At 43.1% G+C, this 135473-nt stretch overlaps 2 protein-coding genes across 3 annotated transcripts; both read right to left on the reverse strand.

The window, feature by feature from the left end:
- Positions 1–807: 807 nt before the first annotated feature.
- Positions 808–77743, reverse strand: LOC120995509 (multidrug and toxin extrusion protein 1-like). Of its 2 annotated transcripts, none has more exons than XM_040424771.1 (17): positions 77505–77743; positions 68524–68625; positions 56901–56969; positions 56449–56597; positions 47112–47154; positions 44214–44258; positions 43828–43925; positions 42371–42468; positions 40827–40940; positions 37687–37754; positions 35059–35167; positions 33476–33551; positions 27882–27951; positions 23405–23537; positions 17594–17688; positions 2750–2795; positions 808–1101 (listed from the first exon to the last, which is right to left on the reverse strand). In XM_040424771.1, the coding sequence occupies exons 2-17, from the start codon at positions 68599–68601 to the stop codon at positions 926–928; spliced, it is 1467 nt and encodes a 488-aa protein (XP_040280705.1). In that variant the 5' UTR covers positions 68602–68625; positions 77505–77743; the 3' UTR covers positions 808–925. The 2 variants fall into 2 exon arrangements, with proteins under 2 accessions (XP_040280705.1, XP_040280704.1); XM_040424770.1 differs by having other exon boundaries at positions 77455–77742.
- A 44812-nt stretch (positions 77744–122555) lies between these two features.
- Positions 122556–124518, reverse strand: LOC120993817 (speedy protein 1-A-like). Its single transcript, XM_040422284.1, has 6 exons — positions 124449–124518; positions 123812–123870; positions 123491–123573; positions 123181–123349; positions 122962–123103; positions 122556–122689 (listed from the first exon to the last, which is right to left on the reverse strand). The coding sequence occupies exons 1-6, from the start codon at positions 124516–124518 to the stop codon at positions 122556–122558; spliced, it is 657 nt and encodes a 218-aa protein (XP_040278218.1).
- Positions 124519–135473: the final 10955 nt, after the last annotated feature.

Genomic DNA, 135473 nt, shown 5'->3' on the forward strand with positions numbered 1-135473 from the left:
TCTGGTCGGCCTAGTGCTCCAGGAAGGTCATTTGCATATGAATAAAGACGCCTTTTTCTCAGCAACTGGGCAACGGACAGTCATAATCAGGGTGTCGTTTTTATCAGTATGATCAGACCTACTAGGCTGTATGCCTGGTTTAATATGGTTGATCGTGCTGACAGATGCTCCTTAAAGGGAATCTATCACCTATATTTTAATGTATTAATTAAAACCAGTTAGTGAAATATATTCCCTTTTTCTCATCTGTTTTTATTTTCTGATTGTAGATGGTGTGTTTATTATCATTTCTGTACATGATTATAGGGGCAGCCATCTTGCTTGAGCTACAATTTCCAGCATTTAGAGACTTTACAGCATCCACATAGACCATAGGTACCATGGATAGGAGATGTTAATTCACTTCTATGAGAGAGTTTTCTAGGCATGCCCTGTGATCTGGGCAGAGATCATTGTGCAGGGAGGGGGAGGAGGTGAGCTGTGTCCATCACCAATTGTCAATGGTGGTCAATCAAGAAGGAGAGGGAAACTTGGCAAAGGAAGCAGGAGAACAAGGGTGCACATAGCGGCTTGGGCCTGCCCTTGGTGCACTTCACCACTCATTTACATATAACAATATTTTTTGTATAATGAATGCAATGGATCACTACATTCAGCCAAGCTCGCCCTAGCATTGTACCTGGTTTAAGAACTTCCTGGTGACAGATTGCCTTTAAATATAGACAACAGAAAATAAAAAATAACATCATACATTTTCGAACCCACCGATTTCGGTCAAGAAGTTTGGACAAATTTAGCACAATGAAGTATATTTATAGAGAATTTATCCAACAACTTTAATACAAAGCTACTTTGTACAGTCTCATAAAATCATACTCCACAATTCTTCTACAGAATTAAATGGTTTTAACAAGCCCATCTTCATCTAGTAAGATGTCCACACTTTTACCAGAACTCCTGTTAAGAGGACAGCAATGGACAGTGCCAGAGTTAGTCCACGTAGAACAATCACTTCCTTCATTGGTAAAAGCTTCTTGGAGGCTCCTGGTTCTTCCGGGAAGGGCAGCTCTGATAATGTAATATCTGACTGGTTATTTGCCACTGTGAACGCAAATACTACTTTCAGTAAGTGCACAAAATGGATCATAACACAAACAATACAATATTCGGGGAAGGCACATAATATACAATAGACTTGAAAAGTAATAAAGAGACATCTTAGTTAAGCCTCATGTCCCCTATTTAGGATTTGTTTTACACATATCTTGAAAATGATGCTAATGTACACTGCATAGTGGAAAATATGTGGACATTAGACCATCACACCTATATGAGCTTGTTGGACATCCCATTCCAAAACCATGGGCTCTAACAAGGATCTGTAACCTCTCCTGACATGTCTGTTGCTCAGGGCGGTGTAGGAACCAGCTATAGTCATACTCTGCTTAGAAGCCCTGGGCAGATGGCCGGGAGTGCATAATCTAAAAGGAGGCAGCTAGCATCCAAATCCACTTCAAGAAAATTTAGACTAGCGCATCCAGTCACAGGTGCACATCCATAAAGCTAACATTCAAACTGCAAACAAAATATGGCTCCTACACCTCCCTGAACATTGTAGGCTTAAGTTAGGCCAAGGAGATGGAGTTATGTTAGTGTTAGGTACCCATCTGCAGAAGCCACCTTGATGTTGGTAGATGGGCCCGACACACATTTGATCAAAAATGTGCGCAAAGATCTTCCATTTTTCATGTATAGTAGGTATAGTCCCTCTGTAATCCAGAATAATCCCTAATCCCTAGTTTTACTGTTTACATGTATAACAGTGTGTTGCCATATTTTGTTTATTGATGTGAACCTTGACTTTGGATGTGCTAGTATAAATTTTCTTCTAATTTAATAAGAGGCAGATGCCTCTTAATAAATTAGGCACGTCCTTGTCCTGTCGTGCGCCGGATACTTATGTCTACGATAGCTACAGGCTGGCGTAGACTTCAGCTATATCTTACTCCACTTTCTGTCGAAAGTTATAGTAAATCCAGCAGGACCTCCACTAAACCCCAACCCTTTCCTCAGCACTTCACAAAAGTGCAGAGAAGCTTAAAAAGTCACACACTATACTGCATAAGACCATTAGTAAATGTCCCCCCATGAGTTCACGTGTAAGATTTATATTGCTACTAATGTTGAGCGAACTTTGTTTTTCAAGTTCGGCGTATAAGGTTCGGGTTAGCTAAGAATTCCGTTATGGATTCCGCTACCACGGACCATAACTTATATGGTCTGTGGAACTGGTAACAGAATCTATAATGGAATTCTTAGATAACCCGAACCTTGTATGCCGAATTTGAAACACAAAGTTCACTCATCCCTAATTGCTACCAATAATTGTGTATAGGGAGATTGAACAGTTGTGTGCTTGATTTCTATGCATTTGTTAGCAAGGCGTGTGACTGAATCAACGCTGCTCGGTAATTAGAAGAGGTGTCCACATTCTTTTGGCCATATAGTTTATTTTAATGGGGCAAGCATACCACTGTATAGTATTTTTCATTTCAGTATACACAAGTGTTTGCCTGGTTGGTCCAATATAAAGCACCCTGCATGTAACTATATGGCCACAGTATGGTCCTGTTTTGCGAACTGGAGAATCGCATGCAGTTGTGTGCAAGAGGCCATAGTAGATTTTAGAACAAAATCAGATATTTGTAATTTATGCTAAGAAAAGTATTATAATTCATTAGGTAAGTACCTGAAGGAAGAGTCTCTTTGCAAGTCATCCCTGCTCGTTCTTGAGCCTGAAAAAAACAGGAATTCTTAATAAATATGTATGTGACATTACTGGTGCAGGGTTGTCAACCGTCCAGAATTTTCTGGACAGTCCGTCAAAATGGGTGACTTATTTCCTGTGTCCGTGAAAAAAAATTGATGTGTCTGTGATTTATTTTGAGGCGGGTGGTACTTGACTAGATTATTTTGGTGGTAATTATCATAATTTTACCGCTCACAGTAAATTCTGGTAATGAGTTCTCATCAGTATATTGAGCTATGGACATTTATTACTTATAGTCATTATTATGGTTTTCCAATTTGTTTTTTTTATTTACATGTATAAGGGAAATACAATTTTTGACGGATTTATTTATCAATTATCTATTCCAAGAAAATTGAAAAGGGTTTTCCAAGACTAAAAGGGGTTGTGTCACTTCAGCAAGTGGCATTTATCATGTAGGGAAAGTTAATACAAGGCACTTACTAATGTATTGTTATATCCATATTGTTTCCTTTGCTGGCTGGATTCATTTTTCCATCACATTATACACTGCTTCTTTCCATGGTTACAACTAGAGATGAGCAAATAAAAATAAAAATTGATTTGCCGGTTCGCCGAATTTATTTAGAAAAATTCGGTTCGGTCCGAATATATTGGCGGCGAATCGCGTTAAAAAACAGCTATTTCCTGGCTGCAGAGAGCCTGTATAGTGGTGTAGAACACTGTGCCTTGCAGTAACACGCATAGGGAGTCTGCTGTGGTAATGAAACAATACTGTGAATCAGTATGACATGCAGATGACAGGCATCGCTCTTAGAATCACTGTACACTTCACTTATTTGGGCAGTCACAGGGCCAAAACTGACCAAATAACTCAAGTGTGAACTCAGCCTTACAGGTCAATGTCAGCGTCAAGAAGAAACGCACTACTTTTACACCGTGGTCAGCGGATTCAACATAGATGTCTACAGACCCTGTTCTATTAAACACTTATACAAGTAGAGCCCCCCTGACAGAGTGGAGAGGGTGTCAGCAGTAAGTTTGTGTTGACGTCACTGATTATTTTGCCCTTCCTCTGATCCGTCAGAACAATAACCCCCCAAAAAACGGATCCTGTCTGTGGAGCATCTGCCTTTACTCGGTCAGTAATCCATCAGTATTGCTAATGCCAAAAAAAACAGGGGTGGATCCAAAACAGAGATGATACATGAATGGAATATTTGCATGTCTTCTGTGTTTTGTACCCACTCCTGCTTTTGGCTACCAAATCACAAGCCAATTATGATGGGACCATACAGGCCTTACAGCTGCTACACAGACAGGATCCGTTGTGCCTCTCATTTTTCCTTCCTTCTGACAGATCAGAAGAAGGGTCACATAAATGATGATGTCAGCCAAGCCAAAAGGCAAAATAGTGGCCCAGTCATGAAGTGGGGAGGGTGGGAACAGCATAAGAAGTCCACAGAGTGGCCCTATGACATAGTGGTGAGGTGGAAGTAGCATGAGGAGCCCACAGAGTGACACAATGACAGTGAGAAGGTGGCAGCAGCATGAGGAGAATACAGAGCGGCACAATGACAGAGTGTGAATGTGGCACCAGCATCAGGAGGCCACAAAGCGGCACAATGACAGTCTTCAGGTGGCAGCAGCATGAGGAGACCACAGAGTGGCACAATCAATGACAGAGTCTGGAGGTGGCACCGCCAAAGCATCTACAATGGGACCGAGCCAGGCGATACAGACCCGCTCCCAGGTAAGAATGAATTGTTGATTATTAATCTGACATCTAAAAATCTTGCTCCAGATCAAATGAAGGCATTACAAAAAGGCCTTACCTTTAGCCCCACAACGAGTTTTGACAGTTTCCAATTTGATATAGACTTGCAGCGCTTTTTTCGCAAAGTGAGACTGAAGGCACATTTTTCTGAACCTGGGACACAATCAGCGGTAACAACTAATACGGTGGAACGAGGGACATTATGTCTGACTAATTTGGCTCTTAGTGTGAAAAGTACATTTATGCCACCAAAAACTTACCACCCAGTGGAGACATATGTGGAACTAGTCTCCAAGGAAGCCAAGAAATTGATGTACTCTATTAAAAGGGGAGAATTTCAAATGGCTCAAAATATAACTTTACAAGAAAAAAATGCCTTCCATACATTGATGAAGGACAAATCCTTAGTGTTGAAACCTGCTGACAAAGGGGGTTCTATAGTGGTGATCGACAAAAGCAGATATGCGCAAGAAATAATGCGCGAGGTGTCTGATATAGAGACCTATAGCAGTCTCCAATATGACCCTGTGTTTGTGATAAAAGAAAAAATTTTGAAAATGGTGAACCATTACAATAATATGGGTTGTGGTGTCTCACAGGGTGAAGTAATTGAGGGTATATATGTGTCTCCCAGGTTCTTAGCATATGCTGAAGAAAGTTATTTAGGAAAGGGTTAAAAAACAAACTAAGCCTGGGTCCTGATGAGCTGCACCTGGGGAGTTGCTAGATAACTGGGCTGTCAACACACTTGCTCAGAACTTCCTGGGAGTGAGAGAAGCCACATCTCACCGAGGGACCCTGAAGGTCCAGAGCCTGCAAACTGCAAGTATCACAGGTTGCGGTTCAGACAGCGTGCTTATTTTGGGTGGACTGTGGATAGCTCATCCACGTCCTAGAGAGGGACCTATTGTTTAGTTAGAGCCTGGACAAGGCTAGGTGTTCCGTTTATGTTTTTGTGTTTGAATGCAACCTGTGAAATAAAGCTGGCAGGACGCCAGTTGAAATGCACTTCTGTCTCCTGAGGTCTCCTTGTGCGAAATAATCTGACTAATCCCACTACCTTTTCACCTCTGGAAAGGGGAGCTAAATAACGGACTATCACAGGGTATCATTGATGAACAGATGTGCAGCTTTCTTATAAACCAGTCACCGGTCACACCTGTGTTCTATGTACTTCTGAAAGTGCATAAAACACTGATAGATCCCCCTGGTCACCCTATTGTGGCTTCAGTAGATTCAATTCTATCCCCTCTATCAATTGTGTTAGAAAAAGTGCTAACACCATTGGTTAGAAGTACAAAATCCTTCCTGTTAGACACATCTCACTTTTTGAGGGTGATTACAGACCTGAGCACTGTCCCACTAGGAAGCTGGTTAGTGACTATAGATGTAGTAAGTCTATAGATCATGAGAAGGGAATACAGGCTGTAGCAGACATATTACGCACCAGTGACTATTCAGAGTTACAACAGGAATTATTTTGACAAATGTTGCGTTTAGTCCTCTTTGAGAACTATTTTATGTTTAAGGATACCTATTTACAGCGACGGGGGACCGCGATGGGTTCGAATGTGGCCCCGCCCTATGCTAATGCCTTTATGTCGTCCTTTGAGGAAACATTCATTTACAATACTGAGGTATACCGGGAACATATCCTGGTGTGGAAAAGGCTTATAGATGACATTTTTTGCATATGGCCAGGGCCACACAAATCCCTAGTCTCCTTCTTTGATCATTTAAACTTTGTTTGTACTGGTTTAAAATTTACGATGTCCTCTGATAAATGGTTGGTGAATTTTCTTGATACCAAAAGATGACGATGGTTGTCTCTTCACAGACCTATTTAGGAAAGCTACGGACAGGAATAGTATATTGCACCATACCAGTGCCCCCCACCCCCACCCCTCCCTCAAAAGAGCAATTCCTAAATCTTAATTCCAGAGAATCCAACGTATTGTCTCTGAACCTGTTAAAAGGAACCCGAGACTGGCTGAAATGACAGAAAGGTTTATTAAAAGGGGTTATCCCAGACAGATTCTGGACAGGGCCCAAGCAGAACTCACTGTACAAGCTTATTCCCCCAGAAATAAGGAGCAAAGGAGGATAGCATTTATTCATAAATTCCATCCACACAATTTCATGTTTGACAAATTGATCCGACAACACTGGCATATACTAACTAAATCTTATCCTGGGGTTGAAGTGAAGAGTTCAAAAGTCCCCTGCTGATATGCAATAAAAAGAACCCCAACTTGAGGGAAAAATTAGTACGTGCTGACTTAGGTAGCAAGAAAGGGACATTAAAACAAAGCACCTTAACTACACAAAAAAGAGGTACCTTTCCTTGCCTCCATTGTTTCCAATGTGCTCATATCACTGGGCACTGTATTCTATCACCCCCACACAGGAAAAGCCTTTGAAATCCAAGGCTTTTTTACATGCGATTCAAGGAATGTGATCTAATTAAATGCCCTTGTGGTTTAGTATATATAGGAGAGACGATGCAAACCATTAGAGACAGAATATGTGAGCATAAGTCTACAATAGGGACCAAAAACCTTTTATTACCGCTCCCAAATCATTTTGACAAACATAAACATTCAATTTCACAATTGAGGTTTCAGGTTTTAGAGAAAATCACTAGACCAAGGAGGGGAGGGGATGTCAAGAAACTTTTAATCCACAGAGAGGCGTATTGGATCCACACATTGGACACGATACACCCCAAGGGGTTAAATCGAGACTGAGATTGTATGTCTGTAGAGAATAATTAGCATTTTGTTTTGATTTTTTTTTAGACTTCTTCCCTTCACCGATTACCCAAATGAACAACACGGTATCCTTTATAGTTTGAGTAACCATTGCCTCTACGGGGGCTTAATTCGGGGGGCTACAGTTAGGACATAGATCATAGAAGGTTTGTGTTTGTTACTATTATTGGTCCCGTATTAAATAATTGTTTATTTGTGCTAACCCTTTCATGTCATCTTTACAGGCTCTTCTCATGTTCTCACTTTCATCCACTATCTCACACGCACGGTTCGGGCATCTCTGTTTCCACCATTCTTTTCACTTCCACATTTGTGGTCTTTTCACGCTGGTTTCACTTTATCACAACCTTTTTTTTTTTGCCCTTCTTTTGTAGGTCCTTATTGGATCTTGGATTTTATATTAGGGTCATTAATTATCATGCATGTACACTGTACAGTATACATGTATATTATTGTTCACTTTTTTTAATGCTCATGTTTTTGTAGGGATGTGTATTGGGATTTCTGACAGCACCATGTATACAGGTGTTTGTGTCAGATATGCCTGATATATGTGTATATATATATATATATATATATATATATACCTTTATATGTACCAATTATATTATATTATATATAATCTATGTCTATGTCCTTTTCATACATTGCATACTTGAATTTTGTATACTTTGTATGTATATATAGGTCCAATTTTCTATTAGTGTGCCCATTGTCATGTATGTGTTTTATTATTTTATTATTCATCATGATTATCATTCATGCATATATTAGTGGCTGTATATGCACTCACTGTACTATTGCAGTGACAGTTATATTGATCGAGTTCTGCCCTGCATATTATCACTACATTACCCCCATCCTCCTTGTGTCTGCCTCCCCTATTCCTTCCAGCATGCTGCCGTGCCTCTGTGCGTGTGCTGGACGCATCGTGCGCTCCACTATTCACAGTGGAGCGCACTATGCGTTCCACCATGCGTTCCACAGCGGCACCTCACTTCCGGGTATGCAATTACTCACATCCGGTTTGCAAATATTGTCCCGATCATTTACCAGCTTGCCTGGCATTGCCTATGTGGCTCTAAATGCCTTTATTTAACAATGTTCAGTTTAATTATATGTGTCCTCAGTGTCCTTTCCTGTTATGTGGCTGTGCTTTGGCTGGTGGAGCGCATATGCGTTCCACCATGCGTTCCACCAGCCGATCATGTGACTCACACTTCCGGTTTCCTGCTTTGACTGGAGTCTGATATGCTCACGCACTGACCACAGTTCCTGCTGCACAGGTGAATGCAATTATAGCTTATTTAACACCCTATATTAACTGACGCCCCAACACACAGTCCTTTACCCCTGAGGAAGCCGGATTGCTCCGGCGACACGCGTTGGGCGCTTGCTATGTTTCCAGGTCCACTGCACCAGCTGGCTATGTAGGTTTGGCTCTTGATATTTTGACCCCATGTTGGTCTGTCTGTATCTTCAAGTCTAGTGGTCTTACCTTTCCTTACATTTGCTATATGTGATTCATTGTATTGCTTTATATGCTGGTTGATAACGCATACATTCATATGTGATAATTCAGTGGACCTGTGTGTGTCGGTTACATATATTTTATTGCATACCGCACTTTGTTCTATATTGTATACAATTTTTTAATGCGTGTGTGTTGTTGTGTCTAATAAACTTTATATATATTTTTATACCCTTTAATGGTCGGATGTGCATTTATGGGGTGGTTCCTTTGACTCTCTCTTGGGTCAGATTATTTGTCAACGGTATCCCTTATATTCATTAATAGAACCCAATGTGTTTTGCATTTGTATTTATGAGCAGTGATGGCCAGTTCGCAGTGTTCACCAGCGAACACATGCGGGCTGCCATCTTTAGTAATTTAGTGATTTCAGACTGGCTCCCGGCACAGGCACAGGCTTACCTGTCCATCGCCCCAAGGGTGAGTCTACCTTCCTAAAGATGGCAGCCTGCATGTGTTTGCTGGCGAACACTGCGAACTGGCCATCACTGTTTATGAGTTGATTTGTTACCACCTACTTTGAATGTTATTGACACCTGTGTGTAATTGCTTCACTTATCTATAAATATGTGACTCTAGTGAAGGCAACATGTCTACTGAGAAAGGCTGTTTGCCGAAACACGTTAAAGGGACTCTGTCACCACTTTCTAACCCCCCCTTTTCAAAGTATTGTTATCTGCATGGCGCCCCTGTGATTATAAATGTGTTGTTAGAAGTTAAATTCGCCGTCTCCTTTTGATAAAAAGAGCTTTTATCTAACCTGTCAATCTTCTTGATAAGGTGCCCAGGGCGTTTCTTTTCGTCTCAATCTGCCGCCCGCCGCCGCCACCGTTGGTGCCCAGCTCCTCCCCTCATGCTTTCAGCGCCGCCTGAATGTAATCAAATACGCCTCCGGCTCTCTCTGTGCCCCCTCCTCCTTTTCAAAGATCCCGCGCGTGCGCACAGGGCTGTGCCTGATGCGCCCGTGCGGACATTTACAATCAGCCTCATTGAGCGAAGTGCGCATGCGCGCACTTCGCTCAACCTCCTCATCAGACGAGCACTGCAGCAGGCAAAATGTCCGCACGGGCGCATCAGGCACAGCCCTGTGCGCACGCGCGGGATCTTTGAAAAGGAGGAGGGGGCACAGAGAGAGCCGGAGGCGTATTTGATTACATTCAGGCGGCGCTGAAAGCATGAGGGGAGGAGCTGGGCACCAACGGTGGCGGCGGCGGGCGGCAGATTGAGACGAAAAGAAACGCCCTGGGCACCTTATCAAGAAGATTGACAGGTTAGATAAAAGCTCTTTTTATCAAAAGGAGACGGCGAATTTAACTTCTAACAACACATTTATAATCACAGGGGCGCCATGCAGATAACAATACTTTGAAAAGGGGGGGTTAGAAAGTGGTGACAGAGTCCCTTTAAGTTGTATAATCTATGACTATATTTTGAAAATAAATTAAAACCCATTAGCAAGACACGATTGCTGGGATTTTCCTTTCACTTGATGTGGAGTTCGCTCCCTCCCGTGCAACAGGATCGAGTGCTGACTGGATTGTACTTTATAGCAGCATGAGGACACCACAGAGTGGCACAATGACAGAGTCTGGAGGAGGCTGCACCATTAGGAGGCCGCAGAATGGCACAATGAAACAGTCTGGAGGTGGCGGCAGCATCAGAAGGCCGCAGAGCGGCACAATGACATAGTCTGGAGGTGGCAGCAGCATGAGGAAACCACAGAGCGGCACAATGACATAGTCTTGAGGTGGCAGCAGCATCAGGCGGTCACTGAGTGGCAAGGTGACGTAATGTGGAGGTGGCAGCAGCATGAGGAGGCCACAGAGTGGCACAATGACAGTCTTGAGGTGGCAGTCTTCAGTAGGCTACAGAGTGGCACAATGACAGAGTCTGGATGTGGCAGCAGCATGAGGAGGCCACAAAGTGGCAAGGTGACATAGTGTGGAGGTGGGTGGCAATACCAGTACCCTCTGAAGATGGTGGATGAAATAAGGGGCACTTGGCATCAGATGTGTGGCATCAGAATAGTAGATGAGTCATGTAGCTAGAAGAAACCGGTCTCTTTTGTCAAAGTGTTGGTGTGGCACCATGGATGATCTAGTCTGATGCATCATGAATTGGTGGGTGGAAATCCTGGCTGATCCACGCCTGATTCCTCTTGACAAAGGTCAGTCTCTCCATATTTTGGGTGGACAGGCGAGTTCTTCTTGGGGTTACTATGGCCCCCACTTCACTAAACACCCGCTCTGATGCCACACTACTGGCTGGGCAGGACAGCTTTTCCAGGGCAAACTCCGCCAGTTGTGGCCACAAATCCAGTTTGGCTGCCCAGTAGTCCAGCGGAACTTCAATGATGGCTGGCAGGGTGCACTTCAAATATGCCACCACCTGCTGGTTCAGGTTCTGCTCCAGGTCTAGATGCTACTGCTGGTGAGTAGTTTCTTCACTAGGCGGTTGAAGAAAGCTGCTCATCAGCGACTCTAGACTCAGGCTGCTTCTGATGGAGCTGGTACTGCTCCTGCCACCCCACCCCTCCCCAGCAGCCATGGCTGTGGAACGTGAGCGCAGAGGGCCCCCTCTGTTCAGCCCTGCGAGAGGATGGACGATGGCGCAGATAGGCACCCGCCAACTGACTACATAGGATGTCTCTTTAGTAGTTCTGTTTGTCCCCCCTCTTAGCGGGTGTAAAAAAGGCCCCCATTTTGGACCGGTAACGAGGGTCCAACAAGGTGGAGAGTCACTACGCAAGCAAGTGAGTATGCAGCGGGCCATTTGTGCAAGTGACTCTGAGGGACTCCCTTCATACTGCCATGGAGTGTCTGGGTCCTCTGCCTCATCTTATTCATCCCCCTGTAGCTCCTCTGGCTGCTCATGCTCCTCCTCTCCTGTCCCTTGTGTAGAAAAACCACCCATTTCGCTACACATTGCTTGTGCATTGATGTCCTCCTCCAGTTTAGCTCCCACAAGGCTCATGTGGCCGTGAGATCTAGGCGCCATGTCTCCAGTCCCCTGACTAGCCAGATTTACCAGCATCTGTTCCAGGACATGAAGCAGTGGAATGACATTGTTCATCCCATAGTCCTGGCGACTGAAAAATGACTTCCTCAAATGGCCTGAGCAAACGGCAGGTGTCATGCATGAGCTGCCACTGGCTGACATCGAAGTTACACAGGGGAGTACTCCTGTCGGCTTGGATCATCAGGAAATTGTTTATGGCCTTTCTCTGTTCGTACAGTCGGTCCAACATATGGAGGGTGGAATTCCAATGGGTGGAAACGTCACATATCAGCCTATGTTGGGGGATGCCGTTCTGCCGCTGCAGCTCAAGGAGGGTGTGCTTTGCGGTGTACGATTGGCTGAAGAGCATGCAAAGTTTCCTGGCCATTTTTAGGATGTCTTGCAGATGAGTGGAAGGCTTCAGGAACCGCTAGACAACCAGATTGAACACTTGTGCCATGCAGGGCACATGGCTCAGCGCTCTTTGACGCAGCGCCAACACAGTGTTCTTTCCGTTGTCGGTCACCATGTTTCCGATTTTCAGTTCTCGCGGAGAAAGCCAGGATTCGATTTCTTGCTGAAGAACACAGAGCAGTTCCTCCCCTGTGTGACTCGGTTCACCAAGGCAAGCGAGGTGCAGAACAGCGTGGCACCGCCGTGCCCTGCACATGTGGTATGCTGGAGGGGCACTGTGAATTGTCCCTGCAGTGGAGGCTGAGGACACGGTGGATGATGAGGAGGCAGAGGCGGACATTGTCGCAGGACCAACAGCGTGAGAAAGTGGAGGCTGAAGCGGCGTCACCTGGCCAAGTTGGTGTGGTTGTGCAGGAACCAGATTCACCCAGTGGGCATCAAAGGACATGTATTGTCCCTGACAGTAGTTACAGCTCCACACATCGGCGCTGCTGTGCACTTTGGCACACACCGACAGGCTCAAGGACTGGCCCACCTTCTGTTCTACATGTGTGTGCAGGGCTGGTACTGCCTTTTTGGCAAAGAAATGACGGCTTGGGACTCTCCACCTTGGCTCGGCACAAGCCATCAGTTCTCTGAAAGGTGCAGAGTCCACCACTTGGAAAGGGAGGGACTGCAGCACCAGCAACTTGGCCAGGAGTACATTCAGCTTCTGCACTGTTGGATGAGTGCACGCATACTGTTGTCTCTTGCCAATCGCTTCACTGATCGATTGCTGATGGAATGACTGACGACTCCGAGGAGTAGGAGGAGGAGGCGCAGAAGCATCAGGACCAGCAGATGATGGAAAGGACAGACAGCTCCCTTCGGCTGAGGTGGTGGAGCCTTGACTGCCTGATTTCGGGTGCGTGCTACTGGGTGATGCAGCGGTTTATGCAGCAAGCTGGACCACCACATCAGAGCCGCGGTTCTCCCAGGCCACTGTATGGCGATGTTGCATATGTTGACGCAGGGCCATAGTGCCAACATTGGCACCCTGGCCACGCTTCACCCTTTGCCCACAGATTCTACATATGGCCACGTTCACCTCCTCTGGCGGCTTAAAAAAAACTGACACACCGCCGAGTAGGTGATTTTACCCCCAACAGTACGCACTTAATGACTGCTACCGCCGCTGCCTCCGTGAACCCCTTCACCGCTACTTTCTGGGCAGGTAGGCTCCAGCGAAGTGGGTGGTCTACCCCGGGCCCGTTTTGCTCCTGACCTCCCACTGCTGCCACCACGCTGATTCCCGGCCACGCTAGTGACTTGCTGTCTATGCTGCTGCCACCCTCTTCTCCTGATGATGATGAAGCCCCTTCGTCACCCGGCTCCTAAGTGCGATCAGCTACATCGTCATTGAGTACTGTCTGCACGTCTCTGGGTCAGGAGCCCTACTTCTCGCAACACCTGCTCTCATGCCACTCTCCCCATCACTACTTGCCCGCCTAGTGGAGGAAGCGGCAGATGTCTCCTCCAGATCTTGGCTGGGCAGTAGCTGCTGACTGTCCTCTAGTAGATCGTCTTTACTGTATAGTGGAGCTGAGCCCACAGCATATAATACTTCTCGCGGTGAGGGAACAGAAAAGGACAGAGGCAGGTTGAGGACAGGTGAGGGCACAGGGCCTGCTCCCGGGCCATGGCAACTAAGCGTCGTGTCAGAGGAACCCACCGACTCTTGGCTGGGGGTGTCTGATGTCACTTGGAAGGAAGTGGATGACCGAGTCAACCATTTAAGAACCGCTGGGTTGCTGGTCAATACACGACCGCTAGATGACACCGGGAGCTCAGGCCTCTCGCTGCGACCCCTGCTGCCACGCCCCCTTACTCTGCTGCGACCTGTGCCAGAAACATTTAGGCCTCTGCCACTCCCCTCTGCAGGGCTTGGCACTTCTCTGTCTGACATACTGTTAGATCAAATAAATAAATGGATATTAAAACACCCCAAAACTATGTAATTTTCTCACTGCAGCACACAACGCCTAATAAGCCCTTTATTTTTTAACACTAATACACGCCACATCACAGAAGGCTTTACCACAGATAAGTGGACCGCTGATTGGCAAATATAAATTTTCTTTTTCCGATAATACACGTCACATAAGGCTTTAGCACAGATAACTAAACTGCTGAGCAGAAAATATATTTTTCTTTTTACGGTAATACACGCCACAAAAGGCTTTAAAAGATATACGGTAACTGCACCGCTAAACAGCAAATATATTTTGGTTTTGCCAGTAATACGCACCAAAAATGGCTTTAAAACAGATAACCACAACGCTGACTGGCAAATATATTTTACTTTTGCCACTAATACATAACAAAAAGGGCTGTAATTTTAGCACTTCATCACACAACGACTAATAAGCCCTTTTCTTCCCACCAATAAAAGCCAAAGAAATGCTTTAGAACATATAACTGCACCGCACAAGGGCAAATGAGATGTAGAAATATTTCCTATTAATAAACCCTGTTAAACAGCACCTGCACCCTAAGGCTACATGCACACGACAGTTGTTTTTTGCGGTCCGCAAATAGCGGATCCGTGTTTCTGGTTTTTTTACATCCACATCCGTTACGTTTGTCTGTAAATTTTGTAGGTTGTGTTTCCGTGTGTCTTCATTTTTTTTGCAGTCCGCAAAAAAAAAAACCCTGAAGGCTGTAATTCCTGAAATTTAATATATACAGGATTGCCAGCAACCATCCGCAAAAAACGGATGTGGATGACATAAGGATGGCTCCCGTTGGTCATCCGCATTTTTTTGCGGACCCATTGACTTCAATGGGTCCGCAAAACATTTATTGCGGACAAGAATAGGACATGCAATACTTTTTTTGCGGACGGGAAACACGGACATCGGACGCGGAAAAGAAATAGTTGACTACACCGCAATTTTAACGGCTCCATAGAAATGCATGGGTAACCATCCGATCAGCGAAAAAAACGGAACGGACGCAGAGAAAAACAACTGTCGTGTGCATGTATCCTAAGGCAACTTTCACACTGGCGTTTCTGGGTCCGCTTGTGAGATCAGTTTCAGGGTTCTCACAAGCGGCCCAAAACGGATCAGTTCAGCCCCAATGCATTCTGAATGGATAAGGATCTGTTCAAAATGCATCAGTTTGGCTCTGTTGCGCCTGTATTCTGCTCTGGAGGCGGACACCAAAACGCTGCATGCAGCGTTTTTATGTCCGCCTGACTATACGGAGCCAAATGGAAAGTCAATGGGGACGGATCCGTTTTCACTGACACAATATGGTGCAATTAAAAACGAACCCGTCCCCCATTGACTTTCAATGTAAGTCAGAACGGATCAGTTTTGACCGGATACAAGCATTTGCATTATCGGTGCGGATCCGTCTGTGCAGATACAAGACGGATCCGCACCGAACGCAGGTGTGAAAGTAACCTAATAAGAACGGTTTGCTAGAATGACAGAGCTGTGTAATGGCAATCTGGGTCCCCAGTCAGTGCAGCAAGGTGTAATCGGATTGATCCTATTACCCAGGCTGTAACCTCCCCTACTGAACCCTGTTCAACATAAATGCTGTGGAATGATTCCTCCCTATCCTTTCCCTACACCTTGAATTATCTTTCCCTGCACTGGTAAATCGCTTTTTCTGAACAATTAAATAGTTTTTTCTAACACTGTCCCTAGCGCCTGCAGACGTCTCTCCCTGCACTAAGTACACTGGTAAATGGCAGAATCTAACATGGCCGAAGCTATTTATAGGGCTGTGACATCACAGGACTGGCTGGCTGCTGATTGGCTGCATGCATGGCATTATGGGTGATCCCGCGTTACCAGAGTTCCTTTCTCCATGTCCTCACACGTGCAGCAGCCATTTTAGGAAAAATGTGATTCGTTACCAGGAAGCGCAAGGAAATTCGCATTCGGTGCAAATTGAATTTTTCCTGACACTCGTAACGAATTCCACTTCGTCAGCTTCGATTCGCTCCTCTCTAGTTACGACCACCCTCAATCCAGCATTGGTGGCCATGCTTGCACACTATAGAAAAAAGTGTTTTCTTATGCAAGCACGGCCACCGATGCTGGATTGAAGGGTCGCCATAACCATGGAAATGAGTAGTGTATAATGTGATGGAAAAATTTGTTTAGCTGGCAAAGGAAGCAATACGGACAATCATAATACATTAGTAAGTGCCTTGTATTCACTAGCTACATGATAAATGCCACTTGCTGAGGTGAGGCAACCCCTTTAATACTGATACTGAAAGAGGAAGTGTTGGAATAGGAGTGACAGGGAATCGGGGAGGGGAGCATGACTTTTTATATTGTTTTTATACCATTCCGAACCTTTTTTAAACTATCATCTGCACAATCCCTTTAATATGATAAACCCCCCTTTGAAGTTATAAGTGGAAATCAATTTTGTCCTTGGAGAAAAAATAGCCTTAAAGGGGTATTCCCATCTCAGTGATCATAGTTTAAGTTAATAAATATGTCCCATTGAGCATTTTTGCAAATCTATCCTATTAAAAATTTTCAAGCGTTCCCCCTAAAATTTGTTGCCTCCTACTTCATTGTATATGTTTGGTATCCGATGGATACGGCCACCTCTTGGCTGCCGCATCCATGTGCCGCGCTTGCGCAGAAGAACTAGCTACCTCCAGTGCCCGGCTTCTCCATGTTATCGCGAATGAGCACGGCTCAGGGCGGCGGCACATGCGCAGACGACCATTCTCCAGTGCCGCGGCCAAAACAGAGGCGCGCGTGCGCGGCTCAACTTTAGCAGCGGCACCAAGAAACACACATCCGCGCATGCGCGGCCGCCCGAAGACTGCCGAAACTACAGAGGAGCATGAGGACGTGCCGGAGAAGGATCGGAGGCAAGTTTAAAAGAGGTGAGTATTATTTTTAATTAAAATACTATATGCACCCACAAATCCACCAACGATATATCATTATAACAATATATGATGATAAAAGAGAATCAACAGGAAGACAAATATGGAGTGAATAGAACAAAGGGTCCACATTTAGGGAATAGGAGGACATTGTACATTTGAGGGAAACATGGAAAAGCAGTCTGCAGGCTGCTGATGACAATCCACATGAACCAGCACGGAGTTCTCAGAGTGATGTCATAAGGAGGCGTGGCCGGCTTTCACTCAAACGGCCTAAGCCCGCCCAGCCTTAGCAGAAGGAAACCAGGAAGTGAACAGGATAGCTGGCTGCAGGTGACGATGAAATAGCAAGATGGGAATACCCCTTTAATTTTTTTATTTTTTTTATAAACCTTGTAGGCTGTTTTTTGCAGTGGACACTTACCTCAAATGCAATATCCTTCCAGTTTATTCTGAAGAGGTAGATGGTGAAAAACAAAGACAGAAACACTCCACAGAGGATCATTCCATACCAAAGACCTTTACAAGAAATGAAATGGTCATTTCACACAGTCAGTCATTCTACCTAACTGTCAGCATGTTTTTAGCAGTTTAAAAGCTATGGACGCCTTTGTTCATCTTTTTATTGTAATGTATGTAAAAGTTAGATTTTTTTCTTTTGTTCAATGTATTTGTTCAACAGTTTTTACCCTGCACTCTGCATGTTTTCACTTACAATGCAGGTTGTCAAAAGAGCTATCTGATGGCTTGGTCAGAAGTCCTTCTCTCTGCTCTCCTTGGCGCTCATACTGTGAGTGCTCTCTTTTAGAGTCCATTCACACATCCGTAGAATGTGTCCGCACCCGTTCCGCAATTATCCGGAATGGGTGCGGACCCATTCATTCTCTATGGGGCAGGAATGGATGCAGACAGCACACAGTTTCCCCATTTCCAGAGCGCGGCCCCGAACTTCCGGTCCGCGGCTCTGGAAAAAAATAGAACATGTCCTATTCTTAGGCAGTTCTATGGGGGATCCGCAATACACTACGGACTTGTGAATGGACCCTAAAGCTGAATTCTAATCAGATTGATCCACAGGTCCACAAAGATATCCATAGCCTTTAAAGGGTCACAGAGTTTTTGGTAAAACTTTTGATATGTCATAGAGACATATGAAAAGTATTGATCGGTAGGGGTCTGAGTGCTGAGACCCCCACCATCAATAGAATGAGTAGAGAGAAGCTGCAGAGGAAGGAATCAAGACAGGCCCATCTCCGGCAGTGAGCAGAGAGAGTGCGATACGCACTTGCTTGTTTCTCCTCATTCTAGCGATTGGTAGGGGTCTCTGCAATGAGACCTCCCACTGTTCAAAACTTTTGATATGTCTCTACAACATATCAAACTTTTTATCAAGACTCAGTGACCCTTTAACACTGTAGTCTGTCATAGGGAGTAGTTCCTAGTAGGGGCGTATCTAAAGGCTCATGGGCCATAGGGCAAGAGTTCAGCTTGGGCCCCCCTGTCCCTCAGTGGCCAGGGAAGCACATAGCCTTCATGCTGCCCACCATACCAAATTCTTGACCTAACCCCTTCCCTCCAGCCAGAGGTGTAACTTGACCAGCATGCACTATCTATAATACCGGTGTCTTCTTATGTAGCACAAGGGTCTTTGGGCCCCTCAGGCTCCTGGGCCCAGTAGCGACTGCTACCTCTGCACCCCCTATAGCTACGCCCCTTTAAGGCTGGGTTTACACATTGCTTCAAGAAAATACTGCATTTTTGCCACAATTGTGTTTTTTTACAGGTGAAAGATAAAATCAATGTTTTTCACCTGTAAAAGCTGCTTAGGCAATTACCACACTGATTTAACATGTTTCACCTGAAAAAAAAAAAAAAACACAAATGTTGTAAAAACATGCATTTTTTAAAAGTAACAAAATTGCAACATGTAAGCACACCTATGCTACAGAGCTGTTTCAGCTGCATTCAGCAACAAGTTCATAAGTAAGATGATATGCCATGTTTAGACATGATAGTGGCAGAGATAAAAACAAGGAGAGCAGGTTTTATCATACAGACAGATTAAGTTCACCAGATTTGCATCTCAGGGTATTATAAGCATATATTATCAGGTGTTATAAAACCCCACCGATCAAGTAGGCCATCCTTTAAAGCAGGCATGCTCAACCTGCGGCCCTCCAGCTGTTGTAAAACTACAACTCCCACAATGCCCTGCTGTAGGCTGATACCTGTAGGCTGTTCGGGCATGCTGGGAGTTGTAGTTTTGCAACAGCTGGAGGGCCGCAGTTTGAGGATCCCGGCTTTAAAGGGATTATGCGATGACTAAGATAAAAAATAAATAAAAAAAATAGACATCATATAGTACCTCATAATTGCAGCACCCCAGAACAGGGTTACTGCAAAAGAGTAATGTTGTATTGTTAAAGGGGTTATCCCATGACTAATATAAAAACTGAAAATCAGACATCATATAGTAAATGACAGTCTCTTTCTAACAAAGCTAGAACCAGCCCTGTACCTCACATGGATCCAGAGATCTCCACATTCATTTCTCTGCTAGATTAATATCAAGCTGGCAGCACAAGGGGAGTGTCTTTTCTGCTGCAGCTAAGGGGACGTGTCTAAGCTCTCCCTATCACAGCTCAGGAGGCGTATCTCAGCTCTCCCTATCACAGCTCAGGAGGTGTGTCCACGCTCTCCCTATCACAGCTCAGGAGGCAGTTGAAAGATGAAACTGAGCATGTGCGGCCTTCTCAGCGAGCAGGTCAAAGAAATAAGAAAAAGCAAATAGCAGGTAGCGATGTACACAAACACAGATAAAGCAGCAGCACAGTTAGACGGTGTGAATAGGATGCAAATCCTCAGGGAAGGCAGGCATCTCTCCCACTGTGTAATAAATCCAAAAAACAAGGCAGCACTCCGACTTCAGGTGAAAAGGTGGATCCAATTTATTTCCCAGGCAACATTTCGGCCCACTCAATGAGGCCTTTGTCAAGCAAAGCATAACTGTCACAAATGAGTATATATACCCAAAATACCAAGGTGCAAAGGAATCACATGATGCATATTAAGTGAATAATTGAACAATTGGACATATGATACATACATCAAATAATCACAGAATAACAAGTACTTAAGCTAAAACAGTGCATAAATATAATAAAAACCATACAATTCATAATGTGAAGTCTCCATAATGATGGTGAATACATAATAATTATGGCACATAACAATAAAAAAAAAATAATTGTGAACCTGTGCATTGGTGCTAAATGGTTAAAATGACATCTCCAGCTGTTATAAATACATCTGTATTAGATTAAGATATTATTCAAATGAAAACCAGCTTAGCATTGGTGGTTCAGTGTGGCTGCATGTATCGGGCGTCTGTCACGGCGGGAAGTGGGGGAAACCCCCCACCGTGCGGTGTCAAAGAGTAAAAGGGGATCAGCCTGGCCAAAAGGAGTAATAAGGGAGCAGGTCACCTCCTAAAGCGTCTCTAATCCTCTCCCTGACTCCTCACCGTATGAGCGGACCCCGATGGTAGGACGACTCATACTCAGGATTCCTAGAGACCATACGTCGCCCTGGTAATCCCTCACCAAGGAACTGGGAAGAGACGACCTGTTCATCCCAGTCATGGAGGAACAGGAGTCTCTATATGAGGCCAGGCTGCAAGGAGAGGGGAACACATACAGCATAAGGAGATGGCAGGTAAGCAAAACCCATAACACACTTACCTGCCACAGACACACTGACTGGAACCCGTGCAAAAGTGCTGGTGTCCACACCAACATTAAAGGACACAGCACAAACCACACAGGAACCCAGGACACCCATAGCTGCAATAACATGAGACAGGGGAATGTCTAGTAAACATGACACCAAACACCACAAGACATGTAACACCAAACTAGACATACAAACACCCTGAACATAACCCACTCCATACAAATAAGGGCAGGAGACACCGGGATAACATTGATGACCACAAGGGTGGCCCTCACTGGACAAATGGACAAAGCCAGGAACAGTGAACCACCAGCATACACCAAGGCTGGAGGAACACACTGAGCTTCAGGCATCCAGCAGAGGCTAAAAAGCCCAAGCAGCCACAACCACACACACATAAACCCAGTGTTCACAAAACACTAGGAAGGGAGTTAACCCTTCCAACACCAGACAGAGGAAGGAAGCCACTTAAAGTGGAAGTGCACACACAAGCATGCCAAACCACACGTTACCACCGGCAACTGCATGCGTGGCAACCATGTCATGGCAATAACCCAGAAGGCCAAGACACTGCCACCGCATGCTCTCACAGCAACACGTTGCTGCGGGCAACCGCAAGTGTGGCAACAGTGTCACAGCGCAAACCAAAGGCTGTGACAGTGTCCCTGTGTGTGCAATGCGCAGGCGCGGAGCCCAAGGATCCGCCCCATCCTCATAGACGCGAGCGGCGCGACTCAAAACACCTGCCCACATGATTGGGGACGCGATGACGGAGATCACGTCACTCGCACCATGAGGAGGAAAGGAGCGGATGGCGATATACAGATACATTTTATTGAATGACTCAGTAGCTATACAACATTTTTAAAACATGCAATTACAAAAGTATTCAGATCTAGGTGCTGCTTTTAAAACTGTAGAATATTTTTCGTGGGACAACCCCTTTAAGTAAAATGTTCTCATTTACTGTATTTGCATACCTAATAGCATTGTATGGGCAGCTAAGAGTTAAGTCCTTGGCTAATTCCATTAGAATGCCAGGAGATGGACTTGGGTCTGACTCCTGGTTAGTCAGTTCTGTGCTTAGCTGAGGAAGAGAGAGGAATTGCATGTGCAAGCTCCTCAGACCTAGGTCTGAGCTCAGAGAACCTTTGTCTCTGGTGCTATCTATAGCCAAGGGAGCATTTGCTACACAAAAGTGCTTGAGAGAAGGAGAAATGAGAAGGTCCAGAATCTACAGTGCTGTGCATTGGAGTCAGTCAGCAGGGTATTGTGCACGTTTATGGCAGAGAGACTTTGCTGCTATTAGAGGGACATTTCTAATGCACTCCACATTTGAAGGAGGTCCAGCCAACTATATCTTAAAGCTGCATCCCTCAGTCCAGGAATTAGCAGAAACTTTTACCAAGAACCTAATTTCATGCCAAAGGTTCTGCAGAGAGACTTGAGAGAAATAGAAAGGAGTACTACAACACCCATCATTGCTGTTGTCCATACTTTGCTACTGGGGAAGGATTTGCGCTGTGATCTGCTTTGTATATGTACTACTACTCCTATTCTTCACTTTAGTAAAGAGAGATTTATTACACCAACTGTCCTGGTTACTGACGCCACCATTCGCCAGTCATTGCACCTGCCCTCCTGCCTTGCTCCTAACATCAGGGGGTGTGCTCTGAGAGAAGGAAGGGTGCTCCCTCCAATCTCTTTCCAACAACGCTAGAACCAGCCCTGTATCTCACATGGTGTCAGATTTCCCCATTCATTCCTTCAAATGTTTTGCTAGATTTTCTTCAGGCTGGCAGCTCAGGGGCCTTTTTTCTTCTCAGGGGATGTGTCTTTTCTGCTGCAGCTCTCTCCCTGTAACTGATCCAGCTTCTAACAGTAAATATGGCTGGTGGCAGTTGAAGGAATGAACTGAGCTTGTGCGACCACCTCTGTAGTAGTGCTATATAGATTAACCACCAGGTGGCGACATTATAATGAAGTAAATGGAGCATCTTTGTAACAGAGAGTAAATTACAAAAGTAACTAGTTTTTCATGCTAAATTATATTAAAACAACATTTAAAATTTAAGTTTGTATAACTATAAAAATATTCATCAGCTCCAAAATAAAGCAGAACATTGTGGTGTGCTCCTCACAATGTCTAGCTCTGCAGCCTTCCCTTTGTCCCTCCTAGTTGGCTCATTTTTACAACCCCATGGACACACAATTAACATACAAATATACATATGAATACACATGGTCCTGTATATTTATGTGTAATCTTACCCTTTCCACAGGGCTGTCTTTAGACATAGACCTTCTGTGCCTATAGGTAATTCTAGCCCTGCACACAATACATTTTTTAGCCCTTCTAAAGGCAAAAGAGTAATAAGAATTATCTATATAATAAGCAGGGGATTTAAGTCACAGATTTGTTTCCATATTTCAGTAAAAGCAGTTCTGATTTTTATGCACAAAACTTTACATTCTTTTCAAGTAAATATATCAATAGATTCACCTTTAATGCCTTGGTTGGCTGCAAACATAAAAGCAGCAGCAATTGGTAGTCCAAGCATGTAATAGCCAATGGCAAAGATAATGGCACCGATCTTTTGTCGTCCTATCCCTCTCAATACTCCACTTGAAACACACTGCAAAGAGAGAATGTGCTAATGTACTGATCAATCTGACAAGTCATACACATTGTATCATCAGGGTTTTCTGATTTGCCTTAAAGGGCTTCTGTCACCCCACTAAAGTCATTTTTTTTTTTGGGCTAGTTAAATTACTTATATTGCGATATATGAAAATATAATGGTCTTACTTACTTTGATTCAGCAGTTTCTTCTAAAAACGAAGTTTTATAATATGTAAATTCGGTCTCTACCAGCAAGTAGGGCGGCTACTTGCTGGTAGCAGCTGCAGAAAACCGCCCCCTCGTCGTGTTGATTGACAGGGCCAGCCGGGATCTCCTCCTCCGGCCAGGCCTGTCGGCATTTCAAAAATCGCGCGCCTGTGTTCATTCGGCGCAGGCGCTCTGAGATGAGGAGGCTCGCCTCCTCAGAACTCCCTCAGTGCGCCTGCGCCGATGACATCACTGAAATAGAATACGTCATCGGCGCAGGCGCACTGAGGGAGTGCTGAGGAGGCGAGCCTCCTCATCTCAGAGCGCCTGCGCCGAATGAACACAGGCGTGCGATTTTTGAAATGCCGAAAGGGCTGGCCAGTGGAGGAGATCGCGGCTGGCCCTGTCAATCAACACGATGAGGGGGTGGTTTTCTGCAGCTGCTACCAGCAAGTAGCCGCCCTACTTGCTGGTAGAGACCTAATTTACATATTATAAAACTTCGTTTTTAGAAGAAACTGCTGAATCAAAGTAAGACCATTATATTTTCATATATCGCAATATAAGTAATTTAACTAGCCCAAAAAAAAAATATGACTTTAGTGGGGTGACAGAAGCCCTTTAACATCCTGTAAAATAATCATTTTTGAAGATAGCTGTAATTTTGTAATGTATTTCTTTTATCTTTATTGCTGCTATCTTCCGTACTGGGTTGGGGTCACATGACCATGTCCATGCAGCTCTTTCTTATTTCCTGTTATATTATGTCCATGGGCGTCTCAAAGCAGCAACAGAAAAAAGAAAGAAGGTTTCTGCCTCGGCGCAAAATCACTGGAGAAGACGATCTTAGTGCAAGAGTTATTCTTGGTTTAATAGAAACAACGCGTTTCGGGGATTACAAACTCCCCTTCATTAGGTTTCATAATGATACCATCATTATGAAACCTGATGAAGGGGAGTTTATAATCCCCGAAACGCGTTGTTTCTATTAAACCAAGAATAACTCTTGCACTAAGATCGTCTTCTCCAGTGATTTTGCGCCGAGGCAGAAACCTTCTTTCTTTTTTACTGAAAATTCCTTTTTGGGGGATTGGACACCCCACCGAAAAGAACAAACTATCTGCGGCTGCATTCCTGGCTAAAAGACCTTATTGCTACCAAGTCTACAGTAGAGTTGTGCCTATTTAAGCACAACACTACAAGGTGAGTGTGGATAATTCCCACTATAGTTATCTGTTTGTTTAAACAATATTACCCTATTGTGCGCTTCTCTTCTATTTTTTCCCTCATTCGGAGGGAAATCTAAATTTGTCCTTGACAACAAAAAAAAAAAAGCAGCAACAGAGGCCGTGATAGGGTAGTGTCTATGTAAGTAGCTGGATGGGAGGAGCTAGAATTTAGGGGCAGTGCTAAAGCTGTGGCAGAGAAAGAAGAAGTGCATCATGGGTTTGGTTGGATACAGCAACAGGAAGTGCTACAAACAGGATGTAATAAAACCAAAGGGATTTGGTTATTATGGTGAGAAGGGGTCTGGAGAGTCTAAATTGAAAAAGAGAAAGCATCGGGAAGATATACATGAGGTAAGAAGCTATAAGAGCATATCTGTTAAAAACAATAATAATCCTGGAAAATCAGTTTAATCATTCCTGTAAATTAGATTGATTTATTGTGCATTCTGGATTACTGCTCACGTTCCAAAAAATTGCAGCCAATTAGCAAGTGTGTAACTATGGGGCCCAGCCAGTGAAGATAAAGGTGAGATAATCAGTCTCTCAGACTCATTGCTTTTATTAAGGTTGATTTTTACAGACATGTGTGGTCCGGGAAAAATAGTCCATGTGATGGACGTATTTCACAGACCGGCCACGGCTCGTCTCAGCCAAACTCGCTGCATCATAGGGATCTATAATGCTTTGAGTTCCAGCCCAACTGACGGTTTACCATCCCATACGCAAGTTATGCTACAGGACACTAGCCCCTGTGTCGGGCTGGAACTCAGAGCATCAAAGAACACTGATGCAGCGAGTCCAGCTCAGATGTCGGGAAATGCAGTCATCATGGGGACCAATTTTTTCCCCGACTACCAATATCTGTGGTAAATCACCTTAAGGATGAATGCACACGGCCGTGAGCGGTCCGTTTACACGGCGTCATTGGTTGCTTTGACGCCGTGCGCTTCATGCCGCCGATGCACTACAGTAATACACTTGTAATGTGTATTACTGTAGTGCAGCGGCGGCACGAAGCGCACGCCATCATAGCAACCAATGACGCCGTGCGCTCCTGCATTTAGCAGGAATCCAGGCCGGGATACCACGGACTGCTCACGTCCGTGTTCATTCGGCCTAAGGGTACTTTCACGCTAGCGTTTTTCTTTTCCGGCATAGAGTTCCGTCACAGGGGCTCTATACCGGAAAAGAACTGATCAGGCATATCCCCATGCATACTGAATGGAGAGTAATCCGTTCAGTTTGCATCAGGATTTCTTCAGTTCAGTCGTTTTGACTGATCAGGCAATAGATAAAACCGTAGCATGCTACGGTTTTATCTCCGGCGAAAAAAACTGAAGACTTGCCTGAATGCCGGATCCGGCATTTTTCCCCATATGAATGTATTAGTGCCGGATCCGGCATTCAAAATACCGGAATGACGGATCCGTCCTTCCGGCCTTCGCATGCGCAGACCGGTAAAAATTTGAAAAAAGACACAAGACGGATCCGGATCCGTCTCACAAATGCTTTCAGTCACATCAAAATCGCCGGATCACACTGCCGCAAGTGTGAAAGTAGCCTTAGAGAGGCAAAATAATAGTCTCTGGAGATATGATACCTTGGGCTAACTGAAATAAAAGAAATAATGTTAAACAGCTAGCTGTCCAGAAAACTTAGGTCTCTTCATCAGGAATAGCACAAAACTCTGTTGCAAATAACCATGGATTTAGGCCCCTTTCACACGGGCGAGATTTCCGCACGGGTGCAATGCGTGAGTTGAACGCATTGCACCCGCACTGAATCCTGACCCATTCATTTCTATGGGGCTGTGCACATGAGCGGTGATTTTCACGCATCACTTGTGCGTTGCGTGAAAATCGCAGCATGCTCTATATTGTGCGTTTTTCACGTAACGCAGGCCCCATAGAAATGAATGGGGTTTGCATGAAAATCGCAAGCATCCGCAAGCAAGTGCAGATGCGGTGCGATTTTCACGCACGGTTGCTAGGAGACGATCGGGATGTAGACCCGATCATTATTATTTCCCCTTATAACATGGTTATAAGGGAAAATAATAGCATTCTGAATACAGAATGCTAAGTAAAATAGGGCTGTACTATAAGGCTCCATTCACACGTCCGCAAAATGTGTCCGCATCCTTTCCGCAATTTTGCGGAAAGGGTGCGGACCCATTCATTCTCTATGGGGACGGAATGTGCTGTCCGCATCCACATTTGCGGATCCGCACTTCCGCATCCGTGCTTCCGTTTCCGCAAAAAAATAGAACATGTCCTATTCTTGTCTGCAATTGCGGACAAGAACAGGCATATTCTATTATGTCGGCAATGTGCGGTCCGCAAAATGCGGAACACACATTGCCGCTTTCCGTGTTTTGCGGATCCGTGTCTCCGTGTATCCGCAAAACACATTGCGGACCTGTGAATGGAGCCTTAGGGGAAATAATACAATCTACACTACAACTAACCCAAACCTGAACTTCTGTGAAGAAGTTCGGGTCTGGGTACCACAGTCGGTTTTTTATCACATGCATGCAAAACACATTGCACCCGCGCGATAAAAACTGAAAATCGGAACGCAATCGCAGTCAAAACTGACTGCAATTGCGTTCCTACTCGCGCGGGTTTGCCGCAATGCACCGGGACGCCCGTGTAAAAGAGGCCTTAAAGGCATTTTGTGATGGCGGAAACGGTGGACAAAAGAATCATCAGAAAACAAGAAAAACATTCTTAGACATTATACATTTATACGCCATTGGTAACTATACAGAATGCGAAATTAAAACAAAAACAATTGCTTATTGTTAATAAGATGATAATGCAGTAGATAAAAGGGAAGAAAATCAGTCACAATTTGCAACAGATTGATTCTCTATGGTATGTTAGTGATTAAAATTAGCCATAATTATGTATTTTACTTACAGCAATACATTCAAATAGGTGGAATATGAGATATACAGGTATAACGTCAGACACAAGAGCAGCTATTTCTCTAAAAAATAAAATAAAATCTGTTAAAGGATTTATTGCATATGAATTGCTCATTCAACTGTTTTTGTATCACCCAGACTTTCCAGGAAGGATATACGGGGTCCCGGTGGTTGGATAGCCACCAATCAGACTGCAGCCTATAATGTAGACATTTGTGGTCATGTATAAAATGTAAAGAGTTGTTTATTTTAATGAATCTTGTTGAGTATAACACCCCTGTGTAAGGGTCCATTCACACGTCCGCAACTTGGGTCCGGATCCATACGGCAATTTTGCGGAACGGGTGCAGACCCATTCAATTTCAATGGGGCCGGAACGGATGTGGACAGCACAATATGTGCTGTCCGCATCCGCATTTCCGAATCTGCACTTCCGGACCCGCAATTCCATTCCCGAAAAAAATAGAACATGTCCTATTCTTGACAGAAAAGGCATTTTCTATTATAGTGCCGGCGATGTGCGGTCCGTGAAATGCGGAACGCACATTGCCGGTGTCCGTATTTTGCGGATCCGCAATTTGCGGACCGCAAAACACCTACAGACGTTTGAATGGACCCTTAGGTTCAGTTTACACTTCAGTTTTTTGTCAGTTATATCTATCAGTTATTGTAAGCCAAAATTAGGTGCTAGGAGTAAAAAAAAAAAAAACACAGAACAGGTGCAGATCTTTCCATGATACCTGATCTCTGTGGAGGTTTCACTACGGGTTTTGCCTCACAATCACTGATGGAAATCACTGACCAGAACACTGACGTGTGAATGAGGCTTAGGCCTCATGCACACGACCGTTGTGTGCACCCGTGGCCGTTGTTCCTTTTTCCGTGATTTTCTGCGGACCCATTGACTTTCAATGGGTCCGTTGAAAACTCGGAAAATGCACCGTTTGTTATCCGCCTCCGTGATCCGTGTATCCTGTCCGTCAAAAAAATATGACCTGTCCTATTTTTTTGACGGACAACGGTTCACGGACCCATTCAAGTCAATGGGTCCGTGAAAAAACACGGATGCACACAAGATTGGCATCCGTGTCCGTGATCCGTGTCCATAGGCTACTTTCATACAGACGGATCCGAAGATCCGTCTGCATAAAAGCTTTTTCAGAGCTCAGTTTTCTCTTCGTGAAAACTCAAATCCGACAGTATATTCTAACACAGAGGCGTTCCCATAGTGATGGGGACGATTCTAGTTAGAATATACTACAAACTGTGTACATGACTGCCCCCTGCTGCCTGGCAGCACCCGATCTCTTACAGGGGGCTGTGATCCGCACAATTAACCCCTCAGGTGCTGCACCTGAAGGGGTTAATTGTGCGTATCATAGCCCCCTGTAAGAGATCAGGGGCTGCCAGGCAGCAGGGGGCACACCCCCCTCCCTCCCCAGTTTTAATTTCATTGGTGGCCAGTGCGGCCTCCCCACCGGCCCCCCCTCCCTCCCTCTATTGTATTATCATTGGTGGCCAGTGTGCGACCCCCCGGCCCCCCCTCTATTGTATTAATATCACTGGTGGCCAGTGTGCGCCCCCCCCCCCGCTCTATTGAATAAAGGAACTGCTCTTACTAATTAGAGTGCTGAAAGGGTTAACCCGTGTCCTGTGAGCAGAGGTGGAGAACGAAGGGCGGAGTGGAGTTCGTCTGAGGAGGTGGCTTACCTTCTGCGCTGTCTGTAACCGGCCGGGAGCTCCTCCTACTGGTAAGTGACAGATCATTAAGCAATGCGCCGCACAGACCTGTCACTTATCAGTAGGAGGAGCTCCCGGCCGGTCACAGACAGCACAGCAGGTAAGTATGATGCTTCTAATATTGCTAAGTAACCATGGCAACCAGGACTGCAGTAGCGTCCTGGTTGCCATGGTTACCGATCGGAGCCCCAGCGATTAAACTGGGACTCCGATCGGAACTCTCCGCTGCCACCAATGATCGGGGGGAGGGGGGGGAGAGAGGGCTGGCCGCCAATGATATTAATACAATAGAGGGGGGACGAGGGGGGGGGCGCACACTGGCCACCAATGATAATACAATAGAGGGAGGGGGGCCGGGGGGGGGCCGCACACTGGCCACCAATGATAATACAATAGAGGGAGGGAGGGGGTCGGGGGGGCCGCACACTGGCCACCAATGATAATACAATAGAGGGAGGGAGGGGGGGCTAGGGGGGCCGCACACTGGCCACCAATGATAATACAATAGAGGGGGGCCGGGGGGGCGCAAACTGGCCACCAATGATAATACAATAGAGAGAGGGAGGGGGGGCTGGGCGCACACTGGCCACCGTGCATTGTAAGTCAGGACGGATCCGTTTGGCTCCGCACGGCCAGGAAGACCCACGGACGAAAAAATGGTCACGGATCACGGAAAATCGGAACCCATTTTTGCGGACCGCAAAAAAAAACGGTCGTGTGCATGAGGCCTTAAGTTGTACTATATTACTGCATTTAATACATGGCCCTGAAAGGTCTAGGGAGGAAAAGAAAGCAGTTAAGATGGCCATACACCATAGATTTATTAAGCCAATTATATAATGTGCATGGGGGCCTCCTGACTCCACCCCAGTGAAATGATGTTGGGGGAGATAAGGATAGGAAAGTTGGATTTCAACATGCAAAATCCTTTTGTTCTTGGAGAGATATGTCGCTGCCAGAGGGTTATTTTTTATCTCAACATAAGGCCTCCTGCACACGACCGTTTTCCCCCCGTTTACTGGCCGTTTTTTGCGTTCCGTATACGGTCCGTATACGGAACCATTCATTTCAATGGTTCTGCCAAAAAAACGAAATGTACTCCGTATGCATTCCGTTTCCGTATTTCCGTTCCGTATAGGCCTCATGCACACGACCGTTGTGTGCATCCGCGTCCGTTGTTCCATTTTCCGTGTTTTTCTGCGGACCCATTGACTTTCAATGGGTCCGTGGAAAAATCGGAAAATGCACCGTTTGTAATCCGCGTCCGTGATCCGTGTTTCCAGTCCGTGAAAAAAATATGACCTGTCCTATTTTTTTCACGGACAACGGTTCGCGGACCCATTCAAGTCAATCGGTCCGTGAAAAAACACGGAGGCACTCAAGATTGTCATCCGCGTCCGTGATCCGTGTCCGTTTTTTTCTTATCATTTTCAAGGCAAACTTGACTTAGATTTTTTTTTCACTTTTCATGTCTGGTGATCCTCCAAAAATCAAGGAAGACACACGGACAAAAAAACGGAAACGGATCACGGAACAACGGAACCCCGTTTTGCGGACCGTGAAAAAATACTGTCGTGTGCATGAGGCCTTAAAGATAGAACACGTCCTATTATTGCCCGCAAATCACGTTCCGTGGCTCCATTTAAGTCAATGGGTCCGCAAAAAAAGGAACACATACGGAAATGCATCCGTATGTCTTCCGTTTCCGTTCCGTTTTTTGCGGACCCATCTATTGAAAATGTTATGCCCAGCCCAATTTTATCTATGTAATTACTGTATACTGTATATGCCATACAGAAAAACAGAACGGAAAAACGGAACAGAAACGTAAACACAACAGAAACAAAAAACGGAACAACGGATCCGTGAAAAACGGACCGCAAAACACTGAAAAAGCCATACGGTCGTGTGCAGGAGGCCTAAAACAGGTTACTACCCTACCTCACCATGATTCTGGACAGTCAGCTTAGTCCAGCATCCAGGATCTGACAATGTTTTTCATTACAGCATTAAACTCTGACAACGGAGGAATGTGGGGCAGTAGGAAAAAAAAAAATAGCAATCTGTATGTATTACTGCAGATAACAGTCTAGGATTGTGGTGACGGATTCCCTTTAATTACATATGCTTTATACAGTATATAATTTATTTAAAGAAATCAATGGCATATCGCTAGGATATGCCATCAATGCCAGATAAGTGCAGGTCCCACTTCTGGTACCCACTCCTATCTCCAGAAATGAAGAGAGGGCAGCTGCACATGTGTGGTGTTCTCTCCATTCACTGCTATGGGAATCCCAAGAACAGCTAAGCGCACTTTCTCCGCTATTTTCAGAACTCCCATAGCAGTGAATGGAGAGCATGCCCCACATGAGCAGTGTGTGCTCCACTTCAGGGTCCTGTTCTGAAGATAGGAGTGGGCCCCAGAGGTGGGACATGCACCTAGCAATATGCATCAATGTCGGAGATTGGAATATCCCTTTAAATCCCCAAATTCCCCACATCCCTCAAAAAATATCCTTTTCTGTTTCCTCTCCCTTCCTCTGACATATCTAGACTGTTTTTCAAGTCTTTCTTTCCAGACCAAGTAGACCATTTTATATCAAATCAAGCAGCTTCTTGTTTCTCTGATAATTAAACAGGATTTCCGAGAGTAGAATAGTGATGACCTGTCCTCAGAATAGGTCATCAATATTTAATTAGTGGGGATCCGACAGCTGCTTAAAGAGGCTGCCTCCCTCTGTTGAGCAATGTGGCCTCCTCGCAGGTTACCAAACACAGCGCCGTTCATTGTATAGAGGCTGTGTTTGGTATTGCAGCCTCAGAATAGGTCCACTCACTTAAATGGAAAGGAACTGCGTCTAGGCCATGTGACCGACAAACATGACATCACTTGCCGAGGAAGAGGAAGCATGGCCTATTCAAACATCCGAATGGTAGGGATACCGGGAGTCAGACTCGCACTGATTAGATATTAATGACCTGTCCTGAGGATAGCAGAAAAGAGGTGTTACAGCAGCATCTCCAACGATCTCCTTTATTATGGTATTTCAAAGCATATGTGCAAACAGACAATGCAAGGTTTCGGCTGTCCTCAGCCTTTGTCAAGCATACACTATACATCCATTAGTTCTACATATAAATAGTAAAATACTTATACCGCCCCCAACAATCCACTCCAATCATCAGTGTGTGGGTAGATACCTGTTCCCCAAGCAAAAACATCTCATTGGACAGAAATCTCAATGCTTGCTTTGCATAGTAGATGTGGGGAACAGGTATCTACCCACACACTGATGATTGGAGTGGATTGTTGGGGGCGGTATAAGTATTTTACTATTTATATGTAGAACTAATGGATGTATAGTGTATGCTTGACAAAGGCTGAGGACAGCCGAAACCTTGCATTGTCTGTTTGCACATATGCTTTGAAATACCACGATAAAGGAGATCGTTGGAGATGCTGCTCTTTTCTTCAATCGTTCTGTGTCCACGTGGGATCCGTGGTTTTGAATACAGCTGTTGCATTCCACATACAAGCTCGAGGATACCGTTGTGTGCTGCTTCTACTCATCTTGATTTACTGTCCTGAGGATAGGCCATCAATACTTTACTCCTAGAAACTGCTTTAATATAGTCTAACACAGTGATGGCTAACCTCCGGCACTCCAGCTGTGGTGAAAGTACAACTCCCAGCATGCTCCATTCATTTCTGTGGAGTTCTGAGACGCGCACATCTTGGGAGTTGTTGTAGTTTTACCACAGCTGGAGTGCCGGAGGTTAGCCATCACAGGTCTAACAGGATGAAGAAAATGCTTTCTAGCAATAATAACTCATCAAACGTACCCATCACTAGTGAATACATAGGAAAACACATTCTTCAAGGACGCAAGCAGGATAATATCTATAATGATGAAAACAGCTGTGAAGGACAAAGATATTGACATATTAATTTAAGTGGGGTCCCCCATGGAATCAGTCTTTTTGCCCACAGGTGATTTAGATAATTCTACAGCTTTAATGTCTAACTGGAGGCCAGAAGGCCGCATGCAGATCTGATGTGCTGCGCACTGCGGAAAGCACATTCATATGGCATTGAGAGTCCTGTAAGCTTAGTGCTTTGTCCAACAACATAAAACAGAAAAGCTCCAGGTTTCTCTACCGCTATGGGGGCTCTACGGTATCTTGCCCACGGTAGTCTCATAATTATATGTATGGGCATTTTATATGTCTGCTATGTTCCCTCCATTTGTATTGTGCCAAAAATAACAAATCTCAGAAGATACAGGTTACAATGAAATCATATGAAAATAATAATAATAAAAGAATCACAGGACAGTGGCCTTAACTGAGACATTGTGAAGAGAACAGACCAGCACTCACTGTAAATGTTGTAATGCTCCTTAGCTTATTGTCACATTAGACACATGTGACGCGTTTCGGCTCTACCAGAGCCTTTTTCACACATGCATACCCCTCGCCAACAGTCACCAATAAACAATTAATAAACATTTGTTTATTGGTTACTGTGGTCATCATTGTGAGCCAGGCAGGGTATTGAAACACGGACCGTTTGGTGAGGGCTATGCATGTTTGAAAAAGGTTCTGGTTGAGCCAAAATGCCGTAAACTCTAGTGTGAAACTGGCCTTAGACAGTTTTTTATGCCCTGTCCGATAAGGGGGTGTGGTTATGAGAAAAGGGGCATGGATTTGTATGAAAATGGGTGTGGCTTAAACACACCATCGTGTGCCAAAAAATATGGCAGATAAGGGCAATGAACAAGTCAACATACTGGATAGGTGGTGCAATGTTAGACTAGACATCCTAGAGATGTGCCAGATTTATCATTCAGCATCTGCCACTGTGATAAATGTGGCACAATTTAGGACTGTCTACATTTACACTGTAAACCTATTACACAGTATTAGTACATCTGCCCTGATGTATAGAAATAATGTTTTAGCATTGTCTTCATTTGATGAGAATGTTTAGTGAGTAGCTTTTTTGACATGTGAAGACCCAGTTCTTTACATTCCCACACTGGTGGTAAATTGGGAAATCTGGAAGCATGTCATTGATTGTTGATGCTGATGAGACAGGCATGCCTATTGTAAGCCTTTGGCCTCATGCACACGACCGTTGTTTGGTTCCGCATCCGAGCCGCCGTTTTTGCGGCTCTGATGCAGACCCATTCACTTCAACGGGGCCGCAGAAGATGCGGACAGCACTCCGTGTTCTGTCCGCATCTGTTGCTCCGTTCCGTGGCCCCGCAAAAAAAAATAGAACATGTCCTATTCTTGTCCGTTTTGCGGACAAGAATAGGCATTTCTACAATGGACCCGCAAAAAACGGAACGGTCGTGTTCATGAGGCCTTTGGGTGTCATATTCAGACCATTTAGCTACATATTTATTTTATTACAAAAATACCTGTAATGAGAAAAGCAAGCATCATGGACCTCTTTGCCCGTTCAATATTCCCCGCACCAAGGGCATTGCCTACTCGTACACTGGTAGCCATACTTATACCATATGGAATCTGTAAAAATGTAGATTACTTTCTGAAAATTGCACATGTAAAGAAATACATAATTGTAAACCAGATGCAGTAGATGTCTCCTGCGTTGGATAATACATTAGAATGGTACCTGAAGAACTTTTTGCGTGTCTCTGCCCGCTGCATAATAGAGAAACCGTCTAACATTGTACAAGAAGAGACACCATGCCCCAGATTTACTAATGCTCCATCTATCTTTTAGACAAGATGGTTTATTTAGTGCCAAATTCAGGACCCAATGTCTTAATCCTTAGTGAATATGCTGTATTGTTTGTGTTCGATTATTTTTGTGACTTGTGTGCCATTATACGCCAACTAATCCTTTGTGAATTTTGAGTTTTATTTTTTTCCTTTATTTCACACCATGTTGGAACACTGTGCACCACTTTGCTCCTTTTTGCAGTAGTTAGCACAATTCCTGAGAAGCAGAGCAGAGAGGAGGATGACGCAGCTCTTTACCTCAGTGTTCTGAAGTAACCTGTCCTGCTGTGTGATCAGGACAGGTTTTGTGTGCACTTATAGGACACACATTTTTCTTAATTCCCAGAGAACCCCTTTAAAGCCTCATTCACACGTCAGTGCTCAAATCCGTGAGCAGGTGGTCAGTGATGCATCCGTGAAGCTGTCCGTGAAGGATCCGTGTTGGGTCCGTGGGTCCGTTTTTTGCTGCCCATGTGCCATCCGTGTTTCACCGACACTGAGCAGCTGAAAACTAATTGTCAAAGCATCTCTTCTTAATGATCCGTGAAACACGGATCCGTATTGCATCCATGGTTTTCACTGACTCATTGACTATAATGGGCGTGAGGGATCCGGGAACACAGACCAAGATAGGACATGCATCCGTGCTGAAAACACTGACCCACGGACCGTGCTAAAACACTGATGTGTGAATACACACATTCAAATGAATGGGGACATGTGCTGTCCGCGGAAAACACGTACAGCACGCGTACGTGAAACACTGACGTGTGAATGAGGCTTAAGTGACATCTGTCAGCAAATTCATCCCTAATAAACCAGGCATAAGTGCCTGGTATGGTTGATCGCGCAGAGTAAAAGCATGGTTTTGTTCTGTAAATCTGTTGCGCCATTCATGAGGAATTCAGCATGTAATGATTATACAAATGAGCATCCTGCCTGGTCCAGTAATCATGCCTTAGTGCACCTTAGTTCTGCAACTCTGTATCAGTTGCCCTTCCACTTGATTGACAGGGCCAGGCATCTGGCAGATGACTACTGCACATGTGCTGATGACATCATCCTTGATCCGGAAGAAGAGACATTCGGTTTGAGAAGACGTCTATTACATGACTTGACTAAATGATCATGACTTCTGAAGAAATCTGTGCAGTAGAAATCTGCGCTGGTTGGGAAACAGAGGTACTGCGTATTTGCTGATAGAGTAATCTATGGCGCAGAAGCGGGATTACTGGGCCAGGCAAGATTCCTGGCCCTGTCAATCAAGTGGAAGGGCAAACTATACACAATTGCCAAGCTAAGGTGCACTGAGGGGCTCAGGCTTGCACTTAAGTGTACTGAACACCTAATTTGCATAATCATTAGAAGTTTAATTCCTCATGAACGGCACAACAGATTTGCTTTTAACCGCCAGGATCAACCCTACCAGGCAATATTTAACAGACTTGTCTGGCACTGAATTAGCAAGTGCAACATTTTAAGACAATTCCAAATTCATGCAAACTAGGCCAGTAATCTGAGACAAGAAATGTAAAAAAAACAAAAAAAAAACAAAACTGTAAATGTGTCTAAAACATTTAGCGCTCTGGGATGTCTGAAAATAGCCAAGTCAGTGCTCGCCTATTTTTGTCCCATGAAGGGTGGAGGTGCTTGTGCAGCTTTCTCTATCTTCATTTCAGGGTCACATTCTGGAGATAAGTGCGGGTCCCACCTCAGGGACATTTGTGCCATGACATTTGTGCCATGACATTTGTGCCATGCCCTTGTGCCATTAATATCCTACATGGGAAAATCCTTTTAACTGCTATTTACATATGGATTAAGGCTGGGCTACACAGGTGTCTCGCGACCAAAGATGGCAGTGTAACTATAGCAATGAATGGGATCGCAGCATAACTTGCAAGTTTTCTGTGACTGCAACGCCAGAATTGACAAGTAGCAGTCGCTACCGGGCCCAGGAGCCTGAGGGGCCCCAAAGACCCTTTTACCACATGAGAAGACACCTGTTTTATAGAAGGTGCATGCTGGTCAAGTTACACCTCTGGCTGGAGGGAAGGTGTTAGGTCAAGAATTTGGTATTGGGGGTGCAGTTTCAATTTTTGCCTCAGGCAGCAGGAAAGCAATGTGCTTCCCTGCCCCTGGCCACAAAGCAATGATGGAAGGGGGGCCCAAGCTGAACTCAGGGCATCAGGGACCATGAACATTTAGCTACGCCCCTGCATAGCTGATAATTTGATGTGTTCACATGATAGAAACAACATTTATGTGAAAAGGAAGTACAGTATATCAAGTATTAATACCATGTATGCTATGGTTACCACTTGGTATATGACAGACTGAGCACCAAGCTCCACCACACTAATCAGACCTGTAAAGAAGACAATAGAGAAACTATGAGAAGGATGAAGAATACATATTCGGGGATGTTTGAAAATTGTCACATTTTTACACTGAATAAACGCATACTTCCCAACTTTCAGAAAATGCAGAGACTAAGGGTACTTTCCCACTTGCGTTGTGAAGATCCGGCAGGCAGTTCCGTCGCCGGAGCTGCCTGCCAGATGCGGAAATCCGTGTGCAAACAGATAGCATTTGTAGATCCTCTTGGTGCCCCCATGCAGCATGATGAATCCTTAGTGCTGCCTATGCAGTATTATGCTTCCTTAGTGCCGCTGATGTAGTACGATGACCCCTTAGAGCCTGACCATGCTGTATTATGCCCCCCATGAAGTATTATGCCTCATTAGTGCCCCCAAATTTAAAGAGAACCTGTCACCCTGAAATGCATTGCAAACTGCTGTTGTACATGTGGGAGTTATCAGTGATTGATAGCGTTCTCTGTGTAAGTGTGAATATATAGATAGCTGACAGTCACTGATAACTGTACACTGGGGAGGTAGTATCAGTAATTGAGAGCATTCTCTGTGTAAGTGTGTATACATAGAGAGCTGTCAGTCAATGATAGTTGTACACAGTCAATGATAGTTGTACACGGGGGAGGTGTTATCAGTGATTGACAGCATTCTCAGTGTAATTGTGTATACATATATAGCTGTCAGTCAATGATAACTGTACACTGGGGAGGTGTTATCAGCGATAGCTTTCTCTGTGTTAGTGTGTATACATAGATATCTGTCAGTCACTGGTAGCTGTACACAGGGGAGGTGTTATCAGTGACTGATAGCATTCGCTGTGTAAATGTGTATATATTGATAGCTGTCAGTCCCTGATAGCTGTACATGGGGGCGGTGTTATCAGCGATAGCATTCTCTGTGTAAGTGTGTATACATAGATAGTTGTCAGTCACTGATGGCTGTATACGGGAGTGGTCTCAAGTTCAGAAAGAGCAAATGTAAAAGTGTATAAATTTCAAGTTTAGCTAAATAGGGGTGCACCACCAATGAGGTCAGGTGAGGCGATCGCCTAAGGCAGCACCAGGTAGGGGCAAGAGGAGGGCAGCAGAAGGGCCATGGGTAATGAGCGCTTTCATTGTGGAAACGCTCATCTCTACATGTTCAACTGCATCGTTGTACTCAGGACAACAATACAGTTGAAGGCTGTGAAGGGGCGCGGGACCGATTTCTCCCTGGCCCACCGTTTTCTCTAATAGGTTGTAGTCCTAGTTCCTGTAGCCTATCAGAGGCCGGTGTCATCATTATCGCGCTGCCTGAGTTGGGCTGCATAGAGCTCAGGGCACAGACTAGAAGAGGTCTGTGTCTTGCACTGCATCGCTGACAGCAGAATGGAGGTAAGTATTTGAGTTTATTATTTTTATTTGGCAGCATGGTATTGGGCCACAATGGGGTGGGGGGGTCATTCTTTTGTAATTGGATAAAGCACTATGGGGACATTGTGGCTCTAAAAAGGAGCATTTTTGTATGGGCACACATTATAAGGGGGTCACTATGGGGACATTCGATGTACTGTGGGCACTAAAAGGGGGTAGTTTTTTTGTACTGACACGTTTATAAGGGAGCATTTTTTTGTACTGGCACATAAGGGGCAATTTTTGTACTTAACGCACATTGTAAAGGAGCATTTTTTGTACTGGCACATATACTGTAAGGGAGAATTTTTTTATTGACACATATTCTAAGGTGGCCACTATGGGGACATTTCTTCTACACGGGGCACTTAAAGGGTTTCATAAGGGTTCATTTTTGTATTGGCACAGATAAGAGGGTATGTTTGTACTGCCACACATTATAAGGGAGCATTTTTGTACTGGCACACACTACAAGGGGGAATTATTTTACTGACACACACTATAGTGGGAATTATTACTACTGCGGCACTATGGGGGCATTATTACTTCTGGGGGCAAAATGAGGGATATTATTACTATTGGGTGCACTGTTACCACACAGTGCTCTCTGGCAGAGAATCATTACTATTGGTGGGACTTTTGGGAGGACTGTTACATTGGGAGGCAACCTGGCACAGTATCAGCTTAGCACAATTATTTTTCAGTTTCAGGGACACTATTTGCCGGGCACAGTTATTTTTTAGGGCACTGTGTGCCAATAATTATTGAAGGCGAACTATCTGTGTGGTAATAGTATTTTCAGGGGTATTATCTGTTTCTGCAGTATAGTATTGGGAAGCATAGTGGCCACAGTATTAGAGGCAGCAGGATGGGGTGTTCAGAAGGTAGATGGAAAGGTAGTTGTCAAACTCTGTAGTGACAAGAGATGGCTTAAAGAAATAATCAAGGTGGTCTGCTCTGAATGGAGATAAGGAAAGAGAATGTCTACATCAGAGGACATGTCACTGGATGTAAGCGGTATGGGGAGCTGTATTGCCCTGTATGTTTTGTTGTTCTGTATGTAATGTTTTCCAGGTATGTCTTTAACATTAGGACTGAAGGGAAGGGGTTAGGTTAACAAATTGGAATGGGGGGAAGGGTGTGGACTCACTGCGCCACTGACTGGGCATACTCCGGAGGGGCATAACTAAGCCACTACCTGGTCTTCACTAGAGCCTCTGATGGTGAGGATAGGCTTGGACAGTTAGGGTAATAGCCAGGGGCTACTCCAGAGCAGTCCCTGAGTCAGTGGCAGCTGACCAGGGGGTCAGAGTACTCGGTGCAAGCACCGAGGGGACTTGCGTGGCCAGGAGGTTCCGGGTAAGGACAGGCGGCAATGAATAGAAGTCAGTAAGCGAAGTCCGAGGTCAGAGGCAGGCGGTAAACAAAGTCCATAAACGAGATCCGAGGTCAGGGGCAGGCGGCAAACAGGCAAAGTTCATAAATGAAGTCCGAGGTCAGAGGCAGGCGGCAAACAGGCAAAGTCCAGTTGTTCAATAAGCAAGGTCCGGTACACAGTAAAGCAGACAAGAGAGACACCTTAGCACTTGGAGATAGACAAGCTAAAACCGTGAGGTTGCTCTGCTTAGCCTCCACTTTTCAACATGTTTTAGTTATATTTCTTCTTTCACTCACCCACAAGCAAGCTGCCAATTTCATATGTCCACCATTCTATGCATACCATGAGCATACTTGGCACAGCTAGTGCTACAAAAGAGTTCCAATCTCGTAAACACTCTTTGGACCAACCTAAAAAATGTAACATGATTATTTTTAGTTAATATCTCAAATTCTGCTTAATACCTTTTGTGTAATTATGTACAGTGCTCAACCTTTAGGCCTCATGTACACGTCCTTGTCTGTTTTGTGGTCCACAGACCGCAGATCTGCAAAATATGGATGTGGTCCATGTGCTATTCACATCTATTTGTCAGTTCAACAAAAGATAGAACATGTCCTATACTTTTTTACAAAGTGTGGACCACGGACCCATTGAAGCCAATGGATCTGCAACAGATTGCAGCATGCACATGGAGCGCATATATATTTTTCGGATCCACGGTTTGCGGACCACAAAATAGACACTATCGTGTGCCTTACTGATATGACATATAAAGGCTGTATTGTAGTGTTAGTGATCACATGTAGTAGGCTCCTAACCATTTTCATACGTCAGATGTAAACATCATCATTTGATTTACCAGACAGGTAATTGTCTCTACTAGCCTTCTGTAATCTACTCTAATAAAGGTATGAACAAATGTACTGGTCATCTTGTAACCAAGATGATTGTTAAGGTTCATGTTAAGGTATTGCACACACTGAGTGGCACCTTGAACTCCTTACTGGGCCACCATAAGAGAATCATAAGACCAACTCTACAGCAGCTTCAGAAGAATGGATGTCCTATCTTAAAGAATTTTTTGTGATGTCAGCATCAGTGTGTTACCTAAATATGAAACAGCCCTCTCTCTTCCCCCAATCAGTAGGAGTAGGTGTATTAAAGGGCATCTGGCAGCAGATTTGTACCTATGAAATCGGCTGATCTGAAGACATCTGTGTTGGTCCTATTTTCATATGTGCCCGCATTGCTGAGAAAAATGAAGCTTAATATATGCAAATGAGCCTCTAAGAGCAATGGGGGGCTTTGCCATTACTCCTGGAGGCTCAGCAATCTCTGCAACTGCCGCGCCCTTTCCACTTTGATTCACAGGGCCAGGCAGTGAAAACAGTCATCACATCTGACCCTGTGAATCAAAGTGAAGAGGGTGCGGCAGTTGGAGAGAGCAGAGCCTCTAAGTGTAAAGGCTACGCCCCCGTTGCTCCTACAGGCTCATTTGCATATATTAAAACATAATTTTTCTCAGCAATGCGGGCACATATGAACATGGGACCAACACAGATGCATTCAGCTGCCAAGTGGACATGTAACAGATCAGCCAGTGTCATAGGTACAAATCTGCTGACAAATGTCCTTTAAGATCATAAAAATATTTCTAAACTATTATATACTTTATTACAAATTATAAAAAGTTGTCTACATTGTGATTATTCTTTTTAAGATAATAAGCAGAGTTGTTTGTTTCACAAGTTTGACAACATTTCTGGGAATAGGCTAGTTTATTTTGTATAGATTGAATGTATTTTTTGGATCAATAAGCTTTAGGATAGAGCAATACCTCCCCAGGTATTTACATGTAGCCTCTTGACACGAATATACAGGAATAAGATCATAGCTTGAGAAAACTGTGCAATAGCGTTCGCCCATGCTGATCCTCTGTAAAAAATAAATATATTAAATTACTTCATTTTCGTCAAAATAAAATAATTAAAGGTGTTGTCTGAGATAATAAAAAATCTCAGACAAGCCCTCCAATGGCCTAAAATACAAATCATATCATATTTTCATTTCCAGCGCCATTCTCTGCGGCGCTGGTGCAGTTTACAAACTGCTTCATGTTTACAAACTGCAGCACTAATATAACAGTATACGGCACGTCACCACAGCAGCCAATCAATGTCGTCAGCATTAGACCACTGAGGACAGTGATTGGCTGCAGTTGTGACGTGTTAGTATATGGCACATTACCGCTGCAGCCAATCACTGTCATCAGTGGTCTAAAGCTTAGGACAGTGATTGGCTGCAGTGGTGATGTGCCACATACCGTCTCGTCACTTCTGCAGTTTGTAAACAAGCAGCAGGAGGGCTGCACAGGCGCTGCAGAGCATATAACAGGATTTTATATTTTAGGCTACTGGCCAGATATTTATTTATCTCGGACAACCCCTTTAATCTATTAGTTAAGAGATAAATTATACAGCGTTTCTTTTAACTGTGGTTAAGATTGCTGCACTAGCCTTGTATCCAAATACCACAGATATGAGAATTTAACCTCCTAATAATAAATCTGTTCTTTTTAATTTGTGTTTTTTTATGTTGGCACAGCATGTTTTGTTATTTACACAGGGCATTTTTTATATGATGTTTGCTGCTGTTTTTGAAGTATTGGAAAAACTGCATGCATTTTACTACTATGTTGCCAGTTGACACGTTTTCAACAGATTAAACCACTATCACCACCTGCGCAGAAAATTGCCTTTGATTATGAAGCAGTAAAAACAAATATTTTTCCAGCGGCTCAAAATGCAATAAAAACAATTTTTATTATTATTATTTTACATTTTTATAGTGGCTAAACCTTGAATTTTTGAAAGGCAGATCCTCCATTGGTATAAGCCATATAGATTCCCAGTAAATCAAGCCACAAATTATATGTAGAAATTACTATACAGTACTTACTATAATGTCCATTGGCACAGAATGAACCAAATTTATTAAGCGGCACAGGCCTCTTAATAAATTTGGTGCATTTCCAGGCAGTCCATGTGCCAGATTTTCATTTCTACACTAGCTAGGAGCTGGGGTAGATTTGAACTATCATTCATGACTGTTTTCTGGCATAAATCTGTCGAGCTATGATATGCCCGCTCTCCCACTAAGCCCCACCCATTTGTCTCACCACAAAAGTGGCAATAGAGGCATCAACAATTTGATGAATGTCCTTCAATGTATTTGTACACAGAAGACCAAGGTGATCGATCCATCATAATTTAAAGGAAGAAAACATGAACTTACATAACTCCAAGTTCCAGTTCAAAGAGAAAGATATAATTCACCAGTGCATTTATGACATTTGCTATAGTGCTGGTTATGATCTGTGTTTTAACAATTCCCTGCAAAAGAATCGCATTAGTAATGTATCCTTATTCATTTTCCTTACTGCATATTTACTACCTAATTTACTAGGATGAGGGGTATAGGAGTGTGTGTTTGTCCCAGTGGGAGATTCAAAAACCCTTTTATTTGCAAATATGAGAGCTTTTGCTGCTTCTACACATGTCTTTTTTCAACCGTATCAACTATGTAACTATATGTAATTTACAATTTAATGTACATCACACTATTATATACTGTACCATACACAGAGAGAGATACATTTTTCTTTGATCTGGAATACATACTTGATTTTGTAAGTATCGTGCCTCCAGTTGGTATAGAAATGCAGCCTATAAATGAATAACAGAAACATTTTTAAAAGATATTCCCATCTGGGACATTTATGGCTTATCAAAAGGATATGCCAAATGTCCGATAGGTGTGGATCCCACTTCTGACACGAACTGATATCTCAAGAACAGGACCCCACCATGAATGGACAGCACACAAAAGTCCCATAGCAGTAAATGGAGAAATGGTCACACATGTGCAGCGTCCTCTCCGTTCACTGCTATGGTACTTCTGAAAATAGCCAAGCAGTAAATAGAGAAGACACCATGCATGCACCGTGTGAGTAGGTCCATAAAGTGGGACCCACACGTATGGGACATATATGACAAATTCTATCGATATGACATGAATGTCCAGATGGGACAACTCCTTTAAGGTATGCTTATAGATACACTGAGAAATTTTTAAGCTTTGCATAACACTCTTCTGCTAGACCTATTGAAACCTGTTCAACAAATCACACAATGAAACTCAATTGGTAAGGAATTGGATTAAAACTGGGAACAACATGTGGTGGACTTCTGCAAATGTCAGCACTCACACATACCTTACAGTTTGTTTGTATAAACTGGTTTAACAACAAGGATATAAAAATATGATGGGATGAAACCCAAAAATTTTCAAAGCCCTCTGGTAGACTGATAAATGGCACTTTCTTAAAGGGACGCTAAAGGACACTTCTCTGCCTTTTAGCTAAGATCAAGGATAGCATCTGTTTGTTCGAGAATTAGGGACATTGGTAACGGATGGGAAGAATAAGGTTTAGGCTTGGGAATATACAGATTGGCACATTGGCTACCTGTAGGCAACCTGAAGCCTCCTGATCAATGTCATGAGATTAGGTTAGTTTTAAAGGGGTTTTCCGAGATTTTTGAACTGATGACCTATCCTCTGGATAGGTAATCAGTATCTGATCAGTGGGGGTCAGACACCCAGGACCCATGCTGATCAGCTATTTGAAAAGGTACCAGCACTCGCAGTAGGACCACTGACTTCTCTCTACATTGTACAGTGGCTGTGCTAGGTATCGCAGCTGAGCCCCATTCACTTCAAAGGGCCTGAGGCTCTGGCCACGTGACCAATCAACGTGATGTCACATAGCCTAGGAAAAGCTGCAAAGAGGCCGCAATGCTACTGAGAGCACCAGTGCCGAATCAAACAGCTGATCAGCATGGTGTCAGACCCCCACCGATCACATACTGATGGACTATCGTGAGGATAGGTTATCAGTTAAAAAAAATAAAAACTTGGAAACCCCTTTAAAGCCTGAGATGCAAAGTGCCCTAGAGTAGTAACATGCTGGGCACCTGAAATTCACTTAGGGGTGGCAGCCTACATGATTGGATGGTGCACTTTTTATTGTATTTCACAGCATTTGAATGCATCTCTATTTTAGCCTTCTAACTAATATGAGGATATCTACACTGCCAGCTGCTAGGCTGGGACAGATGAGTAAACCACTTTATTCATCCTTTATGTTCACTTGTGTGTTCACTTTGAAAGTTTGTCACAAGATCTTTTTAGTATGCAGATTCCTTCTGGGGTGTCCCTCCTGGAGGTCTAGGGGGTGTGGGTATGGCCATCAGGTTCCACATCCCCAAGCAGCCCTGGCCTTCACTTCGGGGAAGCCAAATCCTATGACCGATAGCTTCTAGTGAAAGTTGGGATGGCAGTGCAGACAGAAGCCAGGAACAAGACAGTCTCTCCCTAAGCTTCAGCAGAGGGAGGCCATCAATCACAGATCCTTTGGCCTGCTGGTCTGAATGTTTGGGGAAAGGTTATTTTGGGTGCCCCTTTCCTTTTGGAGAGGGATTCTGATGGACTGCATCCTTGTGCATGTTTTTGTGCTGCATGCTGCACTTTTTTTTTGTAACACTTTGGTGGAAGAAAGCACAAGATAAAGAAACACAAAATGTACAAATATATCACAGAATGTCAGCAATTCCTTAGTTTATGTCTTTCACTTAATCCTGTAACAGTCTGTCAGACTAAATTGAAAGGAATCAGGAGGAAAGATTGTTCCAATAATTTACAGATGGAAAAAATTTAGGCAAGTTTATCTTCTTTATCACATGCGAGTGGCTGCAATATCATCACAGCAGGACAGCTACAGAGACTGGTGCGAGCAAAATTACGGCACTCCTAGTGCGGCAGGGAATTTTCTGGCTATAGTGAAAAGTGAAGATATCTTTATAATCCTTTTTGTTACTCAATAATGTTAGAAAGGTTACATTCACACGACAGTGGAAAAAAATACCATTAAAACAGATAAACTGTCAGTTTCTCATGGCCATTTCAGTGTGTTGGTCCATTTTCTGGCTGTTTATCTGTTTTTAAAGGCCATTTATGGTCTGTTTTGCATCAGTTTTTAATGACCTTCAAAAACAGCCATTATGAATAGATGAATTTTCAGATATATTTTTTTTATCCCAACTCCTGCAGTGACCCCCCACTACAGTTAATGGCCCCTTTGAACCCCCCCAGTATAGATAATGGCCCCCTTTTGTGACCCCTAATATTATAAAACGCTCCCTTTAGCCCCCCCACCTAAGATAGTGCTGAAAAAAAAAAAAAAAAAACTTCATCCACCTGAATACGCAGGGACACTCGCTCCTCACCGGATGCTGCAGGACCTGCGTCACCTGCGTAATCATGTGGCATCATCACGCTGGGAGCACAGCTCCTGCTGCATCCGGTGAGGAGCGAGGGCTTGAGGAGTGAGTTTTTTTATTGTTTTTTTTTCACTCTCGTGTGAATGAGGTCTAAGACAAATATAACTAACACAATTAGAGATCGAAGCATGTAAGATGATATCTCTTTTTGGGTAAATGTACTATTAGAAAAGCACTTACTGGAAGAGCGGGAATAAAAACCAGAACATATTCTTCTGCCAAACTGTAACAGAATTAAATATGAAATCTCTTAAACATGAAATTTTTATTTTCAAATAATAATTACTCTGACATCTGCTGTAGAAATTCTCTCTCATCTGAAATATTTATATTTCTCCTCCGCAATTTTATATATCTGTTTTGAACATATACGGCTGTACACAGAAATCTTAGGGACTCATATCAACATTCCCCATTTCTTTTCATTTCAGATTACAGCCGGTTGAACTCAATGAGAGCTGTATAAACTTACATTTACCAGTAGTAAGCTTTTCATAGTGCCAACCACAGGTAATCCTTATGACAGTTTCACACTGTGCAGTAGATGGCAGTACATGTCGATAGCAGCCATGTGCTATATTCTTGTTTTGTTCCGAACATACTTCTTGTTTGATCAGAAACGGTGCAGATAGACATTTCCCATTATGTCTCACTAAAGGGAATGTGCCATTAAAAAATGACCTATTGTTTAAATTACACTTTTATGTTAAACATATTTTTTAGAATGTTTTTATTTTTATTTTCCATGTTACTATTTATAATTTTATACAATTTATATAATCCTGCAATTCTCATACTCAATAATAGGTGATGATTTCCTGTTCTGTACAGGTAACTTTTCAGTATATCACAGCTTATCTACAGGTAACTTTTCAGTGATATCACAGCTTATCTACTCCCTCCTGACCTCTGCACAGGTCACAGAGCATGCCTAGAAAAATTTCCCATAGAAGTAATTGAGGTCCCCAATTGAGGTCTATTGTGTCTATGGCCCATGTGGCTCCTATCAAAGAACATGATGTCTTGACCTGATTAAGGCCTCTTTCACACGGGCGTTGCGGGAAAAGGTGCGGGTGCGTTACGGAAACACCCGCGATTTTTCCGCGCGAGTGCAAAACATTGTAATGCGTTTTGCACTCGCGTGAGAAAAATCACGCAATTTTGGTACCCAAACCCAAACTTCTTCACAGAAGTTCGGGCTTGGGATCGGTGTTCTGTAGATTGCATTATTTCACCTTATAACATAGTTATAAGGGAAAATAATAGCATTCTGAATACAGAATGCAGAGTAAAATAGCTCTGGAGGGGTTAAAAAAAATAAAATAATAATTTAACTCACCTTAATCCACTTGATCGCGTAGCCCGGCATCTCCTTCTGTCTCCTTTGCTGAACAGGACCTGTGGTGAGCATTCATTACAGGTAAAGGACCTGTGGTGATGCCACTCCGGTCATCACATGATCCATCACCATGGTAAAAGATCATCTGATGGATCATGTGATGACCGGAGTGACGTCACCACAGGTCCTTTACCTGTAATTAATGCTCACCACAGGACATGTACAGCAAAGGAGACAGAAGGAGATGCCGGGCTACGCGATCAAGTGGATTAAGGTGAGTTAAATTATTTTTTAACCCCTCCAGCGCTAGTTTACTATGCATTCTGTATTCAGAATGCTATTATTTTCCCTTATAACCATGTTATAAGGGAAAATAATAATGATCGGGTCTCCATCCCGATCGTCTCCTAGCAACCGTGCGTGAAAATCGCACCGCATCCGCACTTGCTTGCGGATGCTTGCGATTTTCACGCAACCCCATTCACTTCTATGGGGCCTGCGTTGCGTGAAAAACGCAGAATATAGAACATGCTGCGATTTTCACGCAACGCACAAGTGATGCGTGAAAATCACCGCTCATGTGAACAGCCCCATAGAAATGAATGGGTCGGTATTCAGTGTGGGTGCAATGCGTTCACCTCACGCATCGCATCCGTGCGGAATACTCGCCTGTGTGAAAGGGGCCTTAAGCCTAGTAGCCAGTGTGAAAGCTGCAGGATTTTAGGATTTTGATTTAAATATAGAGAGTGACATGGAAAAAAAAAATCTAAAAAAAAATGATTGTTATATAAAAACTTGATTTAAAGGGCATGTCCCCATTGCTCCTAGAGCCTCATTTCCATATATTAAAACTTCATTTTTATCAGCAATTCGGGGACATACGAACATGGGACCAACACAGATTCCTTCAGCTGCCAAACGCACAGGTAACAGATCAGCCAGTTACATAGGTACAAATCTGCTGACAGATACCCTTTAAACAATAGGATATTTTCTGATGACATACTCCCTTTAAAGTATCCCAACTACATTGGACCTGCATTTATCTCCAGGTGAAGCACTCGCCAGCCACCATATGTACTAAAGAATACATTAGAAAAAAAGCCATAAATAACAATATACAGTTGTGTTCAAAATAATAGCAGTGTGTTTAAAAAAGTGAATAAAGCTCAAAATCCTTCTAATAGCTTTTATTTCCATACACACAAATGCATTGGGAACACTACACATTCTATTCCAAATCAAAACATGAAGAAAAATATATCAAATTTGTGTTGTTCCTCTAAAAAAAAATTGATGAAAAGTATTCTTCTTTACAAACTCACCATACAAACTGAAAAATGTTTGAAGATTTTGCTTTCCTTTGAATCACTTAACTAATATTTAGTTGTATAACCACTTTCCCATTTCGTCCTACGGCAGCACAGCATGGGTTAAGCTCGTCTTCATCCCCTTGGCTAGGACCGCCCACCTAGATTAAAATAATTAATTAATTAAATCATTAGTAGAGACTATAAAGCTGGCCTCCCACAATGCTCCACTGTGTTTTTTTATTGTCCTCATTCCTTGAGGATGAAGCCCACCTATATGACCGCATACCGTGGTGTGTCCAGGTTCGAATAGTCTGTAAGAATCGGCGTGTGCCATGTGTGGTTCCCTGGCTGCCGTTCTTAGCCGCTGTGGCGCTGAATAGGAGAGTGATTCACTCTCCTGGATGCTATTTCAAATCGCAGGAGGCGTGCGTCTGGGACCGGAAGTGGAACTCTGAACTTCCGCTCGCGCCGTGGAACGCACGGTGGAACGCAGGAAGTGCGTCTTCAAGCACACCTGGTGCCTCCCCTACAAGCGCCCCTACAGCTAATTAAGTTAAGTATATAAAGCGGCTCTGTGCAGAGCTCGGCGCCCCTTTGTGCCTGGCAGCCGAGCTCTAGCAGAAATAAGGTAAAAAGCCTGTCTTGGTCAGGCAAATCCTTTATTTATTATATATATATATATGTTCTCATGATTCCCCTTTTCTCACTGCAGATGTCCTTCTCTTCTGAGAAAGGGGGAAAAAGATCCCGCAAAGGCAGGCATAGACTATGCAAGTCCTGTGAACAGCCATTGCCTGATGAATGTACAGATGATCTGTGTACAAGCTGTAATGTGGACTCTCTAAGGTCACCACCCAGATCTAATAAGAGGCAGAAGACTAAGCATGGTCTATGTATTTCATGTGTTCAGCCCTTACCCCTGAACTGGTCATCTAATATATGTGAAGATTGCTCGCATCCAGAAGAAGTGTCGGATGCAGAAACTAAAAAATTAATGTTTAAAGCCTTTTTGTCGCAAGCCAAAAAGAAAAAGCATTTAACACATAAGAAGCATTATGTCTCTCCATCATCTTCTGAGGAGTCTTCTAGATCTGAGGGTGAAGTGTCTTCAGACTCAGAGCTTGACTTGCCTACCCTGGAAGACAATTTTTTGTTTAACAAAAGTAATGCAAATCACTTGATTAAGGAAGTGAAAAACATCATGGAATCAAAAAAAGAGGAGACAGCCGATAAAGAAGAAGATAACCTTTTTTATTTTCCCAAGAAGAAGGCGTCCGTTTTCCCTAGCCATCCAGTACTCAATACTATTATGCGTAAAGAAGGGCAGCAGCCAATAGGAAAAATAAACTTAGGATCAAGATTCAAGTCTATATATAAAATAGACCCGGTTGAGTCTACAAGTTGGGAAGTTCCTGCTAGGGTTGATCCTGCTGTCGCCAGATTAGCCAAGAGATCCATGTTTCCTAGCGATGATTCTTCTCTTCTCAAGGATCCAATGGAGAAAAAGGCGGACGGTCTCCTAAAAAGATTGCATTCCTACCTGTCTCTTACAAATAAAGCTGCTATGGCTTCGGTTCCGGTAGCCCGTGCTCTGAGGGTCTGGCTAAGTCACCTGGGCAGAGACATAGAAGACGGTGTGTCAAGAGAAGAATTACACCAACAGTTACCCACATTGAAACTAGCAGCAGAGTTCCTCTGTGATTTCTCTGTAGATTCCTTAAGATTAATAGCGAAGAATATGGCGCTTTCCAACTCCGTCAGAAGATCTGTCTGGCTCAAATTATGGTCTGGAGATTCAGCATCAAAAAATAATCTATGCTCACTCCCTTTTGAGCCCGGGAAGTTATTTGGGTCCCATCTAGATAGACTGCTGGAATCCAGTAATGAAGAAAAGGCGTTGAATTTTCCCCAATTCAAGGGTAATGAAAAGAAGCGTTTTTTTCGTCCCTACAGAGAACAAAATTATAGAAGGTATAGATCAAGAGGACGCTTCAACAGAAGCAGACCTGACAGGAGATCCTGGATGCCTTCAGAAAAGTCAAAGCACAAATCAGAGGATGGAAAACCCTCTAAGAAGGAATTCTGACGCCAGAAGCCAAAAAGTAGGAGGTCGGCTGACACATCACTACTCACAGTGGCAAGAGATTACTTCAGACACCTGGGTTCTAAACATCATAAAAGAAGGATACATGTTGGAGCTAGATCGTCATCCAAGGGACAGATTTCTACTGAACAAGAAAGAAGATCCCAGAATTTTCTCTCTTCTAGACGAATTCCTAAAGAAAGGAGCGTTAGAACCAGTACCCAGGCACCAAAGAAGTTCTGGAGTATACTCCAAAATATTTCAGGTTCCCAAACCAGGGGGGAAGTATCGTCTTATAATAGACCTTCGATACCTGAATCAATTCATAAAAAAGATCCATTTCAAAATGGAGACATTAAGATCTATCACAGCGGTGCTCACAGAAAATCAGTTCATGGTCTCTCTAGATCTAAGAGACGCCTACCTGCACATCCCCATAAGGGAAGAATCCAGAAGATTCCTAAGAATAGCGGTCATAAGAAAGAAGAAAGTGTCACACTTCCAGTTCAAAGCACTACCGTTTGGCCTTTGTTCCTCTCCCAGAATCTTCACCAAGGTGGCAGTCCTGGTTGCAGTACATCTTCGTCTCCAGAGAATACAAGTTTTTCCATATCTCGACGACTGGTTACTGGTAGCTCAGTCAGAAGATCTTCTACACTTTCATCTCAAACAAACTATCATGACGCTTCAAAGACTGGGGTTTTTAATAAATTGGGAGAAATCCGACGTGATTCCTACTACCTCAAAGATTTTTTTGGGCCTGCAGATAGATACACTCTCAATGGCTCTGTTTCTTCCCCCACCAAAGATCAGAGCTCTGAAGAAAGAAATAAAGATTCTCATTTCTTTACATTCTCCCACAGTCCGCAGAGTGATGAAGACCCTGGGACATCTAACAGCAGTAACGGATGCGGTCCCTTGGGCAAGAATTCATACCAGAGACATACAGCAAAATATGCTTCAAGTCTGGCATCACACTTCTCACAATCTGGAAGCAAGAGTGAGACTAAGGCCTTCAACAGTTCAGAGCCTCAGGTGGTGGTTGCAATCCAGGAATCTATCCAAGGGGAAGACCTTCAAATATCTACCCCCAGTGGTAATCACTACGGATGCGTCTGGCCGAGGCTGGGGAGCCCATCTTCAAGACAGTTGGATCCAGGGGCTGTGGTCCTCCGAGGACAGGAAGAAGTCTTCAAACTTCAAAGAACTAAAGGTAGTGCAACTGGCACTTCTCCAGTTCAAGAAACTTATAGTAGGAAAACCAGTGTTGATTCGTTCAGACAATCTTGCAACTGTATTCTACCTCAACAAGCAGGGTGGAACGAGGAACAGTTCCCTCCTGAAGTTGTGCAAAGAGATATTCTGTTGGGCGGAAGCCAATATCTTAGAGCTAAAAGCCTTGCATATAAGAGGTTGCTTGAATATTCAAGCGGATCGTCTGAGCCGGAGAAAAATAGACCCAGCAGATTGGGAACTGAACCAGAGAATATTTCAGAAGATTGTGACCAGATGGGGATGTCCAGAGTGGGACTTGATGGCATCAGCATCGAACAAAAAGGTTCCCAAATTCTGCTCTCTGAACAAGCTGGACAAGCCCACAATACTGGATGCCTTTTCCTTCAGTTGGAGACGCCTGTTTGTCTACATTTTTCCTCCAGTACCTCTCATTCCAAGAGTCCTGAGGAAGATAATGATGGACAAGCCTCAGACGATATTAATAGCCCCATTCTGGCCAAGGAGGTCGTGGTTCCTTTTACTACTCTAGCTATCCAAGGGGGAGTTCTGGAAGCTTCCCCTAGTTCCAGATCTTCTGTTACAAGACGGTTTCTATCACCAGAGCCTCAACCATTTATATCTGACAGCCTGGAGGTTGAGAGAGCTAAGTTAATGCAGATGGGCCTCTCTGATTCTGTAGTTAAGACCTTATTATGTTCCCGCAAAGATTCTACTAATAAAAAATACGCTAGAATATGTAAAAGGTTTACAGCCTGGTTGGCTGAAGCGAACCATGTGAAGATTGAGGTCGGATCCATTCTTCAATTTCTTCAGGAAGGTTTCCAGAAGGGATTTAAGCCTAACACATTAAAAGCGCACATGACGGCTATCAATATTATGACTGAGAACAAGTTTCTCCATCACCCACTTATTTTCAGATTCTTCAAAGCAATAAGAAGATTGAAACCTACACATAGAGAGCCTACACCAGTCTGGAACCTCTCTCTGGTTCTGAGGAGGCTTACACTTGCTCCATTTGAACCCTTGCAGCAAACTGACTTAAAATGGCTGTCATACAAAGTATTGTTTCTGGTTGCGGTCACCTCCGCAAAAAGAGTAGGTGAACTTCAAGCGCTGTCTTCCAAATACCCTTATTTAAGAATCCTGCCTGATGGGGTCCTTCTTCGCACCATACCATCTTTTACTCCTAAGGTGCCTTCTACTGCTAACAATAATAGAGAAGCCTTTCTCCCCGTGTTTTTTCCTGACCCGGTTGATGAAGAACAAACTCTACTACATACTCTAGATCTGAAAAGGGCAATCGAGATCTATCTCCAGAGAACAGAAGAGTTCCGGTTAGCCGAAAATTTGTTCATATTGTTCACAGGTCCAAGAAGAGGGCAACAACCTTCCAGAGATACATTAGCTGGATGGCTAAAGGATACTATCAAAGAATCATATTCCTTAGAAGAGATGGTTTCTCCTTTTCCAATTAAAGCCCATTTAACAAGGTCTGCCGCAACCTCCTGGGCTGAACAGGCGCATGTATCTATAGAAGAAATCTGCAATGCTGCCTCCTGGTCCTCATCTCAGACCTTTATGAAGCATTATCGGTTAGACATCAACGCTAGAAGCTCAGCCTTTGGCACTGGGGTATTAAGTGCAGTTCTTGATGAAAAATCCCCCCTTCATGATCTATACAAATCCCATGCTGTGCTGCCGTAGGACGAAATGGGAAAGGGAAAATCTGTACCTGGGATTTTACTTTCCTTGAGTCCGAAGGCAGCACAAGTATACCCTCCCTTAAATAAATTTTGTTATTTTTGCATTGAATGAAAGTCTATTCTTTTTAAACACAGTGGAGCATTGTGGGAGGCCAGCTTTATAGTCTCTACTAATGATTTAATTAATTAATTATTTTAATCTAGGTGGGCGGTCCTAGCCAAGGGGATGAAGACGAGCTTAACCCATGCTGTGCTGCCTTGGGACTCAAGGAAAGTAAAATCCCAGGTACAGATTTTCCCTGTTTCTGAGGACTGCTGTACATCTGTGTTGCATGGAGTCAACCTACTTCTGGCACCTGTGAACAGATATTCCAGCCCAGGATGATTGGACTACATTCCACAGTTCTTCTCTATTTCTTGGTTTTGCCTCAGAAACTGCATTTTTGATGTCACCCCACAAGTTTTCTATTGGACTAAGATCCGGGGATTGGGCTGACCACTCCATAACGTCAATCTTGTTGGTCTGGAACCAAGATGTTGCACGTTTACTGGTGTGTTTGGGGTCGTTGTCTTGTTGAAACACCCATTTCAAGGGCATTTTCTCTTCAGCATAAGGCAGCATGACCTCTTCAAGTATCCTGATGTATTCAAACTGATCCATGATCCCTGGTATGCGATAAATAGGCCCAACACCTTAGTATGAGAAACATCCCCATATCATGATGCTTGTGCCACCATGCTTCACTGTCTTCACAGAGTACTGTGGCTTGAATTCAGTGTTTGGGGGTCGTCAGACAAACTGTCTCCGGCCACTAGAGCCAAAAAGAACAATCTTACTTTCATCAGTCCACAAAATGTTGCGCCATTTCTCTTTAGGCCAGTCAATGTGCTCTTTGACAAATTGTAACCTCTTCAGCATGTCTTTTTTTAAACAGTGGGACTTTGCGGGGACTTCTTGCAGATAGCTTGGCTTCACATAGGCATCTTCTAATTGTAACAGTACTCACAGGTAACTTTAGACCTTCTTTGATCTTCCTGGAGCTGATTGTTGGCTGAGTCCTTGCCATTTTGGCTATTCTTCTATGCATTCGAATGGTAGTTTTTCGCTTTCTTCCACGTCTTTCAGGTTTTGGTTGTCATTTTAAAGCATTTGCGATCATTTTAGCTGAGCAGCCTATAATTTTCTGCACTTCTTTATATGTTTTCCCCTCTCCAATCAACTTTTTAATCAAGGTACGCTGTTCTTCTGAACAATGTCTGGAACGAACCATTTTCTTCAGAATTTCAGAGAGTAATGCACTGTAACCAGCATGTACAACATGTGCTGCCTTCACTTGAATGAAGCTTAGCCCCGCCCAGGCATATTGATACTAGTCGTGACGTCACTGGGCTGGCGGTTAGAAGGCTGCGGCGCTGCTGGAGCGCCGCTGCCTTCTCAAACAGCTGATCGGCGGGGGTCCGGGGTGTCGGACCCCCGCCGATCAGATGCTGATGATCTATCCAGAGGATAGATCATCAGTTTAAATAAAGTGCAGAACCCCTTTAAATAAGGGCAATAATTGCCACCTGTTTTTCAAAGAATAAATGACCTCACTAATTGAACTCCATACTGCTATTATTTTGAACATGCCCCTTTCAATTAGTGATTCAATTACACAGAATCAGCAGCATGCATGTCATGACTGTTGGGTCTGTTGGATTTCTATTACTCTACTACACCTGCTAGTAAATTATTTGCCATGTAAAAATATAATTTCTACCAAAAACAGTAAATGATCAGGTTAGTGATGTCTGACTGCTATTATTTTTGAACACAACTATACATCTTGATTTGATGTTATACCTGGCCACCTTTGGGTCTTGTCGGAAGAGTAGTAGAATATTCTTAGTATTTATAAAGAGCGCCCAACAAGGAAAACAAGCCAGAAGTAGTATGAGGATCCCACGCTGCAGCACAATGCCAATTAGCTTTAGATTTGTACCTCCAAATATCTGAAAGAGGGAATAGAAAGGTTTCCCCAACCAAGATAAAAATATGTTTTCTTTATAAATAGATTTACTGTAACGATCTTGAAACCAATGGGTAGATGTAGGAAAACATCAAATAAAATTGTATCAATATACATTTATTTTGTTAAAATTGTACCATCTGTTTCTGTACAAAGCTTTATGCAAAATAAGTGGTTCCTCTAGAGTTGTACATCCTTTTCCAAGGGTCTTGTCAAGTTGCCACAACATAATGTTGACAATAATCTTAAAAGAAAATTACATTGTTCTGTGGACAAAGCAACAAACCTGAGATATGAGTGTATCACATGCTGAAGATAAGCCAAGTCCTACTGAAAGTCCAGTGACTGAAATAACCTAAAATCAAAGAACATAGGCAATTATATCTATATAGTATGAGGAGTGAAAGCATCCACACACCCTAATAAGGTTAAAAACGCTGCAGCCTCTTGGATGAATGAAAGCTACAGAATATAATGATTTTATCTTTTTTTTTCTCCTTCAAATTAGTTACAAAACATTTAGAGAAAACAAAAGAGCTTACAGACATAGATAATGAATGTTAATACAATCCTAGCACAGTAATGAACAGTAACATTAAATCTAGATCTGTAGATTCTGACCTATTATATTTAATCCCATGATCCCACCCAACCCTTTTTTCTTTTTTTGGCTGCTGTCGCTGATACCCAGAACCCCACCCCACCCCCGGCCCGTCCGCGAGCTCAACCTAGTGCAGCCCAGTTGTAATACTCCATGACAAAGAATAGACTTACGGTATTCTAAATTCTCAATTCTAAAACAAATAAAATATATATATATATATATATATATATATAAAAAAATAAAAAAATAAAACAAAAGCTTATTCACATACCACCCCTCCTCCGAGTCTCAACTTCCTCATAGGACTTGTTTTGAGACATAGTCAATCTCCACTCCGTGAACGAGGGAGAAGTGGGGGAGACCCATTTTTTAGTTATCAGAACTTTTTCTATCAAGCAGCCCTTCAACCATGTTAATTGGACACCAGGAGAGAGAGAATTTTCTGATATATAAAAACCCCAAATCGCGGACACCATGTCCGGGGCAGAAGACTGGGGAGAGTCCCTTTGCAAGGCTGTAAACACCTGCTCCCAGAACCGCTTTATTGTACTACACTCCCAAAGAAGATGAATATATCCAACATTGGGACTGCCGCACTTCTGGCAAAGGGGCTCCCGGCCTCTATTCTTAGGAAACTTAGCCTGCATTTGAGGTGTATAGTATAACCTGTGCAAAATCTTGAATTGAATGAGTCTATAACTAGTTGCAAGTGCAACCTTTTTAATATTTATATATATCAGTAGCCAGGGAAGTGGGGGAGATCTCAATTCCTGTTCCCATTTATGTGTACTTTTAAAAGGAGTAAACAAGGACAGTGAGTCTCAAATTTTAGAATAAATCTGTGCAATTTTAATCCTATTACCTGAGTGAGCAAAACAGTAATCAAAAAATAAATGTTGTTGAGTGAACATATCTTTTTTATTGGAAGTGGCTTCATAGGCATGTTTTAAACGTGCGTACATAAACAAATCTAGCAAAGTGATGTTTGTGAAATTAAAGTCCCCTAGGGCTTTAAACTGATCTGACACAAACAAGTGTGCCACTCTAGTGATACCCTTACGAATCCAATAGGTGTGATCTGTCATTTTCAAAAATTCCAATAAGTTCCAATTCTCCCACAAAGGAGTAAAATGAAAACCATGTGGAACCTTCAAGACGATTTTCAGTTTATTCCATACCCTCTGTAGAGTCCTAGGGATTAAACAACTAGTGTCCAAAGTTCCAAACTGTCCTGTTTCTAGGTGAGTAAAAATATTCTCAAGTGACCTAGCTAGTACCCTCGAAAGGTATTGCCCAAGTGCATTATCTCTACAGGGAGTGCAGAATTATTAGGCAAATGAGTATTTTGACCACATCATCCTCTTTATGCATGTTGTCTTACTCCAAGCTGTATAGGCTCGAAAGCCTACTACCAATTAAGCATATTAGGTGATGTGCATCTCTGTAATGAGAAGGGGTGTGGTCTAATGACATCAACACCCTATATTAGGTGTGCATAATTATTAGGCAACTTCCTTTCCTTTGGCAAAATGGGTCAAAAGAAGGACTTGACAGGCTCAGAAAAGTCAAAAATAGTGAGATATCTTGCAGAGGGATGCAGCACTCTTAAAATTGCAAAGCTTCTGAAGTGTGATCATCGAACAATCAAGCGTTTCATTCAAAATAGTCAACAGGGTCGCAAGAAGCGTGTGGAAAAACCAAGGCGCAAAATAACTGCCCATGAACTGAGAAAAGTCAAGCGTGCAGCTGCCAAGATGCCACTTGCCACCAGTTTGGCCATATTTCAGAGCTGCAACATCACTGGAGTGCCCAAAAGCACAAGGTGTGCAATACTCAGAGACATGGCCAAGGTAAGAAAGGCTGAAAGACGACCACCACTGAACAAGACACACAAGCTGAAACGTCAAGACTGGGCCAAGAAATATCTCAAGACTGATTTTTCTAAGGTTTTATGGACTGATGAAATGAGAGTGAGTCTTGATGGGCCAGATGGATGGGCCCGTGGCTGGATTGGTAAAGGGCAGAGAGCTCCAGTCCGACTCAGACACCAGCAAGGTGGAGGTGGAGTACTGGTTTGGGCTGGTATCATTAAAGATGAGCTTGTGGGGCCTTTTCGGGTTGAGGATGGAGTCAAGCTCAACTCCCAGTCCCACTGCTAGTTTCTGGAAGACACCTTCTTCAATCAGTGGTACAGGAAGAAGTCTGCATCCTTCAAGAAAAACATGATTTTCATGCAGGACAATGCTCCATCACACGCGTCCAAGTACTCCACAGCGTGGCTGGCAAGAAAGGGTATAAAAGAAGAAAATCTAATGACATGGCCTCCTTGTTCACCTGATCTGAACCCCATTGAGAACCTGTGGTCCATCATCAAATGTGAGATTTACAAGGAGGGAAAACAGTACACCTCTCTGAACAGTGTCTGGGAGGCTGTGGTAGCTGCTGCACGCAATGTTGATGGTGAACAGATCAAAACACTGACAGAATCCATGGATGGCAGGCTTTTGAGTGTCCTTGCAAAGAAAGGTGGCTATATTGGTCACTGATTTGTTTTTGTTTTGTTTTTGAATGTCAGAAATGTATATTTGTGAATGTTGAGATGTTATATTGGTTTCACTGGTAAAAATAAATAATTGAAATGGGTATATATTTGTTTTTTGTTAAGTTGCCTAATAATTATGCACAGTAATAGTCACCTGCACACACAGATATCCCCTAAAATAGCTAAAACTAAGAACAAACTAAAAACTACTTCCAAAAATATTCAGCTTTGATATTAATGAGTTTTTTGGGTTCATTGAGAACATGGTTGTTGTTCAATAATAAAATTAATCCTCAAAAATACAACTTGCCTAATAATTCTGCACTCCCTGTAGTTACAACACCTTTGTAGCTGCACAGAAAAAAAATAACCTTGAAAAAAAGGAAGTGACAGTCCCCCTTCTGATTCTGCCAACCATAAAAACCTTTGCTTTATACAGACTCTTTTCCTCCCCCAGATTAGATCATTTATTAGAGTCTCTAATTTATATAAAAAAAGACATCATCTATCCAAATCGGTCAGGTTGCGAGATTGACAATTTTTGCCAGACTCTAATTTTTTCCTTTGCTTTATCTATTGCCGGGGAAAGGTTTAAATCATAAAATCTGTTTATTGGAACACCAATCTTTATCCCCAGATAATCCAGAGAGTCATCTGGAGACAAAATACGGACATCAGAGCCACCTTCGGGGGCGTTTCGGTTTAGCGAGAGGAGCGAGGACTTAGCCTAATTGATTAAATAACCAGACAATTGACTGAAGTCCTCTATAACCTGAATGGCATGCGGAACAACTTTCCAACCCTCGTCCAGAAGCAGTATGACATCATCTGCATATAGACTTATTTTATCACTATCTCCCTCTACCCCGAACCCCCGAATTTGACTATTCAAACGCACTTTGCAAGCCAGCGGCTCCATAAATAGTGCAAATAAAAGAGGGGAAAGAGGGCACCCCTGTCTCGTACCACGCTGTAACTTAATGATGGAGGAGTTAACACCATCAATATTAATTCGGGCTATTGGTTGGGTGTATAACAATTGGGTCATTGCAATAAAAGTAGTCCCCAATCGTAAATGGGACATGATCTGCCATAAGAAGGACCACTCCACCCTGTCAAATGCTTTAGCGGCATCCAAGGACAGGATGGAGCAGTTCAAACTCCCCCCCACCTGTAGGTTCAAATAGACCCTATATAAATTCGATTGAATCTGTCTCCCGGGTATAAACCCTGTTTGATTAGGGTGGACCAGGGATGCAACTACCCTTTTAAGGCGATTCGCTAACATTTTTGCGAAAATCTTATAATCTGTATTAAGGAGGGATATGGGCCTGTATGACCCAACATCACTACCATCCTTATCTTTTTTTAGAATTAAAGTGATAATTGCCTCCCTTAAAGATGGTGGAAGGGAGCCATAACTATAGGATTCATTTAGAACCCGCAGTAGAATAGGAAGGAGTGACTTAGCATGGTATCTATATAGTTCAAATGGCAGACCATCCGCCCCTGGAGAAGAGTTATATTTAACAGACGAAAGAGCGGCCTGCAATTCTGCCAATCGTATAGGGTAGTTAAGTGTCTCCTTTTCCTGTACCGAAAGAGAGGGCATTTCTAGTTGATCTACTGTAAGTAATACTTAATGGTGGACTGATTACATACCGTTTCAGATTTATATATAGTAAAGTAGTAATTAGCGAATTCTTGTCTAATCTGATCTGGATTATTTACTATCTGGCCCAATGTATTTCTAATGGACCTAATTTTACTGACTCCTCTTTGATTGGCAACTAATGCAGCTAACAGTTTACCTGTTTTCCCCTCCTCACTAAAACATCTCTGTCCTTGAAAAAATTGTTCATGTTTGGCTTTATTTACCAAAAAGGTCTTATATTGTTGGTTCACTTCTTTCAACTGTATGCGAAGGGAATCACGACTCTGTTTAGCCAGGGCAACCTGCAACATCTTGATGATCTCTATCATTGAGTTCTCTTGTGTATGAAACTCCACTCGTTGCCTTATTTTACCGCAATAGAGGCCTCTGATATATGCCTTCAACGCGTCCCATACAAAATGAATGTGGGTAGAACCCACATTTCACTGCCAGAAATCGAGAATCTCATCATTGATTAATTCCCGATCACTGATAACCTCCAATCAATATGGATTAAGTCTAAAGGCTCTGTTAGAACCAACCTTTAAGTCCACACCCCTGAGAAGAAGCAGAACCGGAGAATGGTCGGAAATTCCATGCGGTTCATATTTCATCCTTACGATTTGATCAATCATGGCACAATTTGCAAATGCGAGATCAATTCGCGACATTGATTTGTACGTCTGACTGAAGCATGAATACACTTTTTTTTCTCCATACAGATGCCGCCAGATATCGACCAGTGCCAAGTCCTGACAGATATTACGCAGGGGTCGACCGGCTCTGCCTCTGCTCAGATGTGACAGACAATCTGTCCAGTTTAGGGTCCAACACAAAAGTTGAAGTCACCTGCCACTAATACGGACATTGGGTTTTACTACATATAAACGTGGTTTATAAAGAGAGAACAGTGGACGCGAAGGGAGGTGGCACGTAAACAAAGGCTAAAATAGTCTCCTGTCTACTACAAAGACCATGGAGGAAAACAAATCTGCCCTCCCTATCCACCCTAACTTCCAACAGGTGAAAATCCACCCCACGATGAATATATACACTCCCACCTCTCGAACATGAGGAGAAGTGCGAGTGATATTCCAGTTTTGCCCATCGCCTCTTCAATTGGTGGAGCTTATCAACCGTTGCATGAGTCTCTAATAAAGCCACTAACCGTGCCATTACATCAAAATCCACTGTCCTTTTAATTCTATCACCCAACCCTCGCACATTCCAACACAAAACCCTACGTGACATCATATCCTACGAAGAGCCAAGACATTCCGCGGGCGAATAGGGGGAGCGAGAGGGGTCACAAGGGAGCAGCGACAGCAGCCAACCCCCAACCCCACCCCACCCCCTAGTCCCCCCCTCCCATAACCAATACCCAATCCCTCCACATGGCTCACAGGGAGAGTTATCCCCATCAACCTCTTCCACATCGCCAACCCCGCTCCAACCCCGCTCCACACTCCACACTCCACCACCCCATGTAACCTTCTACATATAGCAAAAAAAGAAAAGACCAAAACAAGGGCTACACACCGGCCGAATCAAGCCACTGTGCAGCCTCAATAGATGTAGTAAAGAAATACACGGAACTGTTATGGACAACCCTGAGTTTGGCAGGGTACAGCATCGAATACTTCATATTAGCAGAGATTAATCTTTTTTTAACCTCATAAAAGGATCGCCTTTTATTTTGTGTTTCACAACAGAAATCAGGGTATATTTGAATCTCATTACCATCAAAAACTGTTTTGAGGAGTTCTCTTTTGCATCTAAATACCCAGTCGCGGTCCTTAGAACAAACCAATCTATCAAGTAAAGCCCTGGGGGGTGCGCCTGGGGGAGGCTTTCTCAAAGGATTTCAAAACGTGGAAAGATAGATCATGATCCAATCCAAGTGTTTGCACCAGCCACTTTTGAACAAAGTCCACTGGGATATCTTGTTCCACCCCCTCAGGAAACCCAACCAGTCTTATGTTATACCTGCGGGATCTATCCTCTAAGTCTATTATTTTATTTTTCAACCATACACGCTCTTGATCAGCCTCAGCCAAACGTTTTTTAGTAAGACCCAACTCCTTTTTTACAATTAACGTGTCCGACTCCAAGTCTTTCACTTTTGCTCTTAGTTTTGTGATTTCATCCCTAATTATAGTAACATCCCTCTGTAAGGCTGCCAATGTAGCTGTTAATTGTAATACCGTACTATTGGTGGAATTTACTAACCCCAAAATCTCTGCTAATTTTTTATTAACAGTGTCCAGACCTTCCCTATTTATTTCCTTAGCTTCCGAGGTGACCTGTTCTACCGTAGCAGACTTGTTTTCTCCCAATTCAGAGTGGATTCCCACTTTTTGGGATCCCCCCTAGTTTTTGACGTTGGTGACCTCAAAAATTTATCTAGACGAGCCTGCGGGCTACCCCCCCCCCAGGCCTCCTTTAGGGGGCTTATCCCTCCCGATTTTCGATATTTTGGGGGCATTATGACTAAATGCGTTACTAGGCAATATACGAAAACAGGGAAGGAGTTGGCGTTACACACAAAATACCTGAAAAAAGTTAAGTTAGAGCAGAGTAAACACACGCATATATCTACAACCACATTTTTAAAATGTAGTACAAGACCAAACGTTATTAGAGTAGCGCAGGGAGATCAAATAACCAGTTAGGTGTTATTATGGCAGGTATGAGAGCGCAACAATCAGTCCAGAGTTCACAGAAACTTGCAAAAAAATAAATAAAGAGGACAGAGCCCCAAGCTGAACCCACCCTTATACCCGTAGAATCAACGTTAGTCTCTGTTAGTAAATAAGTTAGTATTTGAAATTAGTATTTAAAAAATGAGTCACATATCCGACACTAGAGCAGGTTAAGCCCTGCAGATCTCACCAGTCTTCGGCCCCTTTATCCCGGATTTCGACGGAGGGCCAGCAAGAAAGTTCCAGATACGCCTGCCAAAATTCCGGAGGTAAGACGCCAAAGCCCAAACTTCGATGAAGAAGCGTATAGGCGAGGAGGTCTCTCCCTCTCTCACAGGGATCCGATCTTCAGCCCCCTCACCATCAGGGACCAGATAAAGATCAACTTGTGGAGTAAGCAGCTGGGCTGGTACAGAGGCCCTCAAACTGATGGCAAACAGTTCCCGGGCCGGGAGCACTCTCTCTCTCACCAAGGGAGCCCCTCAGCCCTGGATACTCACAGCCTTGTAGCTCAAGGGAATCCTGTTCCGTGCCCCTGCACCGGTAGAGGCAGACAGAGTCTGTGTCCTCCAACCGCCGCCAATGGTTAAGCCGAGCCACCAAGCAGACTGAAGAGGAAACACGCTCCACGCTCGTCCACAACAGGTGTCCACATCAGGCGCCTCCGAAACCCGACTCCAGGCAATACGCTACACCACCACGCTGCAAAGAGACCGAGCGAGCAGGAGAGAAACCACACAGCCAGAATCACCCAGCCATCCCAGGGATACACGGAGAGCGATGGAGCGGTGGTATTGTCGAGCGCCTTCCCTGCTAATAGTGAGCGCTAATGATTTTATCTTTTTTTTTAAATTAGAATATTTTTATTTTTCCCTTTCATCATATAAAAGATTCAGAAACAAGACATGACAATAAACGATGATACAACAGGACATAAGCGAACATATTCACTGTATATACACATACATTTGTTACTCGCTTATCCTTAGACATCAGGAATCTATCCCTGTCCTATTTCTTTTCTCATGTCATACATATAGAAAAAGCAAATGTAACCCCCCCTTCCCCCCTCCGTGGTTGTTTTGATGGTTACCGTAAATAAAAAAAAACAAAACCAGAAAGAAGAAATTGATTTCATGCTCTCATATCAGGGGTTTCAGTCATATCTCAATCAATAATTTATCACTTCCTTCCTACTCCTTAATCCCCTCTTATCCACTGTTCCTGACTTTCTTTATTTTTATTATTTATGAGTACAGGCATATTCATATCTACGTACCCTCCCGCATAATTTCTTCCACTCTTCGATATTTGGTGGTGTGTCTGCCCCCCACTCTCTAGCCACTACAACCCGCGCCAGCATTAATCCTTTGCCCCATTTCATTTCTATTTCTCTATCAAGACCTATTTTCCTGATATATCCAAGCACCGCTATAGAGATCTCCAGTGGAGCGGAACACCCAGTCGATCTGGTCAGCTCCCGAAAAACCTGAGTCCAATAATCCTGAATTAGGGGGCAGTACCAGATCAAGTGGGTGAAATCCGCGTTTTCCATCCTGCACTTATACATCCTACTCAACACCCATGGGGTGATGTAGGTACGATGGACAATAAAGAACTGTATCAGTCGAAAATTACTCGATACTGTACTTCTTTTTATACTTTTATAGATACATCTCCAGTCTAGAGCGTTAGGTTCCACTTCTAGTGCCCATTTTTGTTCACTATTAAACTTTATCACTCCCCCTAAACCCCTTTTAATTTTTTTATATATCTGTGATATTGATATTTTGGTCCCCTTATTAAAACAACAAAATTCTACAAATTCTGATTGTTTGGTGATTAAATACTCTTTATTCTCGGTGGTGTCAAATGCGTGTTTTAACCGAAAGTATCTAAAACGTGTTAGGGTGTCTAGTTTTATGCTAAGCCCTAATTCTTCTAATGTCCTGAGCTTTCCTTTTATCTCAATCTGTGAAATAAACTTAATACCATTTTTTTCCCAAAATACGTAATCATCTAACCTCTGAAACTCGCCTAAGTTTATATTCCCCCATAAAGGGGTAATCTTTAATGAATAATTTATCCCCAATATTTTTTTAACATTCACCCATATCAAGTGCGGGTGAAGGGATACACGGAGAGCGATGGAGCGGTGGTATTGTCGAGTGAGGGAGGCAGGGGGCGGGGCGCAGCACGTCCTACGCCTTCCCTGCTAATAGTGAGCGCTAATGATTTTATCTTTAATGATGTTACATAATAATGTAGACTCAGTGGTGGAGCTGGGGTTAGGGTACATGGGTCTGGGAGCATCAGCCATGGCTGCTGAAGGAGATGCCTCAGATCGACTGGTGTCAGAGGCTTGTGAGGACAGCATGAGGTAGCAGCTAGGGAGAGCATTACAAATTTACCTATTACATGGTACTGTTACTCTACATAGTACATCGTTTTTTAAGGCTGAAAAAAAGACATCTGTCCATCCAGTTCAGCCTGTTATCCTGCAAGTTGATCCAGAGGAAGGTAAAAAACCCTGTGAGGTAGAAGCCAATTTTCCCACTTTAGGGTAAGAACATTCCTTCCCAACTGCAATCAGAATAATTCCCTACTGTGGAGCTTTTATCATCAGTAATAGTAGTTAGAATATGAACTTTGATGGACCTTGCATTGGAGGCAGAGCTTCATGTTGAGGGCTCCCTGCATTGGAGCCCTTCCATTCTACTCTGAGTGACAGCCATAGAGGTCTCCTAGTCAGATGCTACAGCCATCACTCAAAGCAGAGGGCAAGGTCTATAAAGCAGCTCAATGTGAGCACTTTACAGTGAAGCCCTGCTTCCAGTGCACATAAAGGGGTTGTCCACCTTTTTTAAGCAATGGCCTATCCTCAGGATAGGCAAGCACTAGCTGATCGACAAGGATTCGGCACCCTGCATCCCCACCGATCAGCTGTTTGGGTGTAGCTCCATTGCTGAAAGTCGGCGCTGAAATTGCACTGCATCTTCTACATTGTATTGGACAGCGCTTGACGCTGCAGTGCTGCTCACATTGAAGTGACTAGAAAAGGGTTGTTTGTTCTGCTTTCCCCAGCCCCTCTCTAGTGTTGTCATCAGAACAACATGGTAAAAACTGCTGACAGACTCGGTTTAATACTAATTGTACACAAGTATTGACATTATATAGAATTGTTATTATTTGCTTTTTGCATTAAAGCTGTAATTTGGTCATTGTAAGGTGGCATTTACTTTGCTATTCTGTGGTATTGCTATGTAGGAAAGGAACTGTATACAGTATTATTTTTTCTTTTTGCAGTGTATATTGGTAGCATTACTGTAAAGCATTGTTTTCTTAGGTACCATACTGCATGACTAGTATAACTTGATACTAGTATATATATCTATTTGTATACTATTTGAAAGTATACTGTATGGGAAGGAAGATGCATATTCTCAATTAAATGATTTATGGATGTAAGAAAACATAGTAAGTATTTAGCTTGGTTTTCAGCATAGTGCTTTCCCTATTTGCAGTTACCAGCAGTCCCTGTGATTGTTACTGTACAAAAGTGACACAGACCTAGCTCAAATTGGCCTCATTCTCCCTGTCCAAGGTTGGAGGGCGATTGCTAAGCTCTCTTGTCCTAGGAAAAGGATACATTATGATTTTTCTTTTTAAAAGTATATTCACAAGTGGTAAGGGGGGCAACAAATGAATGAGTTTTTTGTTTTTTGTTCTCTTTTTCTACAATTTGGCGATAGTTTTCATGGAATATAATGGAACAGTCTTCTGCATTCCCGCCATTAATTTACCTTCCATCCACAAAATATTCTCTTTCCTGACACTCTTATGCCTCATTCACAAGTCAGTGTTCGATCAGTGATTTCCCTTATGATCAGATCAGATCTTTCCCTTATGGCTCCATTCACACATCCTCAATTCCATTCCGCATTTTGCGGAACGGAATTGCAGACCCATACATTTCTATGGGGCCGCACGACGTGCGAACCCGATGCGGAATTGCGGACCCGCACTTCCGGGTCCGCAATTCCGATCCTGAAAAAAATAGAACATGTCCTATTCTTGTCCGCAATAGCGGACAAGAATAGGCATATTCTATTAGTGCCGGCAATGTGCGGTCCGCAAAATGCAGAACGCACATTGCTGCTGTCCGTGTTTTGCGGATGTGTGAATGGACCCTATACCTTATGTCTGTAGAGTCTCCAATCATGGTTTTGGCTCACAGTCACTGATGGAAATCACTGACCACTGACATGTTTCAGCTGAGTTGCAGTAACCACATGCAGATAAATGTTAATTTCCATTTTGCACCAGTACTTGACATGGTTTCAAGTTGCAAACACAGGTGCAGCACCACAGCTCAGGCACAACTGAGTTTTCGTAGTCTAAACTTACTGCATTGGCAAGTGTCACTGCATCCAGCTCTTCTTTGCCCAGGTGACCACAGAATATGGAGCTGACAATATTGATCATGAAACACAGCACCTGCGAGAGAATCTGTACCAAGAAAAAAAGAAAGAATCTTGTATTTCATGTATAAACGTGAAATGATTTGAGAGGCAACTGGTTATTGATAATTGGTCACGTGGTTTTCCTAAAACCATGTGGCCATAAGAGCCAGTTAACACTCCATTCATTAGCAATTGGATTTTGGTTGCAAGTGGGCTATCCTAATACACTATACTGAATGATGCTTTAAAGAAGTACACATTGGAGCTAGGACTACACCACAGCAACAATGTCTGACTGCAATGTTTAATTTCATGTGATTTTTAAGTAGCCTTAGCTTTGAATTGTACTGCAATTTAAAATCACATGCGAGTTGCACATTTCTTTTTTTTTTTTGCATGTCAGTTTCATGTTGCATGTTTTTTTGCATCCGAGTTGCATGTTGCATAGCATATATAGATATCATGTTTGCATTTATAACATTGCTAAAAATTAAAAAAAAACTATTGTCTAAAAGCAGCCACTTAAGCATAAGTTAGACCTGGAATTGACTCCACCTATATAAACCCAGTGCTAAACTGTTGGGCTCATGGATACCAATAGAACAAGTTGGAATTGTCAGGTCGCTATGGTGACTAGAAAATTAACCCTCTTGGCAGCCAGACAGAAGGGGCACTTATTAGTTTCAGCTCTATTAGCACAGATCAATGTAGAACGAGTAAGCTCTATAGTGCAGAAAGTAATAGATACCACACAATGAACGACCAGAAAGTGGCTGTAAAAATTCGAATCGGTTCTGAAGGCCCCTTTACATGGACTGCCAAAGCAGGCAATTATTGGGAATGTTCTGTTCATTCCCAATAAGTTTCTGCTCATCAGAAGAGAATAGAGCATTGTATGGGGACCAGGGATTGCTGCTGTGATAGTTAGTCCCCATAAAGAATTATTGTTTCTGGGCAGCAGATCGCTGTTTAGAAACAATTATTTAGGTAACAACATCAATAATGCTTTCACTCAATGAATGAGCGTTTGCTCATTGATTGGGTGATCTGCAGCACCTTTAGACAGGGCAATTTTCAGGCACAAGCATTCCTAGGAGCAATCTTTCCTGATAATTGCTCAAATCATGGAAAGGAGATTTTACCGGTAATTCTAGGAATCCTTCATGAGATGTTAACAGGCCCTCCATATCCTCATCCACCACTGTTTTACACATAGCTACTTAGGAACCATTGTGATTATTTACATTAGAATATATATATTGTACATAAGAAAAGGGAGGGAAATAAGCTTGCTGTCGCTGAGGATTCCTAGAAAATGAATAACCGGTAAGAAGAACAAATCTTTATTTTTTTCAATTCATCCTCCATGACAGCAGCAGAGGAGAATGCCAAATAATAATTTTTGGGGAGGGACAATAGCTAGAAGTACTTTTCTCCCTAACAACAATCTATCATTGACTGCAGATCCAATATTTAGTATATCAAGAAGATATGGTGTGTAGACCAGGTCAGAGCTTTTCAATTCTGCTCAATGGATGCTCCAGCCTTCTCAGCCTAGGTGGCAGAAACAGCCCTAGTGGAATGGACTTCCTGTCCTTTTGGAGATGGTATTCGTGGGCTACGTAAGCCTCAAAAATAGACCTTCTTTATCCAGCTGCATGGGGTATTTTTGGATCTTTTCTCTCCATTGTTAGTTTGCTGAGACTGAATATAAAGATTTTGATCTTTCCTCCAAAGTTTGGAGATTTCCAAGTACATTAAAGAGACCCTATGCTACAGTATGCCAGTACAGTGGAATCCATACACCCGTACACTGCAATGTACAAGTATACTGATTACAAGTACAGTTAAGAAATTTGTGGCACTACTTCTTAAAGATCGAAAAAATGAATCACATTTATTAATCCATATAATAAAATGTGTAGCAATGTTACATGTGTAGCAATGTAACATGTTTTTCTCAGCACAGATCAAGGAAATCCAGATTCTTTCAAGCAAGCATCGTTTCGGTCCAGAATGGACATTTATCAAGCCAAATCTGGTGTAGACATGGGATGAGTATGGAGCGGGGAAGGTCACGACCAGTGCGCGGAGAGAATCACATTTCTGCACAGATTACTTTTCGTTATATGGATTAATAAATGTGATTCCTTTTTATCTTCAAGAAGTAGTGCCTTAGAGAATCAGCATACTGTTGGAAGCCTTCCCCACTCAATACTCAGCCCACATCTACATCAGATTTGGCCTGAAAAGAATCTGAATATCCTTAATCTATGCTGACATTTAACGTTGCTGCACTGATTACTTTTAGTTATATGGATTAATAAATATGATTCATGTAGTGCAACAAATTTCTTAACTGTACAGTCTAGGGCTGAAGAGTATTTCTACGACCACCTTCATAATTGAAAGGAGTGCATTACCATAAGGACTGTACTGATTCCAAAGTGCAATAGACACCTGAATATCAGGAGCCTATTTTTTTCTTTTTTTTAGAAAAAACTGTAAGATCCATAAATAAAATATATAGCAAAAATGTATTTCAGGGAATTTAGAACATTTTAAGTAATCTTGTCCAAAGAGTTAGATACCCTTTACAATTGATGCAGCTCTATTGACTTCAGTGGTGACTGCTGTAATATTACTTTGATTGAATAAAGTCCTAGCAGTTTATCCTCAGGATAGGTCATCAATATCAGATCAGCAGGGGTCCGACACCTGGGACCTCCTCCAGTCAGCTGCTAGAAGGCCATGTGATGTTGCCATACATTGGTCACATGGCCTAGTTGCGTCTTAGCCCCAATTAAGTAAATAGAGTTCCAATGTTGGCGCCTAGTGCTCTGAAAGGTGCAAGCTTCCCACCTCTTTTTGCTGGCATTGGTATTAACTAATACCAGTAGATACTGATGCCAAAGGACCCTCTTCTTCAAGTTCTTTGCTTTTAACCACCAGTGAAGTGAAATATTGACTAGACCTTTGAACGATAGAGAATTCTTCTCCCAAATTTTGGATTAGAATTTAAAGTGGTCTTGACTGAAGTGGCATTGGTACAATGCTTGGATGCAGGCCTCATCGATCTCAGGGCAGGCATTGCATTTCTTAGAAACATTTGAGTTGTTTTTTAGAATAAAAATATTTTCTTCTGTAAACCTCTAATTTCATCTGTAATTTTTTGCGAGAAAAAGGAGAATCTAAAAGTACTCCAAAAACAATCCACCTTCCGCCTTCAGGGCTAAAAATGAGGCATGAGGACAGAGCCATGAAGCAGCAAGCCAAGCCTAGAGGCATGAGGTAGGTAAAATCCAAATGAAAGGCAAGTGAACTCACATTGATAAATGATCCTAGATAATTGCAAATCTGAGAGACTTCATATTGAGGATGTATGGAAATGTGATCATATGCATCCTGAAGGTCATTATATCATTAATTATTGTTCTAAAATATCCATTCTGTTTCTTTACAAGAACAAGGAACAATGGCCTAGATGTCTTTCTGTCAGGGGAACTGGAGTATCACCTGCATCTGAAGTATTTTTCTGTAGTCCTTCTAACACTTTTTGAACTATAGAAGATGGTAGAGTATAGCACAGCAAGCTACACTGTTTATGTAATTGACAATTTATAGGAAACAGTGTTGTTTCCTTTGCTAGACTACACTGACTCCCATTCACTGCTATGGGAGTTATGGAAACAGAGGAGCAACCACCCCCCGATGCTTACTCAGGTTAGTCAGATATCATATACAAAAGGCAGAAATAGCAATAACCCTTTAAATATCTTAAATTAAAGTGGACGGTTCCTCTTAGGACCCTTTCACACAGTTAGGCCCCTTTCACACGGGCGAGATTTCCGCGCGGGTGCAATGCGTGAGGTGAACGCATTGCACCCGCACTGAATCCGGACCCATTCATTTATATGGGGCTGTGCACATGAGCGGTGATTTTCACGCATCACTTGTGCGTTGCGTGAAAATCGCAGCATGCTCCTCTTTGTGCGTTTTTCACGTAACGCAGGCCCCATAGAAACGAATAGGATTGCGTGAAAATCGCAAGCATCCGCAAGCAAGTGCAGATCTGGTGCGATTTTCACGCACAGTTGCTAGGTGACGATCGGGATGGGGACCCGATCATTATTATTTTCCCTTATAACATGGTTATAAGAGAAAATAATAGCATTCTGAATACAGAATGCATAGTAAAATAGCGCTGGAGGGGTTAAAAAAAAATAATAATAATTTAACTCACCTTAATCCACTTGCTCGCGCAGCCCGGCTTCTCTTCTGTCTTCTTCTTTGCTGTGTACAGGAAAAGGACCTGTGGTGACGTCACTCCGGTCATCACATGGTCCATCACATGATCCATCACCATGGTAAAAGATCATGTGATGGACCATGTGATGACCGGAGTGACGTCACCACAGGTCCTTTTCCTGTACACAGCAAAGAAGAGGACAGAAGAGAAGCCGGGCTGCGCGAGCAAGTGGATTAAGGTGAGTTAAATTATTTTTTATTTTTTTAACCCCTCCAGCGCTATTGTACTATGCATTCTGTATTAAGAATGCTATTATTTTCCCTTATAACCATGTTATAAGGGAAAATAATACAATCTGCACAACCCTGATCCCAAACCCGAACTTCTGTGAAGAAGTTCGGGTTTGGGTACCAAACATGCCGATTTTTCTCACGCGCGTGCAAAATGCATTATAATGTTTTGCACTAGCGCGGAAAAATCGTGCATGTTCCCGCAACGCACCCGCACCTTTTCCCGCAACGCCCGTGTGAAACCAGCCTTAGTGTTTGTCAGTGATCTCCATCAGTGATTGTGAGCCAAAACCAGGAGTAGCACCTACACAGAAATAAGGTATAATGGAAGCATTGCATAGTTTCTGCATGGGTTAAGTAGAAGATCCACAAGCTCCTAATCAGGGCAAAGGACTTGGTGGAGTCTATTGAAGGGCTCCCTAATAACACCGCAGAGACTGTATGGACTAATGTGTCTTCAGTCAAGTTAACCAAAATGCCTTGTCATGGATGGGCATCCTGGAAGGCTTGGCTATCTGGTCATTTATGCACATCCGCAACCTGTGCAAAACCCACTACTGCCCCAGGAGCCCTTTCACGGAAGAAACATCTTTGCACCTGTTTTTTTGAGTGCCCCTTTGCACAGGGCATGTTGGATGCCCTGGAACATGAACTGTAAAGAGTCTGTGCCCAGGAACAGCCTACAATACACCTCGGTGCTGTATGGACTATTTCCTGGGATTTATACTGTTGTGGCCCTCCAAGAAGCCTGGAACTTTATGAACTGTTTTAAGAACACTGGATACTATATGGGTTGCCAGGAATCACCTTATTCTCAGAAGGGAGCGGATGTCTGTCCTGGACTGCCGCAGGCTTATGCACAGCCTGCTGCTGGACTACAGCATCCTCTCCCCACTTTTGTGTCTGTCCTTTTTGTGTCTAAAAATTGCTTCAGGCAGTTGCATTGTTGGAGGATTATGTTAATTTGTGAGTGTATAGGAATTTTAGTGTAGCATGCATTGTGATGTACAGTGTAGGTTAGCCTGGGCTTTACATTACAATGACATGCTATGAATGACAAATGGTATTATTTACTGAGTGCTGCCTCACGGCCTTTGCTGCGTCGTAGTACTTTGTATGCATGATGACATAAAAGTTAATAAATTAACTTTTCAATCAAAAATTTAAAAAAAAGGTGCACATGAGCTTTCCTCTGAGATATTTTGGGAAGCATCCTTGTCACCATACAGTGGAGGAGGAGAGGGAATAAATATATGGAAAGCTCCAGCAGCACAGTGGCTCAGTGATTAGCAGTGCTAGGGTCCTGGGTTCAAATCTGACCAAGGACATCTGCATGGAGTTTGTATGTTCTCCCTGTGCTTGCGTGGGTTTCTTCAGGGTACTCTGGTTTCCTCCCACATTCCAAAAAGACATACTGATAGGGAAATAGGGAACTTAGATTGTGAGCTCCATTGGGGACAGTGTGATGCTAATGTCTGTAAAGCACTGCGAAATATAGTGTCTCTATAAATAAATAAAAAATAATACATACCTCTAAGCAGACTTACTGGGTTGGGGTTTACACAGTGTTCTGCAGATTCAGAACAGATACTTCAGGTAGCGCGAGGAAGGTGAATAAAGACTTTCATTTCTACGTTATATAGGTCAGAGATATCAGGGTGACTTTAAACGCTGTTGCTGAGATTGCAAAAACTTCTTATTCAAAAGGAAAACACTCCAGTAGGACCCTTGCTAAAAGTTGGTGGGCTACTGAATATGGATGCACACACACAACATCCTCGGAAACAGCATCAGGGTCTGTAAGGGAAGAAAGCTGAGAGCTAGTCTGCGAACCAAAGCCTGCCCTTTTCTCTGCTTAGCATAACATTCCAGGAGTCACAGGAGTAAGTCCTGGCTAGAGATGAGCGAATAGAAGCCGACAAAGTGGAATTCGATCCGAATTTCAGGAAAAATTTGATTCGCACTGAAGCCGAATTTCCTCTCGCTTCGTGGTAACGAATCAAATTTTTTCCTAAAAAATGCTGCATGTGTGAGGACATGGAGAAAGGAACTCTGGAAAGGCGGGATCACCCATAATGCCATGCATGCAGCCAATCAGCAGCCAGCCAGTCCTGTGATGTCACAGCCCTATAAATAGTGGCAGCCATCTTAGATTCTGCCATTTACCAGTGTACTTAATGCAGGGAGAGACGTCTGCAGGCGCTAGGGACAGTGTTATAAAAAACTTTTTTTGTGCTAAAAAAATGATTTACAAGTGCACGGAAATTACCTAATGGTGAATTTTTTTCTGTGAAACTGTTTTTTTGGGGGAAAATTCATGGGTGATTGTACACCTTCTTTTGCTGTATGGACCGAATTACGTCATCCTGGGTCCTGCAGTAAACATAATGAAGATGCTGATGACAACACACCAGCAGACTTTGGCTTTACCATCTATTCACAATTAAATCAAGCAGCTTCAGTAAGTTGAAAATATTCATGTGTTTTTATCTGCTCTGTCTGCATTCGATCTACACAGCACACAAGACATGACAGGAGAGCCTCTGCTTTGGAGTCCAGTTTCTTAAGATCAGGAGTTCCATCAGAATTGTGCGTAAAATTCTTGCTCCCTGTGCAAAGCCATAACAAAAGGACTCCATAGGCATACACATCAGAGAAAGCGGAAGCTGGTTGCCCGAATCTTAATCCAGGAGCAGTAAACAGTGTGAAGCACATAGAGGTGGCTGAACTCCGCTGCTGTGTATCTCTTGTGAAGTCAATGTGTCCAACTATGCCCCTCTCGAGATTTACAGCAAATGCATCATTTTCATGTAGAGATCCAAGAATTATGTTGGAGGCATGTAGTGTATGCAAGCCATGTGCGACCCCTCTCATCACTCTCACGCTGTTCTGCACCTGGTTTGCCTGGGAGAATGGAGTCACACAGGGGAGGAACTGCTTTGTGTCCTTCAGCAAGAAATCGAATCCTGGCTTTCTCCGTGACAACTCAAAATCTGAACCATAGTGACCGACAACGGGAAGAACATGGTGTCGGCACTGCGTCAAGGAGGGCTGAGCCATGCGCCCTGCATGGCACACGTGTTCAATCTGGTTGTTAAACGGTTCCTGAAGTCTTCCACCCATCTGCAAGATATCCTAAAAATGGCCCAGGAAACTTTGCCTGCACTTCAGCCACTCGTACACCGCAAAGCACACCCTCCTTTAGCAAATATTCCGTTCACGTGTCATCTCTGTTTTGGATCCACTCCTGTTTTCTTTTTTGCATTAGCAATACTGATGGATTACTGACCAAATGCTGACCGAGTGAAGGCGGATGCTCCACAGACAGGATCCGTTTTTTGTGGGTTATTGTTCTGACGGATCAGAGGACGGGCAAAATAATCAGTGACGTCAACACAAACTTACTGATGACACCCCCTCAACTCTGTCGGGGGGCTCAACTTGTATAAGCGTTTAATAGAACAGGTTCTGTAGACATCTATGTGGAATCAACTGACGACGGTGTAAAAGGAGTGCGCTTCTTCTTGGCGCTAACATTGACCTGTAAGGCAGAGTTCCTACTTGAGTTATTTGGTCAGTTTTGGCCCCGTGACTGCCTAAATAAGTGAAGTGTGCAGTGATTCTAAGAGCAACGCCAGTCATCTGCATGTCATACGGACTCACAGTATTATTTCACTACCAAAGCAGACTCACTATGGGTGCTACTGCAAGGCACAGTGTTCGATACCACTATAAAGGCTCTCTGCAGCCAGGAAATAGCCATTTTTAACGAAATTCACCGCTAATATATTCGGATTGAAACAAATTAAAAAAATAAAAATTGCCGAACCGAATTTCTTAAAAATTCGCTCATCTCTAGTTCTGGCATTGAAGGAGAGAGGAACAGCTAGAGAGGAGGAAGGTAGACCAATCGATTCCTGCTGTCTGGTGAGTACTTTCAGCGACACTCTGCCATTGGCAAAGGAGATCACCAGAAAAAAAAGTCTCTGCCGTGCCACAGTAAGGACAGGAAAAAATGGTGGATGAGGGTAGGGAGGGGCTTTTAATCTCTTCTTCCTGGCTCTAATTAAGGTGTGGAGTCAACCTCCAGCAATGCCCTTTGAAAACCGTTCTTATGACTGATCTGTTGTAAATTTTCTGTTTTGTCAAATATTGCATTAACATTATTCCACACCGTCAATACGGGACATGAGGAAAACTTTCAAAATGATGACAACCAACTGCGTAGCTTGACCTATTTGTAACGTAATACATGCTCCAAAAACTGTTCATATGCTGTACATGTATAAGTATGTGCAAGCCTTAACTGTGGGGTAAAATATCAGCATTGACTTACCAAAGGTCCTGCTAATCCACATAGCTGTTTAACTTCAACTGTGGGATTACCTGGGAAAGTCTGGCGGAGTCTTTGCAGAAAAGCACTACAGTGTTTCTGTAGCAGGGGAGGAAATCTGTGAGTTATTCCATTTTCTTGATCCTTCATGGTTATCTGCTCCATCTGCTGACTGTAGTCAAACTGAATAACTCACTTGTAATCACATTTGCTTGAAAGATCTAGATTTACTCATTAACAACAATCTTTCATCTATTGAAAGAAACAGTTTAATATCCTTGTCTACCACTTGACCCATTTCTCTACACACATAACCTGGAATGAAAAACAGAACATTTTTTATATTTTCCATTGCTAAACAATCTAACACAGCTCTTTGCCACTTGTCTACCCCAGTGGAGTTCAATGCCCCTGGGTCCTCATTGAATATCCAAATAAGAAAAAAAATGAAATAATGCTCTCTCCAATGTCAATAAAACTAACTTGTGATTGGAGCAGGAGTGGCGCCTCCCCTTGATGCACTAAGAGGTTATAAATACCACGGTAGCTCTGAGGATGGTGCCGTTAGGAATTAATTTTAATAGTGCGTGATCCATCTGTGAGAATCAGTGCAAGCAGCACAGGACAGCATCAGCACAGCCTGCTTACGATTTTACCTCTGCCACAGACCATAAACTGTGAGAGATGCACAGCATAAATCCAAGGATCAAAGTATTATCTCCTGATACACACTTTTTTTCTCTCGAGTTAATTAATAATCTGTGATAAAAGTAATGTTTTAAATAACATTATACGGGGTAGAATAATTGGGCATTTATTGTCAAATGTGTTGTTAAAGGGACACTACCATCACAGTTTTCTGTATAACCTACAGGGTATATGTGAATATTCTATACCACTACGTTTCGGGGGTGTTCCCCTTCTTCAGGCATGCTCAGTGTGCTCCTCCACATGAATAACTAGCACTACTTCAATCCTAATTATAAACACATGCAGCAGTAGTAAAATAACAAATCTTAGGGTCCATTCATGCGTCCGTAGAATGGGTCCGCATCTGTTCCGCAATTCTGCGGAATGGGTGCGGACCTATTCATTCTCAATGGGGACGGAAAGGATGCGGACAGCACACATTGTGCAGTCCGCATCCGCATTTCCAGTCCGCGGCTCCTGGAAAAAATAGAACATGTCCTACACTGCGTGCAGAATTATTAGGCAAATGAGTATTTTGACCACATCATCCTCTTTATGCATGTTGTCTTACTCCAAGCTGTATAGGCTCGAAAGCCTACTACCAATTAAGCATATTAGGTGATGTGCATCTCTGTAATGAGAAGGGGTGTGGTCTAATGACATCAACACCCTATATCAGGTGTGCATAATTATTAGGAAACTTCCTTTCCTTTGGCAAAATGGGTCAAAAGAAGGACTTGACAGGCTCAGAAAAGTCAAAAATAGTGAGATATCTTGCAGAGGGATGCAGCACTCTTAAAATTGCAAAGCTTCTGAAGCGTGATCATCGAACAATCAAGCGTTTCATTCAAAATAGTCAACAGGGTCGCAAGAAGCGTGTGGAAAAACCAAGGTGCAAAATAACTGCCCATGAACTGAGAAAAGTCAAGCGTGCAGCTGCCAAGATGCCACTTGCCACCAGTTTGGCCATATTTCAGAGCTGCAACATCACTGGAGTGCCCAAAAGCACAAGGTGTGCAATACTCAGAGACATGGCCAAGGTAAGAAAGGCTGAAAGACGACCACCACTGAACAAGACACACAAGCTGAAACGTCAAGACTGGGCCAAGAAATATCTCAAGACTGATTTTTCTAAGGTTTTATGGACTGATGAAATGAGAGTGAGTCTTGATGGGCCAGATGGATGGGCCCGTGGCTGGATTGGTAGGGCAGAGAGCTCCAGTCCGACTCAGACGCCAGCAAGGTGGAGGTGGAGTACTGGTTTGGGCTGGTATCATCAAAGATGAGCTTGTGGGGCATTTTCAGGTTGAGGATGGAGTCAAGCTCAACTCCCAGTCCTACTGCCAGTTTCTGGAAGACACCTTCTTCAAGCAGTGGTACAGGAAGAAGTCTGCATCCTTCAAGAAAAACATGATTTTCATGCAGGACAATGCTCCATCACACGCGTCCAAGTACTCCACAGCGTGGCTGGCAAGAAAGGGTATAAAAGAAGAAAATCTAATGACATGGCCTCCTTGTTCACCTGATCTGAACCCCATTGAGAACCTGTGGTCCATCATCAAATGTGAGATTTACAAGGAGGGAAAACAGTACACCTCTCTGAACAGTGTCTGGGAGGCTGTGGTTGCTGCTGCACGCAATGTTGATGGTGAACAGATCAAAACACTGACAGAATCCATGGATGGCAGGCTTTTGAGTGTCCTTGCAAAGAAAGGTGGCTATATTGGTCACTGATTTGTTTTTGTTTTGTTTTTGAATGTCAGAAATGTATATTTGTGAATGTTGAGATGTTATATTGGTTTCACTGGTAAAAATAAATAATTGAAATGGGTATATATTTGTTTTTTGTTAAGTTGCCTAATAATTATGCACAGTAATAGTCACCTGCACACACAGATATCCCCCTAAAATAGCTAAAACTAAAAACAAACTAAAAACTACTTCCAAAAATATTCAGCTTTGATATTAATGAGTTTTTTGGGTTCATTGAGAACATGGTTGTTGTTCAATAATAAAATTAATCCTCAAAAATACAACTTGCCTAATAATTCTGCACTCCCTGTATTCTTGTCCGCAATAGCGGATAAGACTAGGCATTTCTATAGGGGTGCCGGCCCGGTGTATAACCTATCTTAGGGGCCCGGGCATTAGTGGGGGGATCATTATAGAGGCCATAAGATTCAAAGTGAGAACAGCATAGACTTTTGAAGACCATATTCAAATCCTAAGTAGGAACTGCCTTCCTCATGGATGAGTATAATCCTGGAAATAGCCGTGACAAATCTCTTAACCCACCTGTGCTCAGCCAAGGAAAAATGTAAGAAGATACTAAGGGCGGAATTTGTACTTAAATAAATATGGGGACTCATCACCTAGCCAAGAGCAGATAATTTTTTTTTCCCATATCTTGAGGTAGATAGCAGATGTCAACTATGTAAAAGTGATTGGGCACTCTGATATATGGAGTCACATATGGAGGTTGATCACTATCGAAAATGTATTAATATCACACATTAAAAGGACCCTAAATTATCACTGGCATATAATAAAATACAAAGGTATAAAAAATTGTACAATCAATATAAAAATTATATATAAAATGTAAATGATTAGTTGCCTCCTATCAGAAATGGGAAGGAACCAAATTTCAGGCACGAAGTGGAGATTGAATCACACAATTTCTGTAAGCATAACAGGTAGCTCCACAATATATATAAACTGATAAATTATGTTGAAAAAAAAGGCTCTGATATAATGGAGCGGCTTATAGGTAATGTCCACAGGTTTGCCTGTATAATATGCGGTAAAGTTCATACGTTCCTCAGAAAAGCATGTATGATAATCCCACGAGTATTGTACCGGCCTAAGTATGCTTGTCAGAGGATATTGATCCTTTCTAATTTCACAGTTATATTGGTATGTCGATGATGGTAATAACCAAACTTATAAACAATGTCACTTTCAGATGTATCATCAATCTTACCTACTGCTTTGTCCAATGCAGAGATCTTTCCTTTGGTTGTATATTAAATCTTTAGTCCTCTGCTGGATTGTGAATATGTTGAGCTGTTGTATACGCGGTCCCGATGGTTCGGTTCGTTGTACGATTAGTGGGATTGTTTTAGCGTCCCACGTGTATCAAAGTCTATGGAGCCTCACTGTTTGGTGGTGTGGCGGCTATGTGCCGATTCCTACCAAAATGGCAGTGCTGGGTTTCCACTGGTATGTACCTTTGATAAAGCGCTTCACTTGTGGGCAATCCGATCTGTGTTTTCCGACATAAAACCGGCTATTTCAATCCAATGACCGAGTATTAACGCCAGACGCGTTTCGGGGACTATTCTTGTCTCCTTCCCATATCCATTATTTCAATTTTCTCCAGCAGGACTCTAAACCTTTTCCACTGCTTCCTAATTAGTGCCAATCAGCTCCATATGGCTGTATATATGAACAGAATAACTAATATACACATAAAATTAGACAGATTCACTATAAATATCAATTTAATATTTGGACACAACCACTGCACATACCCACTATACACAGATTTTTGTATTTTATATATTTTTGGGATACATTGATATTCACAATTTAGACACATTCTAAGAAGGTGTGCACATTATTAATATCCAATATTGCAGATATTGGGATATTAGATGAAATCTAGTCACAACATAGAGTTTGTGTTATTACTATTATATAAAAATTATTTTGACATTACAGCATATTATACAGGCAAACCTGTGGACATTACCTATAAGCCGCTCCATTATATCAAAGTCTTTTTTTTCAACATAATTTATCAGGTTATATATATTGTGGAGCTACCTGTTATGCTTACAGAAATTGTGTGATTCAATCTCCACTTCGTGTCTGAAATTTGGTTCCTTCCCATTTCTGATAGGAGGCAACCATTCATTTACATTTTATATATAATTTTTATATTGATTGTACAATTTTTTATACCTTTGTATTTTATTATATGCCAGTGATAATTTAGGGTCCTTTTAACCACTTCCCGCAACTGTAACGCCGAAAGGCGTCATTGCGGCGGCTCCCCCAGGCTACGCTAACGCCAATAGGCGTCATCTCGCGTGAGCCGAGATTTCCTGTGAACGCGCGCACACAGGCGCGCGCGCTCACAGGAACAGAAGGTAAGAGAGTTGATCTCCAGCCTGCCAGCGGCGATCGTTCGCTGGCAGGCTGGAGATGTGTTTTTTTTAACCCCTAACAGGTATATTAGACGCTGTTTTGATAACAGCGTCTAATATACCTGCTACCTGGTCCTCTGGTGGTCCCCTTTGTTTGGATCGACCACCAGAGGACACAGGTAGCTCAGTAAAGTAGCACCAAGCACCACTACACTACACTACACCCCCCCCCCGTCACTTATTAACCCCTTATTAGCCCCTGATCACCCCATATAGACTCCCTGATCACCCCCCTGTCATTGATCACCCCCCTATCATTGATCACCCCCCTGTAAAGCTCCATTCAGACGTCCGCATGATTTTTACGGATCCACTGATAGATGGATCGGATCCGCAAAACGCATCCGGACGTCTGAATGAAGCCTTACAGGGGCGTGATCAATGACTGTGGTGATCACCCCATATAGACTCCCTGATCACCCCCCTGTCATTGATCACCCCCCTGTCATTGATTACCCCCCTGTAAAGCTCCATTCAGACGTCCGCATGATTTTTACGGATCCACTGATAGATGGATCGGATCCGCAAAACGCATCCGGACGTCTGAATGAAGCCTTACAGGGGCATGATCAATGACTGTGGTGATCACCCCATATAGACTCCCTGATCACCCCCCTGTAAAGCTCCATTCAGATGTCCGCATGATTTTTACGGATGCACTGATAGATGGATCGGATCCGCAAAACGCATCCGGACGTCTGAATGAAGCCTTACAGGGGCATGATCAATGATTGTGGTGATCACCCCATATAGACTCCCTGATCACCCCCCTGTCATTGATTACACCCCTGTCATTGATCACCCCCCTGAAAAGCTCCATTCAGATGTCCGCATGATTTTTACGGATGCACTGATAGATGGATCGGATCCGCAAAACGCATACGGACGTCTGAATGAAGCCTTACAGGGGCATGATCAATGACTGTGGTGATCACCCCCCTGTCATTGATTACCCCCCTGTAAAGCTCCATTCAGATGTCCGCATGATTTTTACGGATGCACTGATAGATGGATCGGATCCGCAAAACGCATCCGGACGTCTGAATGAAGCCTTACAGGGGCATGATCAATGACTGTGGTGATCACCCCCCTGTCATTGATTACCCCCCTGTAAAGCTCCATTCAGATGTCCGCATGATTTTTACGGATGCACTGATAGATGGATCGGATCCGCAAAACGCATCCGGACGTCTGAATGAAGCCTTACAGGGGCGTGATCAATGACTGTGGTGATCACCCCATATAGACTCCCTGATCACCCCCCTGTCATTGATTACCCTCCTGTCATTGATTACCCCCCTGTAAAGCTCCATTCAGATGTCCGCATGATTTTTACGGATCCACTGATAGATGGATCGGATCCGCAAAACGCATCCGGACGTCTGAATGAAGCCTTACAGGGGCGTGATCAATGACTGTGGTGATCACCCCATATAGACTCCCTGATCACCCCCCTGTCATTGATTACCCTCCTGTCATTGATCACCCCCCTGTAAAGCTCCATTCAGACGTCCGCATGATTTTTACGGATCCACTGATAGATGGATCGGATCCGCAAAACGCATCCGGACGTCTGAATGAAGCCTTACAGGGGCATGATCAATGACTGTGGTGATCACCCCATATAGACTCCCTGATCACCCCCCTGTCATTGATTACCCCCCTGTAAAGCTCCATTCAGATGTCCGCATGATTTTTACGGATGCACTGATAGATGGATCGGATCCGCAAAACGCATACGGACGTCTGAATGAAGCCTTACACGGGCGTGATCAATGACTGTGGTTATCACCCCATATAGACTCCCTGATCACCCCCCTGTCATTGATCACCCCCCCTGTCATTGATCACCCCTCTGTAAGGCTCCATTCAGACATTTTTTTGGCCCAAGTTAGCGGAATTATTATTTTTTTTTTCTTACAAAGTCTCATATTCCACTAACTTGTGTCAAAAAATAAAATCTCACATGAACTCACCCTACCCCTCACGGAAACCAAATGCGTAAAAATTTTTAGACATTTATATTCCAGACTTCTTCTCACGCTTTAGGGCCCCTAGAATGCCAGGGCAGTATAAATACCCCACATGTGACCCCATTTCGGAAAGAAGACACCCCCAGGTATTCCGTGAGGGGCATATTGAGTCCATGAAAGATTGAAATTTTTGTCCCAAGTTAGCGGAACGGGAGACTTTGTGAGAAAAAAATTAAAAATATCAATTTCCGCTAACTTGTGCCAAAAAAAAAAATTTCTATGAACTCGCCATGCCCCTCATTGAATACCTTGGGGTGTCTTCTTTCCAAAATGGGGTCACATGTGGGGTATTTATACTGCCCTGGCATTCTAGGGGCCCCAAAGCGTGAGAAGAAGTCTGGTATCCAAATGTCTAAAAATGCCCTCCTAAAAGGAATTTGGGCACCTTTGCGCATCTAGGCTGCAATAAAGTGTCACACATCTGGTATCGCCGTACTCAGGAGAAGTTGGGGAATGTGTTTTGGGGTGTCATTTTACATATACCCATGCTGGGTGAGAGAAATATCTTGGTCAAATGCCAACTTTGTATAAAAAAATGGGAAAAGTTGTCTTTTGCCAAGATATTTCTCTCACCCAGCAAGGGTATATGTAAAATGACACCCCAAAACACATTCCCCAACTTCTCCTGAATACGGCGATACCACATGTGTGACACTTTTTTGCAGCCTAGGTGGGCAAAGGGGCCCATATTCCAAAGAGCACCTTTAGGATTTCACAGGTCATTTACCTACTTACCACACATTAGGGCCCCTGGAAAATGCCAGGGCAGTATAACTACCCCACAAGTGACCCCATTTTGGAAAGAAGACACCCCAAGGTATTCCGTGAGGGGCATGGCAAGTTCCTAGAATTTTTTATTTTTTGTCACAAGTTAGTGGAAAATGCAGATTTTTTTTTTTTTTTCATACAAAGTCTCATATTCCACTAACTTGTGACAAAAAATAAAAACTTCCATGAACTCACTATGCCCATCAGCGAATACCTTGGGGTCTCTTCTTTCCAAAATGGGGTCACTTGTGGGGTAGTTATACTGCCCTGGCATTCTAGGGGCCCAAATGTGTGGTAAGGAGTTTGAAATCAAATTCTGTAAAAAATGACCTGTGAAATCCGAAAGGTGCTCTTTGGAATATGGGCCCCTTTGCCCACCTAGGCTGCAAAAAAGTGTCACACATCTGGTATCCCCGTACTCAGGAGAAGGTGGGGAATGTGTTTTGGGGTGTCATTTTACATATACCCCTGCTGGGTGAGAGAAATATCTTGGCAAAAGACAACTTTTCCCATTTTTTTTATACAAAGTTGGCATTTGACCAAGATATTTATCTCACCCAGCATGGGTATATGTAAAAAGATACCCCAAAACACATTCCTCAACTTCTCCTGAATACAGAGATACCAGATGTGTGACACTTTTTTGCAGCCTAGGTGGGCAAAGGGGCCCATATTCCAAAGAGCACCTTTCGGATTTCACAGGTCATTTTTTACAGAATTTGATTTCAAACTCCTTACCACACATTCGGGCCCCTAGAATGCCAGGGCAGTATAACTACCCCACAAGTGACCCCATTTTGAAAAGAAGAGACCCCAAGGTATTCGCTGATGGGCATAGTGAGTTCATGGAAGTTTTTATTTTTTGTCACAAGTTAGTGGAATATGAGACTTTGTATGAAAAAAAAAAAAAATCATCATTTTCCACTAACTTGTGACAAAAAATAAAAAATTCTAGGAACTTGCCATGCCCCTCACGGAATACCTTGGGGTGTCTTCTTTCCAAAATGGGGTCACTTGTGGGGTAGTTATACTGCCCTGGCATTCTAGGGGCCCGAATGTGTGGTAAGGAGTTTGAAATCAAATTCTGTAAAAAATGACCTGTGAAATCCAAAAGGTGCTCTTTGGAATATGGGCCCCTTTGCCCACCTAGGCTGCAAAAAAGTGTCACACATCTGGTATTGCCGTACTCAGGAGAAGGTGGGGAATGTGTTTTGGGGTGTCATTTTACATATACCCATGCTGGGTGAGAGAAATATCTTGGCAAAAGACAACTTTTCCCATTTTTTTATACAAAGTTGGCATTTGACCAAGATATTTATCTCACCCAGCATGGGTATATGTAAAATGACACCCAAAAACACATTCCTCAACTTCTCCTGAGTACGGCGATACCAGATGTGTGACACTTTTTTGCAGCCTAGGTGGGCAAAGGGGCCCACATTCCAAAGAGCACCTTTCGGATTTCACTGGTCATTTTTTACAGAATTTGATTTCAAACTCCTTACCACACATTTGGGCCCCTAGAATGCCAGGGCAGTATAACTACCCCACAAGTGACCCCATTTTGGAAAGAAGAGACCCCAAGGTATTTCGTGATGGGCATAGTGAGTTCATAGAAGTTTTTATTTTTTGTCACAAGTTAGTGGAATATGAGACTTTGTAGGAAAAAAAAATAAATAAAAAAAATCATCATTTTCCGCTAACTTGTGACAAAAAATAAAAAGTTCTATGAACTCACTATGCCCATCAGCGAATACCTTAGGGTGTGTACTTTCCGAAATGGGGTCATTTGTGGGGTGTTTGTACTGTCTGGGCATTGTAGAACCTCAGGAAACATGACAGGTGCTCAGAAAGTCAGAGCTGCTTCAAAAAGCGGAAATTCACATTTTTGTACCATAGTTTGTAAACGCTATAACTTTTACCCAAACCATTTTTTTTTTACCCAAACATTTTTTTTTTATCAAAGACATGTAGAACTATAAATTTAGAGCAAAATTTCTATATGGATCTCGTTTTTTTTGCAAAATTTTACAACTGAAAGTGAAAAATGTCATTTTTTTGCAAAAAAATCGTTAAATTTTGATTAATAACAAAAAAAGTAAAAATGTCAGCAGCAATGAAATACCACCAAATGAAAGCTCTATTAGTGAGAAGAAAAGGAGGTAAAATTCATTTGGGTGGTAAGTTGCATGACCGAGCAATAAACGGTGAAAGTAGTGTAGTGCCGATTTGTAAAAAAGGGCCTGGTCTTTAGGGGGGTATAAACCTGTGGTCCTTAAGTGGTTAATGTGTGATATTTATAAATTTTCGATAGTGATCAACCTCCATATGTGACTCCATATATCAGAGTGCCCAATCACTTTTACATATTTTGATTAACTTGGTGAATAGGGTGTGTTAGCGCAATTCATGCGCTTCTCCCTCTTCTTTGTGTGGTGCCAAATCAATTAGAAGAATAAGTATGTGTACACCATACTGCTTTATAATGAGACCAGACACACTAGGTGGTTTCATGAAAGCATCTTCTCATCTTCCCTGAGCCATGGTAGAAGAGCCCCTTTATTCACAGTACATTGACTTAAATAGCAGACATGACATCACAAAAGAGGTGTTCCTTAAGAAGAGACTATTCGCTCCTTAACCTGATAGGAGTGGTTTCTGCAACTTCAACTGAGTCTATAGGTGTATTTGAAAACTGTAATGTAATCCCCTCTTCCCCCTCCCTTATTGACCTTCTCATACATATGGTTTGCAGCCATCTAGTGGACAGAAATGTGTACTACAGAATGTTCTCATTATATATGCATAAAATAATAAATCCTTCTCTCACAAATCCCTCCTTTTGCGGGAAATAGACCAGAGGTGAACAGGCAAAGTGAGGTACTCTCCTAACGCCCTAAACAGCGAAGAGGTGGACTTTCCTTATTGCTTCACCAGGTCCCCTCAACTCCCTTTCGGGTTTGCCTTCACCTTGTCCTATTTACCCCGCAACCATCAACAAGGTTTTATTTACTTAAGGATGGAATAATCTTTGTCTTTGACAGGGGCACAGCACATATACATAGTGTGGGCATGGATGTATTATACATTTTTAAAAACAATTTTCCTAAAATGTAGAACTATATGACAGCCTGTTAAAACCAAATTCTAATAAAATTGTAGTCACTGAACCAGTTCCCAAAACATTATTCTGGCCATGATATTAATTTCTGAATTTTTCCCATCAGTTCATTTGATAAAGTCCATCAGTTTCTTCAGATCCTTGGTGATCCTTCCATCAGGGGCCGTGTTGTCCGGAATGTAGATGCAGCAGTTCCTGTAGACCCCTCCTTTTTCTGCTGTCAAGGACCAGTCGGTTCTGTAGAGTCATCACTGGAAAAGAGCTCAGTTGTTCCACCATTCCTTCAACAGCATCACATATATAATTCACAAATCTCTGTTGATGACAATAGATATGTTAATCCAATAATAAAAAAAAAAAAAAAAAAAAAAATATATATATATTTTTACTAATCATGGGAGTTAATGACTCGAATCCTGCAACTATCTGACTTTTAGCTTTAAATTCATCAGAAACTCTTCTACAGATTCCTATGGCATCAATGTATACATGTGAGTCAAAGGATGTAGGGAGTGACCTCCTTAGTCGTGACCGGACATTGTTTTCTGATTTGATCCCACTCAGGAGGTGAGAATAGAACAAATGGCATCAGTACCAGATCAGGACTTGATCAGGGTACATTGACCACTTCATTCCACCTGCATCCTGGGTCGGAGTTTCAAATCTCCACACAATCACCAGATATCCGCGTTCTGATCATTTTGGTTGATAAACCATCTGTCAGAGTAAACGTTAGAGTCACTACTTGTCTTCTTCAGCTGAATTATGTAAGAACAATATCCTGGAGGGAAAACACCAAAGGGCTTCCCTGTATAAATCCTGTCTCTAAGGTCAGTTTGTCATTATATTTTTAAATTGGCCAAATATTTAATGCCAACTATAAGTAAGGATGTAGGAGCCACAGATGCAACTGAACTTTGAGGTTTCTCTCTTACCAACATTCTAGATTTGCCTAGGGGATCTTTGTCACTTACACATGCTCCTAACACATATATCCCCAAATCCTGTTGGATAGGATTCCTAATGGACAGGAACAGAGGATTACATTCATCATGTTTACAACTGTTTGGTGGTGTTCCCTTCAGAATAGTCATCCTTTGCGACAAACCTTCACCTTTCCTGACTCTAGAGGTAGTTTCCACTAGTTTATATTCCCAACACTTCAGACTAGTGCTCCATTCTGTTAATCTCCAATATCCACAGTTGGTATGGTCATATCTAAACACAATTACCATAGACTGGGTCAGTCCCAGTCACACAGATGTACTTATCAGACCAAAACCAAGTGTCCTATCTGTCATCTGTCTTACAGTCCACTATACTGCAAAAGTCAGCTTAGTTGTTCCTGACTCATCTTGATAATATAACACTGTTGGAATCTGATTTGACTGTGATTTCCCCTTTGTACAATATGGAACAAACAATAAGGCATGAAACAACATTATGGCTCTTATAGTCCTGGCACTTGATTGCAATACGATCAGTTTTTCCTTGCAATTCGACAGCAGTGGCGGCGGTTATCAGGACTTGATGTAGATCTTCAAACCGTAGCTCTAGGACTTTCCACACGTCTCTCGTTTCACCACTACCCAATCTCCTGATTGTAAAGAATGAATCGCTTCTATACAGTCTGGATTCTAGGAAACAATTAAAACTTGGAAATACACATTAGACAATAATTTGTGCAACAGACAACATAATTTGGAAAATTACTATGCTGCATCTGGAACTATTGGGGAAATAGACACCTAATCCAGGAGCATTCCCAAAGAGTACTTCATAAGGATTTAGGCTTATCTTTCGGTTAGATGTATATCGGAGGGAGAAAAACCCCAGGGGTAAGTACTCTCACCTCAGTCAGTATCTTTTAGCTGTAGCCTTTGCTACAGGCCAAATCTCCGAATATCCTGGAAAGAGATCAATATAGACACAGACATATTCACACTGTTCCACCTTTGTTCTGAATGTAGTCAATCTGCAGTCTCTGAAACGGGTAAGATGACCTTGGCATATGCCTTCCTGGAACTCCCATAGTTATCCCATCATTATTACAGCATTCACCTTCAACTAACCTAGTGGCAGCCTTGTTGAACCCAGGAGCCATCCACCACAGAACCCATTCACACCTTCTCTCTCTCGATTTGCCCATGTTCTAAATCCATCCTCTTTAGGTAGAGTGCCCTCTGAAGGAAGAGTTTATTACCAACTCTCCAGAGTCCTATTATCACTTCTACCTTTATCCTTTGATTTTTACTTTCAGCCTCTGTAACCTGTATCTGAAAAAGGCAAACTTTTTGGAAATCCACTGGCCCTAAGCCATCCTGTATCACACAGATTTCCACTTAGCGTAGACTTCAGGTAATAATGTAGCCTCTATCTTCTGAGGCAGTATCAGGGCATCAAACATCTTTCATACACTCAGCATTCATTATTGATGGGCTTACCCATGGATCCAACAAAATCTCTGCTTCACTAGATTAGACCATAATAATGAGTGATACCGAAGGCATACCTGGATGTTAGTAGTCTTACCCTCAGCCATCTTACCAACCTCAGCGAGTGTCTTCAGCTCTGTCTCCTGCACTACCATTGCTGGACGGAGTGGTTCTTTCTTGACAACATCAGATTAAGTAGGAACAGCATATCCTGTCCGAAATGATCCATCTTCCAGGAACCTGAAATGATCTACCAGAAACTCAAAAATGTGGTTATTAATTGGATGGAGACAATAAATTTGAATTTGAATTTTTATATTTTTATTTACTACTCACAGAAAGCACTTTTTATTTTTATTTACAGAGGTGGGAAAAAGTATTTGTATTTACTACTCCCAGCCTCCCCCCTTCCAGATGCAGCAGAGTAATCGGATCTAATTTTGCACACCCTTAAGACGGTGATTAATTGGTGAGAGGAGTAGGAATTGCATTACTATATGCTCCTACACATATGATACTACCCTTAGCCATGAGAGATCATGGAACATGTTTGCTATGAGGCAATGGAATTAGATCCCAAGGATTATATAAATAATAGGGATCCAGTATTTGATTCTGGGTTGTTAATTCCCTATGGGTGTTTCATTTGAAACGGCTGAACATTTGTAGCTCCCTTCACGGGCGAGGAAGTGGGCAAGTACATACAAAGTCTCCCCCTTTCCTTGTGGGGAGGACTGATAGGCAGCCACCCCCGCCTTAGGTCTTTGTTTGATTTAACTTTAACAATATGAAGGGACAAAATGAACTTCTCTCAAGCCTAGCCAACACTAGACGGCCGCAGATGATCCTTAAGACCATCCACAAAGGCAGCATTTAGGATTTTCTCATGCATAGCTCAGGTAATCTCAAAAATCCAAATCCACCCAACTTTCCTGGAGTCTAGTAAAAACTTTCTCCACACTCTCTGTCGTGATGACAATGTGACTGACTGATGACCTAAACACTTCCTCCCAGACTCACTTATCTTCACTATGCATTAAATCCCCAGCTCTACATTGGACTAAATTTTCCAAATCTCATAAATAATATGAGAAAACTCTCCATATTTTAACTAATTTTCTATAAAGCAGCATAAGTAAGTTCTCTGAATTGGGAATTCTATTCATCATGGCAAAATTGATGTTACTACTGGGTGTAGTATGTGTCATACATCATATAATGATGCAGATATCCCTACACTTTCACTCATATCTGAATAAGGACTTAGAATGGGTGCATTCCTAGATTGAGTAGATTGGTCTGGAATATTTCTAGTAGGCATCATAGGGGCAATTACTGCAGGTACCTTTTTAACTGATGGGACATACAATTGGGAAGGGTTATTTTCAGACATCACTGGATATAATCCAGTGTTGGGAATTATGATAGGATTGTGTCCTGTCTTTGAGATCCACAAACACACATGTTGCCTGCACACACACTCCCATCCCCCATAAGGAGGGGGGGTTGATGTTCTAAGGAAGAGGGAGCAGAAGGCACAGTGGGTGGTGCTGATTAGCACATTCCAGTACATGGTGTAGAGGAGGGGCTGACAGAAAAAGCAATAGTATTCTTTGATGGACCACAAGACCCAGGATTACTTTTTTTTTTTTTTTAAAGTTACAACAGATGTGGTGGGGAAAAGGGATACCACATGGCAAACTCTTCCCAAATCCTCCATTTTACTATACCAATATTGTCCATTCTCCTCAATTACTTCCATATACACCTTTCCATAAACTTTAATTTAATCTATCTCCTACTGCATTTGCAATCTCTAGGGGGAACTTTTACACAAAACTGCATATTTCCGGATAATACCGGAAATCGCTGCTACTTAGTATGACAGAATGCTTTCAACTTTTATTTCTAACTGAAACTTTGTCCTTCTCTTTCTTGCATCAACTGAGCTGCCGTTAATATCTCTTCACTCTGTCCTGCAACATTAGAATTTCCCATTATTGTAGTTACACGAAGATCAAACAATTGCTACTTATCAAACCCGCAAACTTAAGCGTAGTTGCACAAAGCTCAAACGGTATCCGATTACTATAAGTAATCGCTATCGAACCCACAAACTTAAGCGCAGTTGCACAAAGCTCAAATGATATAATAGTATTGAGCCCACAATCTCTCTTGGTGAAGACCCCTAGTCAATTCACCGGGATACAAAATCTTAATAACTTCCAATTGCCTATGACAATTGGTGTTAACCCTTTCCTCAAAATTCTCGTCAGAATCTTGGCTGGGATCCAATTCTACGTCACAGGATATCCGACTCAGCTGTCTAACAACTTCCGTTTAGTTCCAGCATGTTCTACCACACAAAGAAGGAATATTTCAACAGGTTCTTTCTAACAGACAGATCGGCTATAATTTGAACCCTTCTATGGCGATAACACCAATTCAACTCTTGAGAACCCACAAAAGCGGAAGTTACAGAGGAGATTCGTAAGAAATAAAGCTTTCTTACCTTGCCGGCATGTGATCTCGTCTGATGGTTCAGTTTAAGTCGCTCTCGTGGCGTTTGAATCGGAAGTTACGCAAGCTGTCTGCCCCACGCTCGGCACCATTTTGTTAGCGCAATTCATGCGCTTCTCCCTCTTCTTTGTGTGGTGCCAAATCAATTAGAAGAATAAGTATGTGTACACCATACTGCTTTATAATGAGACCAGACACACTAGGTGGTTTCATGAAAGCATCTTCTCATCTTCCCTGAGCCATGGTAGAAGAGCCCCTTTATTCACAGTACATTGACTTAAATAGCAGACATGACATCACAAAAGAGGTGTTCCTTAAGAAGAGACTATTCGCTCCTTAACCTGATAGGAGTGGTTTCTGCAACTTCAACTGAGTCTATAGGTGTATTTGAAAACTGTAATGTAATCCCCTCTTCCCCCTCCCTTATTGACCTTCTCATACATATGGTTTGCAGCCATCTAGTGGACAGAAATGTGTACTACAGAATGTTCTCATTATATATACATAAAATAATAAATCCTTCTCTCACAGGTGTTGCACTAGATTGGAGCACCTACACATCATCAACAAAAGGGTGAGCCGTCCTACACCTTTTGCTCTATGACATTTGAACCAGGGAGACTTGATTTATTTGGCTTTCTCCCCTCACACAGACTGTTTTTAAGCAGTGTCAGGAGGTTTTAAGAGAAACTAAACCAAAAACGTTAACCCATATATTATCTCCTAATTCCCCCAAACCTGACAAATCCCCCTCTTCTTCTTTTTTTTCTGTTGTTACTTCCCAATTCAGCCTTGGCTCTGATCTTAGAATCCTTTACAATAACTAGAGGATACTTATATCCCTCAGCAGATAGTGGTATATGACAAATGTGTTCCACAGAGTCACTTTCAGTAGATATTTGTTTAGCTGGCACTAGCAGTCCACTATAGTTGGGGGTTTTAGGATATGAGGGGATGGCATATGGGGCTACAGTAGGCTTTTGTTCATCACCATCTGCAGATGGCATACATGAAGCCTCTTGCTGTTCCCTATGTTTTTTTTTTTTTCCAGCAACTGTATTTGTAGTTGCTGGTCCTTCCCTGATGTGGTGGCTTCAATATACGTATGCAAATGATTCAAACAGACTTTAGAAAAGCTTCCTGCCTCTGGCCAGGGGACAGTAAGCGATAATGCCCTTTTGTGCCACTTCCCACACCACTTCTTTAACTCCGTTTTATCTTCAGGGTTTTCCTGACACATGACTGTTAATGGAGATGTCATAGTCTTATCACAATCTCAAATCGCAAAAGATATTAGTAATTGATGTCCCTAATGGAGGAGTAACTCAAGGTCACAAACGCTCCAGCAGAACAATGTGCAATGCTCTGCTAGGTACCAATCCTAGTAATACGGCACCAGTTAGTACAATAGTTAGTTTACGTCACCTCACTTGCCTTGCTCAGGGTAAAGTCTACTGACACCACTCACTACACAGCAAGTGTCCCCTTACCTTAATGCAAGCTGAGGGAACAACACTGTCACAGATTCTACTCCTCCACAGTGCTCACAGTAAAGTCCAAAACACCACACCAAAGGTGTGTCTGCTTACCAAAATGTGGAGTTTCAATCACTCAGCGTATGCAACAAATGGTTAGTACAGACAGTTAACACAACAATCACGACACAATTACAATGACATATACAAAAGAATTCATCACCCAAGGGATTATTTACGCACTTTCTGGGTCTTTTGCATCGTTTTAAGTAATCAATGAGCCATGCCGCTAACTAAATTGGCCTGAATCCGAATTTTGGTCCGTAACCAATAGGGTATCTCTTTCTCTATTACAGGTCTTTTGCACTGGTTTATGTAACCAATGAGCCATGTCGCTAACCGTAACTGACCTCTTCCTACTTTGGTCCGTAACCGAGGTTTTGGTCCATAACCAATCGGTAGATCACAATAGGCACGAATAAAACGTAACTTTTAATATTTAATGTTAATAAATCCACCCACTTCAAAAAAAATTGATATAAACAAACATTTACATGACATAATAGCCTAGATGGTATCTAAGGGGAAGGGCTGATAGAGAAAAGAGGACACGCGAGGGGACCACGCTATCCCTACGAGGACCCTCACTAATGCCTCAACCCACAGGAACACCCTGATGATGGATGGCCTGTGGTCCTGTGCCTGCCCTAACTCTCCCTCAATAAGACCCTAAAACCTACCAACGCGTTTCCCCTAGTAAAGGTTCATTAGGGGAGAGATAATGGGTAAAGATACAAATCACAACATAAAATAACATATAAATCTTAGATATCATGAAAACTCGATATATGACCCACAATTGGGTATAGATAGTTCGACTAATCCAAAGCCCCAACAGCCATGCCAATCACAAGTGGTCTTAATTATGCAACCAGCTCATTCATCCGTGACCCAGTCTTATTATAGGTTATATATAATTTATAAGATATGTCCAGGAATCACAACCATATAATAAAACACTTATTGGTTCTGTGACCAATAAGTGTTTTATTATATGGTTGTGATTAGTGAGGGTCCTCGTAGGGATAGCGTGGTCCTCTCGCGTGTCCTCTTTTCTCTATCACCCCTTCCCCTTAGATACCATCTAGGCTATTATGTCATGTAAATATTTGTTTATATCTATTTTTTGCAAATGGGTGGATTTATTAACATTAAATATTAAAAGTTACGTTTTATTCATGCCTACTGTGATCTAATTATATGTACTGCAGGAATTGGCAATTATAATATATGCATATCCTCGGAGAGGTTAATAGTGATCCGTAACCAATAGAGTATCACTTTCTCTCATACAGGTCTTTTGCACTGGTTTATGTAACCAATGAGCCGTGCCTCTAACTGTAACTGACCTCTTCCTACTTTGGTCCGAAACCGAGGTTTTGGTCCGTAACCAATAGGGTATCTCTTTCTCTCACACTGGATTTAGAACCACGGCCTGGACAGTAGTGGATCTCCCTATCTGTTACCCGTGTCTTCTTTCTTTAGGGATTTAGAACTAAATCCAATTGAAATTGGACCAAAAAATGATTCAATCAATTAATCATTAATTGATTAATTTAAAAATATATCTTATCCAATTTTAGATTTGGACAGCAGTGACGCGAAACTGACTGTTACCCTTTACTAAATAATACCCTTTAATAAACGTTACTCTTCCTCAGAATGGCAAAAAAAAAATCTCCCAAACTAACCCCCATACTTACTGGACTATGGTGGCCACTGGAAAAAACTGTGCGGACAGACTTTAGCAAAGCAAGGTGTCTGCTTACCTGTAATTTGTGCAGGCCTGCACTGCTGAGATTTTCCTGATGGTCACACTGCCAGCACGTAGGGTTCGAGTATCTGGGATAACGTCAGTGCTCAGGAGCCTCCAGCCATCGCGCCTCTGCTGGCCCTACCGCGCACCACTGTGCCGCGTGTCAAGACGGGGAGAGAAGAATGTACTACAGGCTTCCCCGCCAAAGACAGGAAACCATACTGAAGTTGAAGGGGAGTCTCCGCCTTTTTGTACTTCAGGTTTCCTGTTTTTGGGGGTGGATCCTCTCTCTCGTGGTGCTGTCTTGGGTGAGAGGAAAACATCCCTTTTTATTAAGAATGTTATATTTTGCATCGCCATATACTAACATCCATAACATTTTTATTTTTATGCCAATGTACCTGTCTTAGGGCTTGCTTTTTGCCGGTCAGACAGGCCTTTTGCCGGGTACATAAGACTTTTTGATGACTTGATATTATGTATTTTGGGACGCGAGGTGACAGAAAAAGCTGTTTTGGCGTAATTTTAATTTATTAATTTTTTTGGCATTCACTTGATGGCGTTTTACAGACATGGCAATACCAAATATATCAATTTTTTTAATTTTTTTAAAGTTTTACACAATAAGAATATTTGTTGCCATTTTCTTAGAGCTATATATATATATATATTTTAATTTTTTATTTTTTTATGGAGACACAGCCTCGATCCCCATGAATTTCAATTTTTGATGGTCTCCCCCATGCATGAGATCAATGTGTTTCGCTGTGACGCATATCCCCCAGCTGTTCTCCGATCCGCCTGCATGAGTGGTCTTACCCACATACTCCAAACCACAAACGCAATTTGCTTTATAAATGACCCCCTTGGAACGACAGTTGATAAAACCTTTTATGGGGTATCTTTTAGATGTCACATTACTGGTGAATGTGCGACCCTGAACAATGTATGCACAAGCTATGCAGCCACTACAATGATAGCAACCACATATCGAGGAAGCCAACTATCACTGTTTTTCGGTGCACTATAGTGACTGTGGACCAAACGGTCCCATATGTTCCATCCCCTCCGATTTGTTATCTGTGGGGCTTCTGAGATGACACTCCTAATATCTGGGTGAAGTTGCAAAATACCCCAGTGTTTGGAAATAATCTTTTTAACTTCATCTGTTCTGCCATCAAAGGTGGCTATCAAGCAGATTGACTCCTTCCATTTTTGATCCTTATTGGGATGCAGTAGTTCCGTGCGGTAACTTTTTACAGCTCTTTGATATTGTAACGGCATACAAGGGAATGCTCAAAACTCCAAACTGAACCTCACAAATAGCTGCTAGCAGCCGAATAGGAAACGCACCCAAGCGGCTAACACTCCTAGCAATCAGTCAATAACAGCATACAGTGAATCCCCCCCAAGAACAAGACCAAGCTCCGTGTTGAGGGTAAAGCAGTAGTCAGCCAGAGCTGTGTGTTTATTGTTCTTATAGAACATTGTTACACATTAGTACCACCCACAGGGTTTTGTAAGACAACCAGTAACCATGTACAATACACTCAGACACTCCCACACAAAATCCTCCCCTCTGCCTGTGATACAATTACCTTACACAATGGGTTAATGTAATCATCACAGGCAGGAGAATACACAGTTACACAATGTCTTCTGTCCTGGAGACAATTGGGAGTAATTCAATTATCTCTCAGGACAAAGGGAAATCGCCAATACACACGTGGGGACAATAGGACAGAAATCACTATTTAAATATACAATGTCACAACCAATACAGTAAACATAGACATTTAACATATCCCCAGATAGCTTCGGTCTTAGTGCATTCAATTATTAGGTGAATGGCACTCAGACTACACGAATACAGTTCAATTGCCATGGAGTTTAAGTTGAGCATGGGCTGATGAGAGGGCCCATAACCCTGGGACAAGAGGCTGGCAACCAGGCTTCTCCAGCACCCAGTGGCGAGGTTGGTTTCGCCACATTTCTCCCCTTTTCCAAACAGACTAACAGGGTGTCTGACCTTCTGCCGGTCAGTGCCCTTGTTAGTCCAGCAGCCCACCCACAAAATAGAAACATCAGTACAGCCCACCCACAATAAATGGTTACTACACCTGAGCAAGGGATAAACTTGTCCATGTCCATGTGCCTCACTACGGCTGTGTGGGGGACTGGTAGACTGCCTTGGTGGGTTACTGTTAGCGGTTTTCTTTAGGCAGGTTTATGCTGGTATAAGATGAGGCATCAGACCTCCAACCCGTGAATATTTCCCTGTGCAACGAATATCCCTTTGCTTCTGATCAGAGAGATAAATATCAGCCCAGACCAAACTTAGGTTGTTAAATATCCGACATCTTTATTTTTCATCACATACTTATAGGGCTTTTTGGGGGCGGGCGCATATTGTTTCTCAAGGTCCAATTGGAACAATCCTGGTATTTCCAAAGAGGCCTTTGGGAAACATGTGTTGTCAAAATACAGTTGAAACTCTGTTAAACAATGCTGGTATCTGCTGTATACAATACTTGCAAAAGAGCTATTCTACATTGAACAGGGTTTCCTCTATATGCTAACAAGTTGAATGGGCTATCTTAGTTTGTTTCATTGTATGTGAGGTGAGATGTTAAATAGCTCCTTTGTTCAGAGATGCTGCTATTGTGTCCAGCACTGGCAGAGGGTGTGTTACGTGCTAATTTGATGTGCTGCATGCATAAGAGATGAGGCTTGTATAATATATGTCTTATCTGTGATGTATCAAACGATTTATGAAAATCCCTTTCAGTTACTGAGTGGGCAGAGACCAGCGGTACTTTGCCCTGGTGCCAACGCTACCACGGAGGAAGCCTGGTTGTAGCCTGGTTGTTGGAGGGGGAGACGACTGTCGCCCCTTTAGATAAACCACCATGCTGCTGTGGGGGGAGACCGACTGTCTCCCCTTTGGCTAAACAGCCCTGTTGCTGGGGGACAGGACCGACTGTCCCTACCCCCTTTGCTGTGAGTGCAGAGACCACGGTCCCATCTGCACGGTTGTGGGGCTTACTGTCTCCCGCTGGCACGTTAAGCTGCCGCTGGGGAATGGAGACTTGGCTCCCAATTCCCAACAAATCCTTCTGTTGCTGTGGGATGGAGACTGGGCTCCCAATTCCCAACAACTCAATCTGCTGCTGGGGGACAGGACCGACTGTCTCTGCCCCCGTAACTCAGCCTTGCCGTTGGAAAATGGGGACTGTGCTCCCAATTCTCTGCAAATCACACTGCCAATGGGGAGAGGGGGTAACAAGCTCCTCTCTCATACAAACTTCCAGCCTCTGGGGAGGGCGACCGACCGTCTCCGCTCCCAATACAGTGTCCTACTGCTGAGGAAAGGAGACTGGGCTCTCTATTCCCTGCTGGACACTCTGCCGCTGGGGTGGGAGGACAAAGCTCTCCTCTCCCAATAAAACACTCTGCTGCTGGGGGACAGGACCCACTGTCTCTGCCCCCTGTAACTCAGCCTGCCGCTAGGGAATGGAGACTGGTCTCCCAATTCCTAATAAATCACATTGCCGCTGGGGGACAGGACAGACTGTCTCAACCCCCTGTAACTCAGCCTGCCGCTGGGGAATGGAGACTGGGCTCCCAATTCCCTGCAGGACCGGTGGAGAGACCTTGGTCCCATCTCCACCGGCCACCTGGGGTTCTTCCAAGTAACACTCCACAATATCTGCCCAGCTTGAATGGGTCTGGATCCGGGTCTGTCATCTTGCTGTCCTGCTGAGCCTTCCCAATGGAGTGGAAGAGATCTCGGTAGTCCTGCTCCAGTTCCCACTCCAGGGTTGCTAGGTGAGCCAGGTCTTTCTCTACCTCATGGGGGTCATCCAAATCCTGCCTAGCCTCCCTCTCGTAGAAAATGTCCTGAAGTCTGGACTGTGCAGGGCTCCCGAAGTCAGGCTCTGCAAAGGACTCCCATAACAAGCCAGGACCATCAAACTCCTCTCCCTCTGGCTTGTCATGCTCAGCTGTCCAGGGTATATACTGTGCCATCTACCACCAGAGCACCTGGTAGGCATCCTCCAGCCATAGCTCCTGCCATACCCAGTGCTTTAGTTCCTTCACCCATTCCTCCAGGGGCATCCGCAGGGCCACTTGCTTCTGCAATCGCTGCTCTTCACTGGGGAGACTCTCGCCTCGCTGGTATTGTACATTATCCAGGGCCTGGTACCAGATGCCTTTCCTTAATGCATCCCGGCCATCCAGGTCTTCCTCATCGTATGCCACTGCTGGTTCCATCCTGCTGCTGTCAGGGTCGCTGTACTGGAACATGCGTTGCCCTCAAATTGTAATTCCAGGGAATGATGTTACTTTGTAGCTGTCCTTTTGGGCTGTGAGAACGATCCCGCCGCTTGCCACCAATTGTAACGGCATACAAGGGAATGCTCCAAACTCCGAACGGAACCTCACGAATAGCTGCTAGCAGACGAATAGGAAACGCACCCAATCGGCTTACACTCCTAGCAATCAGTCTCTAACAGCATACAGTGAATCCCCCCAAGAACGAGACCAAGCTCCATGTTGAGGGTAAAGCAGTAGACAGCCAGAGCTATGTGTTTATTGTTCTTATATAACATTGTTACACATTAGTACCACCCACAGGGTTTTGTAAGACAACCAGTAACCACGTGCAATACACTCAGACACTCCCACACAAAATCCTTCCCTCTGCCTGTGATACAATTACCTTACACAATGGGTTAATGTAATCATTACAGGCAGGAGAATACACAGTTACACAATGTCTTCGGTCCTGGAGACAATTGGGAGTAATTCAATTATCTCTCAGGACAAAGGGAAATCGCCAATACACACGTGGGGACAATAGGACAGAAATCCCTATTCAAATATACAATGTCACAACCAATACAGTAAACATAGACATTTAACATATCCCCAGATAGCTTCAGTCTGAGTGCATTCAATTATTAGGTGAATGGCACCCAGACTACACGAATACAGTTCAATTGCCATGGAGTTTAAGTTTAGCATGGGCTGATGAGAGGGCCCATAATCCTGGGGCAAGAGGGTGGCAACCAGGCTTCTCCAGCACCCAGTGGCGAGGTTGGTTTCGCTACAGATATGCTTTCCTCAAAATATGGTCTGGGTACCCTTTCTCCCGGAATCTTTCATGAAGACCCCCTGCTTGTTCTTTAAAGTACTGAAGTGTGGAAAAAAAAATTCATCCTCAAATATTGGCCCCTAGGGATCCCCTGTTTTAGTGGTCTAGAATGGCAGATTTCCCAGTTAAGTAGAGAATTGGTAGCTGTGGGTTTCCTAAAAGTTTTTATTTGGCTCTCCCCCTAGGGCCCCTTTCAATCAATACATCCAAAAAGGGAAGTAGGTTACTCGCAATTCCGGAGGTGAATCTCAGGCCTATATTGTTCTTATTTAGGGCTGATAAAAGGTCTTTGAATCTTCCCCTTTCCCCCGCCAGATAATAAAGATGTCATCTATAAATATTGCCCATATGACAATATATATTGTGTGGGTCAGGGGGATCGGTAAACACTATACTCTTCTCCCACCAGCCCAGGAACAAATTTGCATATGATTTCAATAGTCTTAGAATAAAAGAGTTGTGCGCCTGAAACGGACAGCCTCTAGTCACCAGAAATTATTCGACTGCTTTTATCCCAAGATGATACGGGATTGAAGAATAAAGGGCCTCAACATCGATGGACCCAAGCACTGAGTCCTCGTGGAGATAAATACCCTCCAGTCTACCCAATAGGTCACCCGAATCCCTAATATAGGAGGGTAATGCTTTAACAAAAGGTTCCAGAATTGTATCGATGTAGATCCCAATGTTCTGACTGAGGCTGTTGACTCCCGACACTATAGGACTCCACTTCAGGGGTGTAACCCCTTTATGGATTTTCGGTAGGCTATAGAAGGTAGCCACTGTAGGGTGTTTACAGTTCAAGAAGTCAAATTCCTCCTCAGGGATCAGATCATTAGATCTAGCTTCACGTAGAATTTTAACTATATTGCGATTGGTATAGTCCTGTGGGATTAGATTGAAGCCTTTCATAGGTTTCTTTGTCTCGTAGGACACATCGTTCTATATTGTGCAGTATCCATTATCACAATGTTGCCTCCTTTGTCTGAGGTATTAATTGTTATCTCCCTATCCTTTTCTAGATTTAGCAGGGCCTTAAAGGGCTTCTGTCAGCCCACTAAACCGTTTTTTTTAAAAATAATAATCCCTACACTGCGATCTCCGCATACATAAGTAAAATAATAATTTTCGTTCAGTAGAATTTGATAAAACGCTATTTTTATAATATGTAAATTACCTTGCTACCAGCAAGTAGGGCGGCTACTTGCTGGTAGCAGCCGCATCCTCCAATCCTAATGACGCCCCCTCCGCATTGTGATTGACAGGGCCAGGGAACGTAATCGTTCTCTGCTGGCCCTGCCTGTTTTCATTCAATATCTGGCGCCTGCGCCGCGGCCGTACCTTCAATCTGCGCAGGCTCACTGAGAGGCAGCCACTCACTCGGCCGCTCGCTCCTCAATGCACCTGCACCGGGTGTAGATGTGACGTCATCGGCGCAGGCGCATTAAGGATGGAGCGGCCGAGTGAGTGGCCGCCTCTCAGTGCGCCTGCGCAGATTGAAGATAGGTACGGCCGTGGCGCAGGCGCCAGATATTGAATGAAAACAGGCAGGGCCAGCAGAGAACGATTCCGTTCCCTGGCCCTGTCAATCACAATGCAGAGGGGGCGTCATTAGGATCGGAGGATGCGGCTGCTACCAGCAAGTAGCCGCCCTACTTGCTGGTAGCAAGGTAATTTACATATTACAAAAAAAAAAAAAACGGTTTAGTGGGCTGACAGAAGCCCTTTAAATTCCAATTTTGTACAGTTGAATCTCTTCTGGTTAGGTGTAAGTTTCTCTATTTCACAGGTAACCTGGTTTACAAACACATCAATGCAGGAAGGATCTCCTATAGGTGGCATTTTGGAGCTTTTATTTTTGAGCATTGTAAATGGGCCCCTACCCTCCTGCGGGGTACTATCCTCTAAGCTATATAGAAGTCGCACATCCTGTAAAATATCTTGTGGGATACCTAGCTCCCTACTTTCCCGTTTGTTTACCATTTGAAAGTGTTTGTACCATCTCAGCTTCCTGGCAAGCAAATTAATGTCCTTCACCCAGTTAAAGAGTTTGAGTTGGTACAAAGGAGAGTCCCCTGCTTAGTATTCCCATTTCAGCTGGCCGTAGAGTTTTGGTGGATAGATTCAGTATTTGACTGGGTTGTTGGGGTGACCGTGAGGGGGAGATTTCTGTGGATTGCGTGTCCGTAGATGATATGGCACTCCTTGCTCCCTCGAATTCTACGGCCACTCTCTTTTTCCCCTTCTGATATTTCAGTATCACTCGATGAGATATCGGATTCTTGTTTTTTTATATTGGGTCACTGTACGATCAATAGTAGTGTATACCCTATTTTCACAAAAGTCCTGTAGATCACTATTAAACTGCCAATGTTTTCGCTCCTTTAAGCGATAATTAAATTTCGCCATTGCACTCTTTAGTTGCAGTTCTTTGTTTGCAAAATTAGGCTCCTGTTGACATTTTTGTTATCTCTATTTGGTCTTTTAGTGCATTCTCAAGCGTTTCAAGTGTCGTCCTTTCTTCCTCCAGAAGAAGGTGCATGAATCAGAGGGAGCTGCTTGTAGCCTCCTCCTCCCACTTGCTCATCAAACTTGAGCTCCTGCACCTACTTACTGGGATGAGTGTGATCCTCAAGCCCCTGGGAACTATCTTATGTTTAATGTAGCTCTCCAGGGACTGGACCTCCCACCTGGAAGTAATTTGTAGATTTTAGTCAGTTCCTTAAAGGCTACCTTAAAAGAGGTATCTCTTTTGAGTAAATGCCTTCTCTGAGAACACCTCATTGGTTTTTATCCAAGCCTGTTGCCAAAAATCCTGCCATGCCCTGATATTTACAATCAGACTAATCACACAACCATAGGAATTATTGGTCAATTGTGGTTATATACAAAATGGTACCCAGTATTAAGCAATTATATAGAACAAAAATGGTGGATGACCTTAGTTAATACTTAACTTTTAATATACAATTAAAATGATGGCCTAATAAGACAATAAACAAACAAACGCACACATTAGTGCAGACACACATAACGGTCACGGTCCCTCCCATGACAGAGGTGAGAAAATCTGAAAAACAGGCGGCACGTGAGGGTATCTGACAGTCTCTCTGTTTTCATCTTGCAGTGTTGTTTGGTAATGACCACACCTGTTGTCAGGTGCAGCTTGTGGTCATTACTGAGACTCTATTTAGTTCTGACTCACACTGCTTACCATGCGGTTGATATTTCCTACTGGATTTGGTTAAGCTGGTGTGTTCTTCCTTTGGATCTCCTGCTCCTCCATTCTTCTTTAAGCTAAATGCATTTTGTTTTGCATTTTGTTGTTTTCTTGTGTGTGTTGTTGTCTAGGCCTCAGGGAGACTCTGGTTCCTTCATCTGGGGAGGAACCAGTAGTCTCATTCCCTGCCAACACTCCGAGGGCCTTCCAGGGTCTCCAGGGCTAAAGTTCCGGTGTATGAGTATTTCCACTTTCAGGGTCTACTCACAGTGGCAGGAGTCAGGGAGAGGTCTAGGGATTCCTAGGAGGTCACCATCCCTCTCCCTTAGTTTTGAGGCCTAGACTCTGGTCTATTCCTTCTGTGTGCGATCCCCTCCCCATTATCCGTGACAATAACACACAATGGTACAACCTCAGAATTGCTGAGCCACACCACAGGAGTAATATCTGAGATAGTTGACCCTTAATTGGGGTATAGGTAGGGACCCCCCCCCCCCTGTGTAACTCCTGACTTGTTTCTTCCTGTTCCTGCGCCGCTCCAGTTGACTGCCCAGCTTTCGTGGGGTGGAATGGGGGGCGATTTCTAGACTATATCTCTGCATCCAATTGAGCCTTCATCTCCACTATTAAGTTAATTTGAACTTTTTGCTTGTTGATAAACTGCTGACATATATTGTTGCGAGTCCCCTGATGAGTTGGCCCAAGGCCAACGAAACGCGTTGAGAAAGCTATCTCCATCCATGCCAGGCCCCTTGTGGTTGTTTCCTTCCCTCTGACGAAGCTGGGCAGTCAACTGGTGCGGCGCAGGGACAACAAGGGACACCCTAGGAGTCAGGAGTGACACGGGGAGGGTCGCCCTTTTGAGAGTGAGCGTTTTTGCACCCCCTGTGCTGTAATAGATAGTGATCATATAGTAGGGATTTACAGGGGAAGAGACCCAGCACTGGAACCCCTCCTTTCCCTACCTATACCCTAATTAAGGGTCAACTATCTCAGAGAATACTCCTGTGGTGTGGTTCAGCAATTCTGAGGTTGCACGATTGTGTGTTGTGTGTCTGCACCATTGTGTGCATTTGTTTGTTTATTGTCTTATTGGGCGATCATTTTAATTGTATCTTGCAGATCTTGAACAGAGCAATGATGTTGTCTTCCGACAGCATGGAGAAAGACTGCCAGATGGGAGATACTCTCGCATCAGACTTTTCACCCTCCCTGCCACTTTTATCAGATTATGATATATCATGGTGGGCTTATTGCCTCCTCCCGATAGCCTGCCCTGACTGACGCTGTCACTACCACTGACCTCACTAACAATACTGTGGCTATAGGTGCCACTATTACCACTACCACCACTAAGGCTACTTTCACACTAGCGTTCGGGTGTCCGCTTGTGAGCTCCGTTTGAAGGGGCTCACAAGCGGCCCCGAACGCATCCGTACTGCCCTAATGCATTCTGAGTGGATGCGGATCCGCTCAGAATGCATCAGTCTGGCAGCGTTCAGCCTCCGCTCCGCTCAGCATCAGCTGCTTGCAGCGTTCGGGTGTCCGCCTGGCCGTGCGGAGGCAAGCGGATCTGTCCAGACTTACAATGTAAGTCAATGGGGACGGATCCGTTTGAAGATGACACAATATGGCTCAATCTTCAAACGGATCCGTCCCCCATTGACTTTCAATGTAAAGTCTGGACGGATCCGTCTGAAGCTACTTTCACACTTAGAATTTTTTCTAAGATATAATGCAGACGGATCCGTTCTGAACGGATCACAAGTCTGCATTATATGAGCGGATCCGTCTGAGCAGACATCAGACGGACCCGCTCTGAACGGTAGTGTGAAAGTAGCCTAACAGAGCTATGAATACCCCCACCATCCCCTGAACTTCCTCCTCAGGGAAGTCCAAATGCTGACTGCTCTCACACAAGTCATCAACAGGGATACTCTCTTGAGTATCTTTCATAGGGCACGGTGGGGTTTTGTTGTCACTTGCTAGGAAAAAAGAAGGCGCCTTCTAGTAGGAGGCAGTGAAGACAGAGAGGACGCTTCTCTTCCAGAAGTAGGAGCAGGAGGAATGCTGTGATCGCTGGCTCTGAAGCACCTCTACATCATCCTGCTGTAATTTAGAGGAGGAGTGAGCCATCTAATCCATAATCTTATCCTCTTTCTCCTCAATGATGTTACTGAAGCCAGGGAGAACTGTGGCCTACTTCTACTACTTCTGGCCGTATAGCTGGTGCTGCTACTACATTCTGGCTCTGCAAGGACAAGATCTGGATCTTTCATTTTGATTTTGAACTCTACCGTATTCCAGACATTTGATTGAGGCCTAATGTAAACTCACAATTTTTCTAAATGAAAAGTCATGGATTTAGTACAGTCACACAAATTATGGAATATTTATAGCAAAATTGCAAGTGTGTTTTCTGTAACTTAAAGACAAAGAGCAATTAAATGTTCTTCCCCTTCTACAAACACAGTGAATACTTTGTGAATAGTGCAGTGTTGATACTCAGGACCGGCGCCACCTGTAAGGCGACCTAGGCAGCCACGTGCGTGCGGTTTAAAAAAAAAGCGTTGGTTAAGTGGCGGCCGGGCCAGTCCTGCCTGGCGCAGCCTGAAGAGAGAGACTGACAGGAGGGAAGCGCTTCTAATGTAGCGTGGCCGAGCTCTGTTCGGTCCGCGGTACAGGAGCTTTTGTTTCCTGTGCCTGGCCGGACTGACAGGAAGTGCTCACTTAGTGTGCACTTCCTTTCAGTCCAGCCGGGTACAGGAAACAAATGCTCCTGTACCGCGGACCGAACAGAGCTCGGCCACGCTACACTAGAGGTGGGGGGGAATGAGAGTGACAAGGGAGGGGGGGAATGAGAGTGAGAGTGACAAGGGAGGGGGGAATGAGAGTGAGAGTGACAAGGGAGGGGGGAATGAGAGTGAGAGTGACAAGGGACGGGGGGAATGAGAGTGACAAGGGAGGGGGGGAATGAGAGTGACAAGGGAGGGGGGGAATGAGAGTGACAAGGGAGGGGGGATGAGAGTGACAAGGGAGGGGGGATGAGAGTGACAAGGGAGGGGGGGAATGAGAGTGACAAGGAAGGGGGAGATGAGAGTGACAAGGGAGGGAGAAGAGAGTGATAAGCGAGGGAGGGGGGGAGAAGAGAGTGACAAGGGAGGGAGGGGGGAGAAGAGAGTGACAAGGGAGGGAGGGGGGGAGAAGAGAGTGACAAGGGGGGGAAGAGAGTGACAAGGGACGGAGGGGGGGAAGAGAGTGACAAGGGAGGGGGGGGAGAAGAGAGTGACAAGGGAGGGGGGGGAAGAGAGTGACAAGGGAGGGGGGGGAGAAGAGAGTGACAAGGGAGGGGGGAGAAGAGAGTGACAAGGGAGGGGGGAGAAGAGAGTGACGAGAGAGGGGGGGAGAAGAGAGTGACGAGGGAGGGGGGAGAAGAGAGTGACAAGGGAGGGGGGGAGAAGAGAGTGACAAGGGAGGGAGGGGGGAGAGAGTGACGAGGGAGGGGGGGAGAAGAGAGTGACGAGGGAGGGGGGGAAGAAGAGAGTGACGAGGGAGGGGGGAAGAAGAGAGTGACGAGGGAGGGGGGAAGAAGAGAGTGACGAGGGAGGGGGGAAGAAGAGAGTGACGAGGGAGGGGGGAAGAAGAGAGTGACGAGGGAGGGGGGAAGAAGAGAGTGACGAGGGAGGGGGGAAGAAGAGAGTGACGAGGGAGGGGGGAAGAAGAGAGTGACGAGGGAGGGGGGAAGAAGAGAGTGACGAGGGAGGGGGGAAGAAGAGAGTGACGAGGGAGGGGGGGAAGAAGAGAGTGACGAGAGAGGGGGAAGAAGAGAGTGACGAGGGAGGGGGGAAGAAGAGAGTGACGAGGGAGGGGGGAAGAAGAGAGTGACAAGGGAGGGGGGGAGAAGAGAGTGACGAGGGAGGGAGGGGGGAGAAGAGAGTGACGAAGGAAGGGAGGGGGGGAGAAGAGAGTGACGAGGGAGGGAGGGGGGAGAAGAGAGTGACGAGGGAGGGAGGGAGGGGGGAGAAGAGTGTGACGAGGGAGGGGGGAAGAAGAGAGAGTGACGAGGGAGGGGGGAAGAAGAGAGTGACGAGGGAGGGGGAAAGAAGAGAGTGACAAGGGAGGGGGGGGGGAGAGAGTAACGAGGGAGGGAGGGGGGGAGAAGAGAGTGACGAGGGAGGGAGGGGGGGAGAAGAGTGTGACGAGGGAGGGGGGGGGGGGGAAAGAGAGTGACAAGGGAGGGGGGTAGAAGAGAGTGACAAGGGAGGGGGGGGGGGAGAAGAGAGTGACAAGGGAGTCCCCAGAGCCAGACTGCAGCCAGAGACCAGATCATCTTATTGTCCTGGTGGTAAGTAGACAATGCAATATGTTTATTATTTAATTGTTTAGTCATTAATACTACATTGGAAACTAATTTACCTCACATTAAGGGTCCATTCACACATCCGTGTGTGTTTTGCGGATCCGCAAAACACGGACAGTGGCAATGTGCGTTCCGCATTTTGCGGACCGCACATTGCCGGCACTAAGAGAATATGCCTATTCTACTCCGCTATTGCGGACAAGAATAGGACATGTTCTATTTTTTTCAGGATCGGAATTGCGGACCCGGAAGCGCGGGTCCGCAATTCCGGATCGGGGCCACACATCGTGTGGCCCCATAGAAATGGATGGGTCTGCAATTCCATTCCGCAAAATGCGGAATGGAATTGCGGATGTGTGAATGGAGCCTAAAAGGACACTATAGTCCCAGAACCACTACAGTTTAATGTAGTGATACTGGTGTCTATAGCCTGTTCGTGCAGAGAAAAGACACTGTGCAGTACTGGTGTTAAAGGAGCACTATAGTGCCAGGAAAATAAACTCATTTTTCTGGCACTATATAGTTGTTAGTAGTGGGGCACCCTCGTGTCCCTCTCCCACTGGGCTGAAGGGGTTAAAACCCCTTCAGCCACTTACCTTTCTCCAGCGCCGTCACTGGGAACTGTTCTCCCCGATCCTCCTCTCAGCTGAGAATACGCATGCGCACGCATTCAAAACTATGTTCCGCGTCTTCCCACTGTAATTTTCACAGTGAGAATCGCGGAAGCACCTCTAGCGGCTGTCAGGGAGACAGCTACAAGAAGCTTGATTAACCCTAAGGGAAATATAGCAGTTCTTTTAATTTAAATGCTGAGAAAGGGGTGGAACATATGTGATGTCATGATATGGGCAGATCATCTGATAGGGGCGGGAATTCTTATCTTGCCTAGGGCGGCAAAAATCCTTGCACCGGCCCTGTTGATACTGGTAAGATTTCTGCCTACTGTGTTATTTGCATTTAAAAATGCAGTTTCAGAAAAGACCTTTCTTTGCAATAAGGCCTCATGCACGCGACCGTTTTTGTGGCCCGCATCCGAGCCGAATTTTTTGAGGCTCGGGTGCGGACCCATTCATTTCAATGGGGCCGCAAAAGATGCGGACAGCACTCCATGTGCTGTCCGCATCCGTTGCACCATTCCGTGGCACCGCAAAAAAAATATAGCATGTCCTATTCTTGTCCGTTTTGCGGACAAGAATAGGCATTTTCACAATGGGCCGCCCGTTCCGTTACGCAAATTGCAGAAGGCACACGGGCAGCCTAAGTTTTTTGCGGATCCGTGGTTTGCGGACAGCAAAAAACGGCATGGTCGTGTGCATGAGGCCTAAAGCACACGTTGCAAACTCGTAATGCAATTATCACCGCCTCCCACAGCATTAATCTAACGATTCAGGAAAGGCCATTGTAAGATTTGTCTACTGTTGAACCTGTCTTAAAAAAAAATAAACAATTTAAGAAAATATCTTTCTCTACTGTAAAACATGTTGCAAGCTTGTAATGCGATTATTCTCTCACCCCCACATACTCACCATCAATATAACAATGTAGGAAAGGCGGTAATATTTCTGTCTACAGTGTAATTAGAATTAAATTTCCCTGGCATTAAAATTGTGTTATTGCTACAAAATGCTTTTCCTATAATGCAATATGTTTAAAGGAGTTGTCCAAGTTATGAAAAAAAAAATATAGCGCTGTAAGGCTACATGCACACGAACGTTCCGTTTTTTTTTGCGGATAGGATGCAGACCCATTAATTTCAATGGGTCCGCAAAAAACGCGGACAGCACACCGTGTACTGTCCGCATCAGTATGTCCGTTCCATTGCCCCGCAAAAATAATAGTACATGTCCTATTTTTTTCTAGTTTTCGGACAAGGATAGGCATTATTACAATGGATCCGCAAAAAAAAAACAGATGTCATACGGAACGTCATCCGGTTTCTTTTGCGGATCCGCAATTTGCCGATCGCAAAACACATACGGTCGTGTGCATGTAGCCTAAATCTGATGGGCAGCAATATATAACTGAGCTAAGCAAGTTTTAGGTAGAAAAAATAATATTTTTCCTCTTTTCTTTGGTTCTCTTCTGGTCCTTTGTTTACCTGCAATGAAAACAATCTCTGCCCCTCCCCCTGCTCTGCAAAGGGAGTGAATAGAAGTGCTGACCTGAGTGACATGTCTGCCTGCTGGGAGACTCAGCAGCATTTTGTATGTGTAGGACCACAGGTCCCAGCTGTACAATGACACTACTGATACACACAGGATCTTCCCCCTACCTGTTGTGCATGCTCTGCAGAACTCCTCTGTCAGCTCGTGTGCCCAGCATTTGTCTGCCTGCAGTTACTCAGTAAAGCATTCAGCCCTGAGTCTGTGCTGCTGAAGGGGAGAGAGCAATAAGGCAGTGCAGGGGGGCGTGGCCAGCACAGTGAAGTCTGGTGTACAGACTCGTATCTGCTCTCTCAGGCTTGTGCACTAATCATTATCAGAGCAGGGAGAGAAGCTGACATCACAGGTCATGTGACCCTCAGTGAAATCTAAGAAACCAGCAACTTGAGATAAAGTAAGTGAATTATAAAGTCTTTTCATTTGCCTAGTTAGAAACATACAAAGAACAAACAAATTATTCGGACAACCCCTTTAACAACACCAGAAAAAAGAAAGTGCAATTGCTCAGCAGAAGAATGCTATTGGGGTGCTGGCAATAATAATATGTAGAAACTTGAGGTTCTGGGGGAAAAACAACTGTCTCTCTGTTCAAATGAGAAATAAAGAATATTTGATCTTCTAGGTTGCTAGTTTTGTAGCACAGAATAGCAAAAATTAGGTTATGCAGCAGCTATAGTATTAAGCACTGTGGCCCCAGCTCCTCACTCCCTCAAACTGCTTTCCCTGATCAAAGTTTCTGTTGCGACAAGAGATAGTGTGGATTCTGTGTGACAACCAAGGGATGGCAGCTACTAACCCCAAGGGTGTCATTCAGCACTCTGACAGGAGACAGGACAGAACGCAGCAAGAGAGAAACTAAACCACTACCTACAGGATTAGCTAATATGGTTGACAGCTGACTCAATAGCAGACACGGTGGTGAGAAATGGTATTGCAGAGAAGACTGGAGTAAAGGCAGCAGATGATGATGATTGTCAGATTCAGAAGGTGAAGCGTGATCAGAGACAAGTGAGAGGTCAGAAGCCGGTATCAGATAATAGCATGGTTCAGAGGATCAGACAGGCTCAGGATCAGACAGACAGGTCCAGTATGAGCCAATCAGGACAAGCCTTTCCCTCCCCTTCTTCCTTCCAGGATCTTGTGAGCCTTCCTTATGGTTTTACCTGCCAACTTGTGAATTAAAATAGAGCTGAGCATTATTTACAGGATTCATCTAAAGTGAACCTGAAAAGGTTTGGGTTGATTTAGTGCAGGGATGGCCAACCTGCGTCTCTCCAGCTGTTGCAAAACTACAACTCCCAGCATGCCCAGACTGCCTTCAGCTTTCAGCTTACAGCAGGGCATGGTGGGAGTTGTAGTTTTGCAACAGCTGAAGAGCCACAGGTTGGCCATCCCTGATTTAGTGGATAAGTGATTGTGAAATTCGTAACAAACCTGGATTGTTTGTTACAAATGCATATGATTTACAAATTCATATGATTCACTGGCTGAATGGTCATAATGTTTAGACTCATGTGATCTTGAGCCACAAGCATAGTAGGCGGATTCCACTTCTTGTAATATTGAGGCTGTGCACAAGGAAACGTTAGGAGGAGGCTGCAAAGGGATGATGGAGGGTGTAGTGGGTGGCATTTTCAGGTGTAGTGGGCATTTACATTTTTGCCTCATCTTACAACACACAGCACTATGGGAAGCGTTGTGGCTGCAGCTCATCTAACCCCCCAACCCGGAAGTTTCAGTTGTATACAATGGAGCGCAGCGGGAGCATAGAGATTGAAGTGAAGTTGACAGATATACTATTATGTTCTGTACGAGACTAGATGAGGTTTAAACAGTTATATGACATCTTTTAGGATCCTGCATAACCCTTTGAGGACCTGGGGACAGGTTAAGTGCTTTGAAGTGTGGAAGTACATAATATCCGATAATGATTGCCCATTTTTCGAGTGAAGCTCCTAAAAAAATCTGAAAATTAGTGCTGGAGAGTGTTAAGCGAAGCGTGCTTCGGATCGTAGATCCGAAGTCGCTTCGTTCAGAACTTTGAATGCTGTAAGAAGATTTGTCTCCGTCTAGCATTCAAATGAATGGGCTTCGTGGAGGTGAAATTAGTTAAGTACAAAGTCTCACAAGACTTCGTGAAGAATTTTAGCTTCTATTATGCAACTTGAAAACCATTTCAAAACTACAATCCGAAGTTAGCTACGGTACTGAGGCACCAAGTCCACTTCGGATCCCAGTATTGAAATTGTTTTCAAGTTGAATAATTAAAGTCCGAAGTTATTCAACGAAGTCTTGCAAGACTTTGATTATAACAAATTTCACCTAAAATTCTTCCTAAAACCATGACAGAAAATTCTATGTTAGAAAATCCAGATGACGCTCCTTCCCTTCTGAGCCCTGGCGTATCCCCAAATAACAGTTTACGACCACAATTGGGGTGTTACTGTATTCATGAGAAAGCGGGTAGCAGATTGGGGCGGATATTCTCCTGTTATCTTTTGTGAAAAAGAAAGTTTGGGCCTATAGCACTATTTTATTCACAACCAAAGATGTTAGGCTAGCATATAAGAGAATATGTGTGCAGATAAATAGAAAACCTAGAAAGTCACACATATATAATTAATAAATCTTTATTAATAGAAAGACACAAATAATGGATAATACACATACAGCGGTACAATTAGTGGTAAAAAATGCAGGAGGATAAAGTGACAAGTGCACGGAGCCACCAATAGTCCTAGACTGGTAAGTCAAATAATGCATAGGGTTAAATGAGACACAGTGTTGTCCATACTGCTGTGATACATGGTAAATAACCTATAATAATCACACAGAAGACACGTAGTCTCAATTGTGCCACCACATGTCACAAAAAAGTACATATGGGTCGCAATACTATTGCAGGGAGGTCAGAAAGACAATGTGAACAAGGCCAAATGGCTGACCTGCCTGCAACAAGCAATACAAAATACACTGCTCAAAAAAATAAAGGGAACAGAAAAATAACACATCCTAGATCTGAGTTAATTAAATATTCTTCTGAAATACTTTGTTCTTTACATAGTTGAATGTGCTGACAACAAAATCACACAAAAATTAAAAAATGGAAATCAAATTTTTCAACCCATGGAGGTCTGGATTTGAAGTCACACTCAAAATTAAAGTGGAAAAACACACTACAGGCTGATCCAACTTTGATGTAATGTCCTTAAAACAAGTCAAAATGAGGCTCAGTAGTGTGTGTGGCCTCCACGTGCCTGTATGACCTCCCTACAACGCCTGTGCATGCTCCTGATGAGGTGGCGGACGGTCTCCTGAGGGATCTCCTCCCAGACCTGGACTAAAGCATCTGCCAACTCCTGGACAGTCTGTGGTGCAACGTGACGTTGGTGGATAGAGCGAGACATGATGTCCCAGATGTGCTCAATTGGATTCAGGTCTGGGGAACGGGCGGGCCAGTCCATAGCATCAATGCCTTCGTCTTGCAGGAACTGCTGACACACTCCAGCCACATGAGGTCTAGCATTGTCTTGCATTAGGAGGAACCCAAGGCCAACCGCACCAGCATATGGTCTCACAAGGGGTCTGAGGATCTCATCTCGGTACCTAATGGCAGTCAGGCTACCTCTGGCGAGCACATGGAGGGCTGTGCGGCCCTCCAATGAAATGCCACCCCACACCATTACTGACCCAATGCCAAACCGGTCATGCTGGAGGATGTTGCAGGCAGCAGAACGTTCTTCCCACGGCGTCTCAAGACTCTGTCACGTCTGTCACATGTGCTCAGTGTGAACCTGCTTTCATCTGCGAAGAGCACAGGGCGCCAGTGGCGTATTTGCCAATCTTGGTGTTCTCTGGCAAATGCCAAACGTCCTGCACGGTGTTGGGCTGTAAGCACAACCCCCAACTGTGGACGTCGGGCCCTCATATCACCCTTATGGAGTCTGTTTCTGACCGTTTGAGCAGACACATGCACATTTGTGGCCTGCTAGAGGTCATTTTGCAGGGCTCTGGCAGTGCTCCTCCTTGCACAAAGGCGGAGGTAGCGGTCCTGCTGCTGGGTTGTTGCCCTCCTACGGCCTCCTCCACGTCTCCTGATGTACTGGCCTGTCTCCTGGTAGTGCTTCCATGCTCTGGACACTACGCTGACAGACACCGCAAACCTTCTTGCCACAGCTCGCATTGATGTGCCATCCTAGATAATCTGCACTACCTGAGCCACTTGTGTGGGTTGTAGACTCCGTCTCATGCTACCACTAGAGTGAAAGCACCGCCAGCATTCAAAAGTGACCAAAACATCAGCCAGGAAGCATAGGAACTGAGAAGTGGTCTGTGGTCACCACCTGCAGAACCACTCCTTTATTGGGGGTGTCTTGCTAATTGACTTGGAGTTACATTGTGTTGTTTAAGTGTTCCCTTTATTTTTTTGAGCAGTGTACAATAAACAGTGGAGCAGCCTATACTAACCAGACGAGGATGAGGTGATGGCTCCTGGCCCGACGCACGCTTCGCCTCGCTTCTTCAGGGGGCGTATAGTTTCTCCTGATCACAGGCCAGGTATAAATACCCCTGTAATCTCTCAACTTCTCTAAAACTCCCACCAAAGTAGCCAATAGTGAAGGGTCCCAGAGGAAACTCTTTCCAACTGGGCGTCATCCATATGGCGCAAACAGGTGTGATGAAAGTTACCACACAGGTGTGCTAGGTAATCGCCGCATTGAAGGGCAGAAGCGCAACGCACACCCGGAAGTTGTGCATTAATGAGTAGCTGCAGGCAGAAATTGAAAAATACGCTCGGTGTAAACCTAGTTCGGCGCATGCGCATAGTCCACTAACCAGGGATGTAACAATGGAACGTCATTCCGCACAAGATAGAAATCCCGCGAGAGTGCCGGCGTGAAGACGAACTACCATGATTGTATGCCCTGTAACCCCGGTGATGACGCATGCGCACCCTGCGAAACAGAGGAGAACCACAATGACCCTAGGGATATGGGAGTAATCACATGACTACAGGAGCGCGGCTAAGGTGGTGGGCCGGAACACAGTCCCGGACCGCCCACACCAGCCGACAAGACATGTGATCCGCCCATGTGAGGACACCAGCGCCATATAAAGCCATGGCAGTAAGTGTCACTACACATAAATAGGACTGAAACAAAACGATCTTGGAGAATCTATGTCTAAAATCCATATATATACATTAAACTATACCCATAAAAGTGACAAGAGGGTCATGGACAGACCCAATATGCGCCTGCAGACGTTTAGAAGTATAAAATGGAAGCAATGCATATAAAACAATAGTACATATAGAAAATTCTGGGCTGATATATTTATAAGGATGTGTTTAGAGGTGAGGTGCCGATGGACCCAAAACCATCCGGCAACCCTCACCAGCAAATACTATACAAAGTAGTGCAGTCTAGCAATCACCGTAAGGCTGTAGTACAAGTCACAGCGAAAAAGGAAGTGGTCCCTGAAGGGACAGCATGACTATATGCTAAAACAAGATAATAAGGCAGTGCCCAAAAAGAAAGGAAGAAAGCAGTGCAAGTGAAAAAGAAGTGCAAAGAGTGCCGTGTGAGTGAAAAATAATATACTAAAATATATATATATTATTGTATAAAACAGTGTATAAGTATGTACCAAAAAACCCAGGACCATGCAGAGTGGCCCAAAAGTACCGGCTACCTAGTGGCTATATATGCAGAATTGTTGTTCTCAGTAGGAACAACATGGGCCACAGATCATGAAGCTCAGTCCAAATCCGTCCAAGTCTGGAGTCCTCCTTGACCTAGACGGCCCAATGGGATATAAACTGTCTCCAAGATCAGATACAGCGATGATACAGGTGAAGAGAATGGTAGAGAAGGGGAGCCTGAATGGTCAGGTTGCATCAAGACGATGTATTCAATTCCAACAATACAGGGCACCCGTGACATATCTGATGGACATCGCCTAGTCCTGGCAAATTCTAGAAAAACATAATTCACATAAATGAAGTGAACAGGAGAACCGTGCAAATAATGATTCAAAAGACAGTTAAAAACATAAGGGTTAAATTAAAACATAAGTAACTGATAAAAACAGTCGGTATTATGGGACACCCGGTCAGAGGGAGCACCGCAGAGCATATATATAAATAACAGGGATAGGATAAAATATGTTGAACACAGAAGGTAGAGGGGATGAAGTTAAGGGACAAATATTGCTGGGTACTTCACAGGAAAGGTATAAAGCTGTTACTCTCATTGAGACCCAGGGGGGCGTTGGTATTCAAGGTGTAGATCCACCTTGTCTCTTTTTGGCCGAGTATCTTTTTCCAATCGCCACCCCTTGGGGACACAATGATTCGATCGATCCCCCTAAACCTAAGGAGGGATCCATCACAGTTGTGCCGCTCCTTAAAATGCCTGGCCAGTGTCTTAAGCTGCAATATGTCCTCTTCCTCTTTGGCAGCCTCAATGGAGAGAATGTGTTCCCTGACTCTCCGCCTAAGTTCTCTGGATGTTAGGCCGATATATATGAGGTCACAGGGGCAAATGGCCCAATAAATAACACCTATAGTGGTGCATGTTATGGGGTGTGTGATCTTGAACTCCCTAGTGTGGCCAGAATCCCAAAAGTGTGTGGCCCTGTCCATATTGGCACATCCCACACACTTGCCACACTTTCTGCTACCCCAAGGTGCACCTTTTGTGCCAAAGAGACCTGGAGCCTGCTGCGTGTAATGGCTCCGAACTAAATGGTCCCTGATGTTTTTGGCTCGACGATAGGTGATACGTGGATACTAGGGAACCCAAGTTTGTAATTGAGGATTCAAGTGCAACACACCCCAGTATTTGGTTAGGACCGCACGTACTTCTCTCCATTGTTTATGGAAATTCGTAATCAATCGGATCTCATCGCCAGAGTCCTGTTTCCTTTTCTTGAACAGAAGATCAGACCTCTTCTCCGATTTAGCTCTCAAATACGCTCGATCTATACATTGCTTACCGTAGCCACGTTGCTGGAAACGATGTCGTAGGTCCTCTGCTTGTGATTCAAAGGAGGAATCCGTGGAACAGACCCTCCTTGCCCGAAGGAATTGGCCCACTGGTATACTTCTGATGAGATTGTTGGGGTGTGCTGATTGTGCGCTGAGAAGAGAGTTGACAGACGTCTTCTTTCTATACAAATCCATCCCCAAGAGGCCCTGCGAATCCACCCGAAAGACCACATCCAGGAACTCCATGTTGGTCCGACCCACCTTGAAAGTGAGTTTAATGTTTTTATTATTGTTGTTGAGCTCACGAATGAGGAGCCCAAATTCCTCTTTAGTCCCCGGCCAAATGATGAGCACATCATCGATGTAACGTCCCCAATAAAGGACCTTGCTCATCATTGGCAGGGGATCCGTCTGGAGCATCTCCCTCTCCCACAGCCCCAGGAACAGATTTGCATACGAGGGCACACAGGACGCCCCCATCGCTGTTCCCTGGAGCTGTAGGTAGAAAGAACCCCCAAACGTAAAAAAGTAATGGGTCAACGCGAACTCAAGCAAAGACAGTATGAAACTACACTTATCCTTACCCCAGTTGGTTGTCTGTAGAAAGAATTGTGTTGCTTCTAATCCATCCTGGTGTCGGATCAAGGTGTAGAGCGATTCGACATCACAGGTGGCTATCAACATGTCAGGTTTTAACTGAATGCTCTCAACTTTCTTCAAAACATCCATCGTGTCCATCGCTCCACTGTTTATTATATTTTGTATTGCTTGTTGCAGGCAGGTCAGCCATTTGGCCTTGCTCACATTGTCTTTCTGACCTCCCTCCAATAGTATTGCGACCCATATGTACTTTTTTGTGACATGTGGTGGCACAATTGAGACTACGTGTCTTCTGTGTGATTATTATAGGTTATTATTACCATGTATCACAGCAGTATGGACAACACTGTGTCTTATTTAACCCTATGCATTATTTGACTTACCAGTCTAAGACCATTGGTGGCTCCGTGCACTTGTCACTTTATCCTCCTGCATTTTTTACCACTAATTGTATCGCTGTATGTGTATTATCCATTATTTGTGTCTTTCTATTAATAAAGATTTATTAATTATATATGTGTGAGACTTTCTAGGTTTTCTCAGCACTATTTTATTGTAAAAAAAAAAAGAAAATTGTTTTTCATTTTCACACCCAAGTATTAAAAATTGAAACAGCTGTTGAGTAAAGTGCTCGCTACACCCCTTAAAAATTCCTTGGGTGGTGTAGTTTACGAAATGTGGTCAGTTTTTGGGGGTTTCACAGTGGGGTTACCTCAGGGCCTCTTCAAATGCAACATGGTGCCCAAAGACCATTCCAGCAACATCTGCCCTCCAAAAACCATGTGGCACTACTTGCCTTCTGTGCCCTGTTGTGTGCCCAAACAGCAGTATACGACCACATATGGGGTGTTTCTGCAAACTGCAGAATCAAGGTAATAAATATTGAGCTTTGTTTTGTTGTTAACCCTTGATGTGTTCCAGTAAAAAAAAATATTAAAATCTGTAAAAAAAGTGACATTTAGAAATTTCACCTCTATTTTGCTTTAATTCCTTTGGAATACCTAAAGGGTTAACAACATTTCTAAAACCAGTTTTGAATAGTTGGAGGGGTGTCATTTCTAAAATGGGGTCATTTATGGGTTGGTCCACACAAAGTGACTTCAGAACTGAAATGATCCTTAAAAAGTGGGTTTTGAAAACTTTCAAAAAAAATTTAAGAATTGATTTTCCGGATGACACCGGAGAGACGGATCCGGCATTTTAATACCGATCAGGATCCTGATCCATCTGACAAATGGCATCAGTTTGCATGCATTTTGATGTATCCGGCAGGCAGTTCTGGTGACGGAACTGCCTGCCGGAATCCTCTGCCGCAAATGTGAAATTACCCTTACCACATAAAGTGTCATATGTCAGATTTGCAAAATTAGGCCTGGTCAGGAAGGGGGTAAATGGCCTGGTTTGGAAGTGGTTAAAGAACTCCATTAACGGGGTTGTGTCACTTCAGCAAATCGCATTTATTATGTAGAGAAAGTTAATACAAGGCACTTACTAATGTATTGTGATTGTCCATATTGCTTCCTTTGCTGGCTGGATTCATTTTTCCATCACATTATACACTGCTCGTTTTCATGGTTACAGATCACCCTGCAATCCATCGGCATTGGCCATGCTTACATACTATAAAAAAAAAAGCACCAGCCTATGTGAGCTCCCACGGTCCCAGCCACCAGAGAGGCCGGCATCTTTTTTATATAGTGTGCAAGCACGACCACCACTGCTGGATTGCAGCGTGGCTGTAACCATGGAAACGAGCAGTGTATAATGTGATGAAAAAATGAATGCAGCCAGCAAAGGAGGCAATATGGATAATAACATATAAGTAAGTGGCTTGTATTAACTTTCTCTACATGATAAATGCCACTTGCTGAAGTGAAACAACCCCTTTAAGCATCAGCCACAATGATAGATCTGGCTTAGTTTAAGCCTTTAAGGATCTATGACGATTATATCAGTCATGAGCAGGTGCTACTTCCTGCACCATGATATATCCATCATGAAGATCTTGTGGGCATTGCCCAAGCCTTCACAAGATTACAGCGGGAGCTCTTCGGTTATACACTGCCAGGCCCTTGCCACAACTGTCTGAATTAAACTAGCTCCAATACCAGCAGTTTAACCCGCTTAGAAGCTGCTCTTAGTAGTGATTATGGCATCTAGGGTGATTGACAAACTGAGGGAGCTCCCTCTTTCCAGCAAACGGCACTCTAAAATGCGATCACAGGATACATTACTTCGGCAGTGTTATAAGTGATTAATATCCGATCAGTGAGGGTCCGACATCCCGCAACCTCACAGATTAGCTGTTCCCTGCAGCCTTGACACTAGAACTAGCACTTTGGAATAGGCAGAATGGCTCAGTTCAAAATGTAGTGGCCATGCTGGGTTACTGGAGCTCAGCTTCTATTTAATTCATAGGGATATGAGCAGTAACCCATCATGGCCACTACACTTTGAACTAAGCATTGATTCCTACACCATTGTTTCCCAAGGATAGATTATCAATACCAGGAGCCTGGAAAACCCTTTTAAGTGCACAGTAATGACCAACGTAAGGAATAATTAATTTGCAGTGAAGCATGCACACGTTCCTCATAGAGGTTGTGGGAAGAGGTCCCACTTATCTGTCTTGTGAGGGAAGCGATCATTGCTTAGTGTGCGCCTGGGTAGCTGGTTGACCTCTGCTGAATTAATCCCAGCATCCAATACCCTATCAGCATTGAGCATGTCAGGGATAAGGCACTGGAGCTCCAAACAAAGAAGTTCTGACATCTACATCCTGCTGCTTGGAGGGTCTGGAATGCATAGGTTGCATAGAAAACAAGCATTTACATCAAATAATAATTGATCAGTCACCAAAACCAGGAGACCAGTTTGTCTCTTTATCCCAAATCCCACATCCTCCACATTTTCTAAATAATGTTTTTCTTTCAATCACAAAAATGGAAGAAATGACTCGGAGACGGTAAGGTGTGTTAAATAATGTGAAGTTTATTATGTGTATGTGTGTATTGTATATGTGCTGGTTACCTCCCATCACTCACGAAGAGCGTACAGCAGCACTCAGGACAGGAAAAACCCCCAGTGGAGGAAACCTGTGGGAAGCCATGGCTGCTGTACTGCCCTTCCTCCAGGCATACTAAGGGAGGTTACCGCTATAACATACGTTTTGGTGTGTGTGTGTGTGTGTTGTGATTGTGTGCAATGATTAAAAGGGTTTTCTGAGATTTAAATACTGATGACCTATCCACTGGATAGGTCATCAGTATCTGATAAGTAGGGATCCGACACCCTGACCTGTGCCGATCATCTGTTTGAGGAGGCACCAGCGTTCCTGTGAGCGACATGGCCTTCTCGCAGCTTACCAAGCACAGCGCTGTACATTGTATAGCGGCTATGCTTGATATTGCAGTGCTACTGCAAGCGCTGCTACCTTCTCAAACAGCAGATCAGCTGGGGTCCCGGGTGTTGGAGCCCTGCCGGTCACACACTGATGACCTATCCAAAGAATAGATCATCAGTATTTAAGTCTCGGAAAACCCCTTTAAGTGTGTGCATTTATGTGTGTTTTTGTGAGTGCGTGACTATGAATGATACGATGGTATGGTATCCAGGTCTTCATCCATCCTGTCCTCTCAATCTTCTTCTCCTTGTAGGTCCAGCAGCCATGTTCTGGACCTATGAATAGAAACCACAGTAGAAAACATTATAAAAATGTTCATTGTGGGAATAAACATAAAAATGTTATAATGCTCTTCTAAAAAGGTCACATTACTTAGAGAAAAGTTTAGCATCTAAGAACTCCCCCCTTCCTGACCTACATACACGTACAAAGATTTTTGTCACAATAAAATTACACTTACCACAGATGTTTGTCAGTCTGCTGTACTGCGTTCCTATGTGTCTGTCTGGCAGTAGATGTTCTCCTCCTCAATGGGCAATGCGGTTACAAAGAGAGCAGGGTTCAGGGCTGATCCATGGGCCTTTGATGGTGAATTCTGTATCTTTCCTCCTGAATTGACGTATGGCCCAGCTGTGATGGACTTTCCTCTCTCTCTTCCATGCCCAATGTCCAGGGTCTTGTGCCATGATCTGGAGTTAAATATCTTATACATTATTATAATTACTACTGGCTTCTAATCACAGTTTATAGCTTTTATGTTACTAACCAGATCACAGGTGGCCCGGTCCACCCAAGCTCTAAATCCCATCCGGATGAACAATAGGTTACGCAGTTGGTGAAACTGCTCCCGCTGTATGGTCCACGTCCATCCGAAGGCCCAGGGGTAGATCTCCTCTCGAAATGGCTCGTCCTCTTCAAATTGGTTGGCCAAAAACCTGGAAGAAAGAGTATGTCAGAAGACAATGAGAAGAACCAGTATTGATATCACTAATAGTAATATTATATGCATGATAATTTGTAGGGTTTTTACACAATGAATATGAAATATATACATATTGGTTCATGATAAATCTCACAGAGATGGAAAGAAATATTTTCTGTATTCTTCAGTAGGCAGTCCTGCTCTTCTGAAGTAGGTGAGGACCATGGCCAGGAGATACTAGTGGGGTGAGAAGCAGAGTTAGAGGCTGGTGATACATTTCCTATGTAAATATATTATATTATACAGTACATATATGTTCAGTATGTTCCTTATATTCCTGTCCACAATCCTACTGCAGATATAAGGGCTGCAGCATCTACTGATGACTATAATACCACCAGGTCATGCAGTGCAGTGTATCCCCAGCTTGTCTTCTGAAATCTAGAAGAATTTCTGTCCCTCAATATATTAATACCTTGTCCGAGATCTTCAAGCAGCTGTCGCTGATAAGAAATAACTGGATGTTCTCGTCTTCTACAAAATAATAAAAACAGGATTATTTCACTACTTCACTATGTAATTGATACCTTCTGAACTATAACAGTATGACCTCCATATACAGGACAGAAACATGCTGATAAACCTCAGTGAGACATCATATTATAATCAGCACCTGAGCAGTGAATTCACCAGTGACCAGTGCGGCACAGTTACTGAAGCTATATGGCAGTTTTCTGGCGTATAAAAGTCTCAGTGTTTTGAGCAAAGCACATCTTGCTTTGAAGTTATTTTTATTTCGTGATTTTCCAATGCTCATTCTTCTCAAAATGAAAATGGTCAGGGATTAGTGGAAGAAGAGGAGGCATTTTTATAATCATTTTTGCCAGAAAACTGGTGTAAATAAATTAAGTCTATGGCAGCCTGTACATGATGTAGATTACAGTTTATGGTGCACTGATGGCACAAGATGTAGCACAGTCCTGTGCCTCAATAAATTCAGTGCATCTTACTAAAAAGAACCTCTTATTAGGACTGGCATATGAAGTACCAGTCTTTAGTAAATGTGTCCATAGTGTCTGGTTGGCATCCTTGGAAGGTGCATTCAGTCTTACCAAGGAGTGTGAAGAGCGCGGCCCGCTCTTCTGGATGAAGGAAGAAATCATCCATCTTCCTCTTCTTCATGGATTCTTCCTGGGTGGCAGTCAGTGAACTGAGATAGAAGAGAGATATTACAGAATTAGGCCTCATGCACTTGACTAAATTAAGCATTACTTCTGATTTGCTGGGAGCTGTATTATGGCACCAGGAGATGTCGGCCTATGCTGCACCTCAGTTCTTCTATATTTCATAACAGTAGGTGGATCATGTCACTGCTAAGGGGCCCAGCACTGAGCTGCTTCCTATGTTCTCAACATGACACCATGGCATTTTTCTGCACCTACACTAGAGGGAACTCAGTGTATAAACATTTTACAGCTTCTATTGAGTTCAATAGTAACTGTATAAACTCCTATCCACTGAGCTCTCCTTAGTGGTTGCTGCGGATGACAGTTTTATCATGTATTATATGAGAGAAGCAGGAGACACAAGCTGTATGGGGAGGATTCATCTATGTCTAGTATTAAGCCATACATTGAGAAATATGGTGTAATATTATTAAAGCACCAGTTCCAATTTTTCCAACTTTATTTCAATTCTTCTAGTTAATTATATAAAAATCCTAAATTTGGCACAAATGTTATTGGAAGGAGGCCCCTTAGTGATTGTTGCTATGGGGGCTCTATGTGTACACTCCTTTTTTCTTGAAATACAGAAGGATTTCTTTGAATACTCATATCTGATTAGACCTCATTCACATTGGGGTTACCTATAGCATGCCTTTTTATTGCTCATATACAAAGACAGGAGTTTCTCCTGACCAGTTATAACCAAGGGTTATAACTACAGTATTGTGCAAATTAATGTGAACACAACCAAATAATAAGTATTTTGGTTATGGCAAAGCTGTTCTGTCCATTTTGACAGTTGTTTTGATGGTAAATCATTTAACCATATGATCACCATTACTTAAGGCCACAAAAATGTACAATTAATAATTATTTTTAGGTTATGTTTGAGCGTTTTTGATATTGGGGTGACTGACCCTATGATGAAAAAGAGACTGAATTGGCCAAAACATATGCCAATTGGACCAAAAATAACTGGAGGAAGGTGCTTCTCTCAGACGAGACACTTTCTAGTGCAGGGCCAGCGATCAAAATTCGTAAGAGGGTGGATGAAAAATTTACTGCAGCCCATATTGTTCAATCTGTCAAACATCCAGTTATGAAGATGTTCTGGGGCTGTTTTTTCGAACTCTGGACATGGCAAACTTATTACAGTGGAAGGTATGAATAATAGTAAAAAATATAAAGCAATGCTAGATCGATGTTTGGCTCAGGAGCTGGAGAAAGTTCAAGCCAACGGCAATGCAATGTTCCAACAAGACTCAGCTCCATGCAATAATTCTAAGACTAGGGTGAAATATTTCAAGGACAAGAAGATTAGCATTTTGGACTGGCCTGGAAATTCGCCAGATCTCAATCCTATTAAAAATGTAAGGGCGATCTGCAAGGCCAAATTACAAAAGATGGACTGTATGACGAAAAACAAGATGGTGGAAGCAGTAATTCAGGTGTGGTTTCGAGAGGAGGCAATCGAGAATAATTGTAAAAATCTAGTTGACTCCATGCCGAGCCGAGTTCAGGCCGTGATTACAGCAAAGGGAGGACATATTTCATATTAAATAATCTGACCAGTGTCACTTTAAGTGCTGATAACTTTAAAACACTTTGACTTATCCAGGCCGTTCTGAGATTGTTTTTTCGTCAAATATTGTACTTCATGACACTGGTAAAATGTAAAAAATACCTAATTTACCAAAAAAGTTAGAAAAACTTAAAAAATTCAAAGTTTCAGTTTCTCTACTTCTGTAGTACATAGTAATACTCCCAAAAATTGTGATGACTTTACATTCCCCATATGTCTACTTCATGTTTGAATTATTTTGGGAATGATATTTTATTTTTTGGGGATGTTACAAGGCTTAGAAGTTTAGAAGCAAATCTTGAAATTTTTCAGAAATTTACAAAAACCCAATTTTTAGGGACCACTACAGGTCTGAAGTCACTTTGCGAGGCTTACATAATAGAAAACGCCCAAAAATGACCCCATTCTATAAACTACACCCCTCAAGGTATTCAAAACTGATTTTACAAACTTCATTAACCCTTTAAGTGTTGCACAAGAGTTATTGGCAAATGGGGATGAAATTTGAGAATTTCATTTTTTTGCCTAATTTTCCATTTTAACCCATTTTTTCCACTAACAAAGCAAGGGTTAACAGCCAAACAAGACTGTATCTTTATTGCCCTGACTCTGCCGTTTACAGAAACACTCCATATGTGGCCGTAAACTACTGTACGGGCACACAGTAGGGCGTAGAGGGAAAGGTGCGCCGTATGGTTTTTGGAAGCCAGATTTTGCTGGACTGGTTTTTTGACACCATGTCCCATTTGAAGCCCCCCTGATGCACCCCTAGAGTAGAAACTCCATAAAAGTGACCCCATCTAAGAAACTACACCCCTCAAGGTATTCAAAACTGATTTTACAAACTTTGTTAACCCTTTAGGTGTTGCACAAGATTTAATGGAAAATAGAGATACAATTTCAAAATGTCACTTTTTTGGTAGATTTTCCATTTTAATATTTTTTTTCCAGTTACAAAGCAAGGGTTAACAGCCAAACAAAACTCATTATTTATGACCCTGATTCTGTAGTTTACAGAAACACCCCATATGTGGTCGTAAACTGCTGTACAGGCACACGGCAGGGCGCAGAAGGAAAGGAATGCCATACGGTTTTTGGAAGTCAGATTTTGCTGGACTGTTTTTTTTGACACCATGTCCCATTTGAAGCCCCCCTGATGCACCCCTAGAGTAGAAACTCCCAAAAAGTGACCCCATTTTAGAAACTACGGGATAGGGTGGCAGTTTTGTTGGTACTAGTTTAGGGTACATATGATTTTTGGTTGCTCTATATTACACTTTTTGTGCGGCAAGGTAACAAGAAATAGCTTTTTTGGCACTTTTTTTTTTTGTTATTTACAACATTCATCTGACAGGTTAGATCATGTGGTAATTTTATAGAGCAGGTTGTCACGGACGCGGCGATACCGAATATGTATCCAATTTTTTTTATTTATGTAAGTTTTACACAATGATTTCATGTTTAAAACAAAAAAAAATGGATGAGATGACGGTTTGATTGGTACTATTTTGGCGTACATGCAACTTTTTTGATCACTTTTATTACCTTTTTTGGGAAGTAAGGTGGGCAAAATTTCGATTTCCTCATATTTATATATATTTTTATTTATGGCGTTCACCGTGCGGGGAAAGTAACATGACCGTTTTATAGATCAGGACGTTACGGACGCGGCGATACCAAACATGTGTAGGGAATTTAATTTTTTTCATTTTTAATCAGTGATAAATGTGTTTTTTGATTTTTACTTTTTTTTCACTTTTTTTTTGACCCAGACCCACTTGGTTCTTGAAGATCCAGTGGGTCTGATGTCTGCATAATACAGTACAGTACAATATATAGTGTATTGTACTGTATTTTACTTACACTTTGTCTGAACAGATCTATGCCTTTAGCACAGATCTGTTCAGCACCATGGACAGCAGGGTGCCTGAGAAGGCGTCCTGTTGCCATGGGAACCATCCCCGTCTGCTCGGTTATGGCCACAACTTCGCATACGGGGAAGGGTAAGGAGGGGGGCTGTCTGGGGGCTCTATCCCTCTCCATCGGGAGCCGTACAGACCGCGGTATGGAAAGGGTTAAACGGCTGACATCGCATCACAGATGTCAGCCGTTTATACCAGAGTTTCAGCAATGTGCTGACACTCTGGTATACCACTGGACGCCAATGAATATTCATGGGGAGGCGGGCGATCGCGATCCCGCCTGCCGCACCACCCGCCTCCCGCAACACCCCCCCCTGCACCACCCGCTGCCATAAAATCATTCAGGGGTGCAGGGGGGGTGAATAAAACTTTGGGATCAGAATCGTCAGAAAGCGCAGCAAACCGCAGGTCTGAATTGACCTGCGGTTTGCTGCGATCGCCGATACGGGGGGTCATGACCCCCCCCCCCCGGCGTTGTGACAGGATGCCGGCTGAATGATTACAGCCGGCATCCTGTTCGGTTTAACCCCCGCAGTGCCGCAATCTCATTTTAAACTCATGACGTACCGGTACGTCATGGGTCCTTAAGGACTCGGGAAACATGCCGTACCGGTACGTCATGCCTCCCTAGGGGGTTAAACTTTGTTTATAGGTCTAAGAATAGTTTTATTTCAAATAAACAATATTTACGAAAAAAATCCTTGTGTTCACATTAATTCTCACAATACTATATATAATCATCTATTTCATGTGTAATAAACCAAACAAATCAGCAGTCCAACATATTCATCATAAAAAGGTATTCTCCTTCAGTGTAAATCTGATATTAGTGTTGTGCTGTGAATATTATAGAATATATGTAGTGATGTTGTGTAATGTTCAGTATGGATTTGCTGGTGTAAGGGTATAAGCTATGGTGCCTGCAGGGATATAAACTCCTCCACTTACTCCTCTCTCTTCCTCTTCTTCATGGTCACTTCTCCCGTTCTTCCTGGGAAGCTTGAAGAGAACAGAAAAAAAATGAATATGGAGGGTGAATAAAGCCAAGGGCACCTTTTTAAATTTTTTATTTTTCCATTAAAGGGGTTGTCCAGCCTTTGCTAATTAAAATCCTATCTTCAGGTTAGGCCGTCACTCGTAGATTAGGAGGGGTCTAGCACTGCACACCTTCATAGAACAACTGTTCTGCTATAGCTCTTTCAAGAAATTTGGCACTGGTATTACATAGCAACATCACTTTTATACAACAACCTCAGTTTCCCTATATTCTTACATAATAACCTCTGATTCTCCATATTTTGGACATTTCATATTTTGGACATTTATATTGAAACCTTTGTGTTTTATCAATAAAGTCCAATAGATTTTGGTTTCCTTACAAATTTCCCAATGGTCAGTTTCGGGGATGACATAAATCAGCAATTTGCCATCTTTGGCACCAAATTTGGCACCAATCAGCTAGTGATGGCCTATACTAAAGACAGGATATCACTTAGTAAAGGTTGGGCAACTCCATTAAAATTTTCCTTCACTTAATTAAAACTCATTGGAGTGACATAAGCTTAGACAGGGAGTCCAGACCTGCACCAGATTTATCACAGGGGCCCAGGCTGGATGATAAATGTGGTTCATGGATGGCCAGTTTTTTTAATTCTATACCAACTATTAGCTTAGTTTGAGACAGAATTTTATTTCAGAATTGTGGGGGTAAATGTTGTTATATATGTTAATATTATAACACACCCTCTTTCCTGCGATGCCATTTCTACTGGTCAGCCTAGGCACTTATATTTTGTCTAAATCTACATTTACCATATTAATAAAGATTGGCACCCAAGTTTCTCCATATTTCTACACCATAACCTCAGTTTCTCCATATTTAACATAACAAGTTTGTTCATTTTTATTGAAAAATTTCCATGTTAATAAAAGTTTGCACCCAAGTTTATCCATATTTTTACACAAGAACTTTCATTTCTCCATATTTTATACAACAACCTCAGTTTCTCAGTATTTTTACATAATAACCTCTGATTCTCCATGTTTTGGATATTTGTATTGAAACCTTTGTGTTTTATCAATAAAGTCCAATAGATTTTGGTTTCCCAACGGTCAGTTTCGGGGATGACATAAATCAGTAATTCCACTGATCAGATAACTGTTTTTTACCTCCGTTGAATCGCACTTAGCAGGTGGTTCTTCAGTGCGCAGATCCCCATCTTCGTCTCTCTCCAAAAAATCGTCGCTTTGTCTCTTCTGCTCGCAGAAGTAAGGAGCCTGTCGTATCTCTAACAGAGAAATCGCAGACTGGCACCAACTGTCAGTTTTCTTCCTCCTTTGAATTCAAATCCTGCAATTCTATTGGTTGAAGCTGTGGTGATTTGTGCAGAATTTAAAGAGACAGTACATTCTTATAACACCAAGAATCCATACATTAAAGTACTTTTTTTTAGTTATCCTTATAATGATCATCCTTATTGCTTCTGGTGCCATTTTTGAAAGCTGCCATGTTTTATGCATGCCTACATTGAAGTCTATGAAAGTTACAAAAAGAACCAAACTTGTGGTGTACAGTTGGAACTGTGGGGGTCATTTATCAAACTGGTGTAAAGTAGAACTGGCTTAGTTGCCCATAGCAACCAATCAAATTCCACCTTTCATTTTCATAAATCTCCCCCTGTGTCTGCTATAATTTGATGTACTACAACTCCCATTTTCTGCTACATCTAGCCAGGTTTTCTGTCCTTTGGACCATACAGATTTGGGAAAAAAAAATATATATATATAAAAAAGGGGATAGCTCACAGGATTATCTTGGAATGTAATTCCAAGGGGGTCAAATGAACATGCATGGCGCCAAAGGGTGAAACTTCTTAGGCAGTGGTAATTAGATAAAATTGGAATGAAGTATATAAAAAATATATATATGTATAAATGTATATAAGAGAAAACGTATGGAAGAGGCTGCCTTGTGTGGTTCTTTGTGTGCTAGGAAAGCCGGCACAACCAAAAGCCAGAAAACGTGAAACCAAAGGATAAATGATAACCACACCAAACTAGGGGGCACCAATCCAAATAATAGGAGTTAGATATATATAGCCCACTTACTATCTTATAAAAAGAACCAAGAGGCTGTGAGAGGTTCAGAGAAGAGTGCTATTAGATATAATGAAAGGTCTATTGTACCTTAAATCCATTTAGAATCACTAAAAAGTTTGCAGAATCACTAGTAAAATTCCAATAAAAACATTTAGTAGTGAATTTCACTCACTTCACCAGGGAGGAATTCCTATTGGGATAAAGCTCAAGTCCCAAAGGAATCCTCCCTATCCTGGATTGCCTGTAGCATCTTAGGATGAAGAAGCAGCCCAATTCCCTGGTTCTTCTTGCAATCTCCTTTATTTATAATCAAGCAGGATAAAAAGCTCAACGCGTTTTGGGGAGGGTAAATATCCCCTTCGTCAGGAGCAAGTGTATACATTATTGTAACAATGAGGATCTTTATAGTAACCAAAAAAGCGCCACATGGAGGTCACCTGATGTCACTTCCTGTGTCAGGGGCTGATGACCTCCACGGGGGTATAGTCAAGTCATGAATGTATAGAGAATTTAGTGAAATAAATATTCAAAGCACTAATCTTACCATTGGTGGGTCAGTGGGCCCTGAAAAAATCAAATACAAGCTGTCAGAAGAAAAGTTATGCGCTCCGATAACAGACCTAACTTCCGGTCCATGAAGCGCATCACTGGGACACACCGCGGACCCGTGCGCATGCGCGGGAGGGATGGATCACTCAGGAGTGAGTCGTGGAGCGCAATCAGGAAGTGTCGGGCGGCGTTAAAATGCACAACCAAAGTGCGCCTGCGCCGTGGTTTCAGTAGATTGTACAACTGTTCTGCATACTTCAGAGGAGCTGAATAAAGGGGAGAAAAGGATGGAAACAAAATATATTGTTTTGGCTGGTGTGAATTAGATTAACAAATTCAGAGCTTAGTGGATGATAGATATATAAATAGATGAATGAGTATACTATATGGAAGATAAATATAAATAAATGAATCCATAAATTAATCTATGGAAAAAAAATATATAAATACAGGGAGTGCAGAATTATTAGGCAAGTTGTATTTTTGAGGATTAATTTTATTATTGAACAACAACCATGTTCTTAATGAACCCAAAAAACTCATTAATATCAAAGCTGAATATTTTTGGAAGTAGTTTTTAGTTTGTTTTTAGTTTTAGCTATTGTAGGGGGATATCTGTGTGTGCAGGTGACTATTACTGTGCATAATTATTAGGCAACTTAACAAAAATACCCATTTCAATTATTTATTTTTACCAGTGAAACCAATATAACATCTCAACATTCACAAATATACATTTCTGACATTCAAAAACAAAACAAAAACAAATCAGTGATCAATATAGCCACCTTTCTTTGCAAGGACACTCAAAAGCCTGCCATCCATGGATTCTGTCAGTGTTTTGATCTGTTCACCATCAACATTGCGTGCAGCAGCAACCACAGCCTCCCAGACACTGTTCAGAGAGGTGTACTGTTTTCTCTCCTTGTAAATCTCACATTTGATGATGGACCACAGGTTCTCAATGGGGTTCAGATCAGGTGAACAAGGAGGCCATGTCATTAGATTTTCTTCTTTTATACCCTTTCTTGCCAGCCACGCTGTGGAGTACTTGGACGCGTGTGATGGAGCATTGTCCTGCATGAAAATCATGTTTTTCTTGAAGGATGCAGACTTCTTCCTGTACCACTGCTTGAAGAAGGTGTCTTCCAGAAACTGGCAGTAGGACTGGGAGTTGAGCTTGACTCCATCCTCAACCCGAAAAGGCCCCACAAGCTCATCTTTGATGATACCAGCCCAAACCAGTACTCCACCTCCACCTTGCTGGCGTCTGAGTTGGACTGGAGCTCTCTGCCCTTTACCAATCCAGCCACGGGCCCATCCATCTGGCCCATCAAGACTCACTCTCATTTCATCAGTCCATAAAACCTTAGAAAAATCAGTCTTGAGATATTTCTTGGCGCAGTCTTGACGTTTCAGCTTGTTTGTCTTGTTCAGTGGTGGTCGTCTTTCAGCCTTTCTTACCTTGGCCATGTCTCTGAGTATTGCACACCTTGTGCTTTTGGGCACTCCAGTGATGTTGCAGCTCTGAAATATGGCCAAACTGGTGGCAAGTGGCATCTTGGCAGCTGCACGCTTGACTTTTCTCAGTTCATGGGCAGTTATTTTGCGCCTTGGTTTTTCCACACACTTCTTGCGACCCTGTTGACTATTTCGAATGAAACGCTTGATTGTTCGATGATCACGCTTCAGAAGCTTTGCAATTTTAAGAGTGCTGCATCCCTCTGCAAGATATCTCACTATTTTTTACTTTTCTGAGCCTGTCAAGTCCTTCTTTTGACCCATTTTGCCAAAGGAAAGGAAGTTGCCTAATAATTAATTAGTATATACTAAAAATAACAAATATGGATAAATATATATAAAAATGGATAGTTTTGACCAATTCTTTTTAGGGGATGTTGAATAAGGGTTAGGGGTTCCTAATGATGACCTGATTCTTTTAAAATAATATATATAAAAAAATAAAATGCATGCGCATACGAAAGAACCATATATTATATTATAACTCACTTTAAAAAGGTGGATGCTAATAGTTATTTGGAACACACTAGTTTGTCACCACGCTAAATGGAAGAAAAACATTCCCTTTAGCCAAATGAAGCGCATAAGGGAGGAATTGCTCGAACGATAAAATCCTGAAAACACAGTTGTCTATTCTTCAGAGGAGTTTTAAAGAAAAGTAGGAGACATTTTCTCCAGCAGGACTCTAAACCTTTTCCACTGCTTCCTAATTAGTGCCAATCAGCTCCATATGGCTGTATATATGAACGGAATAACTAATATACACATAAAGTTAGACAGATTCACTATAAATATCAATTTAATATTTGGACACAACCACTGCACATACCCACTATACACAGATTTTTGTATTTTATATATATTTTGGGATACATTGATATTCACAATTTAGACACATTCTAAGAGAAGGTGTGCACATTAATAATATCCAATATTGAAGATATTGGGATATTAGATGAAATCTAGTCACAACATAGAGTTTGTGTTATCACTATTATATAAAAATTATTTTGACACACTTATTTATATAAAATATTCTGACACTTATTTATATATATTTAGACACTGGCGACTATATTGCAGCTGTTTTGATAAAAGTTGAGCTATATGACAATAATGCAATGTAATCAGTGCAAAATGAAATCTAGGAATCTCATCATAAAAGTCAGAGAGACTGTGGACCAAAAAACTTAGAAGGTCATGTGAAAACGCATATATACCGCAAGACAACCGCAAGGGCATCATTCATACACTATCTTCTAATTGAGATCAACAAGCCCTAGAGATACATTTTAATAGGAATAAAACAGTGTTGTCACTATTTTGTAACATCCTTTTTGATACTTCTCTATATATATTTTGACACTAGGAACAACAGTGTAACTGTCTATATGACACGAATACAACGAATGCAGTGGATAATAAAACGTAACAATTTCACCATAGGAATCAGAGAGACTTTGAATCATAAAACGCAGAAGCCCATGTATAAACGTATACACACTGTAAGATAACCGCAAGGGCACTTTGCAGACATCGCCCTCCAATCAGCACCAACAAGCCCTATAGACTTATCTATATTCCAAATACGAATAAAACAATATGCAGGCAGACAAGAAAATGAATGGGATACTCTATACAATTAGAACGATCTGTCTACAATATACCTTATATAACTTTTCCTATTACCAATATAAGATAAAGCTAGAATGCACCATCACTATATAGTGAATATAAGCCAATATCTAAATACGGCATTGGCTCTTGTAATAAAAGATACATGTTATAGTTCTCTATATTTCACTTTGCCCCTTATCGAGAAACTTTCATTTAATATATTGTAATGTCTGAATAATTATCTTTTTTTTTTATGTTACTAATATCAAACTTTATATGAGAAATTTAGGAATATATAGATATCTGACACTAATGCAAAAGATTTAGTGGAAAAAAAAATCCATAGAAACTGTATAATAAGGGATGGAGATACCTTAAACCAAAAAAACGCATGAGTCCACGAAAAGACGCATCCATATTGTATACATATGGCAAGACAACCGCAAAGACTAACTATCAGTGATCCATTATGGACTCCAGCTCATTGCTTTCAGACAGTCGGAAGAAAATTACGAATATGTAGATATCCGACACTAATGCAAATTATTTAGGGGAAAATAATCCATAGAAACTGTATAATAAGAGATGGAGACACTCCGGACCAAAAAACGCATGAGTTCA

Source organism: Bufo bufo, chromosome 3, assembly GCF_905171765.1.
Source record: "Bufo bufo chromosome 3, aBufBuf1.1, whole genome shotgun sequence".
Taxonomy (NCBI): domain Eukaryota; kingdom Metazoa; phylum Chordata; class Amphibia; order Anura; family Bufonidae; genus Bufo; species Bufo bufo.

Excerpts from the sequence above, each read along its gene's own strand:
- LOC120995509 (XM_040424770.1), bottom strand. The coding sequence starts at position 77,616 with ATGGAGCAGATAACCATGAAGGATCAAGAAAATGGAATAACTCACAGA. Across the intron at positions 44,259-47,111 it reads TTTTTATTCCCGCTCTTCCA|GCTGCATTTCTATACCAACT; the intron begins GTAAGTGCTTTT and ends ATTCATTTATAG. Across the intron at positions 17,689-23,404 it reads AGCCAACCAAGGCATTAAAG|GTCTTTGGTATGGAATGATC; the intron begins GTGAATCTATTG and ends TTTCTTGTAAAG.
- LOC120993817 (XM_040422284.1), bottom strand. The coding sequence starts at position 124,518 with ATGAAGAAGAGGAAGATGGATGATTTCTTCCTTCATCCAGAAGAGCGG. Across the intron at positions 123,350-123,490 it reads AAATATTTCTTTCCATCTCT|GTTTTTGGCCAACCAATTTG; the intron begins GTGAGATTTATC and ends TCTTTCTTCCAG. Across the intron at positions 122,690-122,961 it reads CCCTGAACCCTGCTCTCTTT|GTCCAGAACATGGCTGCTGG; the intron begins GTAACCGCATTG and ends TTCTATTCATAG.